This window comes from Perognathus longimembris, chromosome 16, assembly GCF_023159225.1.
Source record: "Perognathus longimembris pacificus isolate PPM17 chromosome 16, ASM2315922v1, whole genome shotgun sequence".
NCBI classification, from domain to species: domain Eukaryota; kingdom Metazoa; phylum Chordata; class Mammalia; order Rodentia; family Heteromyidae; genus Perognathus; species Perognathus longimembris.
The window spans coordinates 37,253,491-37,378,504 of record NC_063176.1 but is presented as its reverse complement, the minus strand read 5'-3'; the positions used below and the strand labels follow the sequence as shown (position 1 = coordinate 37,378,504).

Here is a 125,014-nt window from a genome sequence, read left to right as displayed (position 1 = left end):
CAAACCGATTGTAAAATTTTCAATGTGAATATAACTGTTTTTTTCCTAAATGTTATCTTTGAGAGTTCAAAGTCTGAATTTTAGATTGTTATCCCATGGGAAGTTATTGACCTTTACCTGTTCACTGGTCTAAACATCTTCGACATTTCCAGACTTGATTTCAACTAAAAGTCAAACAAGTTTCAAGTATATTCTGACTTAATGAGATGCTTTAAGAAAGAAAAAAGCAAGCTTAGAGCCACAACTTTTTTTTGTTTTGTTTTGCCTTTTTTTTTGTTTTTGTTAAATTTTTATTGTCAAACTGAGGTACAGAGAGGTTACACTTTCATACTTAGGCATTGGATACATTTCTTGTACTGTTTGTTACCTCCTCCCTCATTCTCCCCTCCTCCCTCCCCCTTTCCCTTCTCCTCCATGAGTTGTTCAGTTCATTTATACCAAACAGTTTTTCAAGTATTGCTTTTGTAGTCGTTTGTCTTTTTTACCCTGTGTCTCTCAATTTTGGTATTCCCTTTCAATTTCCTAGTTCTAATACCAGTATACACGGTTTCCAATGTACTCAGATAAGATACATAGATAGTGCAGGCACAACCATAGGAAGGGGATACAAGAGGATCATCAATAATAGAAGCTATGGTTTCACATCACATGTTGAAAGTAATTACAACATTGATATGACAGTCATTTCCATAACATGGAGGTCATTTCACTTAGCATCATCTTATGTATTCATAAGGGTTATTGGGCTGTTGGGATCCTATGCTGTGACTTGCCTAAACCTGTGCTAATTATTCCCTATGAGGGAGACCATAGAGTCCATGTGAGCCACAACTTTTTTTTAAACCAACCTCCAAGGGAAGTTTAACCACTGATCCATACTTAGCCACCCCTGAAAGGAACTGTGTCCTGACTTCTTATTTTCTCATCAGCATTATTGTTATCATGTGTTTTATTATTATTTAATTCTTGTGCTGGTCTTAGGGTTTGAATGAAAACAAATGAGATGTGTGGAGCAGGTCCTAGAAAGAACTGTGAGCTAAGTAATCATTCTGTAATTAATCTCGTTGGCTGACATCATCTTGTCTTCACAATTTGGCCAATGACATTGGACCTCTGAGTATGAATTACTTCTGCTTTCAGGAGGAAGGGGAAGACTCACATCTTTCTGTTCATACATAACAGGAAGACTTCTCTAGCCTGGGAAGGTTCAACCAGGAGTGATGAGTGAAAATGATACAGCTAGAAAAATGGATTCAAAGAGACTTGCTGAAGAAAAATGAGCCAGCTTTGGCTGGGAGGAAATTTCAGGCAATGCTGGATTAAAGTCTTAAGAAAATTCATCCACACACAACTAAATACTCACCCATCTCCCTACCGATGTGGTCACGTGACATGTGTCTTGTCTGAGCATTGCATAATAATGATGGCATCTGGGGACAAGGACACTGCTCTTGTTGAGGCTGTCATGATTTTGAGAGAAGTCCTTATGGGGAAGACAAAACCCATGAAAACCAGCTAATAGGGAAGTCATATTTTATACTGTAGGAGAACAAAGAGACAGGGAGTATTGAGCTAAATTCTCTATGTGGCTACATCCTACCTATGGCTTTGGACAAATTCATTACCCTCACTGAGCTCCATCCACCCACTAACAAATGATGCTTCATTTTCACCAGGAAAATACGTATTTCCACATGCTTCTAGAAAACTCTACCTGCCTCCCTATATCTGTACTACCTGTACTTTCCTCTGTCCTTCTGGATGGCTGAACTCTGTATTGAGAGTCATTCTCTCATCACTCAGTCTCGGATTCAGTCTTGGGCTCAGTCTATCCTGCCTCTGCATCATTTTCCTCCTCGAATACAGTATTTCCAATCTGCATATAGCCCTGCCATTTCTCCCATCATCAACAAAAATAGCCTTTCTTTGCCCCCTTGCCCTGTCCCCAGCATCCTGCTCTTAGGTCCTCTTCCCACCAAAACTATTTGGGAAAGAACTGTTTCACTAGCTGTTTCTGATTGTTCTCCACCTTTTCTCTTAAACTCACTTCAATCAGGGTTCCTTCCTTCCTCGCTGCTCAAGAGAAACAGCTCTTCAAAGCAGATAACACTCCACATGGCCAATTTTCATCTCATTCCAATCACTAGCAACGTCTTTACACAGATTTCATAGTGATTTTTTACTTGATTTCCCTTTACTTCCCTGCCTTGTGCCCTAAGTTTCCTGTGAACTCTTCAGCATTTTTTCATAGTCTCTTTCTGGGTCTTCTCCATCTCTCACATGAAACATTCAAGACTCAGTCTTTACTTCTCTTCTTTAACTCCATGCATTCATAGCCTGGCCCATGACAACCAAACCATCTGGTGCTCATGAAGCCCCAGTTACTGTCTCCAGCCAGACCGGCTAATTCTCTGCTCTTGAAAACCAGCCCTTTGAATCCTCACCAACTCAGATTCCATCCTTCCCCCTCTTACTCCATGTAGCTCAGGGCCAAAACCCATGGAGTATCAAGAATTTTTCTTGTGTTCAAAGCTGACATCCAATCTGTGAACCAATCGGGTTGGGTTTTCTTGAAATAGATCCTTAAACAAAGCATTTCTCATCCTCCCTGCCATTTCCATACTGCTCGAAGACAACAGCACTTCACACAGACAATTGGAAAGGCCTCCTTACTGGTCTCTGCCTCCACACTTCCTCCACCCATTGAGCCATACTCCATTTCAACCCAACAAGGCTCAAACAGCAAACACAGTATACTACAACTCAAAAGCTGTGAGGATTCCCTTCTCTCACTCAAAGACCCCATCTCAAGCTCTGTGAGCCTCCCTGACCTCATCTTCTCTTCTCCTCATCCTCCCTCTGTGCCAGCCTCACTGGCTACCAGGCCTTTATGCGAGTATACTAGCTCTACTCTCACTTCCCTCTGCCTGAGACAGTCCCCAGCAAACATTGTTGTTCAATTTTTTTTTTTTTAAACTCAAAGTGTGGGTGCTGGGCTGGGAATATGGGCTAGTGGCAAAAGTGCTTATCTCGTATACATGAAGCCCTGGGTTCAATTCCCCAGCACCACATATATAGAAAACAGCCAGAAGTGGCGCTGTGGCTCAAGTGGTAGAGTGCTAGCCTTGAGCAAAAAAAAGAAACCAGGGACAGTGCTCAGGCCCTGAGTTCAAGCCCAGAACTGGCAAAAAAAAAAAAAAAAAAAAAAAAGCCTGGATGCCAGATTTTTTGCTCAATCACTTGAGCCACAGCTCCACTTCCATATTTTTAATGGTTAGTTAGAGATAAGAGTCTCAAGGAGTTTTCTGTCTGGGCTAGCTTTGAACTGTGATCCTTAGATCTCAGCCTCCTGAGTAAGTAGGATTACAGGTGTGAGCCACTGGTGCTTGGCCTTTGTTCATCTCTTGCATCTTCAAGTCTACATTGAAATGCCTCTCTGTTATCAAGGCCTTCCACAGCCAGAGTTGCACTCATCCATCCCAGTCTAGACTCTAGCGATTCCACATCCTTCTTTCTCTTCGGCCTGATTCAGTATCAAGCTAGAATCATGAAAGCAGAACTTGGTTTTGTTCCTCAAAACTGTATTCCAGCACTTAAAGCATTACTTGGTACATAGTACATGCTTTTCAAAGTATATTTAATGAACAATTGAATCACACTGAAGAATAACAGGACTTGGTCTAGTAAAGGAAACACAGTATTCCCTATCTAGCTGGGATATAAGAAAATACATACAAAGATGGCCATTGCAGCATTAACTAGAAACATATAAAAGTTGAACACAGTAAACACACGTTAAGGAGGAAATGTATCAATTGTGACATACATGGAATTGTAAAGACATTGACATGAACACCTACAGCTACATGTATGAACAAACATGATACTATGCATGCATGAGTGAGGCTCAAAAGCAAAACTTTTGACAAGCAGTTGGATAGAATGTTATTAATGAAATATTAAGCCATTGTGAAACAACTCTATACATTTACAGGTCAGGGAATATGCAGTGAACATTCAGAAATATGAGGAAATAATATAGATACCCTCAGGACAATGGTGACCTCCAAGAAAGGATAAAGATTAAAGGAACAGACATCTGTAACCATGTGTGTGCATGCACATGCATGTGTGTGTATGCACAAGTACACTATCCTGGGGCTTGAGTTCTGGGCCTGGGTACTGTCCTAAGCTTTTTTTTTTTTTTTTTTTTTTTTTTTTATGGAGGCTGGTGCTTTACCACTCACTTGAGCCACAGCTCGTTTGCCCTTCCTTCCTTCCTTCCTTCCTTCCTTCCTTCCTTCCTTCCTTCCTTCCTTCCTTCCTTCCTTCCTTCCTTCCTTCCTTCCTTCCTTCCTTCCTTCCTTCCTTCCTTCCTTCCTTCCTTCCTTCCTTCCTTCCTTCCTGGTGGCTAATTGAGTCATAGACTTTTCTGCCCAGGTTGGCTTCAAACTGGAATCCTCAGATCTCAGCCTCCTGAGTAACTAGGATTATAAATGTGAGTTAAAAGTGGGTCTTAAGCAGACACTAGTGGTTCACGCTTGTAATCCTAGGTACTCAGGAGGCCAAGATCATGAGACTCTTATCTCCAATTATTCACCAAAATAACTTGGAAGTGGAGCTGTGGCTCAAGTGTACAGTGCTAGCCTTGAGAAAAAAAGAAGCTCAGGGGCAGCGCCCAGTCCTTGATTTCGAGCCTAGGACCAGCACAAAGAAAAAAGAAACTGGTTCTGAAATAAATATATCAAAACTTAAAATCTGTTAAATCTAAGAATTATCATTATATTCTCTATTACTTTTTACACAAATCATTTTTTCATGTTATTTTCTAGTTTTCTCTATATTTAAACAATTAAAACATCCATCTTTTTTTTCTTTTTACTGTGGTTTGAACACAGGGCTTCGTGCTTGCAGCCTGAACTGCAGCCATGCCTCCAGTGGGGCATTTTTGCTAATTAATTGGAGGCATCTCTCAGACTTTTCTATGTAGGCTGGCTTTGAACTGCAATCCTCTGATCTCAACCTTCTGAGGGAGGAGCTAGGATTATAGGCATGAGCCACTGGATCCCAGCTTGATTTATACTTTTGAATTGCAAAAAAGTAACAAGTCTGAAAAAGTGGAGTGGAAGAAGCTACATTTTAAATAAAAAGTTATAATTTGGCAGGGTATGGTAGTACAAACCTGTTGTGGCAGAATTTAGGAGGATGAAGCAGGAAGATAATGGGTTAGAGACCAGTTTGAGCTACATTTTAAGACCTTAACTCAAAAGGGGGAGGGCAGGAAGCATAATTTACAGAAAGGAAAAAAGTGACCTTTGTTGCTAGGATCATTTGGGTTGAACTTCTTTGCTGGGTCAAAGGACAAAAGGGAACTTTCCCTTGAGAGGAACTGATGAGGCTTGGTTGGGTTGTTCGTATCAGCAGGTATAAAGGTGTTGGCTGCCTGCAGCCAGGAGCAGAAGTCACCTGCACCAATGTTTCTGTCTGAGGAACACTGAAATACACCTGTCCCACCTGGAAAGTAATTTGATAACAGTGACAGCTTCAGACTACAGAAACAGAAAAATGAGATACAGGAGCCAAGTGCTATCTAAGGTTGTGACTTCTGGCTGAATTCAGAAAGGTTGCTCATGATTCAAAGCAATTTCCATCCATGGTCATATTAAGAAACCTTTCTAGTTTTTCAAAACAGCAAATAGTTCTTAACTCACTTCTAAAAGAAATTTCATATGGAAAATATAAGAAACTGAAAACGAACTGTTACGGGTGAGTGATTAAGTACAGAATGATATAAACACTATGAAATATGAAACAGGCCTTAGATTTTTCGATTACTGTGTTTTATTAGTCAAGGAAGATAGAATATGTGTAAAAATTAGAAAATATGCTAATATCTTGTCTGTTTGGTTTTTTGTTTTGTTTTGTTGTTGTTATTTTGGTGTTTGTCCTGAGGTAACCCAGGGCCTGGGTGCTGTCCCTGAGCTTTTTTGCTCATAGCTAGCACTCTACTGCTTGAACCACAGCTCCACTTCCAGCTTTTTGGTGATTAACTGGAGAAAGAGTCTCACAGGCTTTCCTGACTGGGTTGGCTTTGAGCTACAATCCTCATGTGTCAGCCTCCTAAATAGCCAGTATGACAGGTGTGAACCAATGGCTTTTGGCTAGTATCATTTTTATAAAAAGCAAACAATCCTATGTATATATAGGTGTATATACACTTAGAAAATCCAGAGTGGAATCTAAACATTGTTAAAATGATAGTGACTGAGGCTACTCATTTAAAATTTTTTAAGTAGCAGAAAATTGGTATTGAATACAACACTCAGAATCAGTTTCTAACTTACTTTTTCTGGCTTTTACAATAAAGCATAGGTACACACATATATTTAGAAAAAATAACTCATAATCCCAGCACTGAGGAGGCTGAAACAGAAAGATCTCGAGTTGGCGTCCAACCTTGACAAACGTGTGTGTGTGTGTGTGTGTGTGTGTGTGTGTGTGTGTGCGCTGTTTTGTGGTTTGGTTTTTTAATCCCACCCCACGTCTTTCGACAGAGTTAGGGCATCTGTTGAACTCAGACCTGGGGAATCTCGAACTCAGCCTGAGCGACGGCTTCCGTCCGTCAAGCCGTAGGGCTTTCCCCGCGCTTTTTAAAAGAAGGAAAGGGGTTGGGCAAACCCCTAAACCCGCCGCGCATCAGGGTGCTGGCACGCCCGGGCTCTTCTCGCCCGCACCGGGGCAGGGAAACGGAGTGGGTGCTTCTCCCCAGCACACTCCTCCCAGAGCCAGAGGAGGTCGTGCGCGGGACGGGGCGGGGCGGCCCCGGGACTCCTCCCACAGGACCCATAGGCTCCGCCCTCAGAACACCACACCCCTCCCATCCCATAGGACACGCCCCGAGGATCCACGCCCCTAAGACCCCGCCCCAGCCACGCTCCCAGGGCGCCTCCGTCTAGGACCACCCCCAGGCCACGCCTCCAGGACCCACCCCGCCTTGCCCCCCGGACTGTTCTCCTCAGGGCCACGCCCCCAGGACCCGCCCCAGGCCTCTTCCCGCCCGCCCCCACCTCCGCCTCCGCCTCCAGCCGCTTCCCTGCCGGCCCTGCCGACGTGGCGGGGCGGGACCGCGGGCGCTCGGCGCGCGCTCGGCTGCCACCGCGGTAAGAGCCCCGGCCTTTCCCGGCCCCCATCCTTTTCCCCGGGCGGGGATCCCCAGGCAGCGCGGCGGGGTGTCGGGGAGACCCTGCCGTCGCTCCTCGTCCCCCTCACCCCCCTGTCCTGCCCTCTGCGTTAGCGCGAAGCCGGCGCGGCGAGTCGCGCGGCCGAGGGCCCTGCGTGGGTGCGGGCGTGTGAGTGTGTGTGTGTGAGTGTGTGTCGCTCCAGGTCCACGCTCATGCACACACCCACACGCCCGCACGCCGGGTCTGCCCCCTCGGCCGGCGGGAGCCTCCACGGAGCCTGCCTCGACCCCCCAAAGTCTCCAGGCAGGTCACCTAGCGAGTCTGAAAAGTTTCCCCGGAGCCTCAGGTCCACGTCGGGAGCCGGCTGCAGGATCCCCGCGGCCTGGGGCGCCGAGGGGGAAGTTCCCGGAAGGCGAAGGCCTCCCTCCCGGGTGTGCTAGCCTCGGCCTCGACCCCCCACCTACCTCTGTCGCCCCTCCTCCCCTCCCCCATCGGCCCTCCGCTGCAGACCCTCGATGTCCTGCCGCCCCAGCCAGCGCTCTGAGCCCATCCGCATTCAGGGCCGGGGTCCTGCTCCCAACCCCAAGCCCCACTCCTCCCCAGTGGTCTCCCCGGAATCTGGTAAGTACTCCCAGGTGCCCCGAAGTCCAAACCCCTTCTCCTCCCCTAGGGGGAAGACTTCAGTGAGCAGGCTCTCAGAAGGTAACCTGTGCCCTGCTGACTGAGCCCATCCCGTGTGCTTCCATCCAGAACTTTCAGAAGGGTCCAATAAATCAGTGCCCCCTGAACTCCATAAGATTGGGCCAACTTTCCATAACTAAGGACGCCCCTGACTGCGCTCTCTGCCTCCCGGTGGCCCCTTCCCACCCCCATATTTCCAGACTCTCTTCTTCCTTCTTTTCCTTCCACCAAACCTAAGATCCTAGAAGAATCCCATCTACTTCTTATCCTGTAAGCCCTAAGCAAAGAATGGACTTTAGGGGTGGGATTTGAGGCACCAGGGAGCCAAGCCAGTGCAGGAGGAATTTGAAGGTAGGAAGGGGCCTTTCTGAATTTCAGAGATCCATGCCATGTGAACAGCCTCTTACTTATAAGGCAAGGCTTGTATCAACTATTATTATTTTGGCCAGTACCAGAGTTTGAACTTAGTACTCTGTGCTAGTACTCTACCACTTGAGCCATACCCCTAGCCAGACTTTTTGCTAGTTATTTTGGAAATAGGATCCTTTGGACTTCTCTGCCTGGGCTGGCTTGGAACCTGGATTGTCCTGATGTCAGCCTCCTGAGTAGCTAAGATTATACGTGTGAAACACTGGTGTTCAGAAAATATTGTTTCTTTTAAATCACCATCAAACACAATATATTTCAGTTCAGTAGATATTTATGGGTCAGAAGTGAAGGTCAGAGCCCTGAAAGCGAGAATAATATAGAAGCAAATATTTTTAAAGGTAGTAGTAGAAGAAACCCACACAAAGACCCCCCAAAAAACATTAGGAGGGGGAACAATTAGTTCTTTGGAAGGAGTGGGGAAGATTAGGGAAATTTTCAAAATAAAAGGGACAGATATGGAGTATCTGAAGGAATAGGAGTTCACCAGGCAGGCAGATTGGAGCAGTCCAGGTAGAACCACATAAGCAAAGGCAGAGAGCATGAAGGGCTATGAACCATGTGAGCAATGACCAAGGTCGAGAGCCAGAGGTGTTGGGTGCCTTAAGAGCTTCAGAAGGCAGGCAGACAGCTTGGCACTGGAGAGGCCACAGGTGTCTTGGGACGATGCTTCTAACACTTTCCAACAAGAGCCAGTAGGTCTCAGGCTTTAGAATAGTGCAGGGCATACACGTGGAGACCATCTTGGGGCCTGATTGTGTGCACTTGTCAGGCTTAGCAGGACCTGGAAGCCTCAGCCCAGTTTTATTCCTGGTTCTTTACCGACCAGCACTTTTTTTTAAACCAGGGAGGTGATCTCATACACATCATATTACCATATTTCTATTCTGCCAAGGGAGGCCCTTTAAAAAATAACTCAACCACAGTCAGTACATTTTCATAGAATGAGAGATATTTTAACACCAAGAAAAGCACAAAGCTAAACTTGTAAGGTGAAGGCAGAGCTTTATGTTGAATAAAGTTAGATTTATGAAAAACTGGAAATCTTGTCCTTATCTTTCTCTGTCATCAGGGACTGGCCCAGTTCTGTAATCAGGCCTAGGGAACCAAGTATACCTATCACTTCATTCATCCTGACTTTGTGGATGAGGGAGTGAAGGGAAACCAATGAGAAGGAACAGATCATTGGCCCATAAAGGGACATTGAGACCAGAACCAGAGGGAGGTTTCCCTGCTTCCTCCATCAGTCTGTCCTAACCATACAGGGCCCATCCTCACTGCCTAGAGCTCATCCCTAGAGAGCCACACATTTGCACATGCTCCCACCCAGAGGAGTTGGAATAAGCCAAGCAGGTCAGACTTGAGCAGGAACTTTTTTTTCTTTATTTAATATGCTTTTTGCATACCTTCCTCCCCACTCCTACCCCCACCCTACCCCTGTGCTGGGGATGGAACTCAGAGCCTCTGCCTGCTAAACAAGCACTCTTGGACTGAGCTTTTTAACTGTTTCACTTTTGCTCCTCAAACTAATCAAACTAATCAGTTATTTCTGAAGACAGTGATCTGCACTTACCTGATGGAGCTGTAATGCTGTTGTCCCACCATCTTACAAAGTTCTAGGAGCATTTTAGGTGATGAATGAATTTTCTCATGAAAACACTAACTTATTCCCAGGCTTCTTTATCCACCACGCTTCCTCTCTTTGGGGTTTCCTGAAGCAGCTTCCTTGTTTCTGTGGCTTGAGTCTCCATCAAAGACATGGACATGCTTGCAGTAATAATGCGCACATTCCAAACCCCAAATCACAAAAGACCCAGCGGCTCATCTGGCACCCAGGCCGAGATGCAGCCACCCCAGCAAACATCAGGTGCACCCCACCTGAGGTCCTACTGGGCCCCAACAGCACCTGCTCAGACAGCTGTGCATTTGGAACATGATTTCTGACAGAAATACATAGCCTTGAGTGAGATTTCTCCCACAGTAGCATCTGGAATCAGTCAATAGGAGAGGCAGATTAGAGAAAATGAAACTAGTCTCAGGTAGAGCAGTAAACAGACTAGCAATACACATCATTAGAAGTTACGATGACTGGACACTGGTGGCTCATGCCTATAATCGTAGCTACTTAGGAGGCTGAAATCTGAGGATCACCATTCAAAGCCAGGGGTAGGAAAGCCCTTGAGACTCTTATCTCCAACTAACCACCAGAAAGACAGAAGTGGTGTTGTGGCTCAAAGTGGTAGAGTGCTAGCCTTGAGCAAAAGAGCTTAGGGACAGCACCTAAGCACTGAGTTCAAGCCTCATGACCGACAAAAAAAAAGTTACAGCAGAACTGACTGCATGACTATTTTATTTTCTAGTATATGTGAAAAAAAATCCAGTCTTGCTGAAGTATATACATCATCTATAGATTCTTCTTTCTTTCCTTCTCCTTTTTTATCACTCTTATCGTTCTTTCCTTCTCGCTCTCTTTTTTTTTGCCAGTTCTGGAACTTGAACTCTGAGCCTGAGGACTGTCCATGAGCTTTTGTGCTCAAGGCTAGTGCTCTACCACCTGACCAACAGTTTTAGTTCCAGCTGTTTGCAGTTACTTGGCAATAGGAGTCTCACTGACTTTTTTGCCTGGGCTATCTTCTAACTGTGATTCTCAGATCTCGGCCTCCTGAGTAGCTAAGACTATAGGCATGAGCCACTAGCACCTAGCTTTAGATATTTCTTAACTATCATTCAAATCTTACAGCTGATTTTTTGTGGTGTTTCTGAAAGTATCGTTAATATTGCTGGTTGAATGCAAAGCAGTCATGGAGAGTTTTATTGCAGCCATTTTTCTGCCATTCAGGTGAACTGACAAGATTTGGCCATTAGAAGTAGGTGGGGGCTGTAGGTTTTCTCCCCGGTTCTTCCCTATCATAAGTCAAAGCTCTCTTATGGAATGCAGCCACATCTTCATGTGTCCCTAAGCAAACAGGCTTCATTATATAGCCTGTTCTGGAGTGTTTGAAGTGTTACCTCACTGTCCTGTAGGCCTTTTTTTCCCCCTAGACTCAGGACTCAGAGCTGACCTCATAGCTTTGGAGTGCTACAGACAGCCAGCTACTAGCTCTAGAAAAACCCAACTGCAAAGTTCAGCTGGCTGCTCAACTCTGTGTACAATCTCATGCCCTGGAGACAGAAGGGCAGAAAGTACATTATTTCTCACCAATCTACATATCTTATGCACTTGCCATTTCAGAAGTATAAAATGATTTTAATACTGCTTATGCTAATTAGCATCCCCTGTAGTCCCTGTCAGAGAAAACAGTAATTGAAACTTCTCAGCAGTGGTCATCCATTATAGATTTCAGATTTCTAACCAAAGACTCAATAAGGCACTTGAAGTGTAAACTAACCACCCATAGAGACTAATTGACATGTGCATATGTCATATGGTAAATGCCCCTTGACATAGTATTTTAAAATTTTACATATGACCAATACAGCATGTCTAGGTTAAACATATGCATCAAAGTACTCATAATGGTTTTTCATTTGCCCATGAATGTTTATTGTAGCCAGATTTGTTCTTACATTCCTTTTTATAGGAAATATTGCTACTTCTTAAAAATCTAGATTAATAATATGAATACTCAAATTACTCTACAAAGAAATAAAAATATTAGATAAGTCTATGACCAGCAATAGATGAAAAAAATGGGAGTAGAAGTGATGCAAAAGTATCATTTATCCATGAACCATTCTCATTATGGCTGTGATCCCAAGACATAAGGATAGATTAAGACAGAAATCTGGGGCCAGGTGTGGCAATCTGTGTCTGTAATGCCAGCTACTTAGAAGGTGGACCAGCACAACAATGTTCATCGCAGCACAATTTGTCATAGCGAGAAGCTGGAACCAACCCAGATGCCCCTCCATAGATGAATGGATCAGGAAAATGTGGTACATTTACACAATGGAATTTTATGCCTCTATCAGAAAGAATGACATTGTCCCATTTGTAAGGAAATGGAAGGACTTGGAAAAAGTTATACTAAGTGAAGTGAGCCAGACCCAAAGAAACATGGACTCTATGGCCTCCCTTATTGGGAATAATTAGTACAGGTTTAGGCAAGCCATAGCAGAGCATCACAAGGCCCAATAGCTATACCCTTAGAAACACATAAGATGATGCTAATTGAAATGAACTCCATGTTATGGAAACAAGTGATATATCACAGTTGTAACTACTTTCAACGTCCTATGTGTATGTGTAGTTTCTATTATTGATAATGTTTTGTATCACCTTCCTATGTTTGTACCTACACTATCTCTGTAATCTTATCTGAGTATATTGGAAACCGTGTTTACTGGTATTGGAAGTAGGAAATTCAAAGGGGATACCAAATTCGAGAGACACAGGGTAAAAAAAGAGAAATAACTACAAAAGCAATACTTGCAAAACTGTTTGGTGTAAGTGAACTGAACACCTGGGGGGGAGGGAAAGGGGGGAGGGAGGGGGGCATGAGGGACAAGGCAACAAACAGTACAAGAAATGTATCCAATGCCCAACGTATGATACTGTAACCTCTCTGTACGTCAGTTTGATAATAAAAAATTGAGAAAAAAAAAAAAAAGAAGGTGGAGTTAGGAAGATTGTGGTCTAAGGCAGGCCCTGGGGCAAAAAAATATGGTCTCATGATGGGAAAGGGGAGTCTTCCCTGAGACTATATAATTAGAGCTGGAAAGTTAGGGATGGGAAAGAGAAAAGCAATAAAGGGTAAACCCAAGATTGAAAGGCCAATGGGAAGCATAACAAAGTGGATTCTGAAGACAGAGCCTTTGGGATTTGGCCCCTGGTTGAATGTAAGAGAAGAGGCAGGTAGCCTCATCTCAGGGGATGAAGGTTCATTTGTTAACAGCTCTGAGATTTTAATCCTGTGTCATTTGGGAATCTAGGTGTACAGTTTAGTGATTTTTGACTTATCTACAGAATTGTATAGCCATTGTCATATTCTAATTTTAGAACGTTTTTGTGACCCTCTCCCAAGAGAAATCTCATGCCCATTAACAGTCACTCTCATTCTCCTTTTCTTCAGCTTCTAAGAAACTAATAATCTACTTTTTGACTGTATGGAATGGAGGAAGATATTTCAGAGCCCCAATATATAATGATGGGTGGAAAGTAAGAAATGTGACCCTCCAAGGAAGAGCATAGCAACAGAAATGATCATCAGTCACCTTGTGGAATGAATGGCTCTTTGAGGGGACAAGAGAGATAGCATGAGCCATGTGAACATGCCTGACCCATCCTATGGCCAGTTTGTTAAGTGGCTTCTTCTATACCATGGTTTTAGCAACAATCTAAGATTTGACCATTTGGTAAACACTGAGGCCAACAAAAATGTCCACTTGATTTTCCTAAGATTTGGCTTCTTAGGTAATATGAATACTGTGTCTTCATTTTAGCCTAAGAATGTAATTACCTTGAATTAACCTTCTCAATCTTTGTTGTCCATCAAGGTAGCCACTGGCCACGTGTGCCTGTGTAAATTTGAATTATTAAAAAAAACAGTGTAATTAAAAATTTAGTTCTTGTGTTGCACCATTCACCTTCCAGGTGCTCAACTTAGTCACATTGGATGGCATTAGTACAGAACATTTTTATTATTGCAGAAAGTTCTCAGACATAGCACCATTCTGTTTGATGTCACTAACTTGTAAGCTCCCAAGAGCGTTTTCTGTGTGGTAGGTTACTTCGTAATGGCTACCTCCCTCATTTGGCTTCATGATTCACTTCTTTTCTCTTCCTTCTTTTATTCCATCTTGTGTTTCCCTGACTAAATTGTCACACAAGAGCTCAGACCTTCACCAGCTGGTTCCCAATAAATCATTTGTGTGTATATAGTATCTCACTGTGAGTCTCCAATGATGTTACGTATATGTATTTGTGCTAGTACTGGGGCTTGAACTCAGGCCAGTATACACAACACATTCAGTGGCTTATATCCACCAGTTTTATTCTTTTATGGTCAATCTCTTAGCCACATTTTCTGAGCTAAAGTCAAGGTGTTAGCAGGACTGATTTCTTCTAGAATCTCAAAGGGAAGAAAGGTTTCCTTGACTGTTCATCCTCTAGCCTGGATTCTGTGGCTCATGACCTTTTCCTTCATCTTCAAAGTTCATCACTTTAGTCTCTCCTTTTGTCATCACATTATCTTTTCCTCTTTGTAGTCAGATCTGCCCTGTTTCTCTCTGATAAGAATGTTTGTGACTACATTTCAGGCCCAGATAAGCCATGATTATACCCTAATCTCTAGATCTTTAATCACATCTGCAGAGTTTCTCTCTTTGTGTAAGAGAACATTCATAGATTACAGAGATTAGGAGATGGATATCATTTGGGGCCATTATTTAGCTTAGTAGAATGCTATAAAAATTATTGACTGGTAGAAAGATGTTTAACCCTATTGGGTTTCATTGAATTATTTGGAACTTTCAATGATAGCTCAATAACATACTCATGTTAACAGATACTTACAATGTCTGATGATGCTGGTGACACCTTAGCTGCTGGAGACAGGACAGATGTTACTGAGATACCCAAGAATGATTCTTCCCTTGAAGATGCAGAAGTACACTGTGACCCAGCTGTAACTTCAAACGATCCAGTTCCATCTGGCTCCAGAGGAGATTTGCAAGAGGATGCGCCTGGCCATGTTGCAGAGACCATTGCTGACCCACATCCAGAACAGTCCAAAGACCCTGGTGCCATCGAAAGCCCCCTCAACAGAGAAAGGGCTGAGGACACACTGGCTCAGTGCATTGATTCTGTCAACCTGGAGGGAGAACCTGGATCTGAAATACTTCTGAAAGAACAGAATGATCTGGTAAGAGTTGTCACTCAGTTCATTTCCACCTCAGTTCCTTCTGACACATACTATCATAGACAGCTTTTTGTTGCTAGTAACACAGTTCCACAGGCCAGGTAAGTTGTAAAGACAAGAGGTTTATTTGGGCTCACAGCTCTTATCCACTAACTCAAAATTCATATCCCACTGATGAATAGATTGTATGTTGCCATTTCAGGCTTCTAATAAGTATAATTGGTAGGATTGCCAATGAAGATAACATAATAATAAAACAATCTGTGTGCTCCTACTTTATCTGCTTTCATGAGTTGTTTGATAAGCTGGATGAAAGTGGATGGATCCTGCTTTGAAAGGCTTTATAAGCCTTCTCAATATCACAGTATTAGAACCTGATGGCAACAGATACACCCCCTCCTGTACCACCTTGGGAGCATCAAAAGAACTTTGGAAAAGGTGAGCATTCCTCATAGTGAAGCATCACAGAAGATCTAGATGGAAAGACAAACCCTGGGGTCCATGCCTCTGGATGTATTTATGTGCATTGCATCAGGAGCTCAGATGCAATCTAGCATGGGGAGAGATGGATGATCATGTTTGTTCCAAGAAGGGAAGTGATAGGACTGGCAGAAAGGGACTTGAGAGGAGAGGGTCTCTCTCATCTAGGTCATATTTGTGCCCTCTGTGTAGAGGTAAATTCTCTCTTTTAAAGGAATACCAGCAAAAGGTATTCTACTGCTCTCTCAGTTACTAATCATAAATTAGTATGAGAAGAGGTTAACTTAGTGCCTAGATTCTTCATATTATTCATTATATTTTATTTGCCATTTGACACATAGGAAATCTTTTTGCATTGATGACATTCTTTCCTTGTCAATCTAGCAGATAATACGAAAAAAGAGAGAAACATCTGGAATCCAAAATTGGTGACTTGAATGTTGTACTCAAGTTATATCCAATTCTAAAGGAAAGCAGCGAAACTCCAAAGCTTGTTTGATTCCAGGTATACTGAAGCCTGGTAAAATTTCATTACCCCTTTAAAAAATATCTGCAGAAAAAAAAACTGCTTAAAAATAATCTTGTGAGGCAGAATAGTCTTAGAGGAAGTACACACCATTGTCTTGCAGGTCTTGCAGGTACATAAAGGACTTATCCTTCCTCCAGTAATTTATATTTTCACAGTTACTCTGGATTTGGTTCCCTTGAAAATCCATACTATTAGATTCACTTTTGCCTCCCAGAGTAGGCTCTACCTTGGTTGATAGGACAAGGCCAGAGAACAGGATGAGGCCAGCAGCCCAATAGACCCTTGCTTGCCACAGAGTTTTGCAGGAAGAATCCACTTGGAAACATTTATGAGCAGGTACCCATCCTTGCTTGAATGTTGATTGTTGGAACAGACTGAGACTGTAGATAGCTCCACAATACTTGAAATAATCCTTTAAATCCAGGAATCTGCGTGGTATACTGAGGATGCCTACATTCTAATTGGGGAAGCCAGTGTTGAATAAAAGCACTTCTCACATTTCCTACAACACAAGAAATGCCTTTGATGGAGCACTGAAATCAGTCTTAAGGAATCAGGGAAGGAAGTCTTCATTCAGCCTCAATTCAGATAGGTTTGTTTTGGGTACTAGATGGGAATAGTATATATTCCCAGGGGCCTTTATTGCATATTAGCCTGTCAACCTTTAAAAGATCCAACCTAGATAAAGTTTCTTTAAATTCTTAACACCAAGAAATGTACCTAGAATTTAAAAAGAATCATCCTTGCTATATATAACATCAATGAATAAGACCTATTATGGACAATGTAAAAGAATTTCAGCTTTATTATTATAAGTACTCTCATAGGAAAGCTCAAGATTGTAGACTACCACTAAATTTTCTCTTCCTAGAAAAGGAGGAGGAGGATGTTTAAGAATTGTAAAATTACTATGAAGGAGAAAAATGCTTAGAGTCTGAAGATACACCTTGGATCTTATATCCATCTAAAAAGATCACATCTTCTTTAGAACTTAATCCAAACATGGTGTGGTTTATTACTTCCAATAGCCTGTGAAACCAAGTCTCTTCACCCTGAGTGGAGAAGAGGCCCAGACATAGTGCCAAAAGCACTGAAATCAACTATTTGTCAATTGAAAACCACCCTGCCAATCCAGACACCATCACTGAGTCATCACTTATCTTCTTGAAGCTGAGTGAAGAAACCACCAACTGAAAGTAAATAAGAGGTGGAAGAAGTTGAAAATAAATCAGAGGAATTAGGTCAAATAAATAAAGACATTGAAAGACACATAGAAAATTATACCAAGGGGACTTATAAGACCTCTTGAACTCTGTCAAAAGACCAAATGTATGAATGACAATGAAATGCTCGAGTTCGGATCCCTCGAAAGACCTCCAGAGACCAAGACCAATGCAAGCAGCAAAAAGGGCATTTATTTTGAGCTAGCTCTGCGTACTCAGCACTCTGGTGACGCTAAGAGGCCCTGAGCATAGATTCAGCACAGGTTTTATAGCATTGAACAAACAACTTTAAGGAAGTGTTACAGGATTGGTTAAGCCATAGGGGGTGTAGCAAGGGGGATACGTGCACAGCTGCAGGGTTTGTTTTTTTTTTTTTTTTTTGGCCAGTCCTGGGCCTTGGACTCAGGGCCTGAGCACTGTCCCTGGCTTCTTCCTGCTCAAGGCTAGCACTCTGCCACTTGAGCCACAGCGCCGCTTCTGGCTGTTTTCTGTATATGTGGTGCTGGGGAATCGAACCTAGGGCCTCGTGTATCCGAGGCAGGCACTCTTGCCACTAGGCTATATCCCCAGCCCCTGCTGCAGGGTTTTGATTAGATACTGGAAATCACACTCACAATTAGAGATGGTCTTTACCGGGAAGCTAGAGGGGGAGGGTAGGACTTACAATAAGGTCAGTCAGGTACAGAATGGGGTCTTAGTACAATATGGGGTTACTCTGGTCCTTCACTCTGGCTCTACAACAGGAATAGATGAGGAGGAAAAAATAAAAACTAAACCTAGCAAACTATTCAACAAATTAATGACAGAAAAGTGTTCCAACTTCAAGAACAAATGTTACCCATGTGTCTGAGACAAGCAGAACACCAAATCAGCAAAATCAGAGAAGAAACACCCTTAAACTCATGATAGTAAAAACAATATGTATACATACATATATATGTGAGAGAATATTGAAAGCTACAAAAGAATGGAAACAAGTAACTTACAATGGCAATCCTGTTAGAATAACAGCAGATTTCTCAAAACACTAAAGCAGAGGATGGTTATAGAGGGCAATAAATGCCAATATAGAATATTTATATTCCATAAATGAAGTCAAATCTCAAATCACATTGTATCACACTGAGATTTTAAAATAAAACATTAATATGAAAGTTAAAAATGGCTCGAGATCTGTTTCCTATATGAGAACATCCCATTATCCTATCCTTTTTGGTCCTTTGTCCCCTACCTTGAATGAAAGACTTATAGGACATAAGAGGTAAGGATTCTTTCCTAAGAAGAATTCCTGGCATCAAATAGCCAGAATTCCCAAACTTCAGAGTTGATTGGAGGACCATTTACACAGAGCAGAATCCTTTCTTATACTTTGTTCATGTAAATGTAGGAAGAATCCCTAAAGTACATTGAACTATCTACAAGTCTCAAGTGCCTTTCATTTCATCATTCAGACCTCTTTCAGATATTCAGAATGCTAAAAAGTCCACGATGTTTGCCAATTGAAATCTCTTGCCACAATTCAGTATGCTAATTAGTAAAGCAGCAGGTGTGACTGGAGATGCAGATTATAGAATCACTTATTATAGTTGCTTCTAGAGTATGGATTTCCTGATTAGAATGGCAGCTCTAGATTGGCCATATTTTATTAGAATGCTGACAGCATTGGATTGGAGCTTAATCTAAGAAGTACAGCTAATATCAGCTAAGGTAAATAACTAAAAAAAGAATACTGAATGCTGAGCAAAAAAGAGTCCAAAGATAGGACAGGGACACTCCTGTGCTCAGATAGTTTGTGTTTGTCCTCTAAAGTTTCATGTGTTATGAAATTGGCCCTCAGCTTGGTGATGTGAGGTGGGATCTATGGGAGGTAAGGTTTCGTGAGAAAGTCTTAGGTCACTGGGGAAGCTGTCTTAGTGAAGGAATAAGGTAACTGTCAGGAGACTCCTGAGCTCTCAATAGAGTGAGTTGTTAAAGTATCAACCAGATTGCCAAATTGCTCTCTGACTTGTTTTGAGGAGTAATCTCTTCCCCAAAGTGCCCACCACTGGGACACCATCCACCATGAGATAGATAAGAGCCAAGCCAGCACTGGTACCTAGCACTTCATTCTCCAAAACTGTGAACTAATTAGACATCTTTTGGTGGGGGGAAGGGGGTCATGGGGTTTAAACTCACAATGTAGGTGCTGGTCCTCTTTTGCTCAAGGCTAGCACTGTTACTACTTTGAGCCACAGTGCCACTTCCAGTTTTCTGACAGCTAATTGGAGATAAGTCTCACGGATTTTCCTATACAGACTGGCTTTGAATGGTGATCCTCAGATCTCAGCCTCCTGAGTAACAAGGATTACAGGGATGAACCACTGGTGCCCAGCTATTAGACATCTTTTCTTCATAAAATTAACTGGACTCCAGTATTTGGCCATAATAATAAATAACAGACTAATACAGACACCAGGAGAATGGAGTACTTAAAGGAAATGAAACTGGTTAAGTTTCAGATGGTACTGAGAGGTCAAGTAATAGGATACAATGAGGCCATGGCTTTGAGAACAATGAAACCATTGTTGCCTTGCTTCATAAGGTGGTGGTGAGAGCCGTGTTGTATTGGGAAGAGTAATGAAGGCACATCTTTCTTCTTGTGCTAGTACTTGAGTTTTAACCCAGGACATGGATGTCATCCCTTAGCTTTTATTTCCTTCAAGGCTGGCACTGCACCAATTGAGCCTCAGCTCCCCTTCTGTTTGGTGGTTAATTAAAGATAAAAGTCTCACAGACTTTTCTGCCCAGGCTGGCTTTGAACTGTGATCCTCAGGTCTTAGCCTCCTGAGTAGCTAGGATTACAGGTGTACGCTGGTACTTCCTCTTAACAAGTGAAGAAAAAAGATGTGCAGCAGAAACCGGATGCATTTGAAAGAAACACTTTGTTGTGATTTTTATTTGTTAGTTCCTGACAAATTGTAGAAAGTAGGCAATAGAGAAAAGCTGAAAATCCAGGGGAGAGAGAGACAATCAACTTACCCAACCCCAGAGGCACACAGGTAATTTGGTCCCATCAAAACATACTTTGCTTTTTTTCAGAACATACTTCAGCCAAATTATGTTTTGTGCATCAAATAAATACTTAGACATTTAATTTCAGTAGTTAGTGTTCAGTTTGTTAATAGTACAAATTTAAACAGTTAGTTCTTCCTTAGGTTTTATATTCAACTCATAAATCTTCTATTTAGAAGTCTAGTAAAATTGAACAGTCACCATCCTGTGGTTTTAAATTGATCTTTGGCCCTTTTTACCAACTTAAACACGTTCAAACATCTTAAACTGCTTTCAACTGTGTTATATATTCTATTTCCTTTTTAAGTGCCTCATTTATCTCCATATGTAAAGTGTTGGTTAGTACTTAATAGTTGCTATAAAGCTGTTAAATTTATAGTGTGGACTTAAAGACCTCATAAATGTTATGATGGCATGCATAATTTAGGAAGATTTCAACTTAAAACCCTAAGTCTAAAAATTCAACTATTTATTTTAAAGTGGTTCAAAAATTGTGGTTCAAAAATTGACTGTCAAATTCTATAAATATCAGTATGATAAAAAAAGACCTGATGTGCACAAAAATATTAATATCATAGCTTTGATGCTTTAGACCCTACTAAATTTTTAAATCTTCTCAGAGTTGAATGAAGTATACTTATCAAGGAATAAGACCACTTGAAAATAACAGGTCAGCTATTTTGACAGATCTACAGTCAGAGAAACTCACATCCTCCTCTGTCACACAGAGCTGCTCTTTAGAGTAGCAGTGTCATGAGTTATGAAACTTGAAAAGGGTCCTCTCCCTGTGAGGCCAAATCACAGATAGGTCAAATCACTCGCCTTGATATAACACATTTATAGTACCTAATTCCTCATCCTCTCAAGGAACAGGATAATGATTTGAACTTTCAGATAAGTCCATATATTTTCTAAGTATTAACGTATTTGCAACAACAAATGCTGGAGGGGATGTGGGGAAAGAGGAACCCTTCTCCACTGTTGGTGCGAGTGCAAATTAGTACAACCACTTTTTTTTTTTTTTGGCCAGTCCTGGGCCTTGGACTCAGGGCCTGAGAACTGTCCCTGGCTTCTTCCCGCTCAAGGCTAGCACTCTGCCACTTGAGCCACAGCGCCGCTTCTGGCCGTTTTCTGTATATGTGGTGCTGGGGAATCGAACCTAGGGCCTCGTGTATATGAGGCAGGCACTCTTGCCACTAGGCTATATCCCCAGCCCAGTACAACCACTTTGGAGAACAGTATGGAGAGGTTCCTCAAAAAACTCAACATAGACCTACCCTATGACCCAGCCATACCACTCCTAGGCATCTATCCTGAACAATAGGTCTCAGGATATCAAAAAGGCATCTGCACATCCATGTTTATCGCTGCACAATTCACAATAGCCAAAATATGGAAACAGCCCAGATGCCCCTCTACAGATTAATGGATCCAAAAAATGTGGTACTTATACACAATGGAATACTACATAGCGATTAGAAATGATAAAATATTGGTATTCGCAGGGAAATGGTCAGAACTTGAACAAATAATGTTGAGCGAGACAAGCCTAGAACACAGAAAACAAAGGGGCATGATCTCCTTGATATATGACTGTTAAGGTGGGGCGGGGGGGGGGGGGTGGCACTAGAGACCAGGTCTGTGAAACAAAAAACTTCTTGTCAAATGGTATTTCCCACAGGTGTGGGTCAGCGACCTCACATTATGTAACTAAAACCAAACAACTACTAAACATAAAAAGGTCTAAAATAGACCTCTTAGTGGATCACAATAGCTCAAAAGCTATATGTATGTATGATCATATAAGAGAAGGATAAGCAAACTCTATTGTTGACGTTATATTTAAAGTTCTAGGTGAATTTCCTTTGACGTATGCCACGTGGCTACTGTATATGTTTTTGGTACACTGGGTATTGTATATATGCCTACCTGATCTAGGGAAGGGAAAGAAAAACGAGGGTGTAAGATATCACAAGAAATGTACTCACTGCCCTATTATGTAACTGTACCCCTTTTGCACAACACCTTGTCAACAAAATTTAATTAATAAATAAAAAAAGACCTTTGCATTTGATGGAATTTCAAGATTTGTAAACTATTTTCTATCAAATGGGACCTTTGAACTTGATAGCTTAAAATACATAAATTCTTTTATTTTGCTGGGGAGGAAACCTAGGGTCGCATGCATGCTAAGCAAGAACTTATTACCGTTCCCATGACTGAGCCAAACACCCAGCCTCAATAAATGTATATTTTAGTTAATGAAAAAGATATTTAGATGGTATAATAGATATATAAATGCCTTTACTATTTCTAACTCTGAACTTGATGGATTTCTTCATGTTTTATCTTCTTTGGGCTGTACAGTGGTTCTAGATGTTTAAATGACTTCTAGTTGAGTTTTAAATATCCTGATGAATCTATGTCTGATTCCTTGTCACATAGAGTATGAGATCATTCTTCCAAGAGTGTATGGGGAGGGAGGAGGAAGCTGAGAGAGTTCTCATTTGATGACTTTTAAGCTTTCTGTTATAGGAGATGTGAGTTGTACTGCAGGAGTAAGGTGAGAGAAAAGCTTTAAAAGAATTATATCTACTAGTGGAAAATTTGAGTTGATCCTTGTTGCCTGTTTTATAGCCTTGTGTGTGACCTTAAGACTATTTAAAGTGATGATATTCATGATGAGATATATTTTTAATTCTTGTTTAATATTTAGTTTTTATATTAAGTACATTAGGTTATTTGAGTATTTTCCTTTTTCAATTTTTAAAATTTTATTTTAAAGGTGATATACAGAGGGGTTAGAGTTACATAACTCAGATAATGAGTACATTTCCTTTTGAATGGTGTTACCCCTTCCTCATTCTCTCCCAGTTTTTCCTCCCAATTTCCTCCCCCCCCCCAAGTTGTATAGTTCATTTCCAACATAGTGTCTAGTGGCTTTCACTGCTGAATTGGTTCACCCTTTGTCCCACTGTTTCTGTGCCTGTCCTTCCCCTCCCCAAATCAGATAAACTTATATACAAGATAAAAGGTTCAGAAATTAAAAAAAAAACAAAAAACAGAAGGGAATAAATCAAAGAAAAAAGGAAAGAAAAAAACCCTGCAAACGATACAATAAAAAAAACCTCTTGTTTCCATCTCTTGGAGTTCATTTCAATAAGCATCATTTTATTTGATCACATGCTATTGAGCCTTTGTGATCCTCTCCTAAGGGTATACTCCTTTGTTCTCACTGTGTGAATGTTTAGACTGCTGTTTAATTAATCATGTCCAAGTGTAATTATTTGTCTTTTGCTATCTATTGGGTTTATTTGTAGATTTATAGGCACATTCTTTGATTACAAGTAGTCTTTTCTTTTTTAATGGTACTAGGGTTTGAACTTGGGGGCATTGAACTTGCTAAACAGGTGCTCTACCACTAGAGCCAAGCACCCAGCCCTGCTTTTGGCTGATTATGAATTAAATCTTTTTAAAATTATTTTTAAGTAGTTGTAAAAAGGAGTTGCCATTGAACAAAGCAGTTTATAAGTACAGTGTTTCTTGATCAGTGTCGGCCCTTTTAACATTCTTACACATCCCTCTCATATCCACTCCCTCCCTCATTCTTCTTAATTTTGTAGAATATACATTGACTTCTTGACTACATTCCCTGTCTTCACCTCTTCATTTGTCTACTCCTTTCCCTTTGACCCACCACCTGTCAAGTACCCGATTCCTGATGTTTATTTTGCTCAACTTTGACTTTATCTTTCTAAGAAATTACACTATTGGAGATCTCTCTTGAATCTACTTGTATTTCAGTTAACATACTTGTATACACTTGCATACCACCCTGTGAATTTATTTATAAGTTTGTAAGCTAAACCCAGTTTCTGCATATTAGAGAAAACATGCAGGAGATGGAGTCTTGTGGACTTTTTTTGTCCAAGCTCCAGCAGATCTTAGCCTTCTGCACATCTAAGATTATAAATGTAAGCCACTGGTACCTGGATACATATACTCATTATAGGTGATCAAGAAGTCCCAGTTCAATGTCAAAGGATATTATTAATAGAGTAATAGAAGTAGTCACTTTTTACATAGCAAAAAATTCTAGACTGATTTAACATTTGTTTCCATTTGCTAGTCAATTACCAGCTGTCAGAGTATATTAAATATGGTAAATTTGAGTCAGAAGCTGTCACCCCTAAGGGTATTAGCTATTCCAAATCATAGGTAGTGCTTTGACCTGTGAAAAGATGGTATTAATCCTCCTTACATTTGTCTTCATGATGGTATAAAATTACCAATTGGTGCTTTGCTGAATGAAGTAAATTACTGTAGACACTACAAATGAAAGCAGACAGTCATGAGTCATGAATATTTCCATTCATGTTAATAGATTTCTCATTGTTCTAGACAGAATGCAAGAAGGACAGCCAACTTTCAAATCTTTTTACTCGTTAGTCTTAAAAATTGTTTTTTTCTATTAGTAGAAAAATTTTATGAAGTATTTGTTATATCCCAGGACCTGTGTTCACCGCTTTATATGAATTATTTCTTTTAATCTTTACAGTAAATGTGAGGTTGCTGGTTCAAGTAGTTCATATATGTCCACATCTCATGTCTTGTAATGAGGAAACAAAGGCTTCAAAGAACTTGAGTAGGGCTGGGGATATGGCCTAGTGGCAAGAGCGCTTGCCTCGTATACATGAAGCCCTCGGTTCGATTCCCCAGCACCACATATATGGAAAATGGCCAGAAGTGGCACTGCGGCTCAAGTGGCAGAGTGCTAGCCTTGAGCAAAAAGAAGCCAGGGACAGGGCTCAGGCCCTGAGTCCAAGGCCCAGGACTGGCAAAAACAAACAAACAAACAAACAAAGAACTTGAGTAACTTGTTGCCTTAAATGGCAGAACCTGAACTCAAATCAGGGGGATGGAATACATACATATATTTTTCTGGGTTGGTAGTACTGGGGGTTGGATTTGCGGCTGTGAACTTGTTGGCAGGCACTGGAGCTATGCCCTAGTCCTCTTTGCTTCAGTTTGCTTTTCAGGTAGTCTTGTGCTTTTGCCCAGACTGGCCTCAAATCACAATCCTCCCATCTCCCCCTCCTGCATAGTTGAGATTTTATAAGTGTGAGCCACTACCTCTAGCTCTAGACAACTTAATTATTCATCCTTTTCTATTATCCAGTTCCGTCTAATAATGAATGCTGTTTTGTGCTTACTGGGTTAATCAGTTAGGAATTGCATTAGTGCAAGTAACTCGAATCGAACATATAGTAGTTTATAAGCTGCTTGTTTTTCTTACTTTATGGAAGGGATGGAGATAGGCAGCTACTCACATTGGTTTAGTACTTCAGTAGTGCCGTGACTAATGCTTAATCTTTTCCCAAATGATATTAAAAAAAAAAAACTGTTTTAAGTTCATTCAGGGAGCAAGAAAGGAGAGAGTTGGCACTAGCCATAACTGTGTAATTTATCACAAAAGCAAAATTCCTCCCTGTTTGTTTGTCTCGCTGGAGGAAAAAAAATTCACACTGCCACCCATTTTAGCAGGAATGGAAACGAGCAAGGGAGACGGGAGCTAGGAAGGACTGGTGGTTCAGGCCTGGGTCAAGGTTGTTGAAACTACTGCTTGGGAACTTTTCATAGCTCCTTACTTTTTTCTTTCTTTTTCCAGTCCTGGGGCTTAAACTCAGGATCTAAGCACTGTCACTGAGCTTTTGTGCTCAAGGCTAGCACTCTACCACTTGAGCCACAGCTCCACTTCTAGCGTTTTTAGTGATTGATTACTTGGAGCTAAGAGTCTCACAGACTTTTCTGCCCAGGCTGGTTTTGAACCATGATCCTCAGATCTCAGCCTCCTGGGTAGCCAGAATTACAGGCTTGACCCAATGGGACTGAATACAAATTTTTTTTTTAATGAGCAGGACTATTAGGAATTTTAAAAACAACCACAAAACAACCCCCAAAACTAAAATCAAAGAGGAATACAGCAGAGCATCAGGAGAAACTACAAGATGTTCAAACAGCCGCTCTGAGTATCTCTCCTTCATTTTGTTTCATCTGTTTTTTCTCAGTGCGTAGAACAAGGTAAGCCCACAAAAGCCTGAGTTCTCATCTTCTCTTTAAGCCAACAGCTCAGATTAAAACACAGTCTCCCTTGGTCCCTATTTCAGAAACCTAGGGAAAAGAATTCTAATTTCTCCAGAAGGCCAGGGACAATCTCTTACCCCTGTGGGTGAGACATAGAATGGCAGGGGTCATTAGAGTGGGACAGACACCTCAAATGCAACAAGTATCTACCTTGCAAAGCTTTCTGTGACTGTTAGGCCTTTTCCCCACTCTCTGTCCATCATCCATGCCTAGGCTGTCCCCTGCAGGCCCCCAGGCTTCAGCCTAACTCTGTCTTGAAGATCTGTTGAGCTTCATAAGGATTGCCTGGTCAGGGTTGTTTTGAACATTTCAGATCTGCTTTGTGCTCCAGTGTGTAATACCTTCCCAGGTCATTTCCATCTCGCTTCAGACCAAGTCCTCAGACACAGACACCTCCACTGATTTAATTCAGTTTGGTTCCAAAGTACGAATTTTAGTGTGCGTTAAGATATTCTTTTATGATTGATCTAAATTGGTGAGTTATGGTTGTTAATGATTAAAAACAAAAGAAAAACCCTACTTCTCTTTGTTTCAAACCTATGGGTGTTTTTCCACTCCGGGCTAAACTGAATTTCTGACTTGCCTCTGATCTGCTTTTCTCTCCAGGCTGTGGATTCCCCTTCTCAGGGAAGAAGCTGGGCAGACTGGGGCTCCTGGGGCAAATCTCTGCTCTCCTCTGCATCTGCCACAGTAGGTAAGCATTGCAATAAAAGACTTTATTGTAGTAAAGTCTTTTCTGAAGCCTACCAAGATGTGACATGTTGACTTTCTCATCTGAGGCTCATAGTTTCCTTCCACAGGCTGGTGCCATGAGGAATGACCCAGAAGGAGGACAAGGCCAGTGCTTCTGCTCATCTGGCTCCTGGGCTTTGAAGGAGTCATCTTTGAGTTATTTGGGGGTGGGATTAACAGAACTCAATCCCTTTCTGTTACAGGACTCAGGTCCCCATTTCCTTGCTGGTGATTGATCAGTGGTCCCTCTCAGTTACAGAAACTGTTCTCAGGTTCTTCTTAAAAGCTAGCAGGAAAATCTTTCTCATATGTTGTATTTCTCCCTTTGGTTAGGGCCCAGTGTTTTATAAAAGCTCACCTGATAAGAGCTGAACTTGAACTCTTTTTTTTTTTTTTTTTGCCAGACCTGGGGCTTGAACTCAGGGCCTGAGATCTGTCCTTGAACTTCTTTTGCTCAAGGGTAGCATTCTACCACTTGAGCCACAGCACTATGTCTGGCTTTTTCTAAGTAGTTTATTGGAGATATTGGAGTCTCAAAAGACTTTCCTGCCTGGGATAGCTTTGAACCGCAATTCTCAGATGTCAGCCTCCTGAGTAGCTAGAATTACAGCCCATTGGTATCCAGCTAAATGCCTTTTTTTTACATTAACTCAAATTCAATTGATTATGAACTTTAATTACATCTTAAATGTACACCTTTGAGAGATCTGGCAATCACATCACAGGAGTGAAATCCTATTATATTCCTAGCCCTCAATACTGTTCCAAAAGGAAAGGGAGATCCTATAGGATATATTTACCTAGAGAAAAAGATCTTGTCTCCTCACCAATGCCTACCACACATCTCTATTCTCTTTGAAATCCTAGTCTGCTCTACCACAGTTATAGAAACTTCATTTTTTATGGCTCTGCCAACATGCTAAAATTGTGGAAAGGGAGCAAATTTTTATTTTTCCTGTATTTGTACTCAAAATGGCAAAGAATACTTGATGAAGGTCTTTGAAATATACTGATACTAAGAACCCTTGTGAATAAACTTGGGGAAAATAAGATCCTGAAATTATTCATCACCATGAGTCAATGGTACCATAATGAGTGCAATAGAAACATGGCTGAATGCCATTCCTGAATCACAAAGGTAGATTTAGTTGACTTCATGTGCTACGACTTTGCATGATAGTAGTAGCCAAAATAATGGCAATATGTTTTCTAAAGCTGGCTATGTGTCTCTGTGGACCTGATGTAGGAATGAAGCCACATAGTATAAGAGGAGATAGCATTCATGGAATCCAATACTGGAAACAGACAAAATGACTCCCATAAGGTAACCTGGAATCATCGCCTGAAAGAGAGGTTGGAATGAGGTCAATCATCTGTGAAGAGAAGCTTTTGAAAGTTACCAGTGGCATCTTGGATTATCATCTGTGTTGAGCTGCTACCTTCATGTTGGGAAAGCTAGGGACAACTTCCATTACATTCAGACAGCTCATCGATCCCAGAGCTTTGTAGTATTAACAATTTCTCATCACAGGGCAAAGAAGCTTATTGGAAAACAGAGTACTCACAGCAGTAGACAAGCTCTTGAAGGTTTATAAATTGCCTGTGGAAAGTAAAGAAAGAAAATAAGCACATGTTCAATTGCAATTGATTTCCACTCAGAAACCTTGTGTTACCCCCAGGGTAATTCCAGTTGGAAGACAGGAGTGCATAACACATAGTCTTTTAACAAAACACAAAGCTGTCAATGGAGCCCTAAAAATAGGAGCCAAAACTTCTTACAGTTGTTGAAAAACTGCAGTCACAATAGTTGGAGCTATTTAGAATTGGCAAGAGAGTAACTGGAGAATCAGAACATCTGAAAGGAGGTCCTGGATTACAATGAGCAATGTTCCATGAGTCTTAAGGCCTGGGATCTGATCATAAGGGCTAGTCATTTGTCATCAGCAGAGATGGTCACTACTTAGCTATATCATGCACTAACCCTCTGAGTGGCCCAGATTCTTTATTTGGAATAGTGTGCATTGAGAAATTCTAAAGTCTCCTTCAACTTCTAGAAATGATGATTCTATATGGCGACATAGAAAAAGAAATCAATATTTGTAACCACTCTGCCAGATAGAAAAAAGTGCAAAAAGTTGATTGGCTCTTCTATGTTTTCTGTTTTCTCTTTTGACTTACTACTTTGACTCCAAGCTAAGGGGAAATGAGAAGTGACCTTCCAGTTCATATATGATATTTCTCAGCCAAGATTTGCCAGACTAGCCTTCACTCTTGTGTTTGGCCCATCCTAAGATTTAATCATCTACCATCTAGGCCTTTCCATGAGTTCATAAAACGCAATAAAATATGTATTATTGCAGACAGAAATCAGTGTGGAAGATGTCAAAAATACAGAGAAATGTATAAAATTGATGGCAATTTCAAAATGATGCTGAGTGCTAGCTATATCCCCACAAGCATCTTGCATGCTTAACTTATGCTTACATTTATTGCTAAGCTGCATGGTAGACCAGTAATAAAATGAAAGTTGATCATGCTGAAAAACATACAAGTATTCCAAGGTCAAGCCCTGGTAGTAAAACAGAGAAGTTTATTTCTAGATACAACCAAAGGCTTGTATGTTTATTTGAGGCGGTTGTTTTGACAGTTTGATGAATCTAAACATCTCATGCAAGAGGAGTTGAGGTTGGGAGATATGGAATGTATCTTTCTGTGTATTTACTCTTTCAAAATTACCATTCCCCTTTCTCATCATCTCCCAAGTTAGACATTTTTTTCTTTCTGCACATTTCAATAGAACTTTCTACCAGGCCCTGTCAAAAATGATGACAGTGTTTATTGCAAAGAATAGCTAACTTACCAAAATGGCACTGCCATGAAAACTCACTGCTGAGCAAATCACTTCCAGTAGTGCATGGATTCAGTTTAGAAGGCAACATTGCTTTAAAATGGGATGATTCTCTAGAATCATCAGTACAAAAGCCAGTGAGACTGGTACTTGGAGTTTGGCCATAAAGCTTTGCAATCTATACATAGATCTAGGGTTAATGAATTTCTGCTGTGCTATCAGTCAAGCATCTTCAGTTCAGTCTCCTTTGCTGTGAACTGACCCCTGAGGGTAGTGAGCTCACTGCAGAGTAGAAGCCATCTTTATGGAAAGAAAAGACTTTTACAAAAGGAGGGTGACTGGCTCCTCTTTTTCCCTGTCTTGTAGTTTGTTTTGGTTGATCTTGACAACCTCAGCTACATGTTTTTCTAAACATCTGCCCTCCACAACTTCTTTTTGTTGTTGTTGTTATTCAGTACTGGGGCATGCGCTCAGGGCCTGGGCACTGCCCCTTAGCTTCTTCACTTAAGATTGGTGCTCTGCTGCTGAGTCACAGCTACAATTACAGCTTTTTAGTTGCAAACTGGAAATAGGAGTCTCATGGACTTTCCTGCCCAAGCTCACTTTGAACTGGAATCCTCAGATCTCAGCCTCCTAAGTGATCCTAAGTAAGGATCACAGGCTTGAGCCCCTGGTATGCAGCTGCTCTCCACACTTTTTTTCTTTAATTTTTAAGTTTTAATGTTAAGTAGTTGTACAGAAAGGTTTCAATTCAACATATCAGATTATGAGTACAATGCATCTTGATTCGTGTCATTGTTCTCCCTCATCTTTCCCAACACAACTTTTTATATATCTTAAATTCGTTGATAGAAGAGTTAATGGTTTGAAATTGCTCTACATCTAAGATTCACCCAAACAGAAGTGTGAATTGGTACATCTTTCAGAAAAGCACTTAGCACTGTAGTTTATTTCTTATCAGTTGTTCAAGAAAGAATTCCTTGTAACATTTACACACATGCCTAAAATGTACCCTATCAACTTCACCCCCTTGATCACTCTCCTTTACCCACTCCTCCTCCCTATTAAAATGATTTCACCTCATTTCATTGTTTTGTTTTTTTTAAACTCCTCCTGGGGTTTGAAATCAGGGCCTAGGTACTGTCCCTAAGCTCTTCTGCTCAATGTTAGTGTTCTACCACTTGAGCCACAGCTCCACTTTCAGCTTTTTTGGTAGTTAATTGGAGATAACAGTCTCATAGGCAAGAATTTCTTGCCTGGGCTGGCTTCAAACCATGATCCTCAGATCTCAGCCTTCTGAGTCACTAGGATTACAGGTGTAGCCACCAAGGCATGGCTTGTTTCTATTTATTTATTTCAAGCACATGGAAAGATGCAAACCATCTTTTTCTCTAATTCTTAAAACACAGTTGTTATCTCTGGAAAGGGACCAACCCAGATTAAAGGGGACAATAACTTCATGTATTATTTCCTTCTCTGAGCACTAGATGTCAGACTAAGTAAAGTTTTAGAGTTTTTCTTCAAAGTAGGGTGTGGCAGTGTCTAAACCTTACTATGAAAACTTACAGCGTATACACAAATGGAAACGTAACTTTATATTTCTAGTAGAATGCAGTAAAAAGTGCAGTAAAGTGCATGTTAATACTGGGTCTTGAACTAGAGTCTGGGTGCTGACCCTGAGCTTTTTTTTTTTTCCCTCAAGGCTTGTGATCTTCCACTTGAGCCATAGTTCCACTTCTGTCTTTTAGTGGTTAATTGGAGATAAGACTTTCCTGTCCAGGCTGGCTTTGAACCATGATCCTCAGGTCTCAGCCTCTTGAGTAGCTAGTATTACAGCGTAAACCACTGGTACCTGACTAAGAAGTCCCTTTACTAAAATATTAGGAAGAGAACTATTAAAAAAAATATGGTTGGGACTATCATCAGGTCTATTAAACAGATCCATTATTATACATATGTTGGGGATTATTATGGCCTTGGGAAGGCTGCCCAGCTTTGGGACAATGGAAGTCCCTCCCACCTTCTGGCCTCCACCCCTTGGGAGGTGAACACGTGGGTGCCACCATGATGGGGTTGTCCTGCCCACAAAGGGAAGTTTCCTGAGGTCACTTGATGAACGTGATCCCTAGCCTATGACTGGCCCTTTGGCCAGCCCCCTTTCTTTCCCGCCATTACTTCTATATAAGTGCCCTTCCATATTAAAGTCTTTGAGACGCTTCCCACCACCGCAGCGTGTCCCTGATGCCTTCCTTTTCGCCTCCGCCCTTGGTAACATGTGGGGGTCTGGGGGGAGGGGAAGCATCAGCAACCCTTCCTCAACTTAGCACAGGTCCATGTGAGCACGCCTTTGGCCTTCCGGCGGCGGAGGGCCAGGCTGAGTGCTCTTTCATAGAGTTTGTGGTTACCATTCTCCCCGTGGGGGGAGAAAGGGATCGACCAGATCCCACATACATAGGCATCTATAAAGACTTTTTCCCTTCCAAAAATGAAATGATGTTTTGAGAGGCAGATTGTGCGCATATATCCATGATCAGCTGTACTCTAAGATGGCTAGCAGCTGTTCCTCCCTGCAGAAAGAACCAGACAAGACTGGAGAAGGTGGGAGGAGATAACGAACATGAGGTTAATTAAGCCCTAAAACTGTCTTGGGAAGGATATAGTCACCTCTCTCCTGTGGCTTTCAGAAGATTGAGCATCTGGTGTCTTCTTTCCTCCACAAACTCACTTATGCCTTGATTCTGGCTCCCAGAAATCTAGAAGAGGATTGTGGGTTGTGATTCAGATTTAGTCTCCTTTTGGAAAATACATGTGCTTAAACAAATGTTAAGGAATAGGGACTGCATATCTAAGTGAATTAGATGATTATAGTCTATGACTAGAATGTGTTACTGAAACCTCAGTTAAGTTTCCATCAGAAACTAGAAAGCCTTAATTTGAGTTTTTGGTTTAATGGTTCAAATTGAGTCTTAGTTTTAGCAGTTTATTTTTTTCAAGTCACTCAGTTATGAGCTCGAACCCTAGCTGCATAGGATGAGAGACATACTTCTATGTGTAATTAAAGTTGTAAATAGGGGCTGAGGATTTAGCTCAGCGGAAGAGCGCCTGCCTGGCGAGCGCAAGGCCCCAAGTTCGGTCCTCAGCTCTGAAAAAAAAAAAAAAGTTGTAAATATGCTTGTTAGTTTTCAAGGTCATGTACATTGACTGGTGGTTTCCAGTGGATGTAGCTGGTAAACATCAGTGCCATGCTTGTGTTAAGATCTCACTAAGAAGATACTGTTCTTTGGGCTTGGGATTCATCCCTGTTTTTCTCATTCAGGAGATGGAGAACAGGTCAACTGGTCATTTAACCAGTGTTTTCTAATTCCAGATGGTTCTCTAAATTTAGCTCTAAAATCCTACTGTGACATGGAGACCCTGTTTCCTCCCTCCCCCTCCCCCCTTCCCTGGCCACCAGTCTCATCCTCAGAATTAATGTTCTTCAGCCTTGTGTTTTAACAACCTGAGGTCCCTGGAGAAAGCGTTCCTTCTCTCCCTTGAGACCACGAGGGACGCTGAGCTGCGAGGGAGGCAGCCCAGGCTGTTTAGCAGTCAAGCAGCCATGAGGGCTGTCAGTAGCCTCCTCATTCTTTTCTTTTCTTTCTTTCTTTCTTTTTTTTTTTTTTTTTTTTGCCAGTCCAGGATCTTGAACTCAGGGCCTAGACACTGTCCCTGAGCTTCTTTTACTCAAGGCTAGCTAGCACTCTACTACTTGAGTCACAGCACCGCTTCTGTCTTTTGCTGTTTATGTGGTACTGAGGAATGGAACTGAGGGCTTCATGTATGTCAGGCGAGCAACTCTACCACTAAGCCACATTCCTGGCCCTGGGCTCCTCATTTTTTTTTTGGTTGTTGTTGGGTTCAACAAATAGGAACAAGCCCTCCCTCCACACACCTTTTAGGTACCAGGGTTTGAATTCAGGGCCTGCACTACAGTACTCTCTCTGCATGTATGGTTGGTCAGAGCTCTACCACCAGAACCATGCCTCTAGTCCAGTGCTGATTATTTGGGAGGTGAAGTCTCATCGACTTTTCTGCTCAGACTGGGTTTGAACTACAATGCTCTGTGACTTAGCTCCCTTAGCATCTAGGTTTACAGGTGGGACCCACAGGTGCTCAGCAAATCCATTTCTCTGTGAAGTCAAGCACTGGGTTTTAATCAGTGCAGGTGGCAAAGTCATATCTGTATTCACTAATTGAATTCTCCACCATGCCATGTTCTCAGAAACAGGAATCATACCTGCTTGGAAGGAGGTAAAACCTTCAGCCTGGATTGGAATGTTATTGTGTAAGATCCCTTGTCAGAGTTGTCAGGTGACCTTCCTGGTTTTTCCCCCTGACTTTTCTGATTTGGGTACATGAGCTCAAGACCCTTTAGATGACCATTTCTGGTCTGGGATTCTCAATCCTCCCGCTTCAGCCTCTCAAGTGGTGGATTGCAGACATGAAATACTGTCCTCCCCTGCATATTTTGTATCTCTACAGGTCATGGGTTGACAGCAGTCAAGGAAAAAGCAGGAGCTACCCTACGGATTCACAGTGGCAATTCTGGATCTTCTGAAGGGGTACAACCTGATAGTGAACGTGAGTGATGGCTGAGAGTGGGCTGCGTGGGCTTTATTGCATTGTGTACATAATTAGAATGTTCCAAAGTCCAGTCAGCAACACGACCTTTAACAGGATTGTTTCCTCTCCTCAGCTACAGATGAGAGCCCTGATCAGGAGCCTCCAGGGAGCGCCCCCACCTCCCCTTCAGCGGGGTCGGGGTCTCGGGGCATGCTCTCAACCCTCACCAATGTAGTTCAGAACACGGTGAGTCCTGGTGACTTCTACTGTTTTCGTTTGTGTGAAGTTTCCATCTGCCAGTGACCCAGATACATGAGAGAAAAGACAGCTTTGCTCATAGCTTTGCCTGTGGCTTTGCTGTGCTTTCAGCTACAGCACAGGTGAACCTGTGGATCCAACGAAACCAGGGTAAAACGAAATACTGCTCATGTTTACAAGCAAGCAGGCAGCAGAAGGTGCGTTTCCTTCCCAATGCATCCTTCCCAACCACTGGGAGGGCTGCCTGTAGTTCCGGAAGGAAATCTTCGGAACAGCTTGCTTTCCTGGAAGATCTTTCATATCTCACTTCTTTTTTTTTTCTTTTCTATTTTTTTTTTTTTTGGAAAGGCTTTCAATATGTAATCCAGGCTGGTCTCAGACTCGCTACATAGTCCAGACTGACTTCAAACTTAGAATCCTCCTGCCTCAGCCTCTTGAGTGCTAGAATTAGAGACAACACCAACAGGCTCAGCTTTAACCCTCATTGAGGAGGAGGAGGAAGAGGAGGAAAAAGAGGGGGAGGAGGGGGAGAAGAGGAGGCCCATTTTAAAAATATTTGCAAGTAGTTGTACAAAGGAGTTGCCATTTAACAAAGCAGTTTATGAATATAATATATCTTGGTCAGTATCACTCCTTTCAACATTCTCACGCATCCCTCCCATACCCACTCCTTCCCTTGCTTTTCTTAATTTTGTAGGATATTCATTGGATTCTTGTCTACGTTTTCTATCTTTCCACTTGGCTCCACCCCACCCCTTTCAAGGACACACTTCCTGTTATTTTTTTAATGGTTTTTGCCAGTTCTGGGGCTTGAACTTAGGGCCTGGGCACTGTCCCTGAACTTCTTTTGCTCATGACTAGCACTCTACCACTTGAGCCACAGCGCTACTTCCAGCTTTTTCTATTTATGTATTAGTGAGGAATTGAACCCAGGGCTTCATGCCTGCTAGGTAACCACTCTACCAGTAAGCCACATTTCCAGCCCCCTGTTATTTTATTTTGCTGCACTTTGATTTGGCTTTCTAAGGAATTACTCTATTTGAAATCTCCCTTGAATTTACCATATTTCAGTTAATATATTTGCATATAACTGCATGCAGAATTTTATTCTTCCATTAGAAAGAACGATATTGTACAATTTGTAAAAAAATGGAGAGACTTGGAAAGATTATGTTAAGCAAAATATGTCAGAAAGGCAATGGATCCATTTTTTTCCTTATATGTGGAAGCTAGATTTAGCTTAACATTTTTTTCAAAAGGAGTAATAGCTCCGATAGTTTTCTGAAATGTTCCCAGACAATTACTATCAGCATTACTTTCTGCCCTTACTCCCTAATTTCCACTCTTTCTTTTCCTTGCATAACCCCAATTTTATTATCCCTTCAAGTCCCTACCTTCCAATTTGAAATTTTATTTTAATTTGAATCAACTGTTGTGGTGTTGTTTTTTTTAAGCAGACACATAAAGTTTTCTCTCTTGAAGCTTGCTTAGCTGTTTCCGGAGTCAAGAAAAAAAATCATTTATTTTATGTTATCAAGAACTAGCTAGTCAGGTGCTGGTGGCTCATGCCCCAGAAGTAGAACTATAGCTCATGTGGTAGAGTGCTAGCCTTAGGCATATAAGCTCAGGGACAGCACCCAGACCCAAAGTTCAAGCCACAGGACTGGAAGAGGGAGAGGAGAACTAGCTAATGAGTTTTTCTAGAAATATGTCTCATGTCCCATTCATTCATGGAAACTTTAAAGAAGAAATTATTGACTCTCCTGCTGCACCAGTAACCCCCTACCAATGCTGGGCATAAGCTGGCAGTCAAGAGATGGGATCTCTTGCAGGGCAAAGCCAAGGAAACAGACAAGTGCAGCATACTCCAGGAAGAGCTATGGACGAACCGAGAAACTCTTTCTAGACCACGGGGTCAGGGTGTGCCAGCAATGTGGAAAATGATTTGCTCCTTGAGGACCTCTAGTCTGATAAAGAAGAGGCAGCAAATAGGGCTGGAGAGATAGGAGACATATGTAGCAATACTAGTCAAGTATGCCCCAGGGGCAGTTTGTAGGATTGGGGATGAAAGGACGTCCTTCATTATCTCTCTTATGAGAAATGAGTTCATGCCCGGACCCCCCACCCCAGCCTTTTAGGTACAGGAGCCTTTTAGCTGTGCTTCAGCATCTTCAATTTCCTGCCTTCATTAATCAACTTCCTTCCTCCAAGTTCCCAACACCATCACAGACTTGCACTTATACATGGTCCTTATGTCCTTCCTTCTCCCACTTTATTCTCTCCAGTAACAGGATATTAGGGGAAAAAAACTCAAAGTAAGAAAAAATATGAACCAGGTGCTGGTGGCTCACGCCTATAATCCTAGCTGCTCCAGAGGCTGAGATCTGCAGATAGAAGTTCAGAGCTAGCCCAGGCAGGAAGGTCTGTGAGACTCAACTCCAGTTAACCATCAAAAAGCCAGACATGGCTGTGGCTCAAGTGGTAGAGTACCAGACTTAAGTAGAGAAAGCCATACAAGAGTCCAAAACTTTGAGTTTGAGCTCTAGTACTGGCAAACACAAAGTGTGAATTAATGACAAGCCATCATCCTCCCAAAATAGGGACTTTTAAAAGCTTACATGATTATTGATTGGCTTCCAGACGAATAGCCAAAATGAAAATAGCTAATAAAAATATATTAATTCAGAAAAGTTACTATTTAAATGATAATTATGAAGATTAGGAAAATGTATATAGATATAAAAATAGAACATTTTCACAGGAAATGGTAAAAGTATGGATGGCTATGATGACAATTGTACAGTTGGGGTGTGTACTGAAGAAACGTTTTACTTGTGTGTGTGCCAGTCCTGGGACTTGAACTCAGGGCCTGGGAACTGTTCCTGGGCTTCTTGTGCTCAAGGCTAGCGCACTCTATCACTTGAGCCACAGCTCCAGTTCCAGGTTTAATGGTTAATTGGAGATAAGAGTCTCATGGACTTTCCTTTCTGGCCTGGCTTTGAACCTCTCTCCTCAGATCTCAGCCTTCTGAGTAGCTAGGATTACAAGCGTGAGCCACTGACACCTGGCAGTGAAAAAGTTTTAAGAAATATGTGGTTTTATTCATATGAGTAGTTTATGTCAATAATGGCTGTTTTGATTTTGTTAAAAGGTAAACAATGGCCAACAAACATATTTTCAGGGTCATAACTGTATAATAGTTTCCAAAGCTGGAAGTACATGAAAATCAAGCTGTCTTATCATTAATATGTCAATTATATGTGGTTTCTGCTAGTTTCAGAATGTATTCATAAGCCATCTGAAACAGCCTGAGGGTCTTATACTCCAGGGCCCAAGATTAAAGAACTCCCTAAACTAGCAAGAGTATTTGACATTTTAATAAACTGCTCCAAATAATTCTGCTACTTGGGTTAAAATTCCTTTAAGACAAAACATAAGTTAATTTTATGTCATATATACATTTCTATTTATATTCTCAGAGCCAGTAAAATTAATCTCTAATGTGTTTTGGTGTTTTTTTTCCTAAGCATTACTTTTTTTTAATAGTACCGCATGCCCTACAAATTATATAACATGGTTTTTCAAGGAAAAGAAAATAGGATTAAATGGATGATAAATCTCCCAATGGAGAAAAGTGGTGACATTATATTGATTTTAATATTTGAAGGTAATGCCAGTTACCTAGGATTTGCTGAGCACTGCAGAATAGCAAATTGTAAAAATAATCTGATTTCATTGACAGGGCAAGAGTGTCCTCACTGGAGGTCTTGATGCCTTGGAGTTCATAGGCAAGAAAACCATGAATGTCCTTGCAGAAAGTGACCCTGGATTTAAGCGAACCAAGACGCTCATGGCAAGAACTGTTTCCTTGTCCCAGGTTGGACCAGTTGCTTTTGCAACTTTTTCTTTTCAGTTAACAAAATAAATCAATTTTTATTTATCTTTTTGAGTAGGTCATTAAAGCATGTGCTCACATTCAAATGGCATTTCTCAGAGAAGACTTTGGGTTTGAGCCATCAGACTTTGGGGACTCAGAGATGGACTACGTGCATGTCATCTTATCAGCTACCCATGAGCCTTTGGGGGCCATGGGTGGAATGTTAGCATTTGATTACGAAGTATCTGCAGGCTCATAGGTAAAGTTCTTAGTACACAGCTGGTAGCATTTTGGGGGAGGTGGTAGAAACCTTAGGAAGTAGGCTTTAGGCAGGTCCTTGGGGTCTATGTCTTGTCCCGAGCCCTTTTCTCTCTACTTCCTGTCTGCCTGAGATGAGCAGTCCTCTCCTCTACATACCCCCATCACCATATTTGGTCTTGCCTCAGATCCAATGTGAGCATGCGCTGAAATCTCCGAAACTGGGGGCAAAACAGATTCTTTTTTTAAATGAAAAGCCAAATGGCACAAAAATACAGAAGAGAAAAACTTGAGGTTCTGATACATATTTTTCCCAGTCACTTAATGACTCATGGAAGTGAGTGACTTAACAGTTTCTTAGGCATGCTGTTAGTTGTCATCTAGCTATAGGTACAAATGGACATAGCTGTGTATAAACATATAGAACATATAGATATACTTGTCTATGGATAGATCATGCAATATAGAAATACAATGTATAGATGTTGTATATCTCATAATTGCATATGCTGTAATACATATAGATAAGTATATACATGCATATACATACAGATACTTTTTCAATCAAGTGGTAGCATACTAATCATACTGTCTTACACTTTGCTTCATTCATTTAATGCTTTCTTTAGGATCTTTCCATTTGTCCACACCTGAGCATCACACCTGTAACTCATAGGGCTCACCTCCACTGGACCCCCATAACACTACTGACTTGACCTCCTTACAAATAGTGCTTTTCATTCATTCATTCAGCAAATGCATTTTGAATATCTGCCCTGTGCCAGACACTGTTTTTCAGGAGCTGTAATAGATAAGAATTCCTGTCCTTAGGTTTTGTTCTAGAGAGGAGAGACCAACTAACAATCAACATTACCTAGTTTTTGAGAAGATGAGTTGCTGATGGGAGAAAGAACATGAGGCAGGAAGTAAGGGATCAGGACTGTGAGAGGGAGAGTAGTAAGTAGGATGGGGGAAGGGTTTGTGGAAATGAAGACATTTGAGCAAATACTTGAAGGAAGTGATAGTGCTGACCATATAGACACCTGGATAAAGCATATTCCAGGTAGAGGAGGAGCTTGTGCTAAGCTATGAGACAGGAATATCTGGTATGAACATGGACAACAAGGATGCTTCGTGATGGGAGAGGAGTGCGTCAGGATGAGAATTATTGAAGATGAGGCAAAGGCAGATCATGGAGAACATGTATAGCAACCTTGAGTTTTACTGGTAGTAGAACAGCATTCGAAGAGTGACAGGAACTGACTTGTGCTATAGAAAGATCACTGTAGCTACTATGGTGAAAATTGACTGGAAAGAAGGAAGGCCAGGGCCAGGGAGGCCATATAGAGTGGGAATCAGTTTTGAGTCCTCCCAGAAGCTGTTGGTGTGACCTAAACAAGAGATATGGGTGGCTCAGAACAGAACCGTGTGGAGGCCCTGCAAGTACCTGGTTGTGACACAATTTGAAAATAGATGCAGGCTTGCTGATGAAATGAACACAGGCTGTGACATGAAGGAGCATCAAGATGGCTCCAAGGTCTCTTCAGAGCAGCTAGAAGGTGCTGTCAACTGAGATAAGAAAGTCTGTAATATTTCTCCTCTGTATGCTAAAGGAATTGTGTCAGCTTTCTGTTTCTGTGACAAAACACCTGAGGTAAACAACTTACAAGGAAGGAGTGTTTATTCATGGTTTCAGTTCGTGGTCATCTATCACCATTGCTTTGGGGCCGTATCAGAACATCATGGTAGTGTAACAAATCTGTTCACCTCATAGAAGCCAAGAAACAGAGAGAGAGGAAGTGGCTAAGATCTCAATATCTCTTTTGTTCAAGGACATACCTCCAATGACCTAACTTCCTCCCACTAAGTCCTATCTTCTAAAGGTTCTACCTCCTCTCAGTAGCACTACAAGCTGATGACCATGACCATGGCTTTGATACCTGCTCCTTTTGGGCTCACTTCAAATCTAAATGATGGCAGGAATCTATGACCACAAAACCAGAAATGTTCATACATGTACTACCCAAGTTTCTCATTTTCTATCCTAGCAGCACAGGGAACTTTTTCTTTTCTTTTCTTTTCTTTTTGAGAAACACAAGTACAGGATGGTTCTCAGATAACTGATTAAGTCTCCACAGCAACTCCCTGTCAAGGATTCTCCCACTCAACCATCACTCCCTGCTATTTCAGCCCATCTCCATTTTATCTTCAGAGGGCAATGGAGCTGGCATCCTTTGGCAAGAGGATTATTCTCCAGGTAGCTCTGATTCCATGCTCCACTTTCAAATGAAGCCTAATTATTCTTTTTCATTCCATCTCTTCTTCTCTCTATCCAGAAGTACCCATTCAGAGATGGAGGCTAGTGTGGGGAAAGGCAGCAACCTCAGGGTCATTTTGCTTCTTTATGACCCCATCACCACACCTTGAGATGAGTACAGTAGTCCAGTTTCATTACAGGTTTTCAATCTTCCTGGTGACAGTTTTATTGAGTTGTTTTGAGAAAACCTTAAAATTGAGAGTCTGTACTAATTTCGTCTTAAACATAGACAAGAGAGACAATTCTTTGAATAGCCCAGTGGGTTCTTGGCTAGCAATCTCAAGAACCTCCGAGAAGAATAGGGCTGATTGTTTTATTGGCACACAAAAAACACCAGCCTCTGTTCTTGGATGATCTTTCCCGTGACCTTGTGGTATTGCCCAGGGTATTTAAGGTCTCTCCACAGATATTAAAGGACCCTATAAACTTTATGCCCCAGTAAACTTAATGAGAAATCACATAAAGGATGCTTACAAGCCAAGAAAGCAAGTACAGAAATTGGAGAGTGACTGATAGACTTGCATTTCTTTTGTTGCCTTTTTATTTAAATAATGGGAGAGGCTGGTAGTATAGCACAGGGACAAAGTATTACTAGATATAGAAGTTTTGCTTATTTGCCCTGCAAAAGCACCAAGAACATGTAATGGCCATGAGCATGTGATAGTCATGAGCATAGAAACATGAGCATACAAAATTGAAAATGAAATATTATGTAAAAATTATCAATAGCGTTTATCAAAAAAATTCCAGAAATTTGAGGTTAGAGGCATTGCTCAGTTGATAGAGCACCAACCTGAGCAGAAACATTAGGTATCAAGTTTGAGTCCCAGTCTAGGCCCTAAAAGAAAAACAATTTCCAGAAATACCAAAGTGGCCAAAATCTACCCTTCATAGACACAAAGTCAGTCATTTCTATTATCCGTGGAGGGGGGAAGGACACTGCTCATTAGGCTTGAATTCAAGGCCTGGGCACTGTCCTTGAGCTTCTTTTGGTCAAGGTTAGTGCTCTACCACTTGAGCCATAGCTTCACTTCTGGCTCTTTTGGTATTTTTATTGGAGATGAGTGTCTCATGGACTTTCATGCCTGGGCTGGCTTTGGACCACAGTCCTCAGATCTAAGCCTCCTGAGTAGCTAGGATTACAGGCATGGGCCACTGGCACCCAGCATGGAAGGGAGCTGGTAAGCATACATCTAGTGTGTAATCATATATTTCTGCAGATGTTAAGGGAGGCCAAGGAGAAGGAGAAGCAGAGACTGGCACAGCAGCTCACTGTGGAGAGGACCGCCCACTATGGGATGCTGTTTGATGAATATCAAGGTTTGTCGCACCTGGAAGCCTTGGAAATTCTGTCCAATGAAAGTGAAAGCAAGGTACATGTGCTCCCGTCACTTCAATGACATGTTTAGTAGTTGTTTCCTTAGACAGGAGAGGAACTGGGGCAAACAAAGAACAAATCTCATTCCTGGAGTGTCATATGCCTGGACTAAGGTTACCAATGCTGTGTGCACATCCTGATGACTCCTCCAGCTGTCTATAGTTCCCCTGTCCCATGCCAAGCTATTACCCAAGCCAGCCTCAGGGCCAGCACAGGAAGGATGGCCACTCCCCACCTCCACATGGTGCAAAAGGCTGTTCTAAAGCGGGGCTGTCACACTGCTGACTCTCTGCTCCTCCTGGGTGATATGTTCTGTCCCATAGCTTCATTGCTACCTGCTGGAAACAGAGCAGCTGATGTTTCTTTTAGACCATGGAACTTTAATATTTCTTTTCATGGATTGTATTGCTATTTATTTAGCCATCTTGTTGAAAATACCTGGTCCATAAAAGGCAGCATTGCCCTCCTGAGAATTAGTTTTATTTGGGAAGGAAAACCCAGCTTTGCCTGGTGGCCCTGCCCATTCACTGCCATTGACAGCGCCCTCTAGCTGTGAACTCAGATGGTAGAAGGGGCCAGCTCTCTGGGTTTCTTGTTCATTTGTTTGTTTATTTATCTATTTATTTATTTATCTATTTATTTATGGTGCTAGTCCTGGGGCTTGAACTCAGTGTCTAGGCACTGTCCCTGAGCTCTTTTGCTGAAGCATAGCTCTCTACCATTTGAGCCACACCTCCACTTCTGGTGTTTTGGTGGTTAATCAAAGAGTCTTGCAGACCTTCCTGCCCAGGCTGGCTTCAAACCAAGATCCTCAGATATCAGCCTCCTGCATAGCTAGGATTACAGGTGCCCAGCTTCTGTGGGTTTCTTTTTATCTCATTGATGAGGACTCCCTACTCATAGAGTATTTGCCTCCACAAATTCTACCTCTAAAAACCACACCCTTGGTGGTTAAGCAACCCCAGGAAAGCAAAACATGAGTCACAGAAGCCAGCCCATTTAGATGACATTTTTCTTAAAGGACCTACAGAGGTAGGATGTGTTTATTTAACAAGCATCTACGTGGCACTTTTCTAGGCACCACTATAAGTACTGGAAAACTCGTCTCATTTGCCTGTGCATAGTTGTCGTCCTGACTCCACTCTGGGCTGGTTTTCCAATGGAGGCCCTGGGAAACCTCTGCATATCCTGCCAGCAGGGCATGACCAGCCTAGTAACTCTCTGCAGAGAGACAGGAAGGTGAGCTTAGAAATAAGCCAGAGAATGGAAAAATAACTTTTGATTCCACCTGAGCTTTGTCTCTTACATTTAGATTTGGGGGACATTGAGCCATTCTTTTTTTTTTTTTCATTGAGCCATTCTTGATGCCTACTTAGTCAGGGGAGATCACCACTGATCATAACACATGGCTAGGTGTCAGATCATACAGAGACCCCCTTCCAGGCCCCAGAATATTGATCAACACATTCCTATCTGTGTAGGTCCTGTTTGTATGTGGATGCCAATCCTGGGGTTTGAACTCAGGGCCTAGGCACTGTCCCCTGAGCTTTTATGCTCAAGACTAGCATTCTACCACTTGAACAACAGCTCTACTTCCAGCTTTTTGTGGTTAATTAGAGATAAGAGTTTCACAGAGCCAGGTGCCAGTGGCTTACTCCTATAATCCTAGCTACTCAGGAGGCTGAGAGTTGAGGATCCTGATTCAAAGCTAGTTTAGGCAAGAAAGTCTGTGAGACCCTTATCTCCAGTTAATCACAGAAAAAGCCTGAAGTGGCACTGTGGTTAAAGTAATAGAGTGCTAGGTTTAAGCAAAAGGAAATCAGGGACAGAGCCCAGGGCCAGAGTCCAAGCCCCAAGACTGGCACCAAAAACAAAACAAAACAACCCCAAAACAAAAAACAGCAAAATAAGGTCTCATTGACCTTTTAGGATCAAGTTTCAAGGCCAGTTCCATCAAAAAGTTAAGTAGGCCCCATCTCATCAAACAAAACTGGTATGGTAGGTTCCTAATGTCAGCTATGCAATAAGCATAGGTAGGAAGGATCATGGTCTGAAGTCAGCCCCAGGCAAAAGCATGAGTCCCTATCAGAAAAAATCATCTAAAGTAAAAAGAGATGGATGTATGGCTCATGTAGTAGAACTCTTACTGAGCAAGTACAAGGTCCTGAGTTCAAACTCCAGTACCACTAAATAAGAAAGATCTCAGTTATGAGACAGCTCTAGGCCCCTGAAAAGAGTCACATAGGACTTACAATACTGGAAAGCAGATTTAATCCTTGGAGAGTGTGTTAGATAGCTTTCCAATAGAATAACAAATACCAACGAAAATCAGGTTACAAAAAGAAAAGGTTTTAGTCCATGGTTGTATTTTTAAAATTATCTTTAAATAGTTGTACAAAGGAGTTTCCATTTAACAAACCAATTTATGAATACAATGAATCTTGATCAATAGTACCCCTTTCAACATTTTTCACCCCCCTTCAACCTACTCCTTCTCTTACTTTTCTTGATTTTGTTATATATAAAATGGATTCTTGATTGCATTCTCCTCTCCTTTCCTACTTCATTTGTCCATCCCTCTCCCCTTGGCTCTACCTCTCCCTCCCCTCTTGCAGATATCTGTAAAAATGGTCTCTTGTCAAGATGATGTACAGAGGGGTTACAGTTATATAATAAGGTAGTGAGTACGTTTCTTATCATACTTGTTACCCCTTCCTCATTTTTCTCCAACTTTCCCTCCCCCTCAGCCACCCCTCAAAACTGTATAGTTAATTTCCAAAATATTGTCTTGTGAGTATCACTGTTGCATTGGTTCAACCTTTGTCCTTTGTCTCACCATTATGATGTTCCCCTTCCCTTCCCTAATTCAGATAAATGTATATACAATATCAAGTCTATCAAAATCAAATACAATGACAACAGGGGATAAACTATAGGAAGGACAAATGAAATAAAACAGAAAAAATTCACATAGTATATTAAAGTAACAATGAAAAACCTCTTTTCATATCTTGGAGTTCATTTCACTTAGCATCATCTTATAGAATTGGTTCCAGTCCAGAATTCGCTGACCCTGTTGCTTTTAGGCCTGTAGTGAGGCAGCACCTCATGGCAGGAGTATATAGTAGAACAAAACCACTCTCCTATGTCTATAAAATGAAAAAGGGTAGGAGGAAGAAGACATAGCCCCATGTTCCCCTTCAGCACCTTCATCTGACGACCTGCCACTAGGCCCCACCTCCTAAGGTCCCACAGCCTCCCACTATGTCCAAGAGCCAAGCCTTTAACTTGTAGGCCTTTGGGGGACATTGCAGATACATACTAAAATAGAAGGTGCAGTTCCTCTGCACAGTGCTTCCATAAGCTCTGATTCTTTCCTCACCCTGGAGGGTTTTTTTATGGTAATCACAGAAAGGAATACAGAATACTTTAAAATTGATATTAATAGTTACTGGACACTGCAACAAACAGTCCTAAAAATATATGAATGAAACCAGAAGTCGTTTTTCCCTCCTGTGACAGTGCAGGGCAGGGGGGCCTGACCAGCAGGCAGCTTTCCAGCACTGCACTCAGGAGCCAGGCTCTGTCCATCTGTAACTCAGCTAGATCTCTCCTAAGTGCATAGGTCTCTAACATGAATACAAATGGAGAGCCAAACTAGGCCTACCAAGTGCACCAAATAAAAATGCATGAGGAGGGCTGGGAATATGGCCTGGTGGTAGAGTGCTTGCCTAGCATTCATGAAGCCCTGGGATTGATTCCTCAGCCCCACATAAACAGAAAAAGCCAGAAGTGGTGCTGTGGCTCAAGTGGTAGAGTGCTAGCCTAGAACAAAAGAAGCTCAGAGACAGTGCCGAGACTCTGAGTTCAAGCTCTAGGACTGGTTAAAAAAAAATGCAGGATGATTGTTGTAGATATCTTCTGTAGTTAGGAGCCACATGTGTAGATTTCAAATCACAACAAAGTTAGAGCTTACATATACAAATGATAAATATGTGAGGTATTGGGTATGTGTATTAACATGAGTGAATCATCCCACAATGTATACAACTATCAAAACATCACACTGGATCACTAGATAAATTTAACTTTTGAGCTAGGCACCAGTGGCTCATGCTTGCAGTCTTAGCTACTCAGGAATCTGAGATCCAAGGATCATAGTTTAGGGGCTGGGGATATGGCCTAGTGGCAAGAGTGCTTGCCTTGTATACATGAGGCCCTGGGTTCGATTCCCCAGCACCACATATACAGAAAACGGCCAGAAGTGGCGCTGTGGCTCAAGTGGCAGAGTGCTAGCCTTGAGCAAAAAGAAGCCAGGGACAGTGCTCAGGCCCTGAGTCCGAGGCCCAGGACTGGCCAAAAAAAACCCAACAAAACCCAAGGATCATAGTTTGAACCCAGCCCAGACAGATAAATCTTAGAGACTTATTTAACTAAAGATAAGAATCTCACAAATCTTCATACCTGGGCTGGCTTTGAACCATGATCTCAGAACTTAGCCTTCTGACTAGCTAGAATTATAGGCATAAGCCACTGACACCTGGCTTAAATTCCTATATTCGGTCCCCAGAGCAACCTTATACAATAAATGCACTATTCAGGTAAAGAAACTGAGGCATAGAAATGCTAAATAAAATTTCCATGGTCCATAAGGGTCTTGTAGATTTCCCTGCCCAGGCTGGCTTTGAACTGAGAGCCTCAGATTTCAGCCTCCTAAATAGTTAGGATTACAGTTGTGAATCATTAGTGCCTGGCCCAAAGTGTGTTTTTAAACATAATTAAAGAGCTGCCTCCACCATTTATTTAGCATCTACTGTGCATACTTTCTATACCTACTATATACAAATAATCACAATGACGTATGGATTTTGTTTGAGGACTGGGAAAATTGGCCTGGTCTGGTGGCACACACCTGTAATCCTAATATTCTGTAGCCTACGCTGGCCTAGGCTACTTAGGGAATTCCAGGAGAGTCTGAGCTATGTGGGAAGAAGCTGTATCAAAATCAAAAAGACAAAGGCTTGGGTTGCTTTTGTAACCTGCCCAAAGCTGCAATGAGTAGTAAAGTCAGCATCCAACACAGCATTACCTCCCACACCACAGTGTCATCTGAGTCTGGGTGTTGGGGGAACCTGGAAGCCACTGTATGTAAACTTTATTAATGAGAAGAAAAGATGACAGTTTTGCTGACCTAGATCTTTTATTTCAGGTTCAGTCATTTTTAGCATCACTGGATGGAGAGAAGCTGGAACTCTTAAAAAATGACCTAATTTCCATTAAAGACATCTTTGCAGCAAAAGAATTAGAAAATGAAGAGAACCAAGAAGAGCAAGGTAAAGGAAAACAGCTGGCTAAATATTATTGGCATGATCCTTAATGAAACTGCTGTTCATCAGCACAGCCATTTGAACATGGTAGCATTCTTTAATTCAAGTGCTCCTCCCTCGTGCTTCCATAATACCCTGTGCGCCTGTGCTGTGCTTACAGGAGCTGCCTGAGGTGATTTATGACCCTCATGCTCCCTGGTGGGGAACTCCTTTCTCTGTCCTGCCGGATCCCTGGCATGTCACAGGCAGGCACGCAGGCGTATGGTTGAATGAGCAAAGCATAGTCTACTGGGTCCTAGATGACTGCAGCTTTATGTGCCATTGTCTCATTTTATCTGCATGTGGAAGCTGTTTCGTGTGATTAATAAGAATGCTGGACAAGTCCTACAATGGCTTTCTTTGTGAAGTTTTCTCTTATGCAAGCAATGGGGCTTGAACTCAAGGTCTTGTACTCTTGCTTGGCTTTTTTTCACTCAAGTTTGGTGCTCTACTACTTGTGCTACTCCTCCACTTCTGGCTTTGGGTGATTAATTGGCAATACAAATAAATCTCAGACTTTCCTGTCTACTCTGGCTTTGAACTGCAATCCTCAGATTTCAGCCTCCTACGTAGCTAGAATTCCAGGCATGAGCCATCAGCTCTCATCCATTTTTCATATCCGTGTGTGTGTGTGTGTGTGTGTGTGTGTGTGTGTGTGTGTGTGTGTATGCGTTTGGGTGTATTTATAAATGTCTACACTGCACCTCAAAAAGTCTAGTTCTAGGGCTAGGGTAGACTGCCTACTAAGCATGTGTGATACCCTGGGCTCAATCCTCACTACCACCAATGAAAGAAAAGAAAGTGCTGTTCTGACAAAGATTGTGCCATTCTCCCACACTGCACAGAGCATGCTCTAGTTGACACTCCCTGGAGTGATGCAGGTGCACATGTCCTGATCATCTTCCCACTTAGAATGACCCTCTTCCCCCAACAAGACCAGAAACTGTTAAGAAATGCATAGTTCCTTATGTGGGGAAAAGATAGGCGGCATGGTTTGCTCTGGGTTGTTCATGTGGGAGTGGAAGAAAGTTAACTTTACCTGGCACACACAGAGTAACCTTTTGTTGTTGTTGGCCCTGGGGCTTGAACTCTGGGCCTGGGCACTGTCCCTGAGCTCTTTTTGCTCAAGACAAGTGTTCTACCACTTTGAGCCACAGCTCCACTTTCCAGTTTTCTGGTGGTTAATTGGAGATCAGAGTCTTACGGACTTTTCTGCCCCAGCTGGCTTCAACCATGATCTCAGCCTCCTGAGTGGCTAGGATTACAGGTGTGAGTCACCAGTGCCTGGCTGGCGTAAGTTCTGACTCAGGTCATAGCAAGCCCCATACCACAGGAGTTTGGGATAGGCTGCACTGAAAATCCCAGCAACTACAGACACAAGGCTAGCTTCTCTTTAGAATGCAGGAAACACCCCAATTAGCACAGCCTCACACTCTCCTGCTGTAATGGCCTTGAACAAGTTATAGAATTTCTGAAATTCACTATGTATTCCCTTATATTATGACGACAGTGATGTGCATGCCCAAGGATGAAATTAGCTAGCATTGTAAGAACATGCGTTACAGTGCCTGGCATGCCGAACTGCTCAGAAATGTTAGCTATTTATTATTTAGAGTGCTATTGCTATGCCAGGAAGATGGAAATCTGTAGCACATATTTACTGTTGGACATGCTATGACTACCATTCAAGAATCATAGTAATGTGCATTAACTCTCCAGTCACTGGAAGTGTTTTGTGGCCAAGAATGTTACACAACTATAATCAAAGCTCAAAAACAAGAGTTCAAATGTTTGGGCCTTGATGCTCAGAGCAGAATTATTGTAAGCATTTATAAGCCCTTTTAGACCTTTACTGACCTTCTCTACCTTCCCCTTAATGAGATTTGTGCACTTTGCATCAAGACAGAAGAATCAGTTATACTGAAGCACAGATAGGGATCGGGTGTAATGGTTTTCAGTATAAGTATGTTTCTACAAAAGTCACAAAAGACAACAACCTTGTCTTTTGTTTTTCTAATGAATAAATTAAAATATTGTCAGAGGCCGCTGATGTTTTCATTGGGGACCCAAGATAAGATCATCAGCCTCCCCTTCCCAGACCAACAATCAACCAAAACAATCAGGCTGTTCCTCTTTAAGTTTCATGATGCTTGTGGTAAACCTTGTTTCCTCTGAAGGGTCAACAAATAGGATTAAAAGAACTCCTAAATTCCTCCTGGCCCTAAAGACATACTACAGATGATGTGTTCCCATTTTACAGCTTCTGTAAGTTGAAAATTTAAAAAAAAAAAAAAAAAGCTCAAAGTGGTGGCTCACACTGTAGTCCTAGCTACTTAGAAGGCTGAGATCTAAAGATCATGGTTCAAAGCGATCCTGGACAGGAAAGAGTCCATGAGCCTCTTATTGCTAATTAACCAGAAAAAAAAACCACACTTAAGGAGTGGCTCAAGTGGTAGAATACCAGCCTTGAGTTAAACCTGAGTTCAAGCCTGGTACAGAAACACACACACACACACACACACACACACACACACACACACACACACACTGACATGTTCAACATCATGATTTAAAAATGATAAATTTGTCTCTTTAAGTGACAACCTCTATTATCTCCCATATGTCCATTTTTCTCAGCGTATTTCCAGATTGTCAAAACATTATTAATTTTAATTAATATAATTTAATAAGTAAATGTCATTTAGACAAGGAAATGCTGGAAGAAATGACAGCGATCCTGTCATTTAATCAACCCAATTTGAGGGCTCCAGGAAGATTGTTGTGTTGCCTAAAAGCTACAGAGAAGAATCTTATCATTGGAGTGAGCAGTAAAATCAAGGAGCAAAGTTCTAGGAGAAACAAGAATTTTCATCACATTTATTTTCTTGTAAGCACTTACATTCCTAAAAGCCTCTAACAACTAAATAGCATTCCTAAAAGCCTCTAACAACTAAAAAAATTATTTGATAGCCTCAGAAAGTGTAGTAATCTGTCATTTTTAGGTAAATTTATTAACAGGTTCCTGTGCATTGGATAATGTTAGCAAATGGTAATTTTTCATCCTGCTATGGCTCTCTAATTAGGTTTACTTGGCTGGAAGGAGATGTTTAAAGGCATTTCCTACTTTTATTGCCTCGGGGAAGACCTTAGTCATATGTACAGAATTCTCCAGAGTTGCACTAATAACTTCTGGTGCAACATTTTACTATCATCTGTTTTCATCTACTCCCAGTTTTCTTTGTGATTCTTTTGCCTAAATTATTCACTAGAAGTTACTAATTTATGTTTTGTGGGATCAAACACACCTTTTATTTGTTTGTTTATGCCCATCCTTGGGCTTGAACTCACGGCATGGGGTGCTGTACTTGAGGTTTTTTGCTGAAGACTAGCACTACTCTACCACTTGAGCCACAGCTCCACTTCTAGATTTTTTTTTATTATTTTTTTTTTGGCCAGTCCTGGGCCTTAGACTCAGGGCCTGAGCACTGTCCCTGGCTTCTTCTTGCTCAAGGCTAGCACTCTGCCACTTGAGCCACAGCGCCACTTCTGGCCATTTTCTGTATATGTGGTGCTGGGGAATTGAACCCAGGGCCCCATGTATATGAGGCAGGCACTCTTGCCACTAGGCCATATCCCCAGCCCCCACTTCTAGATTTTTGGTGGCTAATTGGAGATAAGAGTCTCACCGACTTTCCTGTCTGGGCTTGCTTTAAACCATGATTCTCAGATCTCAGCCTCCTGAGTAGCTAAGATTACAAGTATGAGCCACCAGCACCCAGCTAAACACACATTTTACAGCTTCTACTCATGTCTAATCTTTCCAGATATATTTAATCTTCCTGTAGCACATATGAATTTATTTACATAATATTTCCACATCTATAAAGCTGTGCAATGTTTGTTGTAATGTTTTGTCCTTCTGAGAACTCTAAAGAGGAGATGGGGAGATTTTACAACCCTCAATTTACAGCGTAGGATGTGGGAGCTAAGGAAGCCTTGTGGCTGCCGACCACACTAGCCGCCTGAGCAGTAGTGAACAGCAGTGGGACCCACACTTAGTAATCCCAGTCAGGGTTTCTTCTGGTCTGTAACACTGCCTCATATAGGACAAAAAGGACCAGGCCATTTCCTAATGAGACCTTGTTGGTGCTGCTCAGGTGTGCCTGCCCCTACCTGAGGATGAGCCAACTCAGGTTGGAGCTGCCTACCCCCTCCTGCTCTTCCTTCGTGAGGCTAATGAAATCTCTTTCTCAGAGCCTCTGTTCCAGCATCACCTCCTGCAGGAAGCCTTCTGAACCCCCTCCAGAGAATTAGATTTGTTCCTGTAAAAGCCCCTGAAATCACAGCACTTATCCCTGTGGGTAAAAACAGATCATTTTGGATTTGTCATAAGCCAACAAGTCATCTCCATCTAACGCAATGCACGTGCCTGCCTTTCTTTCCTGCTGCCGCACTTGCCTCTTTTCCATCCCTTCAACTTGCCAGCCACATCCACGCCCCTCCTGGGCTTTGCTCTCATGATGCTACTTCTGGAAGGCTCCTTCCCCTCACTTATAGTTAGCTCTTGGCTGTCCTTCACCAGATCATTACTTAAATGTCACCTTTTTATCTTTCCTCCTATCTTAATCTGTTCAGGATAATATAACAAACCACCATTCGCCATGTAGCTTATAAACAACAGGGGATCACCTTCGCAGTTAAGGAGGCTGTGACGTCCGAGACCAAGTGCTCGCAGATCTAGTGTCTACTGAGTGCCCGCTCTGTGGACATTAACAGCCCCTTCTAGCTGTGAGCTCAAATGGGAGACGAGGCCTAAAAGGGCACTAATCTCACTGTGGAGGCCTCCATGCTGATGACCCAATCACCTGCCCCCAAAACCCACCTCCTGAAACCATCTTCTTGGTGTCTGGGAATAACACAAACATTCAGACATATTTAAATTTCTAAGCCCCAGCTCTACGGATTCTCTCTCCTGACTTACACTTCTCCATAAAACTTACTACTTGACCATGTATGCTTTTCTTACCCTTTTTGCTTATTAACCTGTTTCCCTTATGAGAGCAGGTAAGTTACAGGTAATAAATAAACTTATCTATGTCAAATATTTTGAAGAAAGATGTACAAAGCACCCTGGTTCTCTTCATGAGCTGCCAATGAAACATTTTATCAGAACAACTGAATCTAGCCTCTCCGGTGCAATATTTCCCACAGGCTTAGTGATAACCTCACTTCCTGCCACCACCCAGTATTTGCTTCTCAGAGGGGTTTGAGATCAGATACTCAGTCCATGTTAATGGTTTGATTAATTATTGTTTCCCCCACAGGGTAATTAACCCCCTATGGAATCAATTCCTTAGCAACTACAGAAACTTTTAAAATGGAATTCCCATTTAGACTACCATTTTAGATGAAAATGCAAAAAATAAGATTGTAGCTTTTAAAGATCTGGGTTGCCCATCAGTGATTTTTTTTTAATTTTATAATACATATTAATATATATTATGTAATTTAACAACAAATTACTGATTCCATAAATATTCACTTTATCACTTACTAGATTCCAGGCACTGTTTTAGATGCTCTGGATTTCTATCTCTGTCCTTCAGTAGCTTCTAGTCTGAAAAGAAGGCAGCTCATTAAGAAGTATTGCCAGACCAGTCAGGTATCCTAGGAAACCTTGGGAAGTTCCTCTCAAGAGATGATGTTCAGTCAGATGGAACGCACCCCACTGGGACCAATTCTGTGTGCTCAGCACTGTCTCTGTGGACACAGAAGGGTACCCCGGGACTCATCAAGGTGCGATGAATCACTATGAATCATAAACATACTCTATGTCATAAATATAACACTCCCCTATATCAGCAGCTGGGCAAAGGTCATTTATTTTTTTAAATTCCATCATTAAGCAAACATCCACTGATCACTGATAGCTGAGCAAGACAAACAAGCGTCCTCCTGCCCTTTTGTTAACCCAGGCCAGCCTTAGAGGTGTCTGCAGCCAGGTCTCAGTTCTCACCCCTCACCCAGCCACTGTGTGCCACCTCTCTGCTGTACTGGCATTGGCCAACATCTTTCATTGTTCGTGGCCAGAGGGCAGACTGCCACAGCACCCCCCCTTAGTCTACCCACCTGCAGCCTAGAAAATTGGGGGCAGCTGCCATATTCTGAAGGATGGAAAATAAAGCACACCTCTTACTTCTTTTGTGTTCTATTTCTAGGCCTAGAAGAAAAGGGAGACGAATTTGCTAGCATGCTTACAGAACTTCTCTTTGAATTACATGTTGCAGCCACGCCTGACAAACTCAATAAGGTCAGCACCATCTGATTGTGTCTTTGGTTTTAAAGAGGGCTGGGTGGTAGGGTTTCCTATCATTTCAAAATCCAGAGACCCAGTGGGCTGGGGATATGGCCTAGTGGCAAGAGAGCTTGCCTCGTATACATGAGGCCCTGGGTTCGATTCCCCAGCACCACATATACAGAAAATGGCCAGAAGTGGCGCTGTGGCTCAAGTGGCAGAGTGCTAGCCTTGAGCAAAAGGAAGCCAGGGACAGTGCTCAGGCCCTGAGTCCGAGGCCCAGGACTGGCCAAAAAAAAAAAAAAAAAAAAAAACTCCAGAGACCCAGGTGGCACAGGGAAGAGAGGTGAGCTTGAGGAGTAATTAAGATTAGAAGAGGCAATATAATGACATGCCATAGTCAAGAATATTCAAGATAGTCATGAGACTTGCCCTTTGCAATTTTACTGGTAATTGCCTGGTGACCTTGAACGAGTCACTTATCTGTTCATGGCAAAATAAAATGTTCCACAGAGTAGCTGTTATCTGCAACATAGGGGAAGGAAGAGGGGTTCTGAATCACCAAGGGACTTTTTCACATCCTCCCCACCAAGCCTTTTAAAGAAATATACCAGAATTAAGCAGAGAGACAGAGAGAGAAGGGAAAATAAAAGGGAGAGAAGGGAAGGGGCAGGGGGAAAGAATAAAGGGAAGGAGGGAGGGAGAAAGGAATGGAAGGAGGGAAAAAGCAACAACCAGGGAAACCATACCTCTCCCATCTGGGCTACTACAGCTACAGCATGTCTGAGAACATCCCAGTATTAACAGTCTTTGTTTCTCTAGTAATACCTCAGTAGGTTTTGTAGGTGAGTACAAGGTCTTGCTGTGGGATTTATAACGAGGACACTGGTCATTCCTTATCTGAGCAGTGTGATGTCCTGCTCTTTTTCTCCCTCCCCCCTTTAGCCTTTCAGTTTCTTAGTGACCAATATGTGTGAGGACAGGGCAGAGGGAGGTCCGAGGTGGTGAGATGAGTGATTTCTTTCTCTCTCTTAGGGGTCATTGATGCTGGTGGGTCAGTGACTTGAACACAGAGGGAAATTACCTAATCCATCTCTCTACAACCCCTGCCACTGCGGGGAGGGACCCACGTGGCTGCACGGTTGCAGTGCTTATTTACAATAGTTAGGGTCAGCCTTTATCCCTGAAGAAAACACACCAAGGACAGCTCTGTTTCGATTTGCCATTCCGCGTTCTGATAGGTTCAACTTTAAATCATTTTGGCATAAACTGAGGAATATCTATTACTTAAGCAAGCAGCTTAAACAACTTGATAAAAATCTGGATAAGACTGCCCTTTTTAGATTCAGAAAATGATAGTGAGGGGAGATGGTTTCTCTAGCTTTACCTAAGTCATGATTTGGAAGCCATAGGTTGCTTACATTACACTCTTGTGAGGTTAAACTAGTCCCAGAGCAGCCCCGAGCCCATTCCAGCCACTCTCCCCGTCCCTCACCCCCACCCCCCCACCCCGGAGCCTGGAAGACCTGCCTTGAGTCAGGAAGAACAGAAGAGCAGAACCACTTTTTATCCTCCCAGCCTGATGCAGTATTAGGTTCCTGAAACCCAATAAGCTTCAGGAGGAAATTGGCTTCAGCTATGGCCCTGGCTAAATTTCTAGCTCATATAGGAAAAAAGTACCTGTTATATTTTTTTATACTTGTCATGAAAAGTGAAAAGTATACTGTAGATTTTTCAGTATGACGTATGTTTTTATTCTTATCTGAATATCATTTTTAAGTGCGTTTTAAAAAGTACTCCGACTCAGCCGGGTGTGGTGGCTCATGCCTGTAATCATAGTTACTCAGGAGGTTAAAATAGGAAGGATCATGATTTATGGCCAACCTGGGAAAAAGTTTGCAAGATCTTGTGAAAACATAAACTGAAAAAGTTGTCATCCCAGCTGCATGAGAAGTATAAATAAGAATATCACAAACCAACCAGCCTGGATAAAAAGTGAGACCTTGGGGCTGGGGATATAGCCTAGTGGCAAGAGTGCCTGCCTCGGTATACCCGAGGCCCTAGGTTCGATTCCCCAGCACCACATATACAGAAAACGGCCAGAAGTGGCGCTGTGGCTCAAGTGGCAGAGTGCTAGCCTTGAGCGGGAAGAAGCCAGGGACAGTGCTTAGGCCCTGAGTCCAAGGCCCAGGACTGGCCAAAAAAAAAAAAAAAAAGTGAGACCTTATCTCAAAACTAACCATAGCAAAAAGGACTAGAGACATAGTTCAAGTGGTAGAGTGCCTGCCTAGCAAGCTCAAAGCCCTAAGTTCAAACCCCAGTACTGAAAAAACAAAAACAAAAAACCTCAGGTTTGACAAGGTGTTCTACATACTTTTTACTCTGCTCCCCTTTCTTGTTTATATTATTTTATTATTTAGGGAATGCCTTATTCATTTCTGTAATAAAATCTATGTAGACAGATTCAATGTTAAATATGTATATACTATATATATACATATTTAATATGCTGTGTTACTCCTATATAAATGGAAAAATGAAGTGTCTAATCCAATTTGGCTTTTAGTTTTTGTACAATGTCAGTACAACATAATAAACTGGGATACTTTTTCCAACTTGACAACACAGCTAAAGTTTTCAAGTATTCAAATGATATATATGTATATGCATACATATATGGCATTTATATAAAAAGACAAACAACAGTAATACATTATGCATATCAATAGAAGTAACTAGTTTATGTGATTTTTTTACAAACAATAGATTATTGTTTGATAAGAAAATTGAGGTTCTCTCTTTCCTTTTCTCTCATTTTTCCTGTTCTCTCTTATTCTCTCACTCTTTCTCTCTTTTTCTCTCCTTTCCCTTTTTCCTCTTCTTCCTTCCCCTCTGTCTCCCCATGTCTCCATCTTGTGCAGGCTGGCAGTTTGCTCTTTTCCCAATAAACTCTTTTCTGCCTGAAAAACAAAGAAGATTGAGGTTGGTCCCATCTCTTTTTAAACATTCAGACCTCCAGCCTGGAGGTTCTAAGCCAGGGGTTGGAATGACTTTGATTTTATGCTCACATAATAAATGCATCACTTGGTTGGGGGCCACTGCAGGCCATGAAGAAAGCTCATGACTGGGTGGAAGAGGACCAAACTATTGCACCTGTAGATATGACCAAGGAATCAGAGGAGGAAACTAAGAAGGAAGAAAAAGCTGAAGACCCTCAGGAAGAGAAAAGAGAAGAAAGGAGAACCAAGACCATAGAGGTAAATTTATTCTGGATTGTCCACTGAGAGGCTAGTATTCGTATATTAATTTTATTATTGGCAGCGTAATCTTAATGAGGAGGGTTTCTTTTTCATTTCTAATCTGTCTTACATAGAAATGAGCAGGAATGTAATAAACACTAAAATTTCTGTATGCTGAGACAATTTATAACTCAGAATAGATTTTTGTAGCTTTTCTCCATAGCATAACAAGTATAATTTAAAGGGGAAAAGATCTTTAAGAACATAATTAATTTACCTTTAGGTTAAATATCCATCTTTTATTCAACTTTTTATAATAAAATGTCTTTATACTCCATAACTAACAATGTAATTGAAGGAGCTTTTTTTTTCAAAACTCATTTCTGTAGCTTTTATTGTATACTTTAATAAATTTATGTAGGCATATTTTATGTTCCAAAAAGTAGCTTGCAATATATGTACCTTATGTTGAATTTAAATTTTAAAGGAAGTAGCTAAGTTAGGTAATTCTAAGGAAAAAAACTTTGATGGAGTCTCTTCACTCAGCTTCCTTCCCATAGCTCAGTTACCATCTGCCTTTTGCAAGCCTGGAATTGCTCTGAGTACAGGAGACCATCACCAATAGATAGGCATGTCACCTCTCTGGGGACCTGACAGAGGAGTCTTAGACATGCCCAGAATTTTTGCATAAACCTTTGTACATTATGTATTTTTATTAAGGATTAAATCATTTAGGTGCTAGGGATGTAGCTCAACAGTAGAGTGTGTACTGAGCATGTGCTAAGGCCCCAAGTTCAATCCCCAGCATAAGAGAGAATTATATAATTTTTTAATATCTGAACATCAGCCCGGTGAATAATTTTCTTGTATTGACTCAGGAAGTATACATGCTATCCATTGAAAGTCTGGCTGAAGTAACTGCGCGCTGTATTGAGCAACTTCATAAAGTTGCAGAATTAATTCTTCATGGACAAGAGGAGGAGAAACCAGCCCAGGACCAAGCAAAAGTCCTGATTAAGTAAGTGCACTTTTCATTCCTAGTATTTCAATTATAGACCTCTGTGTGTGTGTGTGTGTGTGTGTGTGTGCGTGCGTGTGTGTGTATGCACCATGTGAGTATACATCCTAAGCAACTCAATAGCCAGATTCTGTGTCATCCAAATCATTTGTCCCATTGTCATCTTAAGAAATAAAGACTCATTTAAGAAATGCTTTATGTAGCAAGAAGTGGAGGAGGAGGAAGAGAGAAAAAAAGAAAAAGAAGATGAATGAGAAAGAAAAGGAGGAGAGAGGAGGAGGAAGAAGAATTAACTAGATATTCTAGGAATTATTTATAAGGACATTTAAGAGAAAGCATGGTAAATCATTCAGAGCTTCAAAAGTGCATATTTTAATAGATCAAAGTCTTAGAAGTACAGGACTTTTAGGGTGTCTCCATTTTCCACATTGCACGTAGAAAAAGGACACTCTAATATAACTTCTCAACTCACTTCATAAAATAGACAAAGGCACGCCTGGTTCCCAGGAAATGGTGCCAGCTCTAAATCCTGGTGATGATAGTGGCTAATGTAAACTCCTGCCCTGTGGGTTGTATCGTGTGCCTCTGTTAGAATAATTTGTGCTCTTGAATAAAATGCTGCTGTTATTATTAGCTTAGTAGAATTATGTACGTATGTAAAGATGCCTGCATGTATTAGTACATAAGGATAGTTGACATGGAGTTGAAAAATAATACATATGTGTAATTCAATGTAAGGTAAAGTTATTACAAAGTACCTTTTGGAACATAGGCAGGATTTAAATTACATATATTTATGTACATATTTGTGTACTATAACATAGAAAACTAACACATATCCAAAAGCCTTCTCATTATTAAAATAAACCAAAATAGGAGCCCCTTGAAAACATAAAGGAGCACACATACATACACACATATCTCAGTATTTTCACTCATTGTACCAGCTAGCTAATCCTTGCTTATTACTTGCAGGAACAGGAAGGTCAGTCATTTGTGACTTGGTGGTGATAGCATTTTTCTCGGTGATAAAAAATTGTCTTCTAGTCTAAATATTGGTATCTAAACATGTAGCAATAAAAGATATTTTAAGAAGTACATATTGTGAGTGGGTATAGGAGGAAAAAACTGGGAGAGAACAAGGGAAGGGGTGACATTGTCCAACAAGTAATGTACTCTTTACCTGACTTATGTAACTGTAACCCCTTTGTACATTACCTTTGTAATAGCAATACAATTTAAAGGGTACTACTCCCCCCAAATAAATAAATATATATAGAGAGAGTTAAGTACATAATCACCCCTCCTCTAGTACTCCTAGAAAGATTGTATATTTGCTCAAAATATAGAACAAAGAATGGACAAAACAAGAAAATTTTGAAATATTGAGAATATCTAGGGATTATACTATCTTTGAAAGAGAGCTGAAGTTGAGAAGACCCATTTTCTTTGCTCTTTTCTGATTATTAGTTCTGATTGTCACCTTTTCCAGCTGCCCCAGGCCTCTGATTGGTCTATAGAGTAAGTGCCTCTCCACCACCTACTCAAGGATGCAAACAGACAGCTCTGGGCTTCTCCTTGCCTTACTTTTGATGCTTTCTGTAGACAAGTTCAGATATGGATGCCACAGTGTAGCTCATCAGACCGGAAAATGTAGGACTGAGTTGAGTGTGTAGTGCAGTGGTAGAGCACTTGCCTAGCATGTATGAGTCTATAGATTTGATCCCAGCAACACACACACACACAAACATAGACACACACCACCATGAATATGCAGGCTAGATGAGGCTCCTATTCATCAAAAGCCTTCTCTCTCCTGATTTCAGTAGATCTTTAAGCATATAAGATTCTGAACTTAAGAGTTAGAGTTTCTTCAATATCATTCTCTTTTGTTGTTGTTGTTGTTGTTTTGCCAGTCCTGGGCCTTGGACTCAGGGCCTGAGTGAGCACTGTCCCTGGCTTCTTTTTGCTCAAGGCTAGTACTCTGCCACTTGAGCCACAGTGCCACTTCCGGCCATTTTCTATATATGTGGTGCTGGGGAATCGAACCCAGGGCCTCATGCCACTAGGCCATATTCCCAGCCCTCAATATCATTCTAACCACTGTTCATATGCACTAATTCTTAGAAAAATCAGACAGGACCCACATTATCAGTCAATTTGATTTTTTTCCAGCTTTTATCATCATCCACAGTGTTAGGGAAACATTGTTTCAACTGAACTTTACTGTCTCTTTTGCTTTGTCTTCTTAAAATGAAGTCCTAGATATGGAATGAGTAAAAAATGAGATTTTTGATATGTCATAAAAATATTTTATGATATTTATTTAGAGTGTTGTAGGAAACACATAATCAATTAAGACACAGTGGAGGGCCAGACATGGTAGTACACACCTGCTATCCAGCTATTCAAGAGGCAGAAGTAGGAAGATCAAAATCCAAGTTAGTGAAAAACAACTTGAAAGCAAAAGGACTAGGGGAATGACTCAAGTGGCAGATTGCTTACCTACCAAGTGCAATCTTAGAGACAGAGACCTGAGTTTGAATCCTACCTCTACTCCTAGTTAGATTACTTCATCTATATAAAATGAGAGCAATAACAACCCACAAGATCACCAGAGGACTAAATATGAGAGGCATACATAATGACTCATTGAATATTCGTAATTGTAAAGGGATCCAAAAGCCAGAGACAGGTCACCTGGGAAGATTCTATTTTCTATAGATGTGGAGCCTGGGCTTCGTATTTCCTGCATTTTGCTTAGGCTCAAAAGAGGCCAGATGAATTAAATGGTTATTTTCTCAGTAAATGTGGAGAGAAAACTAGAATTCCTTTGGGAGCTTGTTAAGGAAAAGTGTTTGCTTGCTTATTTCTGTAGGCTAGCTTTGAACTTACATGCTTGTATGAAATACTTCATTGATATCAGTCATTGCCATGCTAGTTACTTTACTGCATTGAAACCCCTAAACTCTTACCTTATTTCAGATTGACTACTGCCATGTGCAACGAAGTGGCCTCATTATCAAAGAAGTTCACAAATTTCTTAACCATTACTGGGGTAAGATTTCCTCATGACCCTAATTTCCTTTAGAAAGTGAAAAAAGGTGCACGTTTTAAAAGCAGGGAGTGCAGCACCAGTGGAGTAGCTCCATAAACAGATCCTGTGCCATGTTATGGGCTGAAATTCAACCAAGAGCACTACCTGCATTGTTGGGCAACTTAGGGCTCACTGTTGTTGCTCTAGCAACAAGTCTGCTGTCTCACACATCTGAGATGGTGGGTGGGTGCTTAGACCTCTACCAGCTTGTTTTCTTTATTTATTAAAGAAAAAAAATCAATGTCATCTAGACGTTGGTGGCTCATGCCTACAATCATAGCTAATCAGGAAGCTGAGATGTGAGGATCATAGTTCAAATTCAACCTGGGTAGAAAAGCTTGTTCTTTGAATTAACCATCAATTAGTTAATTGATTCAAGTGGTAGAGTGCCAGCCTTGAGCAAAAAGGCTAAGGGACAGCACCTAGGTCCTGAATTTAAGCCCTAGTACTAGCATATTTTATGAAGCAAGGCTGTACTAGGTGAATGTGTGTCTGAACTTCTTTTGTATGCATACCAGTAGTGGGGGCTGAACTCAGGGCCTTGAGGTCTTACTTGTTTTTGCTTAAGGCTGGCACTCTACTACTTAAGCCACACCTCCACTTCTGGTTTTTTACTGCTTAATTGGAAGCAAGAGTTTCATGGATTTGTCTGCCTAGGATGGCTTCAAACCATGGTCTTCGGATCTCAGCCTCCTGAGTAAGTAGTATTATGGGTGTGAGTCACTGGCATTTGGCATGTGTTCTTGAATTTATATATGTGTAAAATATACCCCTATGTACAAATGCTTGCATGCACAAAGTCAGGAACACATATGCTATCATTTGGGAGAAAGAATAAGATGGGATTATTATGACAGAATTTGCTGCAATGTCATCTAACCACAACAATACCCCCATCTTGTGCTGTGATGAATCATTTGTATCAAGTCATTGTTTCTGCTTTCTAAAACAGCCATTACTCATAACTTGAAGTTAATGAGTGTATATTGTTCTCCAGGCTCTGTTTAAATTGCTTGCACATCTCATTGATTCTGAAAACCAATGCCATTTTATTGCCCTCATTTTGATTATATTTTAGAGGTTATTGATAATCAAATAAAAAGGAAAGCAAATACCATAATGGATTTTGTGGTTATATACTAAAATTACTGGGGTTTTAAGGAGGATTTTTTTCTCCCCAAGATTCTATTATGGTTTCCTCTGTAAGACATTACTTTACCCTCAGTAATGTCAAAGAAAGTTGGCTGCTCTGAGAAGATCTATTTAATTTATATGTCTTTGTTTGCCACAAACTCTGTCAAGTACAGTAAGGGAAATAAACCTATTATGATTGTCCCCTCTCTCCAGGCCTTTTGATGATTTATTGTGTAAGAGTAGGTTGTGCATTTTAGGTTAGAAAGACTGTTGATTACAGACCGGTAGCATAAATGAGGATAATGATACATTCTCTCCCACTTTGTAATAACCTGTTTATACTAGATTTTGTACACTGTGCTTTGTATATATCATTTTTCAAATTATATCTGCAGATATTTCCAGGTTGTATTTAAAGGTACTTTTATTTCATTTCCATTCTGAAAGATCCTACTCTATATCGGCCAATCATGTTTGCATGTAAAAGAAAAAAGAAAAGAAAATTAGGCCAGAGTTGGACCTAAGGTAGATAAATGAAGGACTTAATCTACCTTTAAAATTTAAGGGCGACCAAAAAAGAAATTAGGGAATAAAACCTCCTCAGGAAGCTAGATAAGATATCATAATGCAATATATTTTAAAGTAACAACTGCAAAGATACAATGAACTATTGATCAAAGTTTTTTTTTTCCTTTCCCACATAATCTTTCTCTTTTTAAAATTTTATTTGTTGCGATGTACAGAGGAGGTACAGTTACATAAATCACGTGCGTCAGATAAGAGCACATTTCTTCTTGAACAATGCCACCCCTTCCCTCACTCTCTCCCAGTGTTTCCCTTCATCCCCTCCCCCACAAGTTGTACAGTTCATTTTCAACATAAGGGCTAGTGAGTATTACTGCTGCATTTGTTCCCGCTTTGTCTCACCATTTCTGTAACCCCCCGCCCTCCCTAAGACAGATAAATAAACAAGACAAATGGAAGTGTAAACAAAAACAGCAGCAAAGAAAAAAAACTCTTGTTTCCACTTCCTGAAGTTCACTTCGATAAATATTATTCTATATGATCGGATGCATATAGCTATTGCACCTGTGTGATCTTGTTCTAAAAATATCCTCCTTTGATCTCACTCTGTGTGAATGCCTAGAGACCTATATAATTGACCATGTCCCAGTGTATTTTTTATTCTTTTTAAAATTTTTTGGCCATTCCTGGGCCTTGGACTCAGGGCCTGAGCACTGTCCCTGGCTTCTTTTTGCTCAAGGCTAGCACTCTACCACTTGAGCCACAGCTCCCCTTCTGGCTTTTTCTGCATATGTGGTGCCAAGGAATCGATCCCAGGGCTTCATATATGTGAGGCAAGCACTTTACTAGACTAGGCCATATTCCTACCCCCTATTTTTTATTCTTTTACCATTCAATGTGCTAAGTAAAACAGAATTTTTTTAGATATTCTAAATTTTCAATTTTATTTTTAAATATGCTTTTATGTTTACTGCCATTTTGTTTTTTTATGGTAAAGGTGATGTACAGAGGGGGTTACAGTTATACAAGTGATGTATTGAGTACATTTCTTTTTGAACAGTGTCACCCCCTCCCTTATAAAGCAGAATTTAATCCCATAACGTGACCAACTAGACTTTATCTCACGCTACTCCTACATCTGCTAAAAACTTGAGTTAAAATGATCTGAGTTTACAATAGTTACTTTGTGACCTTATGCAAATTTCTCAACCTTCCTAGTCCCCATTTTCCCATCTAGAAGTTAGAGTCATTATGACACCTCCTGTCCTCCCAGGATTTCTGGCAGAATTAGATGGATTATAGAGGGAAAACTCTAGTACAAAGCCTGCGTTCCACTTCTTCCTTCCTCTCTAAGAGATCTCATGAAGCCTGTGTCTTGCATTATGTAGTAAGCCTTAAGGTACACGTCCCTAATCTACTAATTTCTTATGTTTGATTCCACAGAGCAACAAGAAGGCTGAGGTCCTAAACCCCATGATCAACAGTGTATTGTTAGAGGTAAGTAGCCCCTGGGGAGAAGGGGCTACTGAATCAAAGCAAATGTTACAGCTAGGGTTTTCCTTTCTCTGTCTTTCTTTCCAGCAGCAAGTATGATCTCAATCCTAAATCTTAGCATCAACAGTCTTTTTAGAGTACGTTTGTGTAACCCAGCCAGCTGTAAATTCTCTGATGAAGCAACAATACCCAATTTTCAAGAATCCCTGATTATAAAAAGAAACGCTAAGCTTGCATGTTATTTCTGTCACTGTTCCTCTGGCAAAAGCTGATTTCTGCTGCCAAGTTTGATACTGGATTTAACAGTGATCATTGGCTGTGATGAGGGATTATTCCTTAACTTTATTTTTGTAAAACTGAGCATTTCCCTCTATTCACAATAACCTTTCGTTTCGGCTAGGTCTAAGCTCCAGACTAGCAAAAATGACAAGTGAGAGGGGGCAGGAGGATAGGAACCAGGCATGCTCCAGCCTGTAATTCTAGCTAATCATGAAACAGAGATAGGAAAATCATGGTTCAAATCAGCCTGGGTAAAAGTTTAGGGGGACTCTCATCTCAAAACAAGCCTGACACAGTGGTTCATGCCTATAATCCCAGTTACTTGTAATGAGAAGGCAGGAGAATGGTATACTGAGGCCAGCCCAGACAAAACAACGATGTGCCATGTATGCTTCTGTAATAGTCATACCTGCAGCTAGCTTTTTGGAGACTGCACTGTTTATTCAGCTATTGGTTAGGATATGACCATTTTTCTACCCTGTTCTTGTGGGATTTTAGGGAAGTATGGTTAAGGTGGGAAAGGAATAGATAATACTGGGCACCCTGGGTCATATATGTTATGTGTACATATATGTATAAACATGCACACAAACTCATGGCCCTTAAAAGCCTTTGGGAATGACTTGCCTCCTGTCCAGTGAATTACTCTCTCTGGTAATATAGACAATGAAGAGCTACGCATACTTCGTTTAAAGAATGTATTTATAGCTGGGCACCAGTGGCTCATGCCTATAATCATAGTTACTCAAGAGGCTGAGATCTGAGGATTCAGGTTTGAAGCCAGCCTAAGCAGGAAAGCCCGTGATACTCTGATCTCCAGTTACCACCAAAAGCTAGAAGTGGAGCTGTGGTTTGTGTGGTAGAGTGCCAGCCTTGAACAAAAAATAGCTCAGGCACAGTGCCCAGGCCCTGAGTTCAAGCCCCAGGCTCGGTGAAGGCACATGCACACACACACACACACAGACGAAGAATGTGTTTACATCTCTTGTCACTACAAGCATCATAGGAACTTCATGATGTTCCAGTTTGCTAATGTCTCCTCTCAGGTGAAGGGGAGCATTATTCAGTTGAGTTTTCTAGGGCCTAGTGTGGTAGATCTTGCCTTTGATATCAGCTGAGAGGAAGCTGAGATAGGAGGATCTCAGTCAGGTAAAGAAATTACAAAACCTTATCTGAAAAATAAACTAAAGCAAAAGGACTAGGAACATGACACAATGGTAGGTCACCTGCCAAGAAAGCATGAGGCCCAGAGCTCAAACTCCAATACTATCAAAAGAAAAAAAAAATGAGAGAACCACAAGTTGACCTATGGAAATAATCCTGCAGCTCCCTTTGTTTCCCTCTCACAGGGCTGCAATAGCACCACGTATGTCCAGGATGCCCTCCAGCTGCTGCTGCCCGTGCTGCAGGTCTCCCACATTCACACCAGTAGTTTGGAAAGCACAGCTGTGACCTTGACAGACTCCGTCTAGTTCAACACCATAGCCAGCTATCGCTTTGCTATGCACTGTATAAGGAGACGTTCTCAACCAGACAAGCACTTTTGCACCGATTTGCAAGTTTCAAGAGAGTTAGCACTTCCTTTCCTGTATATGGCTGGGTTTTTTTTTAAAAACAAACAAACAAAACAACAGTGTGTTTTCTTTCTATTAATTTAAATTTATACAGCTTAAGTCTCTGAAATTTACCCACAAATGTTTGTATCTGTTTCCCTGGTCATGCATACTATATTTAAAAATTCACAGGCAGACCCTAGATTTTTCATGAATTTCTTAAATTTCTACCTTTGAATGTCACACACTTGTCAAGTATTGCTTTAAGTCTGTTCGTACACTGAACTTTGTTTTTTGCATAAATGTTATGGGTCAAGATAACACTACTGGGCTGGGAATATGGCCTAGTGGCAAGAGTGCTTGCCTCGTATACATGAAGCCCTGGGTTCGATTCCTCAGCACCACATATATAGAAAAGGCCAGAAATGGCGCTGTGGCTCAAGTGGCAGAGTGCTAGCCTTGAGCAAAAAGAAGCCAGGGACAGTGCTCAGCCCTGAGTTCATGGCCCAGGACTGGCAAAAATAAAAAAAAAAAATAACACTACTTAGATTTTTACCTATTATGGTAAAAGAAGGATATAACTATCCCATTTATTTTTGCAACAAGCATTTATTGAACACCTAATATGTATTTACACTAAAGGAATGTGATCTCACTCTAGAGAGATACATATTCTGAAAGAGGTTTTACCGTAATCCTTAAAATATTCTCTAAAGTACTATCAAATTTTCTAAATCTTAAAACACTTGGAGAATGAGGTAAACTGGTGCTTTAAATGGTCTACCCTCCAGTTACTTACATGTTTCTGCCCTCATTCAACTCTTTTATCCCAAACTTTGTATATGAAGTAAAAATATTTATGAAAGGGGTATTTTTGAAAGTAGGTAGTTTAGCCAGGTGCCAGTGGCTCACACCTGTAATCCTGGCTACCCAGGAGGCTGAGATCTGAGGATCACGATTCAGTTCCAGTCTGGGTAGCAAAGTCCATAAGACTCTTAATACCAGTTAACCACCCAAAAGCCAAAATGGATATGTGGCTCAATTACAGAGTAACAGCCGAGCAAAAAAGCTAAGGGACAGTACTCAGGCTCTGAGATCAAGCTGTAATAAACAGAGAGAGAGAGAGAGAGAGAGAGAGAGAGAGAGAGAGAGAGAGAGAAAGAAGTATGTAGTTTAGAGTACATAGTGATATGCACTTAGATATAGATACTTAAATAGAAAATTTAAAGGGCTTCAACAATAATATCACAGGTCTACATTTTAGAAATCTGCTGACTTCTCTCATTCACTGGAAGAAATCCCAGGAAATACCTAGGTGGCAGGTGACTTAACTGATACATCCAGGGAGAGATTGTGCCAAAGACCTTGCAGCATGAAGGGGCCTGGGCAACCAGCATGTCTTCTGAGTTGCGCATGTGCACTGAAGGTGGGGATTCTGGGCAATGCTATTTCAGAGCCTCATTGATGTCCCTACTGAAGTACCAAAAGACATCTGTGCAGTGGCTCTCCAAGCGAAAGAAGAGGGTGAGAAATTGCTTTTTTCCCCGATAACCAACTGCATTTCTTCCCTATGGGTCAAGTAAGGATCTCTTCATACCATCCTATCTTTTATTAGCAATTCATTTATCTTTGGTTTTTGAAATTCATTTGTTTATTTCCTAGAACAGCCAAATAGAAAATTAGAAGAAAATGTATTTGCAACCTGGAAAAATAAAATTCGATAAGGGACCTGTTAAAGATATTTTTTTCTCCTTTTGTGATTGCTTTACATGTTTTAATAAGTCTAGAGGTGGTTAACTGGTGAATATGTTACATTTACTTCTTCATAAATTTTTACAGTGTTTATGAATAAAATAAAGGAAATAATTTAGACTATATTTTCTAATCTATTTGTCTGGGTTTTATTTTTAGATATTAAGTGGAAATGTAAAAGAGAAACAAATTTTTCTTTTTGTTTTTTGGCAATACTAGGGATTAAACTCCATGTCTCAAGTTTGCTAGTCATGCATTCTACCTTTTGTATTTTTCAGCTACTTTTCAGGTAGATCTTGAGGTACTTTTATCGAGGGCCAACCTCAGACTCTGATCCTCCTACCTACAGCCTCCCATGTAGCTGGTACTACAGGAGAGCACTATACCCAGCTTATCATTGATTGCTCTTGTTCACTTTTCATCTGGTCTGACTTTGAACCAAGAGCTGCCTGATCTTCATTTCCTGAATAGTTGTGATTATAGGCATGAACCATCTGGCCTGGCCCAAACCAAATATTTGCAAAGTAGCTAAAATAACAAGAGTTTTTTAAAAGAAGAAATTGTTGATATCACATTTATCTTTTATGATAGAATGTTGAAAGTTGCCCATGAGGATAGACTGGGAGATGTTCCTCTGGCTGATGGTCTGTGAATTACATTATTTAAGAGAAATAACTCCTTAACAGATATTTACCCTCCAGGATTATTCTTCCAATACAAGTTTTCCCCATTACTTTGAAATCCTTGCTGCTTTGCTTTACTTTAAAAGCTGGCAAAGTACAGCATCTACATCTGGGTAAATGTCAATCAGTTTCTGAATGAATGATTTATCAAGCTTGCTGTGGAGGTTTTTATTCCTCCAATAAACCTTTACATAAATCGGGTTCCTTGCACTGTATGCAATTATCCTGAACAAGCATGTTAGGTTTTCTCTTACCTCTAGTGCAAAGTAAGTTCGAGTCTAAATAATGAATGTAGCTCTATGTGCCTTATTCAATAAAGTGGCCAAAGCATATTTCAAAGTAAAAATGCATTCAAGAGAAATTGTTTTGGGGATTCATATTGCAGATCCAAAGAGCAAAATTGAATCCCATATCGTAAAGCTTACACCTACACTTAAATAATCCACTCCACCGAGGACAGGAGTCATGGCCTTTTCTGGGTGTCACACGGGGCTAAACCACACCCACCAGGGAAGGAACTGCACACCTTAGCTGCAGAAGCTTAAAGGGATCGGGACACACCAGCCATCGCAGGTGGAGGAAAATGCTAGGGATGAGGGAAGAGCCTGAGTGGGGGTTTGGAGTGGAAACATTTCCTGTGTGCTTGGTAGAAATCACCTGCCCTTGAAAGCTACTTCTGGGCATGCTGCTCGTGCTGAGCCTGTGTGAGAAATGAAGGCAGCAGATCTCACTGGCAGCCTTCCTAGAGGTCCAGAAAATAACATCTAAACAGAGCAATGCACAAAAATGTAAAATAGCCATTGCACTTTTTGTATGTGTTCACGCATACACATACACACTGAACTTATGGGGCTGATCCTAATGTATAACTTCAAATGGCATTTAATTTTATAGAAGTCATCATTCTGCTGGGCAAAGCTAGCTTTTTTGGTAATGTAACAAATGTCTCTTTGATCTTCCTCTTGAGTGTGTTCTACATTCTAATGTCCACTTGCTTTCCTCAATTCCCGTGTTGTAAAGGCACATCAGAGGAGATCATCCTAGAAATTCATCTTAAAGCTGCAGTGTTGCTCTGGTTTCATAGTTGGTTAGAATTCATAATGCCATAGGAGTGGATTCAGACCAGCCGTTCTTCACATAAAAGAAAACAAATGATGTGGTTAACCATGTGTTTTATTTTTCTAGATATCTCATTCCTTCGGCAGGTTTATGTTCATTTCTTGGATGTTCATCCATACTAGATGGGCCATTGCAATGTCTGCTATTCAGAGTTCTTCTATTCAATTTTCTATTTCACTGAAAATAATGAGTCCTTCTACCCTTTGAACACTTAACCTTTGGCAAGGATTAAATTATTCCAATCCAAACAGCAAGTAATGCATGGAGAGTATGATTTCTGATGCCTGGAATCATCATAGACTAGATAGAAATAGCAGCGAGTTTATGGTGGGGGGGGGGGCGGTGTTAGAATTTTGTGTTGAAATTCCAACAAAATTTACCTTTGTCTGGATCAGAGAGGATTTTTCTTTTTCTCCTTTTTATTTTTCTTTTTGAACTGCCAATCAACAGGTTTATGTCAGCCTGCAGTTGCCGCCACTCACCTGACAAGCCTGCCTGCAAGCCTGCCTCTTCCCACAGTCTCAAAGGAACTGTGACCTGCAAAAGCATAATGTATTTCTTACATGCCTTTCCTGAGTGGAGAAATCTGAAGTGGTCCACGATTCTCCTTCCTCCCCACCCTGCTTCACCACCAGGCTTCTCAGATGCTATTTGGAAGAAAAAGGCAGCATCAAAGCCAAGGCCAGATGGGTGAACCCTGGCACAAAGCAATGCTAAGCTTCTGCGTTTGGGCCTCTGCCATCTTCATCCCTTTTCTCTCAGGATTTTTTTTGACAATCATTAAGTATCCAGCTTCCAGGATCCGTTTTTTTTTTTTTTTTTTTAACAGTGTGCCCCTTTCCCCCTTCTCTTTATCTATATTTGCATTGAAACTATAGTCTCCCATTTACTAGCAAACTTATCTATCTAGTGATATCAGCTATAACACCTACGTGCTGTGTGCCAGGCTCTGAGCCTAGTGTTTTCTCTGCTTTGTACTATTTAAGCCGTGGTCACAGTAGGGTTATCATCCTACTGTTCAGGAACACAGACCCAGAGAATTGTACAAATGGCCCAGAGTTAAACAACTAGTAACCACAGAGGCAGAACTTAAACACAGTTCAGTTTGCCCTAACCAGTCAGCTTTTGGACTAGTCTACAGAGCTCTCCAGTAAAAGAGAAATATAACATGTTATTTTTGGTATCTGAATGCTTAGGTTTATAGGCTTAGCTTCTCTGGAAGCTGAGAGCTAGATTTGTAGCTGCAACCTTGAGTTGTCAGCTTTGGTTGTTTCCACGCAACTGAGAACACGCCGGGACTAAGGAGACCCAGCAAGAACCCACAGGAGACCATTTGGGCCCTGGGTGGTTCTCACTGAAGGCTGGGTTATCGTTCATAGACATTAACATCAAACAGAGTCCTGGTCCTCAACAGCTCAGCATCCTGTCTCACAGGTGTCTTTGAGAGCTAGACATCTCCATTGCCTCCCCCGCCCCTGTCTTCGGTGCCAGGGAAGCCCATTTGTCCATCAGCACCATTGCTGAAAATCCTGAGCCCTCCGTCCCTTTCTGGAACACCAGGTTTTAAAATGCTTTATCTGCCTTGAAGATTCCAGACTTGTCTACAAGGCCTTTCAATGGCATTTTTAATACCAAATTGTGTGAGATACTGAAAAATGTTTTAAAGAAGAGTTAACAAATGCCTCCCTACTCCTCAGCTTTACTATTCCATGTTGAACTCAAGAAAGGATGATGATGATAATGGTAATGATGATAGGCCGGATGGTGGTGATGATGATGATGACGGTGATGGTAGTGTATGCTTCCATACACTACAAGCACTTTACCTCTCTTTATTTCATTTAATCCTCCCTATCAATTTTATAGCATAGTGTTATTTTGCCCATTTTACAGATGGAAAAATGCAGCTCAGAGAGATGAAATAGTCTGTGTATGATAGCCTAGCCAATCATTAAAAGAACTGGAATTTCTCCCTAAGCAGTCTATAAATTACTACACAGAATCTTTACACAAGTTAAACTCTTGGTCCTAAATTGAAAATAAGTTTGTCCTTGGACTGAGAGAAATCTTCCAGCTAATCCACGGGCTCCTCTCTCTCAATCCTGTGGCCTCTAGCAGAGACAACAGAGTGCTTCACAAATCTCCCTGTCACAGAGCTTAACCAGGCTTTCCTACCAGTAACTTTGATCTCAGTAGACAGTAGAGAGCTTGCATGTCCACTCTCCCTGTTATAAACCCTACCTGTTGATTGATTCATTGCTCATCAAAAACTCAGATGCCTTTTTCCTCAAAGCCTACTGTCTGAGGGAAAATACCGCTGGAAGGAAGTGATAAAGGACAAGGAACAAAAACAAGGAACTGCAAGACAAAGACTGCACATTTCTCTGTCAGAAAAGACACACTGGTCCTAGACAGCATCTCAGTTAGGGGTTTACTTCTTTCATCCTGCTCACAACTCTCTCCCTCATTCTTTTCAGGTCTTCACTTATTGTTTTCTCACAGGATGTAGCCATACCTACCACCTTCCCTGGCTTACTATTTGTCTTCTCTGTCCTACAGTGTTTGTCTTATCTCTACCTTCCACTAGGATGCAAATTTCCATCCAAGTGGTTATTTCTTAGTGTTTTATTCATTACCAAGTCCTCAGCACCCAAAGCAAGTATTCAGTAAGTACTTGTCAAGTGAACACATACGTCAAGTTCAAATATGTCAAAACCTATACATACTGAAAGAGAGAAGCAATCATACTGTAATGTCATTAACAATGCAAAAATGTGTCTGGTGGAGTTATATTATGAAATGTTAATATTGTGGTTTGGGAATTAAATGTCCCTCAAAGACTTATACATTGAGACTTCGTCTCGCAGCAGCGTCCAGAGGCGAATGGATCGTGGGAACTCATCCATGAATCAATTCATTAATGAAGCTGTAGCTGAGTATGCTATTAAGAGGTAGGGACTAGTTGGAGGAAATTAGAGAACTGGGGGTGTGATTTTAAGGGGTACATCGTATGCCTGGCCCCTGCCTAGCTGGCTTTCTCTAACTTTCTGGATGCTGTGAGGATCCTGCTTTTGCTACATCCTTCTACATAATGTTTTACCTTGATACAGGCCTGCACACAATGGAGCCAGTTGACCATGGACTCTATCCACTCTAACTGCAAGCAAAAACAAACCTTTCCCCCTCTTAAGTTGACTTTGACAGGTATTTTGTCACAGTGATGACAAACTGACTACCACAATTAACTATGGAAATAATGGTTCTCATTCTCACAACAATTGGTGCAGCATAAATGACTGATTTGGGAACTTAGAAATGTATAAACTTTTCCCCGTGGAATTTCGAATTTTTATTTTGAAGAATTCACACTTAAAGGAAGCTTTCAAGACTCTTCATAGTATGTAGACATAGTATATAGTATGTAGAAAAATCTGAGCCTCCCAAACAAGTGAATTGTGGTGTACAGTACTGTGGAATGTTATATAGCAGTCAAAAACTAGGAACAGAATAGCTCCAAGATGTATTTCTGAAGGAACAAGGAAGACTGGATAGTTCTCTAAAAGAAGATGCCCATACTCAAAAAATAGCACACATAGCCCAAACTGTTAACACAAAAACTATTGGCCAGGTGCCAATGTCTCACACCTATAATTCTAGCTAGTCAGAAGGCTGAGATATGAGGACCATGGTCCAAAGCCAGCCTAGGCAGGAAAGTCCATGACACTCATCACCAGTTAATCTCCGAAAAGCCAGAAGTGGAGCTCAGACTCAAGTGCTAGAGCACTAGCCTTGAGCAGAAAAACTGAGGGACAATACTTAGGCCTTAAATTCACACCCCAGTACTAGCACAAAACACACAAAAGACAAACCTATTGACAAAAGGTAGAAAGGAGTGTAATAGAAGAGAAAGAATGTGAGAATATGACAGAGTAATCAAAAGAAATTCCAGCATTATTTATAATATTAAGTTTTTAATGAAAAATGCACTCATGGGTAAATATGTAACTAAATTTTTAAAAAATTAAAACAAGCAAAAGAAATTGCAACTGATAAAGAGGTCAGAGGACAGGATCTCACTAGAGAGGAAGACTATAAAATGCCTGGATCATTTTCAAGAGCAGCCAAAAGTGCCCGTGTAAGTAATCTGAGTGAGCCGGGGCACTGGTGGATCACACCTGTAATCCTAGCTACTCAGGAGGCTGAGATCTGAGGATGGCAGTTCAAAGCCAGCCCAAGCAGTAAAGTCCGTGAGACTCTTATCTCCAATTAACCACCAGAAAACCAGAAGTGGCACTGCGGCTCAAAGTGGTAGAGCACTAGCCTTGTGCTGAAGAGCCCAGGGACAGTGCCCAGGCTCAGAGTTCAAGCCCCACATCCAACAAAAAAAAGAAAAGAAAAAAACTAATCTAAGTGATTTTAAATTTTAGATTTAAAATCTAAGTGATTTAAATTTCTTGTAAACTTCTAACACAGTATTATGACTATACAAATTACTCCTCACTTTTCTCAACAAAATCTCCAAGTGTTTCTTTTTCTTTCTTCTTCTTCTTTTTTTTTTTTTTTTTTGAGATAAAGTCTTACTATAGGGCCCATTCTGGCATCAAACTTAGGAACCTCCAAGTCTTGGCCTCTAGAGTGCTGGGATTACAGACGCGTGCCACCAATGTGTACTACCATACTTAACACTGAGTATTGAAAATGAATAATTTGTAAAGATTATGAATATGTAAATAGAAAAATTTATTATTTCTGCCTCATTGGATGCAAAAAGCCCCCAACTTCCAATATTCGCTCTAATCTTCCCACTCAACCTGAACAGCTCTGGGATACAGAATAACTACAGAAGCAATTTCAGAAACTTCTGAAGAGAAATGTCATGTAAATAAATGAGTCTGTGGTTTGGAGTTATTAGTTTGATGCCCAGATGCATATCATATTTGCAAGAGGTAGTTTACAATCTGTTCATCTTGACAAATACAACACAAGGGAATTTAACTCTGCATCTGCAATTTCTGTCTCTCCCTCTCCAAATTTATGATGTAATGGTAGATGCAAATAGAATGTCAGGCTTGAACCAGGATGGGGAGCGGGGGCGGGGGGGAGGGGAGTGTCTCTGCTCTCCTCTTCCAGCTCCATTTCACTCAGAAGGAGAATAATAAATAGAAAAAATAGAAAGGAGAGGAAAGTCTCAACAGAGAACACATCTGAGTCCTAACCGTGTCCTGGAATCACAGGACGGGTTTGTTATGTCATTTCCTTGGTTGAGCCCACAGCACACAACACCTGATATGAGTGTTAAAACCTTTTGATGGTTTCATGCTTCTTAAAGTATTTCCTTGATGATTCCTGGCAGGGAGAGGAGGGCCTAGAACTAAATTTCCATTTTCCCGTCAAGGTAAAAGTATCCCCAGTGGCAACAGAAGATCTACTTCCACCCTGCCAGGTTACTAGCCTGCTGGCTGTATGACACATTACCAGCAAGTCTTGGTCTTTGCAGCCCTGAGACTTTCCAGAACCATTTAGATAAGAATGGATATTGAAATGCAAGGCCTGAATCCCACATAAAGACAGAGGTGAGCTGGGCACTAGAGACTCAGGCCTGTAATCCTAGCTACTCCAGAGACGGAGATCTGAGGATCACAGTTGAAAGCCAGACGAGGAAAGGGCATGAGACTCATGTCCAACTAACCACCAGAAAATTGAAAGTGGCACTGTAGTTCAAAGCGGTAGAGCGCTAGCCTTGAGCAAAAGGGCTCAGAGACAGTGCCCAAGCCTGAGTTCAAATCCCATGACTAAGAACAAAAAAGACAGTGTGTGTGTGTGTGTGTGTGTGTGTGTGTGTGTGTGTGAGAGAGAGAGAGAGAGAGAGAGAGAGAGAGAGAGAGAAACTCAAGGCCTGGATACTCATGGCTAACACTCTACCACTTGTGCCAGAGCTCTACTTCTGCCTTTTTGGTGATTAATTGGAGATAAGAATCTCACAGTCTTTTGTGCCCAGATAGGCCTTGAACTAAGATCCTCCTGTGTAGCTTGGATTGCAATGCTTTTTAGAAAAAATAACCACTTGGTCTGTAGCAAAGAAGATGGAGGAGGGGGGGAGAGGAGAAGGAGGAGGAGGGGGACAGGAGGAGGAGGAGGAGGAGGAGGAGGGGGAGAGGTGGAGGAGAAGGAGGAGGAGGGGAAGAGGAGTAGGAGGAGGAGGAGGGGGAGAGGAGGAGGAGGAGGAGGAGGAGGAGGAGGAGGAGGAGGAGGAGGAGGAGGAGGAGGAGGAGGAGGAGGAGGAGGGGGAGAGGAGGAGGAGGAGGAGGAGGAGTGAGGACTCCCATTTTCTCCAGGGAAGTCATGCACAAAACAACCTGCAGCTCGCTGAGCAGTGCCCAGAGGGCCACTCAGTGGCTCAGCTCCAGCTGCTTACTAGGAAGGCAGTAGATGATCAGTCACTGCATCAAATGGTCTGAGATTAACAGGCTTAAAGAAGGAAAGGCTCCTTGATTTTTAAAACAGGAATAGTGTCTTCTATACATTGCATCTAAGTGTTGCCTTTTACATCTAAGTGTTGGCTTTCTACTTCTTAAAAGTAGCCACATTTTGGACTGGGAATATGGCCTAGTGGCAAGAGTGCTTGCCTCATATACATGAAGCCCTGGGTTCGATTCCCCAGCACCACATATATAGAAAATGGCCAGAGGTGGTGCTGTGGCTCAAGTGGCAGAGTGCTAGCCTTGAGCAAAAAGAAGCCAGGGACAGTGCTCAGCCCTGAGTCCAAACCCCAGGACTGATGGAAAAAAAAAAAAAAAGTAGTCACATTTTATTTTCATGCCAGAAGCAAAACTAAAACATATTGTAAGATAAAGTAAGAGAATAGCCATTGATTTTCATGAAACTATTTCACTTTTTTAAATAATGTCTCAATCCATCCAGTCAGTCCATAAACACTTATTGCAACTGTCATGCACACACACACAATTATCATACAAAATTATCCATTTGAGCAAAGCAATCCATGAGAAAGGCTCACACCTGTAATCCTAGCTACTCAAGAGGGTGTGATCTGAGTTTGAAGCCAGCCCAGGAAGAAACATCTGTGAAACTCATATCTCCAATGAGGCACCAAAAGCTGGAAGTGGAGCTGTGGTTCAAGCGGTAGAATGTTAACCTTGAAAAAAGTTAAGAAACAGCACCCAGGCCCTGAGTTCAAGCTAAGTATAGGCACACATACTTGCACACACACAGGCGCACACACAGAGTTTAAGTGAACTATAACCTCAGCATAATAGGTGGAATTCCGAAAGTCTCCAGACACAACATTCTTCCTGTGATGATTCAAGAACTGGGATCTAGAGAAAACCAAAAGAACGTGGGTTATATGTAGGCTCCATTACTGATAAGCTTCATTTTTCATACTCAAGTCCTTGAGTTTGTCTTGGGAGCACTGGCCCTATCTAAGAAGGGGGAGGTGGGTTCGGCGTAGCTTTGAGAGGAGACTGGCATTGGAGTCCATGGGTTATGGTGGGGGGAAGGCGGGGTTGGGGGCTGCTCACAATGCAATCTGGCTTCCCTGAATTCTAATAACCTTTGCATAATAAATCAATCTTTCAGCTGGGCAGTAGCATTTCAGGCCTGCCAGCTTAATCTTTAATTGGTTAAGCAGTTACAAGCTCAAATTATATCATGTAAAAAAATATCTTGTAATGGATCACAATATTGTCAGTTTTCCTCTGCAGAACTCTGACAACTATGGATCAAACTAGTCATTTAGGGAGTAAATACTCAGTTTACCCTTTGCCAGACTGCTTTGTAACTGAGTTACTTCTATCTTTGTCGTGATGTACCTGTCATATGATAGGTCTTATAGTCAATGAAATGGATATACGTTATTAATCAAAAGGGAGTCCACCCATGGCTTTAATGAACTTGACTTCATCGAACTTTTTCACTGAAGGGAACTGCTAATAAACTAGATCTGGATGTTTCCATTAGAGAGGCATTGCTGTACTGCTCAACTCTTTATGTTGGTGGTGGTGTGCTTTTATCTGGTTATGAGATATTCCTGCTTGAGTATGGACCCAGACAGAACTGCCTGTGTTAGGCATGGCAGTAGGTAGCATAACAGCTACAAACACATCCAGCTTCCCATTGAAAAGGTTTGTGCCCAGGCTGGCCATGCTTCCTCTCAGCCTCCCAAGAGCTAGGAATACAGACCTTCATTATTTGTAGATGAAAGGGTCTTTTTATTTTTCTTTTAGGGTAGCTAAGTCTGCCCAAATAACTAAAATGCATACAGCTAGTGGTGGTTTGTTCCTCCAGCCTCAGTCTCCAAAGTGCTGAGTTTACAGGAGTGCATACCATGCCCGGCATGAAAGTGTCTTAATTAGTAACCCAGAAAACTTATGTTCTAGCCGGGTGCTGGGGCTCACGCCTCTAGTCCTAGCTCCTCAGGAGGCTGAGATCTGATTATTGCGATTCAAAGCCAGTCAAGACAGGAAAGCCCAGGAGACTCATAATTCGGTCACAGCATGAGAACAGACCAAATAGAGATTTGTTAAAGCAGGACCACTTTCCCAGTCAATTGCTGAAATAAAATGCTTGAAACCAGACCAGACACACTGAGCCCATTTGAGATAGTTCATGTGAGTTGGTCTCACAGGGCACCAAGCAGGAAGGAAGTGGAGGGCAGACCTAGAAGCAACTGAAGGACAGAGCATAGGCCCTCCATACAACAGGAAACTACACGTCAAGGCTCCATTTGTGTGCCAGCGGAGAGAGGCAGAACTTATTTAGCACTTGCGGCTTAGTGTAGTCAGGGTCTATGGCTAGTTTGGAAATCTCTTGGTAGGATGTGCTGTCATCAGGTAACTGTGACCAGCAAATATTACTAGGCATTAGGTTTGGTTCTTCTTACACTGGTACTCATTCTGGATTGCTCCAATTTGCTGACAATGAGCTCTGTTTGATTCATCAAATGCCCCTTGAGCACCTCCTGTATGTCAATAATTCTATTTATTGGCAAAATATAGTAGGCAGTGAGAAGAGAGATCAGAATAGGAAACCTCCAGTTCTAGTGAAGAGTGTCAGGTGATGTGCCAGACATCCCCAGGGGGCTAGGACAGACCCCTGCATTTGGAGGACAAGGACAAGCATTTACTTGATGCTCAATAAAAATCTGTGGAGTGGGCTGGGAATGTGGCTTAATGGCAGAGTGCTTGCTTAGTATGCACAAAGCCCTGGGTTCAATTACTCAGTACCACATAAACAGAAAAAGCCAGAAGTGGTGCTGTGGTTCAAGTGGTAGAGCACCAGCCTTGAGCTAAAGAGCTCAGGGACAGTGCTCAGGCCCAGAGTTCAAGCCCCACAACCAAAAACAAGCAAAAAAGCATGTTCTTCCAATGAATAGTAATGTTATTTCCATAGTCCTCTCTGATAACTTTAACTGTCCTGGGAAGAAAGAACTATTTGCATGATTGTAATCATAACTGTAAAAAGGGGCACAGATAGAAAAAAGTATGTACCTGGAAAGATTGGTTGAAATTCTCAGAGACCAGAGAAGCTATCTCCAAGGGCTTGCTCCAAAGTAGCCTTCTGCAGAAGCTTCTCCTCATTCCCTGGGACCAGAAATCATTGCCTGTGAATCCTCCCTGGAAGTCACTACAGATGACACTTCAGTACGGTGTTGCATCTACCATTTTCACAAGTGGCATGCAAGGCCAGTCCCCTGTACTAGCCCCTAAACTCTTTGCTGTGTGTTCCAATGTCCATTAAACTCTTTCACTTTAATAAATAAGTGAAGTTAGCTCTTGGAAAACTGCCACAATCTAACTGAACGTGAAACTTAATTTATGCTTTCCATAAGCCAAGTTCCCACTGATCTCCGAGTCATTTGTCAGAACATAATAAGTGATGTGTGAGGAAATAATAATTTGGCTTTTAGAAGTTGTCTAATAGTTATACCTCATGGAGTGTTGCCCACCTAACCTCCTGCTGAAAAATCCCAGAACTGAGCTGTCTCACCTGCTAATGAGGCTAAAGACCCATGAAAAAGACATGTAGAATTCATTTTGCCATGTCTTCCATTCCTAAACTTTTCAGTGAAAATTTCAGTTTGTGATCAAGAATAAAGGGAACCAATAAGTCTTCTATGTACTCGAACATTCATTCCTGTTAAGATTACTTACTTAAGAGAAGAGGAGAGAGAGATGATAGATAGATAGATAAATAGATACCTTTCTACCCTTCTAAATTCATGCCCAAGGCCTCTACAACACAAGATTGACAAGAGAAATGCATACTAGCTTATTTAAATACATTTTAATGTCTACAAGACCCTTCCCAAGGAAATGAAGATCCAAAGGGGGCATTAGACTGAGTTGTTTTTGCTTATTTTTATTCTGGTCCTGGGGCTTGAACTCAGGGCCCATACTCTTACTTGGCTTTATTGCTCAAGATTGATGCTCTGCTCTTTGAGCCACAGCTCCACTTCTGGCGTTTTGGTGGTTAATTGGAGATGATAAGAGTCTCACAGGGGCTGGGAATATGGCCTAGTGGCAAGAGTGCTTGCCTTGTATACATGAGGCCCTGGGTTCGATTCCTCAGCACCACATATACAGAAAATGGCCAGAAGTGGCGCTGTGGCTCAAGTGGCAGAGTGCTAGCCTTGAGCAAAAAGAAGTCAGGGACAGTGCTCAGGCCCTGAGTTCGCGGCCTAGGACTGGCCAAAAAAAAAAAAAGAGTCTCACAGACTTTTCTGCCTGGGCTAGCATTGGACCTCCTCAATCTCAGCCTCACCAGTAACTAGGATTATAGGTGTGAGCCACCAGCGCCTGAAGGCTGAGTGGTCTTTATTGTTGTTGTTTCTGTTTTTCTTTTATGGTAAGTTTGATGAAGAATGGAAACTCATGGGAAAATACAATTGGGCAAGCCCAATTGTTCAGCTTCTCTGTGCACTTGTGTATTTAGTCATAAAGATGCTTCTTGCTCGTGCATACTGGAAAGTCGCCTCTCACGTGGATGCGGTCTTACCATCTGTGGCAAAGAAAGACCAGGACAGGTTTTATTACTTGCTTTAGTGAAGAAGGGTGGCAGGGAAAGATCACAGTGGCCTTTTGGCTTCTGTCATTTTCTCAAACACATTCACCTTAAAATATTCCATCTGTCAAGTTGCCATATTTTTGAGTGTCATATCCTGAGCTCCACCATTTATTATGTTCGGAACCAGCTGTTAAAGTCTAGATCTACTTGGATAAGCAATTTTACTCATCCATAAAGACATAAGAAAATACATTTGCCAATGGAAGCAAGCATCTGCATAGGAAAAGTTACCCAATCAGTATCTGGAATGTGGCTCCATGAGAAAGAAGGTTTTTATCCTTGGCCTTTTTTTTTTTTTTTTTTGGTTTCTTAAAAGTAAAACCTTGGTCTAGGCACCAGTGGCTCATTTCTCTAATTCTAGCTACTCAAGAGGCTGAGATCTAAGGCTCCCAGTTCAAAGACAGCCCTGGCAGGAAAGACCATGAGACTCTTATCTTCAATTAAACACACACACACACACACACACACACACACACACACACACACACACACACACACACACACAGAGCCAGAATTGGAGTGGAGGCTCAATGGTATAATGCTAACCCTGAACACACAGGCTCAGGGACAGTGCCCACACTTAGAGTTTAAGCCCCAGGACCAGCACACACATACACACACACACACACACACACACACACACACACATACACACACACTTAAAACTGTGAGTCCACTCTTAGCTATACAGTGATAGAATAAAAATCGAGTGAGCATTCTCTTGCTTTTTCCATGGGTTTTCTCAGCTGTTTTCCATGACTCATCCCAACGCCTTGAAAAACTCATTTCCTTCGTCTTCTGGGCCAAATGAATGTTGTCCAGCTGCTTTTCATCAGCTGGTCGTCATCCTGCTGACGCCCTGTTGTGCATCCTCACATGGGCCTCGGTTACCAGCCCCCTTGGTCCCAAAATAAAACTGTTTGCCTGCTCTTCAGAAGAGTTTAGTCCAGATTTCCCACCGATGGTCTGAAGATTAAAAAAAAAAAAAACATTATTCAAACAAAAGTTTTGTTAACAGTGGCCTAAAATAGAATTGCTAAAAGATATTTTTAAATTGTTTACTGAGACTGTATCCTGTAAGAACACCAAAAAACAATAATAATTTCTCAAGTCATTCACCCACTCCTACATTACATGATGGAGCCCCCATCGCATTCTGAAAGGGACTGTATCTGTAGTGATTTTCAACTGACCAGCCTAGGACCAAGGAAACCTTGGACTCTCTAGGCTATGTGGCTTGCTTTCCACATGTCCTAAATGAAAGCCTAAGTGTTCATGCAAGTTTCTCTCATTTATAGCATTCCTCCATGCTAAGAGAAAGAAAAAATTGAGATAATTATTTCACTCCACAGATTTCTTTTTTTTGGCCAGACCTGGGCTTGAACTTGGAGCCTGGGCACTGTCCTTGAACTTCTTTTGCTCAAGGCTAGCACTCTACCACTTGAGCCATAGCACCACTTCTGGCTTTTTCTGTTTATGTGGTACTGAGTAATTGAACCCAGGGCTTTGTGCATACTAAGCAAGCACTCTACCATTAAGCCACATTCCCAGCCCACTCCACAGATTTTTATTGAGCATCAAGTAAATGCTTGTCCTTGTCCTCCAAATGCAGGGGTCTGTCCTAGCCCCCTGGGGATGTCTGTCACATCACCTGACACTCTTCACTAGAACTGGAGGTTTCCTATTCTGATCTCTCTTCTCACTGCCTACTATGTTTTGCCAATAAATAGAATTATTGACATACAGGAGGTGCTCAAGGGGCATTTGATGAATCAAACAGAGCTCATTGTCAGCAAATTAGAGCAATCCAGAATGAGTACCAGTGTAAGAAGAACCAAACCTAATGCCTAGTAATATTTGCTGGTCACACTTACCTGATGACAGCACATCCTACCAAGAGATTTCCAAACTAGCCATAGACCCTGACTACACTAAGCCGCAAGTGCTAAATAAGTTCTGCCTCTCTCCGCTGGAAGACAAATGGAGCCTTGACGTGTAGTTTCCTGTTGTATGGAGGGCCTATGCTCTGTCCTTCAGTTGCTTCTAGGTCTGCCCTTCACTTCCTTCCTGCTTGGTGCCCTGTGAGACCAACTCACATGAACTATCTCAAATGGGCTCAGTGTGTCTGGTCTGGTTTCAAGCATTTTATTTCAGCAATTGACTGGGAAAGTGGTCCTGCTTTAACAAATCTCTATTTGGTCTGTTCTCATGCTGTGACTGAATTATGGCTCTCCTCCTGAACAAATGGTGCCAAGGGATGAGCTGACATTTCAGGGGCCATTTAACAGACTAAGGGATTTGTCTAATAGGCTGAGAGATTCGTTTATTGATCCTTCCTGGATCTTGGAGAAAAAGGCAACTTTAGTTCCTGTCAACTAAGTCAGATGAACTGACTTAGTCATATCATCACTCCCTGACTCCTATAACCAGACAGAAATGTCATTTGGGGTCAACTGTACCTCCCCAACTCTAGTCACATTCATAATGAGCAAGCCAGACAGTTAACAAAGACAAGTCTTCACTCACTGTGTATGCAGATCTTGCTGAAATACCAAGGAAGTAGCTTCTAGTTCTGGGATGGGAGGAAGTGCTTCCTGGATCCCAGCCCAGGGCAACCCCTGTGTGGACTCTGCTGTTAAAAAGGAGAGTTGTGTTAGTCTCTATGTAGTCCAAGAAAAGTAGGAAGAAACAAGGCATGAGAGGTGAGAAGGTACAGGAAGAGGGCCACATCTACCTCTAAAAAAGACTCTGGGCCATTTGCATTACTTACTACATTTCCTTCCTGAAATTCTCACACCTTTAACCTACTTCCTCCAACTCTATTTCTATTCCTCCATTCTTTCCCTCACCTACCTCTCACTCCATCTCCTGCACGAAAGACCTGAAGCATAGTTGAGGAAAAGCACTGTAGGAAAAAAATGTTTAAGCACAATGTCAAGTAGCAAGACAAGATCTTAGTCTTGAAATGAACTGCAAACATTTCCTTCTATTATGTTCTCAATTTCAGGGACAGTTTTACAAAGTTACACAAATTAGATGAATTAGAATCTATCTTTGTGTTCTATGACTATGACACAATAATAAATCCCTCCTGCCTATAATATTTCCAGCTGACCTTCAAGTCAGCTGTCAAGGTCAGCTGTCCTATGTCTCAGCATCATTTTCATTTTCCTAAGACCTGGAATCTCACCATTTTTAGCTTTTATATTGAGACTGGAATTTTCTTCACATGTGCTTATTAAGTTTATTCTTAGGTATTAATATCCTTATATTTTGGGCTGGGGATATAGCCTAGTGGCAAGAGTGCCTGCCTCGGATACACGAGGCCCTAGGTTCGATTCCCCAGCACCACATATACAGAAAACGGCCAGAAGCGGCGCTGTGGCTCAGGTGGCAGAGTGCTAGCCTTGAGCAGGAAGAAGCCAGGGACAGTGCTCAGGCCCGGAGTCCAAGGCCCAGGACTGGCCAAAAAAATATGTATATATATATATATATATATCCTTATATTTTGTCTAAGTATGGTATTTCTTCTATTTGGTTGTTTATATAATCCTTATATGTTTTTATATTAATTTTAATTAATTTTATATTAATTTGTATGCTATTCCCTGTTGAAATTTTTATATTTTATTAATTTTTTGGAAATTCTCTTTGATTTTTCAAGTATAAAATTATATTACCTGCAAAATAAGTGATCCTTTTAGTCTTTTGAATTTTAAAACTTCTGATTTCTGTCTTTTATCTGTGTTGGACCATATTCTAATAAATGGCTAGCAAAGTAGGCTAGTAGACATCCCTGAAAATTTCTGGCTATAATGCTTTCAATGTTACCCTATTAGGTGTTTTGTTTGTGTAAGACAGACATAGTTTATCATGCTAAGGAAATAGCTATTGACCTTATTCTTCTTACAATTTTTAATCAAGAATGGCCATCATTTTTTCAAGTGAAGCTTCAACATCTATAATGAAATTGTTTTCCTTCTCAAACTAGAAATATGTGAGTGACATTAACAAATTTTCTCATGTCAAATTGTTCTTCTATGTCTGCAACAAGCCTCTCTCAGTCATTATAGGGTGTATGTGTATGTGTGTGTGTCTGTGTGTGTGTGAGAGAGATTTTTTAAACTGTTTTATGGATGCTTTTGCTATTATTTTGTTTAGTGTTTTTTATGGATTACACATAAGTAAGACTTCTCAATGGTCTCATTTTAGTCAGAAAGTTTGCGGTAATTGGTTACACAAATGCAAAGTATTGCAATGATCACTAGATCATTGGCCTAAAAATCACTAGAGGTGGTGCTTTATAAAACACATGCTTGAGCTGTGTCACAGATCTATTGAATTTGAATCTCCCTTCATAGAAACCTGGGATCCTGAATGTTCTAGATTTCCAAGTCGACTTGAATGCACATTAAAGCTTCAAAATGAATTTACTTTGCAAATAATTGCTTATACCAACATTTGGTGAAATGCTTTGGAAAAGCATCTCATCATTTTCAGAATTTGAGATTTGGAAACTTTTATAAGGACATCTCTAGTTATTATTACTATTATTGTGAAGTTTTTTATTTTTCATTTATTTTATTGTCATTGAGTATGTTCAATTCAACATAGCAACTTCTGAATTCAAATACATCTGGATCCTTGTTCTCTCTTCCCTCCCTCTCCCCCATCTACCGAGCCCCACCCATCCCGCCAAACTTCCAGCTTACATTTTCACATGTGTACATGGACTGTTGTGACCATCCTCCCCACCAGGCCTCTCTCCATTTACCTCCTCCCACCCTTCCTGAAGCCCCACCCTATCTCAGACAAAACATGTTTCAGCTTCATGACATTCATTTTGTTAAACTGTCAGTTCATTGCTCAAAGGAGTTACACCATTGGGATCCATCTCTGAATACCCTATTTTAGTCAGAAGCTATTCTTCATTAAGGATACAGTATCCAAAGGGCCAATCCATAAAACTAATTGCCAATGAAAATTAGCAGATTTCTTTTGGTTGGAAAGCCTGTTTATCATTCATTTTGCTAATGTTTTACAGCACACTATAACCATAATGTTCTATACAAGGCTATTGTATACCAATATGATGGCTAATCTGGAGTAATTGCTTTATCTTCTGTTTCCCCCAGGAGATAAAGTCATGTAACTAATAAGCTAATAGCAAAACTTCAAAAAATCCCAAGAGGTAGGATATATGTCATTATTTTAATACCTTCTTCAGAATAGCTAAAGCAGATGGATTTTTTTTGTTCTCATGCTACACTGGGAAATACTTTCTTTCACCAACAGTTTAGCAACAGAAGCAGTAAGAAATATTTGAAAACTTCACAAATGTCTTTTCATGCACTTGTCAAATCTCTGACCAAAACAAGTTGACTCTTCCCCCCCTCAGAACCTCTAAAAAGCCCAAAAAATGAAAAAGAAAAAGAAAAAAACTTCAGTGTGAATCTTTCCCTGACTGCATATAGCAAACAGTTTGAGTTTCCAGCAGTAGACACTTTGATACAAATAGAAACTCCATGCCTGTGTTCTTGAATAAAAACCCTTATCTCTCCGTCCAACGATACCAGGTTGCCTTGTTGGGCGGCTACTGTTTCTTCCTTTCAAGATAGCTGTCTCTCCCTTTTTCATTGTTGCTTTTGTATCTATGATCTCTGGTATCTGAACACAATTTATCTTTCCAAAATAATTGTATTTTTTTCAGTCATGGAACTTGAATTCAGGGCCTGAGTTCAAGCTGTCTCTGGGCTTTTTTGCTCAAGGCTAGTGCTCTTCCACTTCGGATTTTCTGCTGGTTAATTGCAAATAAGACATGAACTTTCCTGCCCACGCTACCTTCAAATCTCAATCCTCAGATCTCAACCTTCTGAGTAGCTAGGCTTACTGGCATGAGCCACTGGCACCCAGCAAATCGTCCTGTTTTAATGATGTCTTGCTGTCATGAAAATGCAGAACTTCAGTATCACTGGACATCGTCTGACCTTTGTATCCCATAAAAACATCAGCACTCTTCTGCAGGCTCCAAACAGCTGGTAGCCCTTTGAGACTAACAGAACCAATTATGGTGGCTTAAAATAGACTTCTATTATTTAAGGGGCGAAGTTCCTGCTACTTCAATACCCTGTCTGTTATTAACCAGGATCCTAAAACTAACTCCCCTGCAGTGAGAAAGTCAAATGAGGATGGAAAATAAATGACTGCGGCCTTATCTAAAGTTAGCAGGGACAGAAAGAGACTGCCTTGAATTGACAGCTGCCAATCCTCTGAGCCATTGATTTAATTCCCAGTTACTTCACACTGCAAACATCTAAAATGCTCCAAGATATAAAACCAGTGGAGTGCTTCACTGGTTTTGTTTGGGGGGGGAGGGAGGGACGCTGGCAGGGGTGGTGGGGAGGGATGTTTGTTTTTTAGTACTGTGGACAAACATTTTTAAAGGCTACAATTTGGGGAGCTGGTGCATGGCTCATGCTTATAATCCTAGCTACTCTGGAGGTTCAAGGCTAGTCTAAGAAGAAAAGTTATCAAGACCCTTTTTCAACTCATAGCTGGGCACAGTAGCCTATACCTTTCATCCTAAGCCATGTAGAATACTGAGATTAGAAAGCTCTTTGCCCAGGTCAGCCTAGGAAGAGAAGTCCATGAGACTTGAGCTCAACTGAGTGGAGATGGATGCCATAGTATACACCTGTCATTGAAACTATCAGCAGCCTACAATAGGTGAGTGGTGGTCAAGGCGCGTGCTCAGACAGGAGGTGAGACTTTGTCTTTAAACGAGACATGGCTCAGCAGTACAGCACCTCCCTATCAAGCATGAAGCCCTGGATTCAAATGTTGTTTCTGTGAAGAAAATTTTACAACAGCTATTTAGGGAGAAGGAGAAGTACTTAAAAGGTCTTTGTAGATAGAAATAGCCATCCTTTCAGCATGGTTGATGGAAAGTTGTATATATTTGGCATACTTATTGGTTAACTACTGTGTCCTCTTTTAAATACACTGAGCCAGCTTGGGTTTGAAGGCATGAATTTCATCAAAGGATTTTCCAGACTTGAAGGAGCTAACTGGCTCCTGTGAAAAACATCAATCAAATACTAACATGAAAATAAAAATGGCCACAGTGACAATTGCTACAAAGAGATTTATGGTATTGACTAGAATCTTAGACTATTTCCCTGAGGAAGGGGTAAGCCCAGATCTAGAGGGGAGGGTGGAAACAGACCAAGCCTGGGGCAGGGAGAGGAGGTAGGTGGGCGGCAAGGGAAGCACGATGGTGCAGGCAGGGACCACCTGAAGAGATGCTTGGATGCATATGTTTTATCGTCAGCTCCTCCAGACCTGGTATAAATGGCTGCCACATAAAGGCAGTCAAGGAATGGATGGAGTAAATCATCCTATCAATGAGTAGAGCCTTCACATGCAGGAATTGCCTCCTGCAAAGAGTCATCGTCTGCATTTTGATCTCTTCTGTAATCAAGCAGAGGGATGTAACCGTTCTGTTTTATGAACCCAACTCTGGATTTTAAGAGTCATAAATATTATAGTTGAGCAAGTAGAAATTAAAATTTCATGTTATCTTGTTGGGTTGCAAAACATCTGGCACCAGTAATTTATCTTCTGTTCTGCAGGAAATTGAAATTTGCTTCATCTTTATTATATTGACCATAAACATGTTGCAAATTATCATTTTATGTAGCCATTAGTTTTATTTGAGGGGTAATATAAATTGGGTCATCCACTTACTTTTGACATTTACTAATTCTCTTACTCAATAACATTCCATTTTTCTATGCCCCAAGTTGCTCTAGAATTCACCAACACTGACTGCAAAAAAACCTTTCAGCCAATGCTGACAGGTTTCTATGTAGATGACTCACGTCACTGCACAAGCTGCTACTACTTTATATAGAGAAAATGTTGTATCACAGTTTCCATTATGAAATATAAGAAGCTAGAAGAGTTTTGATCCATGGCCTGAACTAGCAGCTGCCCAGTTTGCCATCAGGCTCCCACGTGCTTTCAATTTGGACATAACTGAGTTTAAATTCCCACTACCAGCAACCCATTCTCTCAGGTACTTATTATAAAATGCTACTTTCTTTATGTTTCCTGAGAACCTGCCCGCATTAGTTAAACTAGCAAATGTAAACTCTTTCAGCTTCTGTTTCTCATCTCTTAAAAGTGAGGCCTTGTGCAATGAATGGAAATACCATGTGTGAATGGGTTGTGCGTAGGAAAGGGGCCTGATGAGACACTGTTGTCCTTCTGAAGCAGCCAGAGGCAGCATCTCCTTAACTGTGCTGGTAATCCTATGACAAGAGGGCCTGTGCTATACCACAGGCCTGGTGCTGGTGTAATGGCCAGCCCATAGTCAGAGGTCAATAAAGTTTGTTTGAAGAATTCAATGTTGAAAGGTGAAGAACTCCAAGTTGTGAAGATTTCTCTATTTGGGATTTGGGGGGATGGATATGAAATGATCCCCAGCAGTGAGAGACATCTCTAAGCCCAGAAACTCTCATTAGAAATATTTATGCCTGGCCTGTTCTCCGGGCATATGGACATCTCAAGACATCTCAAGTACACAGAAAGCCAGAGCAGGCCATAACTCCTTTCTCTTCTTTCTGCCACTGAGAAGTCCATTCTGAGTGCTCTACACTCAGTTGCCAGATGCTTCTCCTTGGGACTCGCAATTCTGGGAAGAGAGGTAAAGCTGCCTGATTGGGGGGGAGAGGGGCTTGAGGAAGGGGGTGCAGTTGCTCAAAGGGAGCTGCCAATGGTGGGAGCAGCAAGGTCATTCGTATCAGACTATTTCTGGGGTTGGAACTTGGGTTGCATTTTTTTTTTTTTTTTACTTTCTGGCCCCTTAAATTCCTGTCTATTCTTCAAGTTCAGATTGCCTCACCTGCCTATGGTTCAGTTGGCTAGCTACTGGTTTTCTAATACTTCACCTGTCTGTAGTCTATCAAGCAGGCATTGAAGGTCTGAAGCCAATGTATTAGATCCTAGCTCACAGCTCTTACGCTGCTCATGGCTCTCAATGTGCTAAGTCTACTAAACACTGTTTTTAAAAGTGTTTTCTTTTTTCCCTGGGCTTGTATTGAGCCCAGGGTCTTCTCCATGCTAATCAAGCAACTGAACAACTAAGCTACATCCCAGCCCCTTAGAGATACATTTTAAGATCAATTTTACACAGCTTTCTAAACCCCTTCTTCAAGAGAGCCAGTGTTTTTCATTATTTTTGACATCCTTAGTGTATGACATGGAAATGTTCTCTAGATTCTTTAGCTAAATAGAATTTTTTTTTTTTGCCAGACTTCAGGGCCTGGATGCTGCACAGCGTGTGTCAATACAGTGATGACTCCTTTATTCTACAGTGTTCTCTATGCCTGCTTGGTAGGCCGGACTCTTTGGGATGCTGCTGTACTGAGCTGGGAGTCTCTCCTATTTCTCTCTTGTACAATAAACACATTGTTGGAGGTGTGGCCTGTCTACACATGTGTGTGTGTGTATGTGTGTGTGTGTGTATGACAATACTGACTTTGTAGTCCCCACACAATTGGAAGGACATATGGGAAATGAATAGCTAGAGTCAACCAAACAAAGGCTGTGGAAGGTAGCTCAGAAGTGACAAAGACATAGTGACTTGTTTGAACTACATTTCTCCCCTCATGTTTCCCCTTCCTCTGAAGCACACCAGCACATTCTCCCTCCCATGCTCGCTGCTGCCTATCATCCATCATTGCAAAGAGCAGCCTTAGAAGCAGCACCCAGGAGACCCGGTTTCCTTTCTCCTTCTCACTCAGAAAGAGCAACTGGAATGGGGTAGGGAGGGAGATTTCATTCAGGTTAAAGGAATAGAAATAAGAAGCCATCATCTTCCTTCCCTCTTGAAAATGCTGAGCCTCCAAAGGATTCTGGGTTTTAAAGTAGACCTTCACCCCTTGGCTTGCACTAAACATTAATATTATATACTCGGTCATAAAGCTAGAGGGTTTTTAGTGAGAGGTAGCAGAGGTAAACATGGCTGAGGCAGGCTTCCTTGGGTGAGTGGGAGTCCTCAGCTCCTAAAAAACCTTGTGAAGTTAGTCTCGTGGTATGCTAGGACTTAAAATTTGTGATTCCCCTGATTATGTGAGTGGACAAGGGAACAATTGAATTTTTCTCAGGCAAGGCTGCAGCATTCAATAGTATGACTGGAAACTAGAAATGTCCAGAATTTCTAGGGCAATCCAACTGTCCAGCAGAATTACACGAAGCTGTTCCTTGTATCTGGACACAGGTACAACATAAAAGAGTCACTCAGGGGAACTGCCATTTCCTCCTTTTTGTCTGTAATCTTAACTACACAGCAGGCTGAGATCTGAGGATCACAGTTCAAAGCCAGCCAGGGCAGGAAAGTCCATGAACCTGATATCTCCAATCAACCCCCAGAAAGCCAGAAGTACAGCTGTGGCTCAAACTGGTAGAGCACTAGCCTTAAGTTTTCCATTTAAAACAACTCAGTGCCTTTTATTAACCAACCACCATGTTCACTAACCAGCCAGAGGTCCCATCATCTTAGGCAACAGGAATCAAATGATTCTTTCCCCTAAGGCCATTATTAGTATTGGCTTAATCGGTTGACTAACACTGGGTAAAAAGTCTACTTTTTTTAATGGAACTTTTTAGGTTCACCCAGTCTAATTTTTTCCCCAAGCTAAGGGTCTGAATCCCTGCTAGTTTCAGTAGCTAACCAAAAGCCCGAGGCAGGTGGTCCCCAGTGAAATGGCAGGCGGATCTCCAGGGTCTACAGCAGCAGCTGTAGTCTGGGGACAGGGAATTGTCTGGTTTCCTTTCATCTCTGAAAAATGTTTCCACACCAGACCTGGAGCTTCCTTTTGGATCTTCTCATAGAGTACAAAGTGGCTTACCCCTCCTCCTCCCACTGGGGGCACTGTTAGTTATAACCACATCATTCTATGCTTTCCAGAATCCAAGATAACCTTTCTCTTTGAAGAAGGGGATTTTGTCCATGTGAAAAAATCCTCCCTGTCTTTCTTTATAATGTGATCTGACAGCATGAATTCAAAAGGAGGTTCCCCAATTAGAAAGAGAGGAACCCTCGCCTCTGTGCCAAAGGCCCCCTTAGCGGCTGTAATTATAGCCCCTGATTCCATTTCTGCTTCTCTAGAGCGGACAGGGGGCTTTTTAATTGGGGCTATTAGAAGTTCTCCCTCCACATTGACACCCTTTGCAAAGCAAAGGCTCCGGCAGAAGCCTTACCCACTCTGCAATTACTTCCTGCAGTTCTGAGGAATAATGGTATCTTGTCTCATTTCAAAATAAATCCGCAACTTTTATTCCTCATTGCTTTCTCTCCTCTGCCTACTCACACAAATTTCTTCCTACCAATTAAGCCAACTTTCCATTCTTTAAGGAGGTAGTTTTGATTGCAACTGTCCTCTGGTAATAAGACATATTAAGCTGGATTTCGTTTGCCCTGGGCTCCTTTATAGCACATACAAGGCTGATGTAAATGAGCTGAGCTCTTGCGCTAGCTCTCTACTGACATGATACAACATTGGAATGTTCTGAGCATGCTTCGTTCGCAGGTGGCAGAACTCACCTGAAATAACCCGCACAGTCAACGCCCTCTGCTTCTCAGAATCACCTCTTCCTAAGAGATCAGACATAGGTTTGCATTTATCACCTAGTCCAAGAAAAGAAATGAAATGTTGAGATGAGAAACAAGCTTATTCTTTTCCCACATAATTCCTGGGTGGGCACAAAGGGTCACACAGGAAAAAGGGTCATTCACAGCAGAACATGGAGTAAGGAGTTGTCAAGAGGTTTTGTTCCATCTTCTTAAATCTGTGATTTTCCCACTACCATAGATACCATTCTGTCTCATCCTCTGTGAAAAGCACCTGGCTCAAGGCTGGTTCTGGCATAAAAGTTTGAGAGAATCCATCTCACTCAATGGCTAGTCTCTGTAGCACATGCCTTTATGCCAGTAGCTGGGCAAAGTGACAGGTGCCTGTTATCTGAAGTGGTATGGGAAGCACAGGAAGAAGGCTCTAAGCTCAGAGTGACCCAGGTATAAAGCAAGACCCCACCTCAAAAATAACGAAGGCCACAGGGAAGCATGGAAACATGGCTCCGTGATAGAGTACCTGCCTTGCAAGCTCAAAGTCAACCCCAATACAGCCAAAAATAGTTACAAATGAGAGTATTAGAGACAAGACTTGACAGAAAACTATTCTCAAAACTATCTGCAACAAATTCTTAGTCAAAATAATGAATGGTATCCTTATTTAAACCTAGAAACAAGCTCTTGTTCTGCTACTGAAACAACAGCCATGCCTGCTAATAAACCTAATAAGAGCTTTGGGAATAAGCAACCACCATAACACTACTACTCTTTACTGAGAACTAACTCTGCACTAGACACTATCTTTAACTTCTTTAATAATTTCTTTTTCCTTTTTATTTTTGGCTACTTATATTTGAACTCAGAGCCTTGCATTTTCTAGCTAGGCATTGTAGCACTTGAGCTATGCCCCCATCCCCTTTTATTTAATTCCTTAAAATGTTTTAGGTATCTTTAAGTAGTTGTACAAAGGAGTTTTAATTCAACATGTCAATTGGTTTTCTTTAATTTTTATTGTTATTACAAAGGTGATGTACAGAAGGGTTATAGTTAAGTAAGTCAGGTAATGAGTACATTTCTTTTTGGATAATGTCACCTCTTCCTCAATTAGGTTTGGGTTTTTTGTTGTTGGGTTTTTTGTTTTGTTTTTGTTTTTGTTGATCATGGTGCTTGGATTCAGGGCCTGGTCACTGTCCCTGAGCTCTTTTGCTCAAGGCTAGAAATCACCATTTTGAGCCCACAGTTCCACTTCCAGGTTTTTGGTGGTTAATTGCAGATAAGAGTCTCATGGCCTTTCCTGCCCAGTCTGGCTTTGAACCTTTGCTCTCAGATCTCAGCCTCTTGGGTAGCTAAGATTACAGACATGAGCCACCAATGCCTGGCATCAATTAGTTTTTAAATAAGCAGTTATGCTTGGGATACCCTGAACCTTGATCCTCCTATCTATACTTTGTGAGTAGTTAGGATGACAAGCATGAGGCACTGTGCCCAACTTTTATTGGTTGAGGTGGAGCCTTTCCCAGAATGGCCTCAGACCACCATTGTCTCCATCTCTGTCTCCTAAGTAGCTAGGAATATAGGCATGAATCACTAGATCCAACTAAAGAACCTCTTTATTTCAATCCTTAACAGAAGAAGAAAAGCATACTTAGCTATGTTAACTTGCTCAAAGTCCATAGCTAATTAAGGTTGTACTTAGAACTCACACCTGTCTTTAGAGCTATTCTTAAAATGATGCATTTTAAGAGATCAAATACTCATCTTATAAATTGTCCATCAGGCCTGACATTCAGCCAGTGTATGCTGACATACACACCAGTATCATGCCAGTCACTGACAATCCACTCTGACAGGTAGGTGCTGTGGTAAACTACTATGAAATATATATACAGAGAGAGAGAGAGAAAGAGAGAGAGAGAGAGAGAGAGAGAGAGAGAGAGAGAGAGAGACTATAGATATATACATATACAGAGATATTTTTTAAGACCAGGTCTCAAAATATAGTCCAAGCTAGCTCAAACTCAAGATCTTCCTGCCTCAGTCTCCTGTGTACTGATTACAGAAATGTAATACCATACCTGGCTTTGTTAAATATTTTTAACATTGTTTTTATTGTCCTGATTTCCAATTATATCAGCTAAGTCTCTTCCCAAGATCAACTGACACCCATTCTTGAGTGTGTGTGCATGTGTGTGTGTGTGTGTGTGTGTGTGTGTGTGTGTGTGTGTTGCCAGGGATTGAGCCCAGAGCTTTCTTTGTGCCTGCTAGGCAAGTGCGCTCTCTCTCTCTCTCTCTCTCTCTCTCTCACACACACACACACACACACACACACACATACACACACACACACACACACATATTAAAATTTGGCTCCAGCCCATACTTATCATCTGGAGCCACTGTGCTCAAGATCTTTAAGTGAAGCTGTCACCACTTCCCAGCCTTCTGCTGTTCTTCCCTGACCTCTTTGAAGCCCCACTCAACTTCTTATTCACCCAGTCTTCCTGTTCCCCCCATTCACTTCTCTGGATAGGAGAAAGATACATGAATGCTGGTGCTGTGACTTCTGGATTATCTAAAAATCTTCCCTTTATTCCTTACAGTATCTAAAAATCCACCATGTACCCATAGTAGGTATGCAGCAAATGATACATTGAACTAAAAAGAAAATTAAGGCCACAGAGAAGTTCTTTGACACAACATAGACCTCCCGCGTAGTGGATTCCTTTCTCAGTACTTACTATGCCACTTCTGGGCTCTCCTGTGGCCTTCAAGCACTTTGTGGATAATGAAGATGATCAAAAATATGAAAACTAATAGAACTAAAATGTACCAAGCGATCTTCATAGAGCAAGTGACATCTGTGAAGAAAAAAAAAGTATGGTAGGATACAATCAAAGATAAATAGGTAAAGGCGGTGCGTGGAGGTGCATTTCCTTCTGGGGAAGCTGGGAGTGCTATCTTGAGATCCTTCCTGATGTATTAAATGAGGGTTCTAAATAAGGAGACTTGACCAGGTGGCTTTTAGGGATACATTTAGTTCCAACATTCTAGCATTCCTGTCTTTTACAAACAGTGCTGACATGAGTTTCCCTGTCATTGCCATTGGTAGTTCAACAGAAGTCTCAGAACCAATCATCAAAGTGGAAGTGAATGCAAGCAGGATGAAGAAGGAAGGGAAGAAAGGGCAAATCCAAAGGACTGGAATCAGACCTATGAGGGGTCAGTGCAGGTGAGTAAGCAGACCTTCTTCTCATCAGCTAAGAGATGTTCAGTGGTTTACATGTCTTTGGTCAGGTCGCATGGAACATAACAGCTTATGGTATAAACTTGCTCATTCCAATAACAGTAGACAACATGGAGAGAGCCATCCAACAAATAATAAAGCATGGTCTCCCTTGGCCCTATAAAAGACACACTGGCTAGCAGACCCAAGCTCAACATGACTCAACATGGATGACCACATCAAGTTGTGGATGTAGTCATCTACAGACTTTCTAAGGCCCTCTGTGTACCTTCTTTCTTGTTCCTGAACCAGAGAGAATCAACTCCTTTCTCCAGATCTTTTCAGATACTCTTCCATAGCCCCCCACATTCACAACCTGTTACACACCCTCACTGCAATAACTATAGGGCAAACTAATCACAGGAGAAAGTTCTCTAAAGTCACAGTTTACCCTAAAAGGGCATAAACATTACATAAATGTAGTGTTTCTAAGAGAACTACTTCTAAACAAATTAACCAATAGAGAAGCATTCTAAAACTACATATAATGAAAGCAGTATATAGTACAGTTGACATGTCTGAAAACACAGTAACTTGCTGTTTCTTAGCACCTGTAGCTCTGGAATGTAGGTATGTTTGTGTATGCATCTTCCTCTCTTAAATACTGGCTCTGTCCCCAGTGCCTGACACAATGTGTGGCATTCAGAAGGCATTTGGTAAGTGAAGGCATTGCTGCTCTCTAAGAGCAGACCTATGGCTGAAATGGGCACACTACTTAGCAGAAAGGATTGGTTGTCATCATTCAGGGCAGGGTGAGTAGGAAATTAATCAGCCTTAAAACAAATTAAGACATATGTAAAATTTATTGTTTAGTCTACTTTTCCTAGTGTCATCTAGTGACCTTAAGTGCCTAATCTTTAGAGTGTTATATATCAAAAAGCTCCCTTTAGCTAGGTCTGGTCCTCAGGTCTGAGAGAATGTGTTAAGTCAGCTCAGAACTAAATACAATAACACAGGCAAAAAATATGAGCCCCTACCCTTTGATACCCAAGTATGATGACTTTACATCAAATACAGCTAATAGGCAGGTCTGAAATTATTCCTGGATCAGAGGACCTTCATAATTCTTCTCAAATCATGACACATACAGAATACCTCTTCCCAGATGAAGACTGAACCCCATAAATGGCTCATTTTTAAAAGAAAAAGCACATAAAAAGACTAAGATGCCTTTCAGACCTATTATTTTATCACTAAAATTCTTCAAATTCAGTATATGTGATTCAGTATATGTAAATTCAGTATATCTGATTTCTTCTTTTTTTCCATTGTAATTTTATTAGACTTACATTTTACATCCATTTCTAGATGCAAATAAATGTGAATACAATTGTCATCATATTCCATAGTTCTACACGTATGGTTTAAGGACTCTTCCTGGTTTAAGGACTTCTTCTCCATAAATGTTGATGTTCTGGTATGAGTTTTTAGATTGCAGCTTGTGTTATATTCTTCCAAGTAATCAACAGTAGGAATTATGGTGACATTAAAATGTTGACAAGGTGAGTAAAAATCATTGTCTTTTACTGCCATTGATCCTCTCATGATAAGACCTAGATTAAGAAACAGATTTGCAAAATAGTAACTACACAAGAGAACACAATTCAAAATGAATTCTACTCCTATCTTTATAAAAATATAGGAACAAGAGACGTCCACATTGAAAATAATTGTAAAAAGGATTTCATATTTCCAGATTATGAAAAAGCCAGGCATGGGTAGGGCTGAAATAGGCATGGAACCTGTAAAGAAAAATATAGACTCATAGAATGAACCATCTTTTCCAAGAACATTCACCATACTTTCCATCCCATATTACTGTTGCAAGTACTGTAAACTAGGGGCTTTGCCTCAGAGATCCAGATGTTGGAAGTGCAAGACCAAGGTTTCTCCAGGCTGTGATGCAGAATCTCTTAGCTTCTGATGAGAGAGAATATTGCCAGATTGCTGGCAATCATTGATGTGTGTTACCTTGTAGAATCCAACCTCATTCTTTGCCTTCCACTTCACATGATGCATGCCCCGGGTATGTCTCTGTGCCATAATGCCTTCTGTTATAAGAGTATCAACTGGGAAGTTGTGGCTCATTGCCTGTAATATTATTTATTCAGGAGTCTGAGATCTGAGGACAACAGTTCAAAGCCAGGCTGGACAGGAAAGTCCAGGAAACGTTTACCTCCAATTTAGTAAAAGCAAAACAAAACAAGAAGTGGAGGTGTAGCTCAAGTAGTAGAGTATCAACCTTAAGTGGAAAAGCTAGTGGACAGTGCATAGGTCCTGAGATCAAGCCCAAGTACTGGAAATAAATAGATTAATAAATAAATAATCAATCATATTGGTCTAGGGCCATCCTAATTATCTCAACTTAACAAAATTATATCCATGATGACTATTTCTAATATCATTATTTTTAAGTATTGGTGGTTAAGACTTCAGTATGTAAAATTTGGAAGGACACAATTCAACATAATGTTATTCTAAAACTTTGCCTTCCCCTTTGACCCTGAGAGGGACTTACAACCCATTAAATGCACTGCAAATAGCACTGTGAAACTGAGCCAGAAAAACAAATGAGGTGATTTCCACTTTGTTCTTTGGAACACTAAAACCATAGCCTTGAGTCACTGTGCAGCAATCTGACAAGCCCCAAATGAGCCCAAGTGCAATGATGACCTCACAAATGACAACAGAGTAAAAGGACAACATACAGCAGAGAAGGAAATACTTGAAAACTATACTTCTGATGAAAAAATATATAAAGAACTAAGAAAAAGAGACAAATTGATTTAAAAATAGGCAACTGCCAGGTATAGTGATATATGCCTGTAGTCTTAGCCACTTATTAAGGCCTACATAGGAGGATGTCCCGAGTCCAGGAGTTTGAGGCTAGCCTGGGAAACACAGAGAGACCTTGATTCAAAAGACTGAAAGAAGGGCTGGGAATATGGCCTAGTGGCAAGAGTGCTCGCCTCTTTTACACGAAGCCCTGGGTTCAATTCCCCAGCACTACATATATATAAAATGGCCAGAAGTGGCGCTGTGGCTCAAGTAGCAGAGTGTTAGCCTTGAGCAAAAGGAAGCCAGGGACAGTGCTCAGGCCCTGAGTCCGAGGCCCAGGACTGGCCAAAAAAAAAAAAAAAAAGACTGAAAGAAAAACAACAACCACAAAGAAAAAGTAGCCAAAGGAAAAAAAATAGCAAACAACCTGAACAAATGTTTTTCCAAAGAAGACACACAGGCGGCCCATAGGTATGTGAACCAGGGTTTGACATCACTAATCACCAGAGAAATGGACATCAACACTAACACCTAGGGTACTGTGAATATCATCAAAATTCCCAAAACAAAAGAGGATGCAAGGGACATAGTTGATGGGAAAATAAAATAATTTTTGATAACAAGTTATCAATAAGCCAGCCCCTGGTGGCTCACACCTGTAATCCTAGCTATTCAGGAGGCCGAGATCTGAGGATGGAGGCTCAAAGCCAGCCTGGGCAGGAAAAGCCATGAGATTCTTCTCTCCAATAAACCACCAGAAAACCAGAAGTGGCACTGTGGCTCAAGTGGTAGAGCATTAGCTTTGAGTTTAAGAGCTCAGGGACAACGCCCAGGCCCAGAGTTCAAGCTCTACGACCCATAACCACCACCACCAAAAACAAAAAGTTATCAATAAAAATAGAGCTACCATATGCTCCAGCAATCCTAATTTCTGATAGATATCAAAAAGAATTGAAATCAGATCTCAGAGAGATAGCTCTGCTTCCATATTCATTGCAACATCATCCACAATAGTGCAGACAGGGAAACATCCCAAGTGTCCAGTGTCCATTTATAGATAAATAGATAAGGAATCATGGCAGGCACATGCAAACACCACACATATGCACATTTGCAAGCACACACACACAATGTTATTTAGCCTTGAAAAAGAAAGAAATTCTGTCACTGTGGCAACATGAACGAACTCAGGGGGACAGTATGCAAAATGAAATAAGTCAGACACAGAACAAATATTGTGTGATTCTCCTTACCTGTGGCATCTAAAATAGCCAAACTAGGGCTGGGAATGTGGCTTAGTCAATTCCTCCTCACCACATAAACAGAAAAATCCAGAAGTGATGCTGTGGCTCAAGTGGTAGAGTGCTAGCTTGAGCAAAAGAAGCTCAGGTAGATTGCCCAGGCCCCAAGTTCAAGCCCCAGGACTGGCAAAAAAAAAAAGCAAACCATAAAAAAATAGCCAAACTATTGGAAACAGGAAGTAGAACAGGGGTTGCAAAGGGAAAATGAGGAGCTGCTAAAGGTTATACAGTTTCAGCTATGGGAATGATCAAGTTCTAAAGCTCTGCTGCCTACTTTTCCAATGCATACTTTGTGAACAATATGATACTATACACTCAGAATTTTGTTGGGAGAGTGGACCTCATGGTAAGTGTTCTTAGCAAAATAACAAACTAAAAGACCACTTACAGGAAAAACTCCTGAGACTTCATGAAGAGAGAGATGCTCACTTACCATGGGCTACTCTGCTTCCCACTGTTTCAATCCCAGTCACTATGTAGCACCAAAAAGATCAAGCACCCCAAGCCAGAAATGCCCAGCTATATCCAAGAAGAAAGGGACAGGCAGGCAGACAATGTGCATTACAATAGTATTTGGAGGATAGATATTTTGTTATCAATAAAACAAACAAAAAACAGTCCTGTGATACCACTCATCGAAACTCATACCACTGAGTGTTTCAGTGGCACTGGATTGTAAAATGGAATGTATGAACATGTTTTTACAGAGTAAGTTAATTCACACTTGATAAGCTTTATTTCTCCATCCACTCCACCCCCTTCACCTTGGGTTTACCTTCTGACAATTGTTCCGTAGAAATGAAATCCATGTTTCCTTTGGATTCACAAACCAAACAGAGGGAGCACCTAGTAAGTTTACTTGTGATGTTTTGGCAAGCTTTAGTGACATTTGGGAAATGGGAATATTTTGGAAAGACTCCCATAAGAATCTGGGTTTCTTTTACTGGTAGCAGGAAAGTCACAGAAGAAAACTTTAAGGACAGTGAATAGGTGAAATTAGACAGTAAGCACACTTCCAGACAGGATAGCTCCAATGTTCTTCCTGGTAATAAAAAAGAAAAAGCACTTTCTTTACTGTGAGGCTTAGAGGTTTGGGCATTTAAATAAATATACAATATATTCTCTTTTTTTCTTAGTAATATTTTAGCTTATTCATGACAAGACTTCGTTTTTACATGACTTAGTATCTTAGCACCTATTTTATTCATTTCTTTTTTAAACTCATCAACATTTCCTTGATTTTCAGAGGAAGTTCTTTATTAGAGGAATACTTAGAGATCCTAGCATTTCTACTGTTCTCTGTTTTGGAAGTTTTTCAACAGTCAAGGCTTGGGTTTTCTGAATCCATCTGTTCCAAAATAGACACTCACATCAATTGCGTAGAATTGAGCAGAGACTAAAATCAGATCTTATTTCTATGTAGTTTCTTAACCCTGCTGTAGCAAATTACCACAACCTGGGTAGTTTGAAACAAGAAAAATTCATTCTCACCTACTTCTGGAAAATAGTTCAACCCAGGTTACATCAGACTGAAATCAAGGCATCTGCAAGATGATACTCCCTCTGCAAGCTGTAGGAAGGAAGCTATTCCTTGGCCCTCTCCCAGCTTCCGAAGGTTGCCAGCATCCTTTGGCTTCTGGCCTGTCTCTTCAAGCCATTGTCTCTGGGTCACCTTGACTTCTTTTCTGTAACCTTGTTCTACTCTTCTGCCTATATGAAATCTCCCTTTTCTTCTTTCTTATAAGAATAGTTGTGATTGGATTTAGGGCTCACAAGTCTTTGTTTTTACAGAAACCGGAAGTGGCTTTGTGGCTCAAATAGTAGAGCTCTAGCCTTAAGCACAAAGGACAAGTGCCCAGGCCCTGAGTTCAAGCCCCACAACAGACAAAACAAAGTGAAATTTAATATGATTATTGCCCTGTTTTAGACTTGGAATATCCCCCAAAGGCCTGATAGGCTATAGGTGAGCCGGTTGGCCATATTGGGGTATGATGGAATGTACAAAAGGCGTGGCCTCATGGGCGGTCTTAGGTCCTTGTGGGTGTGCGCTCTGTAAACAGAATGGAACCCTAGCTTCTTTCTTCCTCTTTGATCCCAGCTGTGAGGTGAGCTGTTCTTGTCAGCCACATACTCTGTCCTGCTTATCTGTATCAACACAAGCCCAAATGGACACAAACCTCCGAAATGACTCTTTCTTTTTTCTTTTGATAAGTTTAATTAGCTCAGGTGTTTGTTACAGTAGTAGAAGGCTGACTGTGATATCATAATTTTCGTATTTGTCTGCAGATAAATATCACAGATGGGGATAGTGTATAAAATGAAAGAAAATTGAGTTCAGAAACAGCAGAGACTCTAATGCTGTGTCTGTCCCAAGCCAAGACACTGGAACAATTTCCCTCATCTGCAAGAAACAATAACTCTGGGTTTCATGTTAGATGCTAATAACTTTGCTATAAACCGTATAGGTTTATAAGAGTATTGAGGGGTACTTTACACCTGAAAATCTTTTGATATTTGTAAAAATGTGTGCATATTATTTAAAATATAAACCCATATTCCAAAGTAAAAATTAAATATTTATTCTTTATCTGGGAGAGGCTCTTCCGTGACTTAATTCATACAAATAATCAAAGCTTACTATGAAAGAAATGAGGGGCGAAGGGTAAACCAATTCAACAGTGATCCTCACTAGACATTATGTTGGAAATGAACTCTACAAAAGTGAGAGAAAATGAAATGTTCAAAAAGAAATGTACTTATTACCTGACTTGTGTAACTGTAACCCCCTCTGTACATCACGTTCACAATAATTTTTTTTGCCAATCCTGGGGCTTGAACTCAGGGCCTGAGCACTGTCCCTGGCTTCTTTTTGCTCAAGGCTAGCACTCTGCCACTTGAGCCACTTCTGGCCGTTTTCCATATATGTGGTACTTGGGAATCGAACCCAGGGCTTCATGTATATAAGGCAAGCACTCTTGCCACTAGGCCATATTCCCAGTCCCCACAATAAAATTTAAATTAAAAAAAAATGAGAGTCCTTATGAAGCCATAATGATCAGAAAGGAACAGGAAATGGATCTTCAGAAATTCTACCTCTGCCAGTCATTTGTTAGCAGGAATAAATAAGTCAAATGGTCAATTCCATCTTCATGTAGCTTATTTAGAGATTCTCCCAGCCATAGGGGACAAAATGTTGGAAGACTGCTAATAAAAATGTGGGGCTGGGAATATGGCCTAGTGGCAAGAGTGCTTGCCTCGCATACATGAAGCCCTGGGTTTGATTCCCCAGCACCACATATATAGAAAAGGCCAGAAGTGGCACTTGTGGCTCAAATGGTAGAGCAAAAGAAGCCGGGGACAGTGCTCAGGACTGGCCAAAAAAAAAAAAAAAAAAATGAGGAGCACGATAAGTGATTACTTCATTACTTCATCTTAGTGCAAACTTAAATTCAAATGAGTGATTGATATTAAGCTATTTTTCAATTGGTAGAATTTGTATTTTAATAACTATTCCCTACATGTTTACTTACTAGTAATTTTTATTATTGTTTAATAAACTAAATGCTCATTCCCTAGCCCTCTATATTTGAAATTGCTTGTAGAATAATTTGCATATGATTTCCAGCTATAATGAAATTTTATAATTTAGTAGTAATAAAAGGCTTGAAGGGAAATGGAAGTTTACTGAAGTATACTATTTTAGTCTTTCTAACATATTTATAGTCAGTCATAACCAACTTATAACTGTAATGAAAATATTGTCCTCAAGAATAATGACTAAAGAAAGAGAAAGAAAAGTGTCATTTTAAGGAACCCTATAATTTTTTTGCTTTTTTAATATTGCTAAACCTCATGAAAAACTTATTTCTTTCCATCTTTCCATTTTCCTTACTGGCCTTTTCTAGCTTATGAAATTTTCAGTTTCTAGAATTTATATTGCTATGATGTGACCTAGAGAGGGATGGAGAACAATTTAACTGTGAGTATTGCAGTCTTCAAACCCAACTGGGTTTTCTGAAATTGATAATACATCCTTTATATTTAACTGTCAGATCCTTTTATGATTGTTTTCAACCTTGGTTTTAAACTATTATATCAGAAAAGAAATAAATATAGAATGTATCCTTTCCTGGTATCATTTTAAGAAATAATTCCTCTCAAGTCATTTTGGTCATTGGGAAGGCTGTATGTTCTTATCTCCATAGACAAAAAATTATGAATTTAACTACTGCTATTAGTATTACTGGAAGTCTGACATCTAAATTCTCAGCCTGGGAGACAGAGGGCATCCCAGAACAACTTCAGGACTGGGGCTGTGACCTCTCAGAGGAAGGACTCAGAACACTAAAGTACATGAAAGTACAGAGGCTTGTACTCAAGACCTGGGTGCTGTCCCTGAAGCCTGTTTGTGGTCAAGGATAGCAATCAAGTGGTACTAACCACAGCACCACTTCTGGCTTTTTCTGAGTAGTTTTTTGGAGATAAGAGTCTCACAGACTTTCTTGCCCAGGCTGGCTTTGAACCACAATCCTCAGATTTCAGCCACCTGAGTAGCTAGGATTACAAGTGTAAGCCACCAGTGTCTGGCTTATTTTCTCTTTTTAAAGAAAAACAAATAGTAAGACAAAAGAAACATCAACTATCATATTTTCTTACGGAACTTCTATTATAAGAATTTATCACACTTATGCATTCATAAAATGTATCATATCAATTAAAGATGAATGAAAATAAACACATGCCCGTGTATCTATTGCCCTGATTAGCATATTTTTAGAACTATCAACATCTATGTATAAATAGCTGGTGTATTTTTGTGTGTGTGCTGGTCCTAAGACTTGAACACAGAGTCTGAGTACTATCCCTTGGCTTTTTTTTTTTTTTTGCTTAAGGCCAGTGCTTTTCCATTTAAGCCACAGTTCTACTTCCAGCTTTTTGGAAATAAGAGTCTTACTGTTTTTTTTTACCCAGGCTCACTTGGAAATGCAATCCTCAGGTCTCAGCTAGGATTACAGGCATGAGCCACTGGCATCCAGCACCTTTTTGCTTTTTTATTTAATGAGTTATGTTTTGGACATGTTGATACATACAGCTGTAGTTAATTGTTTGTGGTATTCTTATGAATACTGTATATTCACACCAGAGTTATTCATTTTCTGACAGTGAATAATTGGGTTGTTTCCATGGCTTAGCTGTTATGAATAATGTGGCTATGAACTGTAACTTTTATACATTGCTGATAGGAATGTAAAATAGTACAACTTACTTTAGGGAACAGATTTTCATTTCTTATAATTTAAATATCATACTTTCTGTAGAACCCCGAAATTCCACTCCAAGGAATTTACACAAGAGAACAGAAACATATATCCGTACACAATGAGATGCCTGATCATGAATTTTTAATGCTAGTTTTAAAAATGTATTGTTGTCAAGAACTGGAAACAATCCAAATTTTCAACATCTAATGATTATACAAACAACTTTGAGTATATCTGTGCAATGGGATATCACTCGGCCACAAAATTAATTTTGAAGACATCAGGCCAAGTCAAGGAAACCAGTCACAGGTGACTATATAACATATGACACCATGGGTATGCAACTGCTAACATGCAGTGCAGTGCCTGGAGGAGAAAGCTCTTCTGTAATGGAGCAACAAGGAAATTTTGCAAGTGATAGAAAGTTTTATATTTTAATTTTGGTGGAAATGACATTGGTGCATACTCTCATGAAAAATCATCAGACTAGGTCTGGGAATGTGGCTTAGTGGTAGAGTGCTTGCCTAGCATAGGTGAAGCCCTGGGTTCAATTCCTCAGTACCACATAAATAGAAAAAGCTGGAAGTGGTGCTGTGGCTCAAGTGGTAGAGTGCTAGCCTTAAGCAAAAGAAGTTCAGGAACAGTGGTCAGGCCCTGAGTTCAAGCCCCAGGAGTGGCAAAAAAAAAAAAAGATCAGACTATACCCTTCAAATGAAAGCGTGTTGAGAAATATCTGTTCAAATCTTTTACCTACTTTTTTTTTTTTTTTTTTGCTAGTCCTGGTGCTTGAACTCAGTGCCTGACCATTGTCCCTGAACTTCTTTTGCTCAAGGCTAACACTCTGCCACTTGAGCCACAGTGCCACTTCCGGCTTTTTCTGTTGATGTAGTACTGAGGAATCGAACTCAGGGCTTCATGCATGCCAGGCAAGCACCTTTCCACTAAGCCACATACATTTCCATCCTTTTAACCTACTTTTTTCCCTTTGGATTATTTGTGCTCTTGTTACTCAGTCTTTAAAAGTGCATTATATATTTTACATTGTATCCTCTTATTTATAGATATATGGTTTGCAAATATTTTCTCCCATTTGTTTGTACCCTATTGATTGTTCACCATAAAGAAGCCTTTTAGTTAGAGGCAATTCCATTTGGGTTTGGTTTTTTCTTTTGCTTTTTGCCTTTACCAGGGTTTGAACTCAAGTCCTTGTGCTTGCTCAATGGCTTGTTCAGCTGGCACTCTACTACTTGAGATATGGCTCCAAGTTGGCTTTTTGCTAGTTATTTTGGAGCTAGAGTTTCTTGAACTTTTTTTCTAAGGCTGGCTTCAAATCACAACCTTCTGGATCTTAGTCTTCTGAGTAGTTAGGATTAGGGTATGAGTCACTGGCACCTAGCTTTTGCTTTGGGGATCTATACAAAAAGCATTACCTAGACTAATCAAGAAAATCTTCTCCTATGTATTCTAATAGTTTTCAGTTTATAATCCATTTATAACTCTTTTTCAGTTGATTTTTTTAATCTGTACTTTTTATTGACACATGGCTGGGCGGGGGGGGGGGTCTGTTTTGCTGAAGACTTGTGCTCTATCACTTGAGCCACAGCCCCACTTCAGCTTTTTGGTAGTTAATTGGAGGTAAGAGTCTCACAGACTTTCCCCTGGGCTAATTTCAAACTCTTGTTCTCACATCTCAGCCTCCTGAGCAGCTGGAATTAAAGGTGTACTCTACTGGTGCTCAGCTTAATTCTGGTTGTTTTTTTTTTCTTATCCATTGACATTATGTTTTTATGATAGAAACATATATTTTAGATAGATTCTCATGAACTTTTTGCCTAGGCTAGCCTAGAACGGTGATCCTTCTGATTTCAGCTTCCCAAGTAGCTGTGGTTACAAATGTGAGCACTGGCTATACCACCCTATTAATATTTTAGAGAAAGCTTTTTTGTGTGTGAGTGGAAGTTCTGGGGCTTGAACTCAGGGACTAAGCACTGTCTCTGTACCTCTTTTGCTCTATCATTTGAGCCACAGCTCCACTTCCAGCTTTTTGGTTAATTTGGAGATAACAGTTTCACAGACTTTCTTTCCCAGGCTGGCTTCACACTGCCATCCTCAGATCTCAGCCTCCTGAGTCACTCACCACAGGTGTGAGCCACTGGTGCCTGGCTTGTTGAAATATTTAATGAAGGAAAATGAGTCACTAGGAAGGTGAAGGAGACAGGAAGATCTCTAGCTCAAGGTAATCTCAGGCAAAGTAGTGCAATTCTGTCTCTAAAATAAAACTAAAGCAAAAGAAGGAGGCTTCCTTATATATGAACTTAGCAAGCACAAGGGCCCAGGTTCAATCCCCAGTACCATCAAAAAAGAAAAAAAGAAGTCATAAGGCCAGGGCCCAAACCTTACTAGAAATAACACATTATATTTTATGAATGAGTCAGTAAGAAAGTAACACGTCCATCTTGAGAACAAAGATAGTCCCATCAGAAAACTGATTGTTGATGCACTGCTGCTCTTTATAATAGAGATATAAATACTACAGTCAGATGTCAAGGTAGTTCAGGGTTTATCCTGTAGTTTGCAAGTAAAGTTCCTTTATCCCTGTTATCTCCAATTTTACTGTTCCTTATACTACAACTTCTCTCCCAGAGAGTGACAGGAACAGGAAGTGAAAGCTAACAAACTTCATTTATGAGGTTGGTTCTTCAAAGTAGGTGAAGTCAGAGCAATAGGTAAAACTACATGGAGGTGCTGGGCTCTGTCCCCCTTCCTGTCCTGCATTGCTGTAAGTCCCTTTATCAACCCTACTCCTGTTCCTGGTTTCAGGAATTATAGAGCTGTCGATTTGAAAACATTTTGTTTGAAAATCAATAATAATCATTGCTTCTCTACTAAAGTGCCTCTGTCAGCAAGTAAGGAGGAATCATTTAAGTTCTGCAAGTTGTTATTTCTCTTGGCAAAAGGAAATAGAAGGATCATGTATTCCAGGCAGCTCTGAAAGCAACATTTATATTCCCAGACCCCCTTTTCGAAGCCCTAGTTTAGTATCCACATTTAATTGCTTGTCAATCAGTCCTCTTCCTGACTCAAAATTACTGAAAGGAAGACTTGTCTTTCATTTTTATAGCTCAGAGTTCCTGGTATCAATAAAAGCTATTGATAAATGAAAGAATATGTAAATGATCATGGGAATCTATGTAAGATTAAACTATGTCTCTTAACCCTAAGTCCAATAGAAGTAGATTGATGAAGGGTTGTTTTGCTTGTGTGTGTGCTAGTAGTGGAGTATGAATTCGGGGCCTCTCTTGCTTACTGGCACTCAATTAATTCAGCCAGACCTGCAATTCCAGTTGTTTTGGGGTATGGTTATCTGTCTGTCTTTGTTTTTGTTTTGCTGGTTAACTGGAAATTAGAGTCTCATGGATTTTTCTATTCAGGCTGACTTCAAACCATGATCCTTAGATCTTAGCCTCCTGAGGATCTAAGATTACAAATGTGAACTGCCAAGTACCCAGCTATGGATCAGTGAATCTTTTAATTGCAAGAAATTGCTTCTTTAAGTACAAGAGGGCTGGGAATATGGCCTAGTGGCAAGAGTACTTGCCTCCTACACATGAAGCGCTCGGTTCGATTCCCCAGCACCACATATATGGAAAACGGCCAGAAGGGGCGCTGTGGCTCAAGTGGCAGAGTGCTGGCCTTGAGCGGGAAGAAGCCAGGGACGGTGCTCAGGCCCTGAGTCCAAGGCCCAGGACTGGCCAAAAAAAAAAAAAAAAAAAAAAGTACATTTCAACAGTGTATACTGGTATTGGAAGTAGGAAATTGAAAGGGAATACCAAATTTGAGAGACACAGGGTAAAAAAAGACAAACAAATACAAAAGCAATACTTGCAAAACTGGTGTAAGTGAAAAAAACTGTTTGGTGTAAGTGAACTGAACACCTGGGGGGGGAGGGAAAGGGGGAGGAGGGAGGGTTGTATGAGGGACAAGGTAACAAACAGTACAAGAAATGTATCCAATGCCTAACGTATGAAACTGTAACCTCTCTGTACATCAGTTTGATAATAAAAATTTGAAAAAAAAAGTACAAGAAACTCTGACATATATATGTGCACGCGCGCATGCGCGCACACACAAACACATATATCCATCCATTCATTGCCATCTGTATCTCCATGTTCTGCAAGCAATATCAGTGTATCAAACTGTGGCATTAACTGCTGTCACTCAGGTGTCTTTTGGGTGACAACAAAGGTTGAAAGCACTGCTGGGAAAGGGGGTTATCGATCCAGTGCACGCTAATGCCAACTTATTAAAAGACTCAAAACTATTTCAGAAGTTTATTTTCTTAAAGTTTGACTAAATAAGCTTACAGATTGTCCTCATTATAGTTCAATATTCCTGCTAATGTTTTCTCTGTGGCTCAGACGTATTCCAGAAGATAAATGATCAAACATGATGTTATGTTTTTTAACTTAGGACTTCAGAGGATTTATTATTTCACAATCAAATCTATTAAGCCTTGTGACTACATTGTTCCTCATTAAGATTCCCTTTGAATCCTTTTGACATGTTAAAAATAGGGAACCAGTGAATAACTTATGAGTAAAAAATCATTTTATGATGTTTAATCTTAGGAATCAAAGTGAATAGAATAACAAAAAATAAAAGGGAAAAAAGAATTCAAGTAACTGACAGAATAAGACTAAATCAGAAAATCTCAAAGTTAATTTTCCCTCTTTTAGGCTATTTATTTTGTCTTCTCATTTTTACCAGAGATTTTATTCTATGAAATAGACTTGTTGACAACTTATTTCCTAGACGAACTAGTGTTATGATTCAAAACTAATTTATAGCCTGGAGCAGTGGCTCAAGTCTGCAATCCAAGCTACTTGAGAGGTAGAGATTGGGGGATTGAAATTCCAATCCAGCCCAGAGTAAACCAAAAGAAAAGTTCTTAAGACTTCATCTTTTTTGTTTTTTCAAATTTTTATTATCAAACTGATGTACAGAGAGGTTACAGTTTCATACGTTAGGCATTGAATTCATTTCTTGTACTGTTTGTTACCTTGTCCCTCATACCCCCCTCTCTCTTCCCCTTTCCCTTTCCCCCCCTGAGGTGTTCAGTTCACTTACACCAAACAGTTTTGCAAGTATTGTTTTTGTAGTTGTTTGTCTTTTTTTACCCTGTGTCTGTCAATTTTGGTATTCCCTTTTAATTTCCTACTTCTAATACCAGTATACACGGTTTCCAATATTCTCAGATAAGATTACAGAGATAGTGTAGGTACAACCACAGGAAGGTGATACAAGAACATCATTAAGACTTCATCTTATGGTTGGGTACAGAGGCATGAACCTCTACATAAGCAATGCAGAGGAGCACAAATAACAGAATCACAGTCCAGGCTGTGTACCACTTAAAAATAACCAGCACAACCAGGAGCAGGTGGCTCATGCCTGTAATCCTAGCTGCTCAGGAGCTGGAGATCTGAGAGTCAAGATTCAAAGCCAACCAATGGAGCAAAGTCCAAGAGCTTCTTATTTCAATCTAACCATCAAAAATAGAGAAAGGGAGAAAGAGAAAGACAGAGACCGAGAGAGACAGAGACAGAGGCAGAGAGAGAGAGAGAGAGAGAGAGAGAGAGAGAGAGAGAGAAGAAAGACGGAGAGAGAGCATGCCAGAAGTAGAGCGGTGGCTCAGTAAGTAGAGCACTAACCTTGAGAAAAACAGCTCAGGGACAATGCCCAGGTTCCATGTTCAAGCCCCAGGAATGGCACAAAAATAAAGTACTACAAAATAAACGAAAAGGGGCTGGCAAAGTAGCTTAAGTGGTAGAGCACATACATAGCAATTGTAAGGCTCTCTGACTTGAAATCCCAAAAGGGAACAAAAATCCTAATTTATAAAAGCACATCATTACATTCAAATCTTCGTAGTTTAAACAATATGGGCTATGTCAGAATATCTCTGGTAATACATAAAACATGTTTATTACACTATTGCATATGGGAAAGATTTACCTAATAGGTAGCTTTATATTTATGGTAGCTCTGTGTAAAATTCTTCCTACCACTAAGTCAAGAAAAGACACAAAGAAAGGACAATAGTTTTCAAACATTGTTGTTTGTTGACCCCAATAGGGATCCTTTGAATCAAAATTCCAGAATAAATCGATGTATCTATATGTATATGTGTCTGTCTATATCTATATCTATATAGTGTGTGTGTGCATTTGTGTGTGTATGTGAGTGTGCATATGTGCCAATACTGTGGCTTGAACTCATACTCTTGCTCTTGCTTGACTTTTTCTCAAAGCTGGCATGCTATCACTTAAGCCATACCTCCCCTATCTATGTTATTCTTTGTTTTGTTTTGTTTTTTGCCAGTCTGTGGCTTATTTTTGCTCAAGGCTAGCACTCTACCACTTGAGCCACAGCGCTACTTCTGGCTATTTTTTTTCCTATGTATGTCATGCTGAGGAATCAAACCCAGGGCTTCATGTATATGAGTCGAACACTTTACCACTAGGCCACATTCCCAGCTATATTATTCTTAAACAAGGAAGAGAACGAATTCTTTTCAGAAAGGCAGCAAAGTAGAACTGTGAGCTTATGTAATCAGTTATGAAATAAAGAGGACATATATCACTATAAATGCCAGCTAATCATCATCAAGATGAAGAACTGACATATTGCTAGTAGGCCAAGGTGGATTTTTTTTTTTTAATTTAAAAAAGAAACCTCTTTTTTCTACCACAAACACAAGGGCCATCTCTCCCTATGAATTTCTGTGAGCCTGCTGGCTTCTTTCTATTACCGCTACCCCAGAAGACCATCCGTCACACTGTGAGAAATGACCGTGGAACAAACCATTTATCTGCCCAGAAAAGAAAACTTGAACAATTTTGTGGAGTTATCAGCTTTCATGAAACACTAAGCAAGAGTTAGCAGTAGTTAGCAAGTTATTCATTAAATCTTCTGTGGGCTGATTACCTGGATTTTAGTAAATTTAACCTAAAATATTGAAGGTGATAGTTATACACATAGAGGTGAAAAGTCCACCTTAGGTGATTTCTAAATGAGCTTTCTCTCCTCATAAAAGCTTACAAAGACACTTGGTTTATTTCATTCTTTTTGTAATACATTTTCACCCAGTGAAACCAAGCATTAAACATGGATGCTAGGATTGCTTGATCTGAACAACAATAAAAACAAATAGAAAAGAAATGTAAAAAGGTAGTCATTTACAAAATTGCAGTCACTGTGAGATGAAAATATTTTTGTCTCACTTCTTAACAGCATCTAATATGCATCACTAAATAATCACAGCAATATGTTATCAAGTATCATTAGCAAAAAAATATTTTTATCTGGCTACATCACATCGCATATAGGCAACAATAAATATTCATTGCAGCAAGTCATTGAATGGAAACTGTTCTCTAATAAATTTCTACTTAATGATAGAACACAAGCATATTCCTTTTGCTTTACTTCTTTCTAAATACTAAAGCTCTCAATGCCATCCCAGCATTCACATTAATAGGTTTTCAAATCTTTTGCTAAGCTATAAAAATAGTTTAAATTTACCTTTATTTCTTTTCTTAACCTGATGTTTCAATAATCATACAATTATCTGAACGTTCAGAGATTCTGTTCCAATTTTCACTCGCCATACGCCTGTGCCATTTATGCGCCCATCTTTGGTTTAAATTTTTTAAATATCTAAGCACTTCTTTTTTCAAAAACAGTATATTCGCAATATTGTTTTCATAGAGGGAATTCGATTAGAAATTCAACATAGAATTTAATATAAAAAATGTTACTTCCTTTAAGTAACTCCAGAACATAAGAGCATACTTAAAACTTTTGGGGAGGAAACTGTTTCAAAGAATGAAATAATGTAGTCATCTTACTACAAACTCAATGCTGGACATCTAGACTACAAATTGGAAATACTTCTTTCCACTTTGGTGCACGCTACAACAAAGGAGGATGAATAAGACACGAGTGCTGTGTAACAGTCATCTAACTGCAATTCCTTTCACTGTGTTGAATTCTCAGAAGTGGAACTTCAGCTCAGGCGGCATACAAGATGGCATGCAACCAGGAAGACATTTTCTGTCACCATAAGCTGGCCACTGTTAAAAATTAAGAAAGAAGAGCTAGATTACATTGATTTTTATACTTACCTTGTGGTGTCTTGAAATATTCTGGCAAAATTAAAATGAATGTGATTGCAACTGCCACAAATAACTTAAGGAGCTCTGTTTGGGGCATGTCTGTTCGCAGGGCATGAGTGTGTTTCCATTCAGTACATTGATGGCATCTTGTTTCCTGCTTCAACTTTTACCTCCTCGGTACACTAAGTTAGTTACTGCAACTCACCCACACTCACTTCCTCTTGTGTAAGACAAAAAAAAAATAAAGTCTGAAGAAAGACTTCTTCATTTTGAGTCACTTTCCAGTAAGCAAAGTATCCTCTGAGTAGCACTTTCCGACTTTATCCTACACATGATAAATAAATGATCTCAAGGAACAAAGTTGATGTCCCATGTTTACAGTGTTTGGGAGGAAAGATGAACCCACACAGTTCCACAAATCAGTTGATGAATGTCAGGAATGTTCAGGTTTACAGACCTCATTCCTTCACTTATAAAGTGACTATTGCCAGATGTTGTATGTCTAGAAGTAAATGTACATGTGTAAAGATTAGTTAAAGGCTCTATATTACTAGAATGGAATTCATTAATAATATGCCCAGAAACACTGAGATTGTTGGTATAAACTCCACATTCTCTTTTTCCACTGTTAAAAAAAAGATTTTTGTATTAAAATAATCCCAATGAAAGAAAATATTTTGGGGGGAATATAAATGAAGGCTAGGAAAAATCCATTGTGAACAAAGCATAAATTCAGTGTGAGCTGAGCATGTATAAAAACAAATATCTTTACTTAGAAAATCCAGAGATCCAGCATTAAATTTTTTATTTAAATAAAATGGTACCAAATATATCCAGTATCTCCAAATACCCTACAACCCATCAATTCCCATTAGTCCTGATTTTTCTTCTCAGCCACCCAATCCTGGGCTTGATGGAACAGAAGGTGAAAAGAAGAGGATATGAATATTCTGCATGATGGGTGAATTAACTGACCTTTTTCTCTGATTGGATACAGCAATTAATGAACAGATGGGAATATTCTTGCCTGGATGTAACAATAGTCAAAATGGGAGGTGGAATCCAAGCATATAACTAATCTTAAGATCAGCATCAAGAGAAGGAGTAAGAAAAGAAAGAAAGAACAGCATCAAGGATTATTCTAAGAATGAGAACAACTGGGCTGAAGGTGTCCTGCTTGGGCAGGACAATACCACTGAAGAAGAAGGAGGAGGAGGAGGAAGGGGAGGAGCAGGAGGGAGATGGGGATGGTAAAAGGAAATGGAAGGGGAGAAGAAAGGGAGGAAAGAAAGGGAAGGATGGAAAAGGGGGAGAGGAAAGAGGAGAGGAGAGAGGAGGGGAAAAAGAAGGAAGAAGGGAAGAGACCCACCAAATATGGCTGTGTTTTACACCCAACTGGCTATATTGAAGGTCCTGGTCATTCATTCTTTCCTATCTTATAGGCTTCACTGAAGAAATAGTGAACAATCTTCTATTTTGACCCTTTTTGTTTCCCTAGAGGAATACAAACATTCCAACCTTAATTTTACCAAATTTATGACATTTATCAACCATATGCTTACTTGATATAATAACATCACCAAGTTAGTAATTCCTTAATCAATTTTCCCTAAAAGGCAGCTAGCTATATCACTTCTGTTTTTCCCCTTTAATTTTAAATTTAATTGAAATCAGTTCTATTGCTACTTATCCTTTTCCATGTAAATTTCACAACACTTTGATTCATTTGTTAACCTTTGTTTTAAATTTTTATTGTTATTATAAAGGTGATGTTCAGCAGGGTTACAGTTACATAAGTCGGGTAATGAGTACATTTCTTTTTGGGCAACATCATGCCTTCCCTCGCTTTCTCCCAGTTTTTCCCTTCCCTCCCCACCCACAAGTTGTATAGTTCATTTTCAATGTAGTGTCTAGTGAATTCATTTGTTAATTCTTACATTTATAATAAAATTGGTTGACTTCTTAGGTTTTGGATTTTTTTTGCAGTAGTTATTCTTTCAGATCCATATGTGGTCTAGTCACTCTTCATTGGTATGATAAAATGCCTGAACAAAACACCTTAAGACAGGAAGTGATTATTTGAGCCCATGACTTCAAACATTACAGCACTTGCTCACTTGATTCTATTGCTACTGGGGGCCCATGAGTGATGAGGAAGAACATCATTGTGGGGAACATGCAGTGAAGCAAATGTGTTCACTTCATGGTGGACAGAAAGCAGAGAAAGACAATAGGAGTGAGACAAGGTATTTCTTTCAAACACACACCCTCAGTGATCTACTTCCCCCAAGTAAGCCACATCTCCCAATAGTCCTCATCTACGAATTCATCAGTGGATTTGCCCATTGATGAAGTTAAAGCCTTGTAATCCAATCTCCTCTCAAAACCCCATCAGCTGGTAACTAAACCTTTAATACTAAAGCCTTTGGGGGACATTCTTAAGCTCAAATCATGACAATACCCAGTACCACCCTACCTCCATCCTGCTCTATCATGCTGGTTATCTTGTACTTGAAAGACATTTCTCTCTAGCAGCTCTATGGGCCCTTTATCCTAGCCAGGCTCATATGTTCTGCACCTGGCTTCTCTGGTGATGTCCAGATGGCAGAGATCATGAGAGTAGCAGGACCAGAAATCCCACACCATAGCCTGGATGCTTTAAAGACATGAGGGAGAGAATCTCACAGCCAGCCTATAATTTTACATGTGTTAACTCTGTCTGACTTAACAAATTTTGAGAAAATTAAATATGTCCTCAGATATTTCAGGAATCTTTCATTGTCTGAGATTGTTTTTCATATTGATAATCCCATTATTATAAATGTTTTCAATCATTCTTTCTACAGTGAAGCATTAGCAGAACAACAGCCAATGACAAGTTTCAAATCTTCACTGGTTATCTTTCAAGGCTCAATGGCAAACCCAGTGAGCCAGTGGCTTACTCCTAGCTACTCAGGAGGCTGAGATCTGAGGATTGTTGCTCTAGTGTCAGAATAGGCAGGAAAATCTATGAAACTCTTATCTCCAATTAACCACCAAAAAGCCAGAAGTGGCTCAAGTGATAAAGTGCTAGCCATGAGCAAAAGGGCCTAGAGAGAGTTCTATGTAGTTGCCTATTGTTATATAAAATAAAAACTATTATATTATTACTATGGCTGAAACTAAAGGTCTCTTGCCCTTGTTTGGCTTTTTTGCTCACAGCTGGCACTGTACCACTTGAGCCATGCCTCCAGTCCAGCTTTCTTGCTTGTTGGTTGGAGATAGAGTCTCTTAAACTTACCTGCTAGGCTAACTTTAAACTGAGATCCTCAGATCTCAGCCTCCTGACTAGGTAGGATTACAAGCATTAGTTCCTGGCACCCTGCTTTACTTGTTTATGCAAACAATATTGTCTATTATTCTATTCTAGTGGATTAATTTCAACTCCCTTTATTATATCCTGTGCAAAGATCTTTTGGGGGTCAAAAACAATACCACTAATCAATGACCATTATCGAACCTTTACTATGTGCTGCTGCTCAGTATTGAAAGTTTTATATGGATTATTAAATTCAATCCCTCAACATTCTAAGGCAATTACCTTAATTGATCCAATTTTACAGACAAATAAATGAGGTACAGAAAAAAATGAATCAAGTAACATGCACAAAAATCACATAGCTACCCCGCCGACCCCGGCCCAAACAGGGCCAGGCTGGGAAAATGAACCAGCGCCAGCAAGCGGGGCAGCAGACCTTCAGCCACCAGAGAAGCAACAGCAGAAAAGTCACGCCAGGAGTGCAGAGCCCAGACAGCAGGAGCTCCTTGGACCTCAGACAGATAGCAGACTGACCGAGACAGATAGACGGCGGCACGGTACCGAACGGCCAGGAACCAGGCGGCACAGACGGGGAGAGCCAGGACTGCCACCACCAAACGACCGGTCACCACACCCCAGCACCCCAGCCCCGAAAAGCCCACGGCAGCGCGGGACACTCACACAATCCAGGACCAGAGCAATCCACACAGGTGGGCAGGCCAACTCTCAGCTGCAAATCTCAATCTGAGAGATGAGCTCCTCTGACAATGGTACTGAGTGGGGAAAAGAATCAAAGAAGAGAAAAGTCTCCACACCACGCTGAATCAGCGACCCGCAAACCCCCACCAGGGGCACGCAAAGGTCAGCACAACACAGCGGCAGGGCACAGTCCTGCAGAGAAAGACACAGAACCTACTGGCCCCCAAGTGCAGTGAGAGTGACCACTTGGGCAACAACCAAGACAGTCACACTCAAGGTTCAACAGCCAAACTCAAACCCAGAGCCAGGACACAAGTCTCACACTGACGGACCAGTGGGAACCAGCACAAAGCCAACCCAAGGACACCACCTACAGATCCCCAGCTGCGCAAATCACAAAGAAATATTACAAATTACATGAAAGGGCAAGCCAACTCGTCAGCTCCAAAAAGCAGTACGACCGAAGAGGAGATGGAGAATAAAAAAACAACTGAGGCTATGATAGCAGAAATGATGGAAAGCCTCAGGAATGAAATCAGAAAACAATTCCAGGAGTTTAGAATGGAAGTCTCGAAGGACCTTCAGGAAGCCAAGAAAGAAATGGAAGCAAAAATGGATACAGTGCAAACCTCTGTTAAAGAAGACCTTAACATCCTGAGAAGCAAAATGCATGAAAAAATAGATTTAAAATACAACTCTTTAAAGGAAGAAATTTCCACGATCAAAGCTGATCTGGCAACCATAAATAGCTCCCTGACATCCATAAACTCCACACTTGAATCCACAGCACAAAGAATTGACCATATTGAATCCTGAATCTCTCTCTTGGATGATGATGAGCCGATAAGGACCAGAAAATTACCACACTCCAAGAAATTGTAAAGCTCCAGGGCAGACTAATCCCGGAGCTAGTGGACAAAGACAAGAGATATAATCTGCGCATAACTGGAATAGAAGAAGGAGCCGAATACCAGAGCAGAAGGCTTCAACATATTTTCAATAAAGTGATTGCAGAAAACTTCCCCAATCTCACAAGGGACCTCATCCAGGTAACCGAAGCCTATAGGACACCCGGCAGACCAGACCCTAGAAAATCCTCGCCCAGGCACATAATAATCAAGACTTCAGATCTCAAGAATAAAGAGCAAATTTTGAATGCAGCCAAAGCAAAGAAAGAAATTTATTACAATGGGAAGAGGATCTGAATAACAGCAGACCTCTTCACACAAACCTACCACGCAAGAAGAGAGTGGAAGAACACCATCCAAGTCCTACAGGCCAACAATTACCAACCTAGAATAAGATATCCAGCAAAACTAGAATTCATATTCAAGGGAAAAACCATATCTTTCCATAGCAAAGAGAGTCTAAAGGAATATGTGAATAAAAATCCAGCCCTACAGCGAATTCTAAGAGGGGACCCCAACCCAACAGAAATCGAACAGGACACACAGACAGAAACAGAAAGAAACTACAATAGCCAGAGCCCAACAGAAAGAGCAGCTCACTAAAGACAAGAAAAAAAGAGAGGAAAAACGGCCTAACAGGAAAATGGAAGGGGAAAAAACACTCTTATCCTTGATCTCTTTGAATATAAATGGTATAAACTCTCCGATAAAGAGGAGCAGACTCACAGAGTGGATCCACAAACAAAAAGTTGCCATCTATTGTCTTCAAGAGACCCATCTTACAGCAAGGGACAAAAACAGGCTCTGAATGAAAGGATGGAGCAAGATTTTCCAAGCAAACGCACCTACCAAAATGGCAGGAGTAGCCATCATGATCTCAGATAAGCTGGACTTCTCATTAAAATCAACTCAAAAAGACAAAGAAGGACACTCCATTTTAATACAAGGAAAAATCCAGAATCAAGACATCATGGTGATAAATGTATACTCACCAAACAAAAGAAGCCCTACATATGTCAAGCAAATTCTCACAGAACTACAGAACAAGATAGACTCAAACACAATCATAGTGGGTGACTTTAATACCCCACTTTCTCCAAGAGACAGATCCAACACCCAGAGGATTAGCAAGGAAGCTGAGGACCTAAGTAACACCATATCCCAAATGGATCTGATAGATCTGTACAGTCTTTCACCCTACAGAGACCCAATACACCTTCTTCTCACCAGCCATGGATCATACTCCAAAATAGACCATGTCATAGCCCACACAAAGAACCTCAGCAAATACAAAAGTATTGACGTCATCCCATGTATTATATCTGACCACTGTGGAATAAAGATAACCCTCAATAACAAAGGATACCACAGAGGCTATACTTTCTCTTAGAGGCTAAACCCCTCACTGTTATCTAACACTTGGGCCACAGACCAAATTAAGGATAAAATTAACGAATTCATAAGCCACAATGACAATGAAAATACATCACAAAGAAACCTATGGGATACAGCTAAGGCAGTACTGAGGGGCAAGATCATTGCTCTCAGCACCAACATTAAAAGAATGGAAGCAGAGCAGGTGAATAACCTCACGATGAAACTAAAACAACTGGAGAAATAAGAAATGATCGAATCTAAAATGACTAGGAGGAGAGAGATCACAAAGATTAAAGAAGAGATAAATGTGATTGAAAATAGAAAGACCATTCAACAAATAAATAAGACTAAAAGCTGGTTCTTTGAGAAAATGAATAAAATTGACAGACCCCTCGCAAGACCTAATAAACCATTTTGGCAAAGTATCAGGATACAAAATCAATCCACAAAAGTCAGCAGCTTTTCTGTACACCAGCAATGTACAAGCAGAAAAGAAAATTATGGGAATAATACCATTTACAGTAGCCAAAAAAAAAGAATAAAGTACCTAGGGATCAACCTAACTAAAGACATGAAATACCTATTTAATGAGAACTATAAAAATCTGAAAAGGAAAATCAAAGAAGACACAAGGAGATGGAAAGACCTCCCATGCTCATGGGTAGGCAGAATCAATATAGTGAAAATGGCCATATTGCCCAAATTGTTATACAAATTCAATGCAATCCCCATGAAAATCCTAGCTACATTCTTCACTGAAATAGAGAAAGCAACCCATAAATTCATATGGAACAGCAAAAGACCTAGAATAGCCAAAGCAATTCTAGGCAAAAAAAAGCAGTGCAGGAGGTATCACAATACCAGATTTCAAGCTCTACTATAGAGCAATCATAACAAAAACAGCCTGGTATTGGTATAAAAATAGACCTGAAGACCAATGGAATAGAATTGAAGACCCAGAAATAAAACCGCACTCTTACAGTCAGCTGATATTCGACAAAGGAGCTAAAGACATACAATGGAAAAAACAGCCTCTTCAACTACTGGTGCTGGGAAAACTGGGTAGCCATATGCAGAAAACTCAAAGTAGACCCTAGCCTATCACCATGCACCAAGATCAACTCAAAATGGTTCAAGGACCTCAACATCAGACCTGAATCCTTGAAACTACTGAAAGACAGAGTAGGAAAGACACTAGAACTTATAGGCACAGGAAGGAACTTCCTGAATAGAGTCCCAGGGGCACACCAGATAGGGGAGAGACTCGACAAACGGGACTACTACAAAATAAAAAGTTTCTGCACAGCTAAGGACATAGCCACCAAACTAGAAAGACAGCCAACCATATGAGAAAGGATTTTTACCAGCACAGCAACAGACAAAGGCCTAATATCTGTCATCTGCAGAGAACTCCAAAAACTAAGCCCCTCCAAGCCCAGTAAACCAATTAGGAAATGGGCAAAGGAGCTAAAGAGAGACTTCACAAGAGAAGAGATAAAAATGGCAAAGAAACATATGAGGAAATGTTCAACATCTCTGGCAGTAAAGGAAATGCAAATAAAAACAACCCTGAGATACCACCTCACTCCAGTTAGAATGGCCTATACTCTGAACTCAGGCAACAACAAATGTGGGAGGGGGTGCGGGGAAAGAGGAACCCTTCTCCATTGTTGGTGGGAGTGCAAATTAGTATAACCACTTTGGAGAACAGTATGGAGGTTCCTCAAAAAGCTCAACATAGACCTACCCTATGACCCAGCCATACCACTCCTAGGCATCTATCCGGAACAACAGGTCTCAAGATATCAAAAAGACATCTGCACTTCCATGTTTATCGCTGCACAAATCACAATAGCCAAAAATATGGAAACAACCCAGATGCCCCTCCACAGATGAATGGACCCAAAAAATATGGTACCTACACACAATGGACTACTACATAGCGATTAGGAATTATGAAATATTGTTGTTCGCAGGGAAATGGTCAGAACTCGAACAAATAATGTTGAGCGAGACAAGCCTAGAACACAGAAAACAAAGGGGCATGATCTCCTTGATATATGACTGTTAAGGTGGGGGAGGGGGAGACAGTAGAGACCAGGTCTGTGATACCAAAAACTTCTTGTCAAATGGTATTTCCCACAGGTCAGCGACCCTACATTATGTAACTAAAACCAAACAATTACTCAACATATAAAGGTCAAAAATAGACCTCTCAGTGGATCACAATAGCTCAAAAGCTATGTATATACATTCAGATAAGACAAGGACAAGCAAACCCTATTGTCGACAGTACATTTACAGCCCTAGGTGAATTTCCTTTGGCGTAGGCTACGTGGCTACTGTATATGTTTTTGGTACACTGTGTATTGTATATATGTCTACCTGATCTAGGGAAGGGAAAGAAAAACAGGGTGTAAGATATTACAAGAAATGTACACACTGCCCTACTATGTAACTGTACCCCTTTTGCACAACACCTTGTCAAAAATTTGTTTAATTAATAAATAAATTATTTTAAAAATCACATAGCTAATGAAGGGTTATGCTGGGTAAGTCTCAAAGCCAAAGAGTCTGACCACAGCCAAGGCCCTCCACCAAATTCTCTGTCGTACCTCTTCTTACACTGTGTGAGAACATGCATCAGGTAGAGGCACTTATAAAGTAATGATAGCAAATACAACTCAGCTCCTACTACGTGCCTGGCACAGTACTCAGCCAGGATTGCTCACTGGCAACACTTCAGAGATGTTAGGCCCAGTGATTCCCTGCTGTGAGGAACTTTCCTGAACATTCTAGAATGTTCAGCAGCAGGTACAAGTAGCAGTTCTTTCCATTCCAGGTTTGACAACAACAAAAAAGTATCCAGACATGGAGAGAGGGGAGGGAGAAAGGTGGAAGATAAAATCGCTCCCAGTTGAAAACCACAGCAGTAAATACTTCACTGACATTAAGTCATCTAATCCTTATAATAACCCTATGAAATAGTTACTATCATTATTTCCATTTCAGTCACTTGAGGTCAGTTCTATTCTGGGTAATGTAATCACCCAAAAAGTGAGTTTAAAAAGACAGTTCATAATCTCGATCAGCCTAATTACTTCTAATTGTCTTACTTGAAGATAATTATCTCATTTGGTTCCACAGCAACACTTAGATGAACACATTTTGTAGGTGAAAAAAGAATAATCTCTTTTTAACAAGGTCATTCTGCATATGGAGAGAGGGTCCTGGGAAGTTCCAATCTCTTCTTCCTTCTTGCAGTTCACTCAACAAATATTTACTGAACACTTATAAAATGTCAAGCTGCTTCCGGAACCCTGAAGATTCCATAGCAAACCAGCAAAAAATCTCATCCTCGCTTCCTTGTGGGAGTGAACACTACAAGGAAAGATGTAATCAAATAACAATTGAGAGTAATTTATTCTTAGGTAAAACAATCAGGCTAAGTATGAATGTGTGCTAGCAGGAGGCTGGCACAGGTTGGGTTAAATCCTTAATGAAGTCCTTGAAGTATGATGCTATTCACAGGACACTAAGGGGAAAAGCACAACTTCAGGGACAGAAAATAGATCACTAGTTGACAGAGGCTGGAGGGAAAGGGAAAGGTTGACAACAAAGAGACACAAGGGAATTTTGAAGGTCATGGAAATGTTCTGGATGACACACATCTCCATTATGCTGGTGATTATGCAACTGCATTAAGGAAAGGCGCAAAGGGTGGATTTTCATTCTAAATCAACAGGCATTATTTTCTGCATCTCTCTCTCTCTTTCTCTCTTATTTCTCTCTCCTCCCCTTCTCTCTTTCTCTCTGTCTCTCTCACACACATATAGCACAGCTCCTTCATTGTTTTAGAAATGCAGATTATTGAGAAAATAGCTCTTCATTTGTTTCTTATGGTGGTGGAGCCGAGTCTCCCTTGGGCCACAGCTTGAACTTCATAGAAGAGGAATCCAGAGGGAGAGAGAGAGAGCCCCAGAGCAGGCAGGCAGAGGACAACAGCTGCCTCATTACCATCAGTGGCTGTGGTACAGTTACGGTGTAAGGCATGCCAGGGCACCAGGACACTCAGTCAGGCAGAGTCAGCCAGCTGCCCCATGAGAGGCAGAAAGAACGCCTGCACACTACTCAGTCCACAGGCTGTGGGTTGCTGGGTACATTTCTCTCCCACAGCAGGGGAGATCTAGCTGATCTGCCAACAACTCTGTTCAGAACTGAAATGCCACTCCAACCTCCATACTCAGGCCTCCACAATCAGGCCTCCTCAGGGGTGCCTTGCCTTCTCACCCTGCCCACACATGGCTGCTTTGCCAACACTACCCCATGCCAATCACTGAGAACAGCCAATCACAGGAAACAGCCTGTTGGAGCTGTTTTCCTTAACTTTGATTCTGCCCAGAGGGAACCCTCAGAAAATACAAGCACCCAGAAATATTTTTTCCTACTACATTATTCCAAGTGCATTAATGATGTACATAATGAAACGGGAAAGCATACACCTGGCACTTTTCATTGAGAGAATAATCTAATAACCTTTGCTTCTTTGATAAAGTATTATCAATTGCCCTGACTGAAAGTTTCAGACCTGATAAGATGGCAGCCTCAGATTAAAAACAAAACAAACAACCACAAAAACAGACTGCAACAAGAGAACCTATCTGAATCTCAATAATAGCATGACTTGATTTTCCTGGAGATGGAGGAGAGCGAATAAAAGGATTGTTTCCTTCTGGCTTTGTATTACATAGACTGCTGACTTATTAAATATGTTCAGATGTGCAGGCACTCAGCACCTTCTATTTATCTG

The 125,014-nt window shown here is 40.9% G+C and overlaps 2 protein-coding genes across 5 annotated transcripts; one reads left to right on the top strand and one right to left on the bottom strand.

Moving 5' to 3' along the window:
• The first annotated feature begins 7,091 nt into the window (after positions 1–7,091).
• Fam114a1 (family with sequence similarity 114 member A1) lies at positions 7,092–67,210 on the top strand. Of its 3 annotated transcripts, XM_048364337.1 has the most exons (15): positions 7,102–7,160; positions 11,331–11,522; positions 14,795–15,151; positions 27,182–27,269; positions 34,677–34,775; positions 34,891–35,003; positions 38,758–38,892; positions 42,688–42,840; positions 48,055–48,178; positions 54,430–54,521; positions 57,611–57,763; positions 58,624–58,763; positions 61,749–61,821; positions 64,963–65,016; positions 66,642–67,210. In XM_048364337.1, exons 3-15 carry the CDS (start codon positions 14,804–14,806, stop codon positions 66,762–66,764), a joined length of 1,695 nt encoding a protein of 564 aa, XP_048220294.1. In that variant the 5' UTR covers positions 7,102–7,160; positions 11,331–11,522; positions 14,795–14,803; the 3' UTR covers positions 66,765–67,210. The 3 variants fall into 3 exon arrangements, with proteins under 3 accessions (XP_048220295.1, XP_048220294.1, XP_048220296.1); XM_048364338.1 differs by lacking the exon at positions 11,331–11,522 and having other exon boundaries at positions 7,092–7,160; XM_048364339.1 differs by lacking the exons at positions 7,102–7,160; positions 11,331–11,522; positions 14,795–15,151; positions 27,182–27,269; positions 34,677–34,775 and having other exon boundaries at positions 34,897–34,965.
• Positions 67,211–82,152: 14,942 nt separating this feature from the next.
• On the bottom strand, positions 82,153–114,066 carry Tmem156 (transmembrane protein 156). Of its 2 annotated transcripts, none has more exons than XM_048364225.1 (7): positions 113,932–114,066; positions 101,257–101,523; positions 97,692–97,955; positions 95,858–95,977; positions 93,093–93,176; positions 84,011–84,116; positions 82,153–82,450 (listed from the first exon to the last, which is right to left on the bottom strand). In XM_048364225.1, exons 1-7 carry the CDS (start codon positions 114,017–114,019, stop codon positions 82,426–82,428), a joined length of 954 nt encoding a protein of 317 aa, XP_048220182.1. In that variant the 5' UTR covers positions 114,020–114,066; the 3' UTR covers positions 82,153–82,425. The 2 variants fall into 2 exon arrangements, with proteins under 2 accessions (XP_048220182.1, XP_048220183.1); XM_048364226.1 differs by having other exon boundaries at positions 84,011–84,113.
• Between the last annotated feature and the right edge of the window lie 10,948 nt (positions 114,067–125,014).

What these genes read in the sequence shown, in the direction of transcription:
- Tmem156 (XM_048364225.1), bottom strand. Translation starts at nt 114,019, where the DNA reads ATGCCCCAAACAGAGCTCCTTAAGTTATTTGTGGCAGTTGCAATCACA. An exon ending in TCTAGAAATGGATGTAAAAT is followed by an intron (nt 95,978 to 97,691) that starts GTAAGTCTAATA and finishes TTTTCTTCACAG; the next exon opens with ATGTCACTTGCTCTATGAAG. An exon ending in CAGCAAGATCTGCATACACA is followed by an intron (nt 82,451 to 84,010) that starts GTGAGTGAAGAC and finishes TTTAATCTTCAG; the next exon opens with ACCATCGGTGGGAAATCTGG.
- Fam114a1 (XM_048364338.1), top strand. Translation starts at nt 14,804, where the DNA reads ATGTCTGATGATGCTGGTGACACCTTAGCTGCTGGAGACAGGACAGAT. An exon ending in CGCCTGACAAACTCAATAAG is followed by an intron (nt 54,522 to 57,610) that starts GTCAGCACCATC and finishes GGGCCACTGCAG; the next exon opens with GCCATGAAGAAAGCTCATGA. An exon ending in CAAGCAAAAGTCCTGATTAA is followed by an intron (nt 58,764 to 61,748) that starts GTAAGTGCACTT and finishes ACCTTATTTCAG; the next exon opens with ATTGACTACTGCCATGTGCA.